The sequence below is a fragment of the Rhinichthys klamathensis genome, unplaced genomic scaffold (assembly GCF_029890125.1).
Source record: "Rhinichthys klamathensis goyatoka isolate OS25496 unplaced genomic scaffold, OSU_Roscu_1.1 h1tg000120l_1, whole genome shotgun sequence".
Taxonomy (NCBI): domain Eukaryota; kingdom Metazoa; phylum Chordata; class Actinopteri; order Cypriniformes; family Leuciscidae; genus Rhinichthys; species Rhinichthys klamathensis.
In genome coordinates, this window is record NW_026606657.1 from 822,762 (window position 1) to 947,500 (window position 124,739).

Sequence of the window (124,739 nt, forward strand, 5' to 3'; positions counted from 1 at the left end):
GCCTCACCCACTGGCCTCAGAGTGTGGGAAAGCTAATCCTGACTGGGACTCATGGCTTTGTAATGCTAATGAGCTCCTATAAATAGAGGAGCACGACCCTCATTCCCAACACAACCAACTTGCTCTCCTCAGAGAAGCATCTCTCCATCTGAAAGAATGGCTCCAACTTACACGAGTGACTACTCCAAACTTTCCAACAAGGAGAAACACAAAGTAAGTATTATTTACCACTTAAAAATCAATTGTTTTTCTTTTATTCTGCTATGAATTTTGATCAAATGAAGCAAAGAGCTAAGCAAATGTCTCTTTCCTCAACAGTTAAGAAAACCTGCAGTGGAAAAGATGCGCAGAGATCGCATCAACAGCTGCATCGAGCAGCTCAAATCCATGCTGGAGAAGGAGTTCCAGCAGCAGGACCCCAACACCAAACTGGAGAAAGCCGATATCCTGGAGATGACGGTGGTCTTCCTGAAACAGCAGCTGCAGAACAAGACTTCAGCTCCACAGAAAGCCCACTTTGACGGCTATTCCCAGTGTTGGAGGGAAACCATGAGCTTCCTATCGGTCAACTCCAAGCCGGACGCTGTACGTCAACATCTGAACCACTGCCAAGAAGCCCAGAGATCAGCTAAAGACCTCATCCACTCGTCTCCAGCTTCCCATCAGCCCACCAAGGTGAAGCAGGAACCATGTGCCCACAGACCGCTCTGGAGACCCTGGTAGAGACTCAAGATCAAAGACTTTCACATGAAAACTAGATGGTGGTTTTACCATCTCTTATGTTGTAGGAGATAAACATTTCCATATTTCTATGTTCTTTGCAAACATGTCATATCGCTTCATATTGAAGTTTCGATTGTTTTATTCTTAATAAGATTTTCTGTGCAAATTATTGCTATATTAGCATGACATTTACCTTGAGTATGTCTAAAGGCTTTCTTTCCCCAGTTCTAATGTTGTTTGGCTTGCAAACAGTGATCTTGCTCAGAATCTGAGCTCTTTGTACGGTCCTGATGGACGTTCATTTGATACAGCCTTTTGTGAAGGCTACAGAAAAACAATATTTGTTCTTGTGATGGCACTCGGGTGCATTGAAACATTGTAGACACTGTGTGTCTAACATTGCATTTAATAAAAGCAGTTAATTACTAAAAATCCTATGAATTCATTCTTTCATTCATGTGTATATATATTGTCCTAAATAAATGGCAATGAAGTTCCCACATAAACATTTACCATATTATGCTAAAAACAGTGTACTGGGCACTGGGCAAATTGTAATAGAAATATTTGAGTGCATTAGATATATTTATAGTATTGCACACAGCTAAATAATCATGTAGAATGATAATTAGTCTCACATCTGAATGTTTTTTATCACTTGAATATATGTAGGTACGTTTGCAAATACCTGAACATGTTTAAGATATAATATAGCAAAAATATGCAAATCATTGCTTATCATTATTCAGAGTTAACTAAAACCATAAAAACATATTTGTTACTTGAAATAAGGAATAATGTTAACTAAAATAAAATATAAACTTTTTTATATATAAATATAAACTTATTAACATTTTATTTTAGCTAACCCATTTCTCATTTTCATTTAAGTTTAACTTTATATACTAAAATAAGTCAAACTAAAAAAACGTTACAAAAAACATTATGACAAAAACAAAAAATGCTTAAACTTTAACTACAATTAAAATGAAAAAAGAAAATTCTAAATATAAAAAAAAAAGCATTTGCATAGCTGCATTGAGGTATGGTAAGATTAAATATTAAATAATTGAGTACAAATTGGTTTCATATTCGGTAACAACATTTTGAGTTGCTGACCTCCAACCTCAGAAACACATGTTGAGTTTAAAAGACTAAAACTTTTTTAATTATGCGAGACTGATGCATTTCTTTATTCAACATATATTGTATTAATGTAACATTTTTGTGTCATTAAAATATTCTAGGGTAGCCCACCGCAGGTTTCTTTTCTCCTAACATGATTTTATCACCTATAAACACTATATGCTGGAGTTCGGACTGATGACACACAGACGTGCTCCATTTACAATCCTTTGTCCTCATGGGTCTGAAGCGTCTGATGCTTTCCCACACTCATGGGCCAATCACAAGGCTGTCTGAAACACTTGATAACATCAGCAGCTTGGACCTGAAGAGGACAAGAGGAGGAGGAGGAGGGCGATCCTGAAAGGGGATCTATCAGACACTGTGTGTGTGTGTGTGTTCACTAGAGGTGTGCCGTCTCCTGATTACACTGCCTGACACCCTCAGAAACCAAAGGATTCCCGCTCCTGTAAACTCAGCGGAGGCACATGGCCATCCTGACGTCTACTGTATTTGCCCTAGAGTCCCATAAAATGTGTCTCACCTTCAGTGTATGCGGTGAGAAAAGTGTCAGCACTTTAAATACTTCTAGCCGCATCCTCAAATCTCAGCAAATAATTATATTCTGAACTTCGGTTTATTTAACTAAAGTATAAAATTGCATGTAATTGCATGCATACTAATAAAGTATAATATTGCATGTAAGTGTAAAAATTATCAAATGATGTACAAGTAAATCACATCAACAGTTCATAACAATAGTATTTGATACAATTTATTTGTATAACATTTTATAAAAAAAATAAAAAAAAGATTTACACCGAAAAGATTTTATTTAAATTAAATACTTTAGCTGGAATATTAAATTCATAGCTATAACCTGCATGGTTATATATTTTGTTGTATTTTTTAGTTATATATTTTTTTCATGTTTGTCTTCCTTTTAGTATGTTAATTGTTCCGAAGCCATATTTCCACCTTGTAGAAAATAAAGTTTCTGAAGTATAAAGAACTTTAAAACTTGCATGACCTGTAACAATACATCACTTCAAGTTTGCAACAAGTAGATTCAAACAACAAGTGAATGGCTGTTTCCCAGGGGGCTCAGATTTGAATTAGGGGCAATAGAAGGGAAGGGTCAGGATTCACACCACCATACCTAATGGATGATTTAGTACGGCACACTTCCTTAATGTCGGATCTGAAACGGGAGCCAGAGTCGCGGGTGTGGGAAATCCTGGGAGAAGCCGGCCCCACACATGATGGGACACACACACACACACACACACCAGCTGTCTGATGAAACCAGAGCTGACAGCACACAGTGCCTATTATCAAGGGTTTCAGAGTACAAACACCAACATTAAGCCCCTGCGTTCTTTCTCACACACTGAACTCTATAATCATGCTCTTGGTACACACTCAACTAATACAAGGCACAGATTACATTATCTATTTATTTTAAAAATGCTTAAAGGGCATAGGACATATTTTAAAGTTGACATCATTAAGGCATGGGTATTTGATATCCTCATTCTAATCATCAAATATAGATATTTCTAAAGTTATATTGGCTGCTACGTCACGTGATTTAACCAAGTGCAACATGAACATTTCAATCCCCCAATCAGATTTGAGAGTCAAGTTTACAGTTTATGTCAAGTTTAGGCTTACAAACAGGATTAGGTCCTTCTACGTCAGTGTTATTCATCTATTTCCCTCTGATTTTAGGGGTAACTTGTGGGTAGGGTTAAGTTTAGGGGTATAGGGATAGGACTAAATTTATCTTACTTGGCAAAATCCTGACGCATGGTTTTACACTCATTTAATAGTCAAAATAAGGGATTGTTATTGTAAGGGTCGTTTTTGGAAAATATACCCAGATAGAACTCTGAAAGAGTTTGTCATTCAGGTCAAAGTGTAAATGGACTCCCATTAGCTGAAAAGGAGACCACTTGACAACCAACGCGAGTGTTTGTTAAAAAAACATTGTTTACATTTCAAAAGTCTACTAATCAGACATGCAGCATAAAGATTTGTTTTGATTAATCAATTAGAGGAAAGCAGGATTGTTTATATTCAAATAGTGTTTATTTTATGTGACAGTATGTTTGCACAATTAACATATCTCACCATATATTAGAAATAAGTGAAAATCACATCCTTCATAAGAAGAAACAATAACATTTGCATTTACAAGCAGTGATAAAACATACCAAACATTGCAAATAATTACTTAGTCATCGACTCCACAGGAGTTAAACCTCGACTCTTCATCATGAAGATTATTAATACTTATATTACTGTCCATCCATGAGGAAAACTATAGAGGCATGTTACAATAAACCTCTGATCATAATACAATCATCTGTAGAAGATCAGACTTTCACATTGTGAAACCCATTTCCTTCCAAAAACATAGAAAAGGAATTATCTCCTACAACATAAGAGATGGTAAAACCACCATCTAGTTTTCATGTGAAAGTCTTTGATCTTGAGTCTCTACCAGGGTCTCCAGAGCGGTCTGTGGGCACATGGTTCCTGCTTCACCTTGGTGGGCTGATGGGAAGCTGGAGACGAGTGGATGAGGTCTTTAGCTGATCTTTGGGCTTCTTGGCAGTGGTTCAGATGTTGACGTACAGCGTCCGGCTTGGAGTTGACCGATAGGAAGCTCATGGTTTCCCTCCAACACTGGGAATAGCCGTCAAAGTGGGCTTTCTGTGGAGCTGAAGTCTTGTTCTGCAGCTGCTGTTTCAGGAAGACCACCGTCATCTCCAGGATATCGGCTTTCTCCAGTTTGGTGTTGGGGTCCTGCTGCTGGAACTCCTTCTCCAGCATGGATTTGAGCTGCTCGATGCAGCTGTTGATGCGATCTCTGCGCATCTTTTCCACTGCAGGTTTTCTTAACTGTTGAGGAAAGAGACATTTGCTTAGCTCTTTGCTTCATTTGATCAAAATTCATAGCAGAATAAAAGAAAAACAATTGATTTTTAAGTGGTAAATAATACTTACTTTGTGTTTCTCCTTGTTGGAAAGTTTGGAGTAGTCACTCGTGTAAGTTGGAGCCATTCTTTCAGATGGAGAGATGCTTCTCTGAGGAGAGCAAGTTGGTTGTGTTGGGAATGAGGGTCGTGCTCCTCTATTTATAGGAGCTCATTAGCATTACAAAGCCATGAGTCCCAGTCAGGATTAGCTTTCCCACACTCTGAGGCCAGTGGGTGAGGCGTCCTCAACAAATCAAATCAAACATTGGCTGTACAAATCCCACAGGACTTACAATTTACCTTATCTGGTTTCAATTAATCAATAGGTCAATCACTCTTTCAAAAATTAAATTGAGTTTCATGCTCTAAATATGCATGTGATTAAACTGCATCTTTAATTTTTTTTATCTAAACTTGATGCAAACATTATTTTAACTAACAAAATCCAGTGCTGGGAATATATAATTTTACTTTCAAATTGTAATATTTTATATATAATCGTAAAATGTTATTTTTACTGAAACTAAGATGTTGCTAAAAAAATTAAGTAATATTCTGATATTATCTCAAGAATTATTCTTACATCATCGAAGTCACTGTACATTATTCGTTAATAATAATAATAGTGTCTCTGTTAATAATATCTGTACTGATGTGGTATTTAATCAGAATATTTCACTGATTTCTATCACATTCTCTTTAAATCAAATTAAAGCAGGGCCTTTTTCACAAAACTTTTTCACCTCCGATAAAATGAAAGGGAAACATTTCATTTAAATCACGCACGTGCAGATTACATTTGTTAAAACACATCCAATCAGCATTTCTTTGGAGACGCTCTGTAACGTAGGCCTACATCAATGCAATAAACTGGGACCTGAGGCTGGGAAAGTCCGTTTTCATTGGAGCAACAACACCTCAGCACTGATCAAAGACTCTGTCTGAAGCGTGTCTGAATCACACCGAGTTGTTGGTCTGTGAACACTACTGTACTTCTGAGCAAGTGTCAGGCACACTTTTAGTGGCCCGTGACAGTGTTTTCCCACAGCGGGAGAGGAAGGAAACTCGCGTGCTATTAAACCACCGTCTACATTGGATTTTAAAGCTCGCGGCTCCTGCTCCTCTCTGATTGGCTGGCAGTGTGGGAAAGCACGCGAAGCGCGTGAAATAACCGTTACCTCAGGTATAAATAATGGTATAAATACAGAAAACCGCTACACTTCGTGGGTAGGCTATAGGCCTATGAATAGAAGATGATTTTACACAATTTGCTTTTTAAATCTTTGTATAATGACACCAGTCAGTCAAAAGAAAGGTCGTGTGAGCATATTATGTCACGAGAACCACAAAGTACTCACGTCAAATCTCTATCTCTACCTTTCGCTTGAAATTTACTGTAAAACTTACCGGTTTTCCTCTTACGCCTACGCAGTTTCGAAAGATCCTTGTTGAAAAGATGCGGAAAGACAGAATCAACAGCAGTATATCGTACATCTGAGAAAGTTATTTCACGAAAATACACTGATGCCCGAGCGGCAGTTCGTTAGACTCGACAAAGCCGATATTCTGGAGATGACCGTTGATTTTTTTAAAACAACGCGCCAATTCCAACTACGCTCGCGGATTCTCGTCACGTGTCACTCCACTCAGACCATAACCCCGATGACAGAGAAGCGATCAAAAGATTCTACTACGTGCTGCAAATGACCAATCAATCAGATGCAATTAATGGCCTGCAGAGTGGCTTGCTGCACAGATCACCAAAACGAGTCGACCATGGAAAAACAATACATTTAGAGTTGTATCATTATCAGATGTTGACTTAGCCTGGCACGCCAGACCTACATCAAGATGTTATATATTTTTTTATATATTTATTTTTTGTTAAATAATTTTCGCTGCCGCTAGGGTGCGTCTAGATTTCTAGGCTAATGTTGGAGCCATTATTCTCTATGTCTGTTGTAGTTCCACTGGGAAACACTGGGTGGAGTATGGGTTTAATTTGGTATACCAGAGAGCAAGAGACGTCAGGTGTAATGAATGAGGGAAGCAAACAATTTGGACATGCTAACTGGTGATTGCAATGTGTTTGAGCATCACCACTGAGACAATTAAAGTAGATAAATGCAGTACTGGGGCCTGTTTCAGAAAGGAGGTTAAGTGAAAACTCTGAGTATGTTAACCCTGAAATGAGGGAAACTCTGGGTTTTCTGTTTCAGAATGGGAGGTAAGTCAAACCTGAGAAAGCAGGGTAAGTCAAGCCCGTTTCTGAAAGAGAGGTAACTTATACTCAGAGTCAGTTACCATGGTAACTTACTCTGTGAACCTAACCTGGTCGGGAGCAGGTTTACTTCCGTAAACCCAGAGTTTATTTCGGTCTCCTCCCCTTTTTTAAAGAGGAAGCGGTGTTTAAACACCTCATTCATTCTTTTGGTACATTTATTCATTGCTGGGTTTTTTCTCCCCAATTTTTTTAATAAGATGAAGTCAATTTAACTTCTTAACTGGCAACTGAAAATACAGTAGATTAGAGTTACATCATGTAGTTCTTAACACATTCTACAGAATTAAACTGTGGCATTCACTGAAAATCTGGGGACAGGGGGAGAGATATGAATATCCGTTTATACTTAGAAATAAACTTAGATTCTATAGGCTACTCTACATAAATAATGTGAAGAAATTTGAATGTGTAGATTGTTTGATGTGTAGACAGATAATATTAACATGTCCTCTGAAGGCCTCTCTGTGGCAGCAGAAACTGTTTCTTCATCCCCATCATCCTGTGAAGATGAGCATTTGATTGAGCACATTTTATAATACTATTTGTCATAATTTCTGGTGTAAGTAGGCTACTTACAACTGTCTGGGGTTCTCTTGGGACATGAGGCTCCAAAAGACAGATATTACCATCAGAATCGGTTGGGAGCAACAAAAAACCCAACCCAAAGTAAAATATATGGAAATATCAAAAACAGCCTATATAAAAAATAACACATATGTAGACCTCTTATACATTTTTATGAAGGCACTTGAATCTTGGGGAGTGACTGGCTCTGATGAAGTCCCTCCAGGAATTCCCTCAGCCATTGGCCTTCCAGCATTCAGGCTCAGGGCCATCTCCATCTGCATCTCCATCTCCATCTCCTCTGCATCTCCATCTCCATCTCCTCTGCATCTCCATCTTCATCTCCTCTGCATCTCCATCTCCATCTCCTCTGCATCTCCATCTCCATCTCCTCTGCATCTCCTCTGCATCTCCTCTCCATCTCCTCTGCATCTCCATCTCCATCTCCTCTGCATCTCCTCTGCATCTCCTCTCCATCTCCTCTGCATCTCCATCTCCATCTCCTCTGCATCTCCTCTGCATCTCCATCTCCATCTCCTCTGCATCTCCTCTGCATCTCCATCTCCATCTCCTCTGCATCTCCATCTCCTCTGCATCTCCATCTCCATCTCCTCTGCATCTCCTCTGCATCTCCATCTCCATCTCCTCTGCATCTCCTCTGCATCTCCATCTCCATCTCCTCTGCATCTCCATCTCCTCTGCATCTCCATCTCCATCTCCTCTGCATCTCCTCTGCATCTCCATCTCCATCTCCTCTGCATCTCCTCTGCATCTCCTCTCCATCTCCTCTGCATCTCCATCTCCATCTCCTCTGCATCTCCATCTCCATCTCCTCTGCATCTCCTCTGCATCTCCTCTCCATCTCCTCTGCATCTCCATCTTCATCTCCTCTGCATCTCCTCTGCATCTCCATCTCCATCTCCTCTGCATCTCCATCTCCATCTCCTCTGCATCTCCTCTGCATCTCCATCTCCATCTCCTCTGCATCTCCATCTCCATCTCCTCTGCATCTCCTCTGCATCTCCATCTCCATCTCCTCTGCATCTCCTCTGCATCTCCTCTGCATCTCCTCTGCATCTCCATCTCCATCTCCTCTGCATCTCCATCTCCATCTCCTCTGCATCTCCTCTGCATCTCCATCTCCATCTCCTCTGCATCTCCTCTGCATCTCCATCTCCATCTCCTCTGCATCTCCTCTGCATCTCCATCTCCATCTCCTCTGCATCTCCATCTCCATCTCCTCTGCATCTCCATCTCCATCTCCTCTGCATCTCCTCTGCATCTCCATCTCCATCTCCTCTGCATCTCCATCTCCATCTCCTCTGCATCTCCTCTGCATCTCCATCTCCATCTCCTCTGCATCTCCTCTGCATCTCCTCTGCATCTCCATCTTCATCTCCTCTGCATCTCCATCTTCATCTCCTCTGCATCTCCATCTCCATCTCCTCTCCATCTCCTCTGCATCTCCTCTCCATCTCCTCTGCATCTCCATCTTCATCTTCTCTGCATCTCCATCTTCATCTTCTCTGCATCTCCATCTTCATCTCCATCTCCTCTGCATCTTCATCTCCTCTGCATCTTCATCTCCATCTCCTCTGCATCTCCTCTGCATCTCCTCTGCATCTCCATCTTCATCTCCTCTGCATCTCCATCTTCATCTCCTCTGCATCTCCATCTCCATCTCCTCTCCATCTCCTCTGCATCTCCTCTCCATCTCCTCTGCATCTCCATCTTCATCTCCTCTGCATCTCCATCTCCATCTCCTCTCCTCTGCATCTCCATCTCCTCTGCATCTCCATCTCCATCTCCTCTGCATCTCCATCTTCATCTTCTCTGCATCTCCATCTTCATCTCCATCTCCTCTGCATCTTCATCTCCTCTGCATCTTCATCTCCATCTTCTCTGCATCTCCATCTTCATCTCCTCTGCATCTCCATCTTCATCTCCATCTCCTCTGCATCTTCATCTCCTCTGCATCTTCATCTCCATCTTCTCTGCATCTCCATCTTCATCTCCTCTGCATCTCCATCTTCATCTCCATCTCCTCTGCATCTTCATCTCCATCTTCATCTCCATCTCCTCTGCATCTCCATCTTCATCTCCTCTGCATCTCCATCTTCATCTCCATCTCCTCTGTATCTTCATCTCCTCTGCATCTTCATCTCCATCTTCTCTGCATCTCCATCTTCATCTCCTCTGCATCTCCATCTCCATCTCCATCTCCTCTGCATCTTCATCTCCTCTGCATCTTCATCTCCTCTGCATCTTCATCTCCATCTTCTCTGCATCTCCATCTTCATCTCCTCTGCATCTCCATCTCCATCTCCATCTCCTCTGCATCTTCATCTCCTCTGCATCTCCATCTTCATCTCCTCTGCATCTCCATCTCCATCTCCTCTCCATCTCCTCTGCATCTCCTCTCCATCTCCTCTGCATCTCCATCTTCATCTTCTCTGCATCTCCATCTTCATCTTCTCTGCATCTCCATCTTCATCTCCATCTCCTCTGCATCTTCATCTCCTCTGCATCTTCATCTCCATCTCCTCTGCATCTCCATCTTCATCTCCTCTGCATCTCCATCTTCATCTCCATCTCCTCTGCATCTTCATCTCCTCTGCATCTTCATCTCCATCTCCTCTGCATCTCCTCTGCATCTCCTCTGCATCTCCATCTTCATCTCCTCTGCATCTCCATCTCCATCTCCTCTCCATCTCCTCTGCATCTCCTCTGCATCTCCTCTGCATCTCCATCTTCATCTCCTCTGCATCTCCATCTCCATCTCCTCTCCATCTCCTCTGCATCTCCTCTCCATCTCCTCTGCATCTCCATCTTCATCTCCTCTGCATCTCCATCTCCATCTCCTCTCCTCTGCATCTCCATCTCCTCTGCATCTCCATCTCCATCTCCTCTGCATCTCCATCTTCATCTTCTCTGCATCTCCATCTTCATCTCCATCTCCTCTGCATCTTCATCTCCTCTGCATCTTCATCTCCATCTTCTCTGCATCTCCATCTTCATCTCCTCTGCATCTCCATCTCCATCTCCATCTCCTCTGCATCTTCATCTCCTCTGCATCTTCATCTCCTCTGCATCTTCATCTCCATCTTCTCTGCATCTCCATCTTCATCTCCTCTGCATCTCCATCTTCATCTCCATCTCCTCTGCATCTTCATCTCCATCTTCATCTCCATCTCCTCTGCATCTCCATCTTCATCTCCATCTCCTCTGCATCTTCATCTCCATCTCCTCTGCATCTTCATCTCCATCTTTGTGAGCCTCTTCCTTCTTTCTGTTGGCTGAGTAGAAGTCAAATGAGAATGACCATTTAATTGTGTTAATTAGACCTATGTCAAAAATGCTTTTGCACTGCTAAACACTGGATGCTATTTAGTTATTTAATATGTCAAATGTTTGTAAAGTCAGGTATCCTACACCCATGATATGCTCAAGCCTTACCTGATTGAATTATGTTTTATATTTCATTTTCAGCTGCTGCCATGTTCTTTTAATGCCTGCAGGATTGCACCTACATGAAAATTAAAATTAGGTTGAATAACATACTGTTCTTCCAGTTTCACCTCTGATATTATAACAGTTGGGTAAGTTACTCTAAAATAGTTATTAATTACTAACTACAAATGACATCTTCAACAGTGTAATTAGGTTAATGTAATAATTACTATCTCTAGAAAGTATTGGTCTACTTATTACTAATTACTTTCTAAATCCCATATCAACCTCAACCACTTGAACAATACAAAAAGAGACAAAACTGCACTTTTAATGCTTTCAAATTAACAATATACAATTGCTTGAATTATTCTTGAATTGACCAAAGTGTGTAGAGAGTGAAGGTTACATTAAAAATACCTTTTAAAAATGTTATGTTAAATCCACTATTGTTTTAAACAGAATTGTTCTATAGTCTATGCAGTAGGCCTATTTAATGCAATGACATCATATTTTACTTTATATTACAGAAGAATTAAGAGTAATCCCTTTAACTAAATGACAGTATTTAGATTACTTGGTAATTACACCCAACACTGTATAACAGTAATTAAAATGTAAACTTACGCATTGATTCGAGCAACTATTTTCTCCCAAACTAACTCTCTCGATCGCCGCTGCTGCCGTGTCACTTAAAAAGTTTTTTTTGCGTACTGCTGGTGAGAAATATGCAGACCTCTTTTTGTCTGGCGCTGTTACCATGGTGACTCGTAATATCTGCGCTCCATTGATAATGGCTTTTTATAGTTGTGGTGCACGCGCTTAACTCAGAGTCAGTCAACTTAGAGTTGATTGAACTTACTCACTTCAGCTGTTCTGTAACCGAAAACTCAGAGTTTCCCATCTCAGGGTAAGTCAACTCAGAGTTCAAGTTTTAACTCGGAGTTGGTTGAACCTCCTTATTGAAACGGGCCCCTGGACTGGGAGAGCATTTGTTTGGAGCCACGCGTCAGATAACCCTAAAAACACATCTAAGTGAAAAGATGGTCATTTGTCACTACAGACTGCTTTGACAAAACATTTGATTATAGGCATATTTACTTATTTTTAAGATTTGCTGCTTTTTAATCCAACATTTGCATGCTATTTTGGATTTAATCTAGTTTGAGAATTGTCTACAATGTTCGAAAAGCATAACGTCATGAGAAAATCCTATCGTGTTTTTGTTGTTTAATTAACTTATTTTATCATGTTGTAATTGATATCACTTATTAAACATTCCCTGCATTTAAAATGTTGTGCTCATAAGTTTTAAACCCAATGAAAAGCAAAAAGTGATTGAAGAGCAATTTAATTTATTAGGCTATCTCAAATGAGAAAGCAGATGTTTTGCATATTGTAGGCCTACATGCAGTGTCAAATACACAAGTATATTGATAATACAAGTGAGTTATTGAAATCTTCATAAAGTTTTCATCACAATACAAGCCTTTATGAAAGGAATGGGTTCATTAAACAAACTTGTTCCAAAAAGGAACTGTTTACAACATAAATTGACAAGATTTGTCCAAACATGCTCAAAAAATTAGAAATAACTATACTCACATGACTCATTATGAGGTTTTAAAATAATGAAATCTAGCTTCAATGTGAAGCACAAATTGAGATGACTTAAAATAAGTAATAGAACCCATCAAAATAGGGGAATATCATTCTTTCTATAAACAGAAATGTTTTTAAACTGATTCATGTTAAAATCAAACAAAGTTGGAAGCATTCAAACAGCTGAATAAATAGCTTGCACATTATGCATCCAAGGGCATTACATCTAATGCAGAGTAAAGTGAAGCAAAGTCTTCACTGTATCATAACCTCGTACTTTATAATACAATTTTTTTTCCAAAAAGAAATTGTATAAACACTTTCTCAAAAAGAGAAGATTGAAGAGTCTATAGTGTAGATGTTCAGTATGAGCTGCTGGTCACTGTAAGATCTAGCACGGCCTCCAGGTGGCGCTCTTGTTGAGCTTCATCTCTTTGCTGAAGGTGTTCTGGTCTGAGCGGCTCAGCCGAGGCACGACACTTTCCCTCCTGTTCTGATCACATGATGTCTGGAAGAGCTTCAGTCTTCTCTGGCTCTGTGTCTTCATCTCATCTCTGGATCTCACGGACACACCTGGAGAAGCCTTGATTGACAGCATGTGAACTGGAATTGTGAGCGTCATCTCCAGGATTTCTGCTTTCTCCAGCCGGGAATCAGGAACTCTGGAGCCAGAAGACACTTGAGCTGCTGATGAGAGCATCTCTGCACATCTTCTCCACTATTGGCTTTCTCAGCTGCAGATCAAGACAGAAAAGCATCAGGAAAGTGTCTTGGAATAAGCAGTGATGGAGAAGAGTGGTGAAGCTGCGGATGTAATGTTGCTGTAAGGAGGATCATGTGATGTACCTTGTTGTTGAGAGGGAGATGCTCCTTTGAGATGATTGTAGGTGTCATGTCTGGATCTCTGTGCTGTAGATCTCTGTGCAGAGCGAGTCTGATTCACACCGGCTGCAGATCCTCTATTTATACTCACAAATCTCCATATGAATGTGTGAGGCTTGAGCTTGTTGGAGTTTCTCACAGTTTGGAGCCAATGGAAGAGCTCAACCAGACAATGAGGGATGTGGGCCGCCACATGCTCTATGGGCTCGAAGCCGTGAATCTGGGAAAGTCCTGACCCGGTGTTCAATGTCACTTAATGAACACACACCCTTCATAATCGATTTAATTTTCTCTAATGTTATAACAACAAAAGCAACAACAAAAACCCTTCAGTGTTATCAACCATAAACATGTGCAATGCACATAGATTTTTTTTAAATAATGAATTTGTATATATTTATAATATACTTACAATAGTTAGATTGTTCATAATCAAATTAGTGAATAAAATCCGCACATGCTGCTTCAGTTCAGAATCAGTTGAAATGCTGTAATGATATGCAGTATTTTAGGTCAATGTAACAAGATATCCTAGTGAAGCAGGTGTTCTACGAATTCTGTGGTTGTACCTGTTCTCAGGCTTGTGTTTCACACACACACACACACACACAGCTGGCTCATGGCATAATGTGGACCCCGATCACACGCCCCGACGCTCCTGGAGCTGGTGGGAGCCGCAGAGACACACGGCTTCCCACACTTCTGTATTCATCACATTAAACCCCTCACACAATAGAAGTGTGTCTGTTCCCACAGGGCTCGACTAACTAGGCTTCTGGGGGGAAGCTTAATGGACGCTATTACATTTTTGTTTTGATTATATACAGTATTTACTCACTCAATGTTTTGTGAGCATTTCAGTAATGCATTTTATACATTTTAATATTTTTTGGTGTAAAGTGTCTGGAGAAGCTACATTCAAATGCACTATTTTGAAATAGTTCAATAAATGTTTTTTTTTTCTTAAGTCCAAGTGAATATTGATTCATAGAATACTTTGACACAATATTTGATATGATAAACTCATTTAATCCATTGCATGTTTTTGATACAGCATACAGTAAATACATTCAAATTGTTTGTGTTTTAATGATGTATTTTTCCATGTGAAATGCATTTTCTTTTTCTTTTTAAAATCTACTTAAAAATAAAACGGTTTCTGTATTATTATATCAACATGGATTAAAAATCAAAATTCTTTTTTTTGTCAAAACATTTTACACCCAGCTATAAATTTAGTCTGTGACTGAACACGTACAGTAAATATTTTCCACAAATCTCCATTGCTAATCTGAGTGTGAGAACATCAGAATCCCGAGTCCTCATGCCCTCGATGATTCTCCCACGGCTGACCCTCCAGATGGCACTAGAGAAGAAAACCCCACCTGTCCACTAAAGAGCTCAATTAAAAGACCTCGGACCGATGCAAATTATGGCAAGCCTATTGTTCCATGTTTCCCTGCTCTCTGATTGGCTGGATGCAGATATGCTTTGGTATAAAAGTGGGCTAGATCGAGGGTCTTGTGTGCCATTTGGTTTTGCGACTGAAAAAGAGCTTCAGATATTTAATCTCTTGCACCAGCGAAACTGCAAAAGCAAGCTCAAACATGCCTGCCTACATGGACATCACCCCTCAAGACAACACTCACTATGCCAGGTAAGAAAGGAGCAGAAATACTTGCAACACTGTAATTTTACTTCTCATTTGATCTCATTAGTATATGCTCACAAACAATGACACTAAAAATGTTCTCTTTTGAATATCAGGTGCAAACTGTACAGCTTGGAGAGAAAATGTTTCAGCAAAGTGGAGAAACTGAAATCTTCTTTCGAAGACCACCTCCATCACGGTATTCCCGCATCCGACATTTTGGAGAAGACCGTGTCCTTCTTCAGCTCGAAAAAGGCTTTAATCTTCCCGAGCGGCTACTCCAGGTGTTCTCGAGAGATTCTGCGTCTTTCTCCCACTCCAGATCAAGATGTGACGCCGTTGTTCTGAAGTGAACGTCCATCACAGACTGCCCTGCAAATGAAAAGGGTCAACAAGCCAAGCACTTGATGTGATCTGATCTTCTGTGTTAGCACATCTACCTCGGAGGAAAATAGCACTTGTTTGCTTGTACTCTCTGGACTTTCCCTCCCTTAAAGTACTTTGAATAAGTATTTCCAGGCTTTATAAAGGCAAGAATATCACCTGAAGCTGTGCATTGATTGTGATGCACATTAGCTTGTGGGAACCACCAGGCGGAGGATGCGCTGTGTTGTGCATATAGATATAACTGTATTTTTCTCTTGAAGAGAAATGCACTGAATGTTTTTAGAAACGTTTGTCATGCTCTCTTTTGGAGGACATGCAAAAAAAAGAACTTTATTTCATTTTTAAAGATACAGTGTATCATTTGATTACATTTGTGATGACTGTTTTTAATCAGTTGTGTAATGCTCTCAAATGTTTCTATAAAATAAATGATTTTGATTGCATTCATGTCATCCTGTGATTTTTATGCTGAACCTGACAAATGTTTATTTGAAGTTGGGCAGGTAAAAAAAAACACATTCTAAAACATACTGTAAATCTGTAAAAAATGATCGTGATTTTAACGGTAAAAGAGTGTAAAAATGCTACAGTGAAAAACTGTTAATTGGTTAATAGAAAGTTTCCTTACTATATACGGTAAATAACTGTGATATATATATAATGGTACATTTAATGTAATTTTACTGTAAAATATACAAATTTACAGTTTTTGGTCATTGTATAATTTACAGTGAAAAAATGTAAATTGACATTCCCACAATTCCCTGCGTGACACTTCACATTTAATGTATTTTTTTTTTAAATAACTGTTTCTTCATAATTTTCTTAGTTTTATTCTAATCAGTTATGTACATTAGGGTTTTATGTTACATTTAATGTTGTTAAATTAATGCTTACTGCATTTTTTAAATTTCATTTTTTAAGTTACCATGATGGTGTTTAATGTTTGTGTGAATGACACTGTGCAGCTTCTATATATTAGTATTAACTTTCTTGTGGAAGAGCTGCTTATGATGAGCTTTGATTGATCATTTGACTCTCATTACTGATGTGATTATTGTTGGCTGTCAGTGTATTACAATGGAACAAAACAGATATTAATACTTCAAAAGGTCAGTAAATTAACATTATATCAGATAATGAAGTTTATTGCTGTAAAATTATATATGGTTAAAAGTCTGTAAAACCTAAAATATTGCTACTGTATTTTTAACAGGAAAGCTGCCAGTTTTTTCCCGTAAATTTAACGGATTTTGTTTTACAGTGCGGCCCTTTCTCTCTTTTTTTTGCTGAAAGCAAATGTACAAGTGTCTGCAAATCTTAGGGTATTAGTGTGTCTGTGTTACCTGTAATTATAAATGTCAAAGGTTTACCAAACCACTAATTTACCTATTGATCACATGTACACGGGTATAGGAGGCAGATAGCATGCCTGTGTCCTGCAGAGAAACATTAGCATTTAAAAGTATTGAAGGCGTTGTAGGAAAAGGGTGGAAAAGGTCACAGAATTCAAAAGATGCAAATACTTAGCCATATACAGTTTATTCATATAAATGCCTATATAATGAACTAAAAATGCACAATTCATTTGTTACAGTATTTATTCATCTTTGCTAATGTTAGTTAATAAAAATACAGTCATTCATTGTTTATTCATGTTAGGCTCACAGTGCGTTAACTAATGTTAACAATGTTTTTATTTTAATAATGTATTGGTGAATGTTGAAATTAACATTAACTAAGATTAATAAATACTGTACAAGAATTGTTCATTAGTTCATGTTAACTAAAGTAGTTACCTAATGTTAACTAATGAAACCTTATTGTAAAGTGTTGCCAATTATTTTCATTGTTAATCTGGCTTCTAGTTTAATACCTAGACATTATTATAAAATGTAATGTTTCATATTATTCTTCCATCCAACATCCACACTACTCAAAAGGACTCACATATAGCTGACATAAACTTTGATTCTTTTAGTTTTTAAGGTGAGTTTGTGGCAAGTCAAACCGTTGTATGGTTGAAAAGGACGGCTAACTGATGATTAGCAGTGAAACTCCCTGAGGACATGACGGACAGGTGTGTGTGAACGCCGATAAAGAGGACACACTTCTATTGTTCCGTAAGGATCGTTGAGAGCTGAGTGTGGGAAAACCCCAGTAGCTGCTGCTCTCAGTGCTTTTGTATAAACACAATGAGCTTCTGAATGAGTTCATGTACACATGCAGAAGCCTATTAGATTTAGAAAAAATAGCTTCTCAAATATAAGGTTGGACACATCTGGTCAAGCTAATGCAATGCAGACATATGCTTTGGTGAAATATATATATGAAAACGTGAAAGCCAATGATCTGAATTTTTTCAATATTGCATCACAACTTTTTTATTTAGTTCTCCGACATTTTACCAGTTTATTGAACTGATAGTCTTTTTTGCATCATCATCATCCAGTCGGGCCGTTTCCCTCCAGATGGTTGGTGACGTCAGGAAGAACAGAGTCTTCAGCGGCACTAATGCTTCATTCAGGACTCTGGATGCTTTTGTGCTCCATTGATGTGAAGACAGAGAGTCAGTGTGGGAACCTCACATGAGATCTACTCACACTGACCAGCACAAACACACACACATCTGCTTCATCATCAGGCCGTGACGTCACTGCAGCAATCATAATGCTGAAGATCATATACATTAAAATATGATTCATGAATTAGAAAATGTTAAGAGATGCTAGAAAACGTGCTGTTTTCTTTAAAGAACTTAATTTTGCACACAACTGCATCAGTAAGTCCAGTCGTAGTAATTTGCAACATCCATATTAATCCCAATAATGCTGTAGATTGCTCAATTAAAACAAGAAAACTGCTTAAATAATTAAAATAATACCACCTGCTCCCCTGAGACACAATAGAGGATCATTGAGCATGTGGCGGCCCACATCCCTCATTGTCTGGTTGAGCTCTTCCATTGGCTCCAAACTGTGAGAAACTCCAACAAGCTCAAGCCTCACACATTCATATGGAGATTTGTGAGTATAAATAGAGGATCTGCAGCCGGTGTGAATCAGACTCGCTCTGCACAGAGATCTACAGCACAGAGATCCAGACATGACGCCTACAATCATCTCAAAGGAGCATCTCCCTCTCAACAACAAGGTACATCACATGATCCTCCTTACAGCAACATTACATCCGCAGCTTCACCACTCTTCTCCATCACTGCTTATTCCAAGACACTTTCCTGATGCTTTTCTGTCTTGATCTGCAGCTGAGAAAGCCAATAGTGGAGAAGATGTGCAGAGATGCTCTCATCAGCAGCTCAAGTGTCTTCTGGCTCCAGAGTTCCTGATTCCCGGCTGGAGAAAGCAGAAATCCTGGAGATGATGGTGTTTTCCTGAGAAACCAGCGGCAGCATCTCCAGAAACACTTCCTCCATCAGCCTCAGCAAAGGCTTTGATTTATCCTGTAGCGCCCTCTGAAGGAACGCAAACGTGGAAGCCAAGTCTACATTAGACACCAAGGATGTGGACCACGTTTTGGTCTTTTCTGATGTCCTTTCTCTTATTCTGAGTCAGATTTTATCATTCACATCTGTGTTAGATGTCATTAACAATATTATTTCCATCACTGGAAATGTATTGTGTATTGTTGAATACATTAATATACACCTTCTATGAAGGCGAATTTCATGAGTTCACATTTACATCAATTAAACAGAGTAAAGATTATGCGTATTTGGCGTGCTGTCCAGGGGGAGGGCTCCGAGCTCGGAAATTTTTGCCCGAACCCAGAGTGCTCCCCCTTGTTGTAAGAGTATTTAGGAGAAGAAGTGAGGAGATGGGGTGGTGGAGGGATGCTGTTAGACTGTCAAAGAACTGAGTTAAGTTTGCTGAATATATACCTCTTACCTCATTGATTGGGAGTGTGCTCCACTCGTGTCTAATTAGGCTTGATTACCTGAATGTGCTCCACATGTGTTTAATTATCTGAACATGCTCCTCCCGAACTTTGTTAGGAAACATCATTACATTTTCACTATGATATGGTAAATCTTTGCTTAATGTGAAGTACAAATATCCCGTATTGGGAACTGGTTTTGAATATTTTATCAGTATGATAAACGCTCTGTTGTCCTCATATAGGACATTTGATCATATAGAATCACACATAAAGGTGGTTCAGTGTTTTTTCAGTGTGGTTCAATGCTATTAACTCACTTCTGTTGAGTGTGACACCTGTGGATGTCCTGATGTATTCTCCTTTACTGGAATATCGTAATTGTTGAGTATCTTGACATTTAAGCTTTAACAGTTTCTAATATGCTTTAGTATGACCCCTCATGTGGAGGAATGTTAATAATGATTTGTGGTAACATGACTTTTGTAAAGTTTATTAATATTTGATGTGAGTTCCAATATGCGTTTAATGTGTTTTGGAGATCTCTTCATGCAAATACTGTGATATGTTATCACCTATATTTATTTGCATTAATGATGACAACACAAAATAAAAATAAAAAAGTCAAATGTACTTTCTGCTGTGGCATTTTGTTTTGTCATTGAATTCATTTTTCATTTTAGGAGTGGAGTTATAATGAAGAAGAAAAAAATATAGCCTCAGGTTTTATTAGATTGATTTCTCTTATTATGGTGATATATCTTAATCAATAAGTCTTACACAAGCTAAATGATAAACGTCATCTAAAAGCACGTTTGGCACAAAAAATGATTGTATATGTACAGCATGAATTGCAAATCTTGAACCTTTAGTTTTAATTACATTTTCAGATTATGCTCTCTTGCACAGATTTTTTTTTTAAATATTCTCATCAAGATATAGCTTCTAAAATGTACATAAGGTCAGGATAGATGCTGTAATTATTTTTAATTTAAATTAGATCCCTCTGGGAAATTATGCAAATTAAGTCCTGAACATTTGAACATTTAATATTTCCATAGCAAACTACTTAAAGTGACAGATATATTTTGCTTATTGCTCACATTTTAATAATAATACATCGTTTTATGAAAGGAAACTGAAAACAATCTGATGTTTTAATTTCACATGTTTATTCTAGGTAAATATATATTAATTATCTTTAAAATATAAAAGGACAGAAATGTCAACTGGCTATTTACGGCACTTTGCACGTGTATCAGATTCCAACCTGTAATTGATTCATATTTCCTGTGTTAGGGAACCAACGAACAGCCAGTTTGATCAGGTTAAGACAGTGAACGTTTGGAGACGTGTGTCTGCTGTGGGTTTCCGTAGGACACACGTCTATTGTAGAGTAATTAAATTGAGTGAATGAAGAGAGCGTGAGAGAGGGAACTCACTCAAAGACCATCAGAGACAATAGAACTCAAATAAGAGACCAGGGGTCAGAGGTCAGCATGAATAGATTGGACTATAACTTTACATCATATAATCTATATATAGCCTATACTAATATTAGACATTTTAAAATGAAAAGGACTAAATCAAATGCTTTATTCTAAGAAATTAGTCATCAGATTCATGTAAAAATGTATGCTTATTATGACAAGTATTGAGCAGCAGAGGCGTGAGAAAGCTTGTAGGGAATCTGTCCTGCATTAAGACTCATTATCATGTGAATAGACACACTTCTATTGTTGTGTTTGTGTCTCAGTGTGAGAAACTCTGGAGAACAGTCACAGTTCTAGTGTCATCAGCATCCTAAACCCAAACACAACCTCAATATTTGACACACACAAGAGAGTCGACACACTTATGGATATTTACACACATGCATGAGGATTTACATGATGTCATTCATGATGTCATCAGCAGTGTGACCAGAATCAGCACTATCACTATTTATTTTCCGTTCCGCATCATGAACTTTTACAATGACTAAGCTTTTGCATCAGGAACTTTTGTCATCTAAACGCAAACATCTCTCACAAACGCAACTGAAATCTTATTTGATTTTCTTTAAAAAAAAAGCAAATTAAATGTTTTTTTTGCATATTCCATTTTAAATTTATATGATGGAAAATTGCATGTTTGCATGAGAATAATTGTGCTCAGAAGGTGTGTGATAACTCCCTGACTGGTTTCCTCCAGATGGTTGGTGACGTCAGGAAGAACAGAGTCTTCAGCGGCACTAATGCTTCATTCAGGACTCTGGATGCTTTTGTGCTCCATTGATGTGAAGACAGAGAGTCAGTGTGGGAACCTCACATGAGATCTACTCACACTGACCAGCACAAACACACACACATCTGGAGGCCTGGAGTCTGAGACAATGGAGACAATGCCGTCTGAATTCCACTGCACAACTCTAAAGCTTTAGATACAAACGCATTCATCTATACTAAAAACACATTTCTTTTAACTGCAGTTTGTATATAAATATTAAGAGCACTGTTTATTGTCAGTGTAAGTACAACACACATATGGGCAACTAAAACAAGATCACCATAAATAAATGAATAAACACATTATATATATATATAGCTCCTCCACACGTGTTGATGAGCGTGTGCTGCTTCAGTGACAGTGATGTGAACATCAGATCTCCACAGGTCAGCACTTTCCCAGATTCTCCCCTGAGACACAATAGAGGATCATTGAGCATGTGGCGGCCCACATCCCTCATTGTCTGGTTGAGCTCTTCCATTGGCTCCAAACTGTGAGAAACTCCAACAAGCTCAAGCCTCACACATTCATATGGAGATTTGTGAGTATAAATAGAGGATCTGCAGCCGGTGTGAATCAGACTCGCTCTGCACAGAGATCTACAGCACAGAGATCCAGACATGACGCCTACAATCATCTCAAAGGAGCATCTCCCTCTCAACAACAAGGTACATCACATGATCCTCCTTACAGCAACATTACATCCGCAGCTTCACCACTCTTCTCCATCACTGCTTATTCCAAGACACTTTCCTGATGCTTTTCTGTCTTGATCTGCAGCTGAGAAAGCCAATAGTGGAGAAGATGTGCAGAGATGCTCTCATCAGCAGCTCAAGTGTCTTCTGGCTCCAGAGTTCCTGATTCCCGGCTGGAGAAAGCAGAAATCCTGGAGATGACGCTCACAATTCCAGTTCACATGCTGTCAATCAAGGCTTCTCCAGGTGTGTCCGTGAGATCCAGAGATGAGATGAAGACACAGCCAGAGAAGACTGAAGCTCTTCCAGACATCATGTGATCAGAACAGGAGGGAAAGTGTCGTGCCTCGGCTGAGCCGCTCAGACCAGAACACCTTCAGCAAAGAGATGAAGCTCAACAAGAGCGCCACCTGGAGGCCGTGCTAGATCTTGAGCTCAACTCGGACCACATTGGTCATAAATATGCATACCTGTAAAGCTCTCGTGCTTGTTATTAATTTCTCTTACAACATATTGAATGTATCTTTATCTGGGCTTACAATAAGTTTTTTAATTTCTTTCAAAAGTGAAAGATTCTTCTCTAATCTGAAAAACATGTTTGTTTTTTCTAAGTGTGGCCAACATTTGGCCAGCGTCCAATATTTGGACGTAATATTAATGATTGTTTTCAATCCTATTGAGATTTATTTGAAACCCAACTGGGCTTGTATTTGTGTTTCTAAGGAAATAATAATCAGATTGTATCAGATCTGATATTGTAGAGATGATAAAGATTGTGACTCAAGAGGTTATACTTCATCTTTCTATCTGTACCATGTACTGTGCTTTTATAACTGCCTTTTATAAGGGCATTTACTTTTTTTTTAAAGTAAATGTGAAAACCTTTTCACTGTGTAGGTGAAATCAAGTTTCCTTCTGTGAAGGAATTATGAACTGAAAAGGCCATTGAATGTATTTCAATCAGTCTGTGGCGGAATAAAACAATCAAAAAAATCTCTGCTTTTGTCTATTCATTTTTAGGCTATCAAACTATTTTCACTTTGTATGAATGATTCAGTGATCACACACATTATTATTCCTGTGTGGGTTTATGTATCAGGCTGGATGCTCATGATGGCATTCTTGAGTTGTTTTTAATGAGATGAAACATGCTTTCACTGCATTTTTGTTTCCCTGTTGCCATGTTGGAAAGTGATGTGCTGTGGCTCATATAGAGGACATCAACTAATGAAAATGCCTTTGCAATTATTATTACTCTCAAACCCGCAGGAATGGTTTAAAAGCCCTTTGGATATTCAGGTTTGGGAGGGAATGTGACATAAATGGCATTGAGTGATTTGATTCTTATGTGTAAAAGTCCTATGTTTATACATATAATTTTTATATTTGTTTATTTTTCTGTCTTGACTGCATGGACAAAAAGATGACTTGCTGTCACAGAAAATTAAATGATTTTTAAACTGTCTGACATTTTAAATGTACATTTCTGTTGTTCTATTCATGCAAAGAGGACTTTAGGTGTGTTTAAAGCTGCAGACTAACTGGTCAATTTGGATTTTTATTTAACCTAATTTTTCATGACTTTACTGGGTTTTTAAACATTTGAGATGGTCGAAAACAAGTCTGTTATTTCTCCTTTCAGAGTCCCAAAATATTGAGATTTATTGAGGGTTTTTGGGATGCTAATGACGCTGAGCTGTGATTCTGGGTACCAGAGCTTTCCCACACTGAACAATAGACATGTGCCTATTCAGATGCTAATGACCGCTTGATCCTATAATAAAAATTCCCTCGGGAGACTGTTGAATGCTTGTCATCTAATGACAAGATAAACCCCCTTTGACTACAGGTTGACGTACGTATGTGACGTATATATGTGCACTGAATCACGGTTGTGGATCTTCAGGTGACATTAATGCAACTTAAACACTTAAAGGGAAGTTAAATGTTGTGTTTACAGGATTTACCACTGATATAATTAACAAAATCCCAGCTAACAAAAATGTGTTCTAAGATTGTTTTACTCACATTCTGAACAAGGTAAAACATTATTTCTGAATGTTCTCTGAATGTTAAAAACATCAAGGCTTTTTTTATTATTATTATTAAAAAAAATTTAGTTACCGGTGTGAAAATTAAGGGAATATTCCATTCCAGCAACTTTGTTACTTTTGAGTGTTCTCTGAACATTCTGAAACAAGTAGTAACATTTAAAAATGTTAGACGAACGTCAAGCTAAAACATTTTTGAAAAAAGGAAAAAAGGAATATATATATATATATATTTATAAACTAAAATATCTTTCATATTTGAATTAAACCTTTTTTTTTTTTTTAGGGGGGACTTTACATTTTGGGGCACAAATGGCACCAACTTTGCTTTTGCAAAAAGTTAATCAAATAATAAATTAGTAAACCAAACATGTATATCTTTCCTCGTATTTTTGTTTATAATCAGTATTAAATATTAAAAATTATATAACAAAGCTCTTTTCCCAGCTTTTTTCAGCCCGATCTCATGAAAGCGCGTATCTATACCACGAATTTAATTTCTCGTGCCATTTATACGCCAAAAATAGTTTTTACGTGTATATGATACGCAGTTTTCACGTGCATATGATACGCACTTTTCGCGTGCATATGATACGCACTTTTTGGCGTGTGCACTCCACACTCCTAATCATACCCAAATTACAGTTTTACAGTGAGTAGCATATGCACGCAAAAAAAAACATTTTTGGCGTATAAATAGCACGAGAAATTAAATTCGGAGTATGTACTTTCATGAGATCGTTTTGGTTTTTTAATGTCAGTATTCTTTCTGTGCGTGTGGGTAAAAGTTGGAGGAATAGTGCCGCATGATGGCATGATAAAAGTTTCATATGAGGTCACTCCCTTGACCTCTGACCCCTTGGTCTCTTATTGAGATCTATTGTCTCTCTGAGGGTTTGTTTTTAACAGCCTGTTCATTCTCTCAATTCAATTAAACAACAATAGATGTTTGTCTACTGCACATCACATTCATATGCACTTTAAGTAAAGCTTTTAAATAAGTGCTGCTTCTTTCAGTATTTATCAAGCATTAGTAGCCCCTAACAGTATTAGTAAGTGTTAGATACAGATACTGATATTTTGCTATCTAATGCAATGTCATTCAGGCATTTAGTTTGACTTCAGTGTTTAAACACTTCGAGACATCTTAGAAAATAAATGAAACCACATTTGAGGTTGAGCTCAGTTTATTTTTCTTTATGGAAAATATTTCTCATACACAGGACTTTCACTATTGAAAGCATTTGTTTCACACGAGCCTCTTCATTAAACTGAAGCGCTGGAGGAAAACACAAATGTCAGTAATAATGTGAACATAACACATTATATCAGATTTACAATAACGTAAATACAGTTAACATATACAGCAGTATACATGTATAGATGAAGATCTATATAAACAATATTCATTAACCCTCATGGAGGGATTGCACATTCTTTTCAGAATTACAAAAATGAAATTTCATTTATTAAAACTCCTCATTGAGGACAGCAACATACTGATAAAGGCATCATTTTTCAAAACAACACCAAAAATGATCATGAAATGCTTTTTGCCAGTTGCAAAAATGAATAGTGTTTCAACATGAAACCAAAATAAAGCTGATTTGACTTTATAGTCACATAATGCATCACCTCAAATGTGAAATATATACCCAAAGGATATGGAAAATGCAGTTTAATGCACTTTTATACTGATCATTAGTGGCATCATGGTATTTTGCAATACACATTATTTTTCAAACTAAAAATAGTTAAAGGAAATTTTCTCAAAAAGAGAAAAGATAAGTCTTTATAGAAGATCGAATCATAGAATCATCATTAATGTAAAGGTCTAATATAGACGTCAGTATATGTTCCCATCAGGATCTCTTGAGTCTTCATAGAAGATCGAATCATCAGAGCACTTTGCAGTACAAATATCTCTTCCAAACTGGAACTCATGAAAGTTTTTCTCCAAAAGAGAAGCTGAAACGGCACAGTCCACTGAGTCTAGTGTAGATGTTCAGTATGAGCTGCTGGTCGCTGTAAGATCTAGCACGGCCTCCAGGTGGCGCTCTTGTTGAGCTTCATCTCTTTGCTGAAGGTGTTCTGGTCTGAGCGGCTCAGCCGAGGCACGACACTTTCCCTCCTGTTCTGATCACATGATGTCTGGAAGAGCTTCAGTCTTCTCTGGCTCTGTGTCTTCATCTCATCTCTGGATCTCACGGACACACCTGGAGAAGCCTTGATTGACAGCATGTGAACTGGAATTGTGAGCGTCATCTCCAGGATTTCTGCTTTCTCCAGCCGGGAATCAGGAACTCTGGAGCCAGAAGACACTTGAGCTGCTGATGAGAGCATCTCTGCACATCTTCTCCACTATTGGCTTTCTCAGCTGCAGATCAAGACAGAAAAGCATCAGGAAAGTGTCTTGGAATAAGCAGTGATGGAGAAGAGTGGTGAAGCTGCGGATGTAATGTTGCTGTAAGGAGGATCATGTGATGTACCTTGTTGTTGAGAGGGAGATGCTCCTTTGAGATGATTGTAGGTGTCATGTCTGGATCTCTGTGCTGTAGATCTCTGTGCAGAGCGAGTCTGATTCACACCGGCTGCAGATCCTCTATTTATACTCACAAATCTCCATATGAATGTGTGAGCCTTGAGCTTGTTGGAGTTTCTCACAGTTTGGAGCCAATGGAAGAGCTCAACCAGACAATGAGGGATGTGGGCCGCCACATGCTCAATGATCCTCTATTGTGTCTCAGGGGAGAATCTGGGAAAGTGCTGACCTGTGGAGATCTGATGTTCACATCACTGTCACTGAAGAAGCACACGCTCATCATTAGAAACACGAGGCGTCAGTGACTCCGGCATCGTCTCATTCCACATCACATCATTCCTGGCGTCTCAATCACTGTGTAAAGCAGTGTTTAATTTACATTCCTAAGTTTAATATCAAACTGGAATATTAATCAAATATATTCTGTATATAAAACTGTATAAACAATTACTAGATCAAGTCAAATCATACTTTATTTATGGAGCGCGTTTAAAAAACAACAGAATATAAACAAAATTATTGTACAATTTAAGAATAAAGTTTAAACTTGATAAAAACAGAAAGAGAGGGAAAATAATGACAGAATAATAAGAAAAATACTGAATAATGAATACAATATTACATCAATAAAAACTAAACTAATGTTCAAATGCTTCCTAGTTTCCAGTTGTTACAGCTTTGTTAGACACATATGGATTTATGTGCATAAAGTTCAACATTTCAAGTCTTTCCACAGAAGTAAGTGCAGATATTTCATGTCCTAATTTATGATCTTCAGCATTATGATTGCTGCAGTGACGTCACGGCCTGATGATGAAGCAGATGTGTGTGTGTTTGTGCTGGTCAGTGTGAGTAGATCTCATGTGAGGTTCCCACACTGACTCTCTGTCTTCACATCAATGGAGCACAAAAGCATCCAGAGTCCTGAATGAAGCATTAGTGCCGCTGAAGACTCTGTTCTCCCTGACGTCACCAACCATCTGGAGGAAACCAGTCAGGGAGTTATCACACACCTTCTGAGCACAATTATTCTCTTGCAAACATGCAATTTTCCTTCATAGAAATCTAAAATGGAATATGCAAAAAAAAAAAACTTTTTATTTGCTGTTTTTTTCATTTTTAAATCAAATAAGATTTCAGTTGCGTTTGTGAGAGATGCGTTTAGATGACAAAAGTTCCTGATGCAAAAGCTTAGTCATTGTAAAAGTTCATGATGCGGAACGGAAAATAAATAGTGATAGTGCTGATTCTGGTCACACTGCTGATGACATCATGAATGACATCATGTAAATCCTCATGCATGTGTGTAAATATCCATAAGTGTGTCGACTCTCTTGTGTGTGTCAAATATTGAGGTTGTGTTTGGGTTTAGGATGCTGATGACACTAGAACTGTGACTGTTCTCCAGAGTTTCTCACACTGAGACACAAACACAACAATAGAAGTGTGTCTATTCACATGATAATGAGTCTTAATGCAGGACAGATTCCCTACAAGCTTTCTCACGCCTCTGCTGCTCAATACTTGTTGAAAAAAAAAACATTAATTTTTTAATGAATTAGAAGACTTTCTTTTTTAAATCAAGCATTAAAATCAATAACACTTTGTTCATCCACTTCATTAATACACACATGCCTCTCACTGGTGCGTTAACTTTAGCCCTACCTGTAAATTTAATGAGAACAATGGTAGAATTTTAAATCAGATGTATGAACATATATGCATTTCATTTGTGGGCAAAATAAACCCCAACACAGAATGAACATGGTGCTCAGATCTATAATGAATAGGAAATATTGATTCAAAACAATATTCCAAATATATTAGTGAAGATCTGAGGTCATTTTCACAGATCCGACAGTTATAATGAAAATATCATGATTATGGGTTATATAAAAAGAAGACATATCCAAACTAACCAAATCACATTAGTTTTCATATTAAACATCACACCAGATGTTAAATCACTCAATTTATGAGGTCCAAATATCGAAAAGTGAATGAAATAATATTTATGATAATAAATATTTCATAGAAATAGACATACACATGAAAATAAATAAAAGTTTATTTAGACACGCTGAGTATTAATACTCCAAACTCAAGTTTCGTTTGAATTTGATGATGTTATATTGTGTCCTTAATAAAGAAAAATGAAAGTGAACTTTATATAACCCTTGCTTAGTAGGGAGCAGTGAACACTGAGTATATATAGGGAGCATTTGAAATGGGACGCAGGTTTAGGAAATATCAGACTTCTGGATTGTGATAGACCAAATAGAATCAAGTATTCCAGTAATTATTGTAAGAATTCCAAACAAGACTTAAAATATGAAACAAACAAAAATGATTTATTATTATAAAAAGTAAATTCTTATAACATCTTAAGTTATTTTTGTGTCTGTATTTTCTGGATATATACTTAAAAAACAAAAAAAAACTAAATGCAGAGACAGAAATTAGATCAACTGATTTTATTGTCATGAATATTAGTTTTGTCATTGAGGAAATGACATCATTCAGACACTGAGTGATAATATATCACAACATGTGCTCGGAGAATCTCCAAGATACATTTATTCCCTCAATAGAGCAAAGTTTATACATCATAAAACAGTCTTTTCAAAAGACACATCAACATATTCAATACAGAACTGAAGCAGCGTTTATGATTAAACAAACATTTCTCAGTTTGAGAAGAATGATCATTAAGAGATCACAATAGTGAGTGTACAATCTCAAAAGCACAATATCAAACATGACAGAACATTAACAATCACAGAATCTTTCAAAGAATTAAAAAGATTTGTGAGGCTAAATAAACAGTAAAATTTGCTTTTAAAAAAGCAATTAAGATTAAAAAATTATTAATCAAAACAAACAGAGATTTAATAAAAAAAATCACAGGTCCATTCATAGAACATCTTCACTGAAGACAAATATGTATATTTAACAATACATTAAAAAAATTCCCCAAAACAGGAAAAACACAATGTCAAATATATAATGTATTAAATAAAAAGTCACATAATGCATCACCTCAAAGGTGAAAATTATACCCAAAGGATATGAAAAATGCAGTTTAATGCACTTTTATACTAATTATTAGTGGCATCGTGGTATTTTGCAATACATGTTATTTTTCAAACTAAAAATAGTTAAAAGACTTTTTCTCAAAAAGAGATAAAAAGAAGTCTTTATAGAAGATCGAATCATAGAATCATCATTAATGTAAGTCAATGTTGTCTAATATAGACGTCAGTATATGTTCCCATCAGGATCTCTTGAGTCTTCATAGAAGATCGAATCATCAGAGCACTTTGCAGTACAAATATCTCTTCCAAAGTCCAAACTGGAACTCATGAAACAGTTTTTCTCCAAAAGAGAAGCTGAAACGACACAGTCCACTGAGTCTAGTGTAGATGTTCAGTATGAGCTGCTGGTCGCTGTAAGATCTAGCACGGCCTCCAGGTGGCGCTCTTGTTGAGCTTCATCTCTTTGCTGAAGGTGTTCTGGTCTGAGCGGCTCAGCCGAGGCACGACACTTTCCCTCCTGTTCTGATCACATGATGTCTGGAAGAGCTTCAGTCTTCTCTGGCTCTGTGTCTTCATCTCATCTCTGGATCTCACGGACACACCTGGAGAAGCCTTGATTGACAGCATGTGAACTGGAATTGTGAGCGTCATCTCCAGGATTTCTGCTTTCTCCAGCCGGGAATCAGGAACTCTGGAGCCAGAAGACACTTGAGCTGCTGATGAGAGCATCTCTGCACATCTTCTCCACTATTGGCTTTCTCAGCTGCAGATCAAGACAGAAAAGTATCAGGAAAGTGTCTTGGAATAAGCAGTGATGGAGAAGAGTGGTGAAGCTGCGGATGTAATGTTGCTGTAAGGAGGATCATGTGATGTACCTTGTTGTTGAGAGGGAGATGCTCCTTTGAGATGATTGTAGGCGTCATGTCTGGATCTCTGTGCTGTAGATCTCTGTGCAGAGCGAGTCTGATTCACACCGGCTGCAGATCCTCTATTTATACTCACAAATCTCCATATGAATGTGTGAGGCTTGAGCTTGCTGGAGTTTCTCACAGTTTGGAGCCAATGGAAGAGCTCAACCAGACAATGAGGGATGTGGGCCGCCACATGCTCAACGCTCAATGAACACGCAGCTGCTTTCTAACAGATCTTTATTCTGGCTGCTGTCACTGCTGGAGTCTCAGAGACACACAGATTCACACACTTCTGTATTCATCACATTAAATCACTCGCACAATAGAAGTGTGTCTGTTCTCACAGGAGTAACTCGGTCCCCAAATACTGAATCATCTGTGCCGTGTGTCGCACTGGACCATTAAACTTTTTTATAGCTAGACTGTTGTGTTAAAAAAAAGATCAAATAAAAATATATAATAAAATACAAATAAATCCTTCAAAATTTGAAAAATGTTACTTATATATCAGTATATTTCTGTTTAAATTGGCCCTGATTAAAAAATGTTGAAAAACTTAAAAACCTTTTGCACAGAAGTGATTTTGAAGTGAACGTGAATGACGTGGGAAACGCATGCGGATCAAAACTACTTAGAGTTTAAATCCCTGGGGTTTTATTAGTATTTGTCCGTCTCATTATCATGTGAATAGACACACTTCTATTGTTGTGTTTGTGTCTCAGTGTGAGAAACTCTGGAGAACAGAGTCGTCATCAGCATCCTAAACCCAAACACAACCTCAATATTTGACACACACAAGAGAGTCGACACACTTATGGATATTTACACACATGCATGAGGATTTACATGATGTCATTCAACTTTTACAATGCATCAGGTATTTTCGTCATCTAAACGCAAACATCTCTCACAAACGCAACTACAATATTATTTGATTCTAAAAACAAAAAAAAACAACAAATAAAAAGTATTTTTTTGCATATTCCATTTTAAATTTATATGAAGGAAATTGCATGTTTGCATGAGAATAATTGTGGTCAGAAGGTGTGTGATAACTCCCTGACTGGTTTCCTCCAGATGGTTGGTGACGTCAGGAAGAACAGAGTCTTCAGCGGCACTAATGCTTCATTCAGGACTCTGGATGCTTTTGTGCTCCATTGATGTGAAGACAGAGAGTCAGTGTGGGAACCTCACATGAGATCTACTCACACTGACCAGCACAAACACACACACATCTGGAGGCCTGGAGTCTGAGACAATGGAGACAATGCCGTCTGAATTCCACTGCAAACTCTAAAGCTTTAGATACAAATGCATTCATCTATACTAAAAACACATTTCTTTTTACTGCAGTTTGTATATAAATATTAAGAGCACTGTTTATTGTCAGTGTAAGCTTTAGATACAAACGCATTCATCTATACACACAAAACACAATTAGTATATTAAAAAAAAAAGTGAATTCAAAGACTTTATGAATTGTAAATTCGGTTCGAAGAACATATCAAACTGCTCAAGTCATTTCCATAAACAAAAACAAATTTGAAACATTTAGATATTTAAATTGTTCACTAAAGGCCGATCTCATTGAATCAATGAACCGGTGTGTATTCCTTTATGGTACCTGTCCTCCAATCAGTTTTATAATAGACATGTTTAATGCCACATTTGAATAATAAGAAATGAAGAGAATTAGGCCTATTGGTCTGATCCGCTAAGCCATCCATAACACAAAACAAGCCCTACAAATTAATAAAAGAACACATATTATACAGACACATCATGTTTAATGGTATTTGATGATTTGTAGCTTCAAGAAAACATTTGCAATTGGGAGTTTTTATGCATGTTTGGGTTGATTTTCATTGAATTTACACTGTAGGAGACTAAGTCGTGTTTCGAAAAAAAAAAATCATTAATGTTACTGATTCTTACATCTATCATTAAACATCAAAACTTGTATTGCAAAGACATTAGAATACCCACTGTAAGTCTTAATGAATCTATCTATCTTTATTTGCATGATTCGTCTGTAAAATTTGACTCAATATCTAAAGCAAAACATCAAGTGAACATCTGACATCTTCTGAGACATTTCATCAGTTCAATCAGAGCAAAAGGGTATTTGGTGTGGTTCATAAACTCAATCTTAAATCAAGATCTCAGCCTTTGCTTAAATACCCTTACAATTTTCCATTCTTTATTTTCCAAGTTTTTCTTCTCATACACTCTCTCGATAAACACTCTCATTCAATAATCCAAAATCACATACTTCCCTATACTATAGTAGGCGAAAAACAGTATGTGACTAAATAATGTCCGAATTCACAGTACCCAAATAAGCAGGCAAAAGTACCCGGATGACCTTCTTCTTCCGGCGAGATTCTGAAGTGTGTATATGATTTACACTACTATCCCATGAGGCCACGGGAGAGGATTTATAAATGGCAGTGAAGCGACATCTAATGCTGATAGGTCACATGATGAGGGCAACATGGCGAATGTAATATGTCCAGATTATATTAAAGGGTTAGTTCACCCAAAAAATGAAAATGATGTCATTAATGACTCTCCCTCATGTCGCTCCAAGCCTGTAAGACCTCCGTTCATCTTCAGAACACAGTTTAAGATATTTTAGATTTAGTCCGAGAGCTTTCTGTCCCTCCATTGAAAATGTATGTACGGTATACTGTCCTTGTCCACACTGTAAAAAATGATCAGGATTTTAACGGTAAAAAAACTGTTAATTGGTTAACAGAAAGTTTCCTTACTATATACGGTAAATAACCGTGATAGATCTAACAGTACATTTAATGTAATTTTACTGTAAAATACCGTTAAATTTACAGTTTTTGAAAGTGAAAAAGAACAACTCATTGTATAATTTACAGTGAAAAACCGTAAATTGACATTCCCACAATTCTCTGCATACTTCACATTTGATGTATTTTTGTTGAAATAACTGTTTTTTCTTAGTTTTCTTAGTTCTTTTCTTATCAGTTATGTACATTAGAGTTTTATGTTACATTTAATGTTGTTAAATTAATGTTTATTGCATTTTTTAAATTTCATGTGTTACCATGATGCTGTTTAGTGTTTGTGCGAATGACACTGTGCAGCTTCTTTATATAAGTATTAACTTTCTTATGAAAGAGCTGCTTATGATGAGCTTTGATTTATCATGTGGCTTTCATCACTGCTGTGATGATTGATGTTTGTCAGTGTATTAGGTACAAAACAGATATTAATACATAAATAGGATGGTAAATTAACATTTTATCAGAGAATGAAATACGGTTTATTACTGTAAATTTTAAGTTCGTTTACAGTCTGAGGGAGACGCACGCTGGAAACAAAACAATCTTCACAAACATGTCTAAGGATTTCCACACAGAGGAAGACTTGCATTTTTTTGCTCAGCCATATTTATTTGAACCCGAATACACGGGCGCACCAGACACACGTCAGCAGCGTCTTACGTCAGCGGCGGCACTGAACGCGGATCCACAACAGAACCGCAAGACAATACAATGCTGAATAAAGTCCTAGTTTTTGTTATTTTTGGACCAAAATGTATTTTCGATGCTTCAACACATTCTAACTAACCCACTGATGTCACATGGACTACTTTGATGATGTCTTTATTTCCTTTCTGGACAAGGACAGTATACCGTACATACATTTACAATGGAGGGACAGAAAGCTCTCGGACTAAATCTAAAATATCTTAAACTGTGTTCCGGAGATGAACGGAGGTCTTACGGGCTTGGGACGACATGAGGGTGAGTTATTAATGACATCATTTTCATTTCTGGGTGAACTAACCCTTTAAACTATAGGCCTATAGAACGTACTTTTTTATCGGTCGTGAATTACTTATTCAAAATAAGAGAGTATGCCTATGCGATTTCAGACGCAGCCTGTCACTCCTTCAACACTAAAGACTCTCAGTCTCTGCTGTCCTCACGCCCAACCAACAACACTCAACCAGTTAGTAGGGTTGAACATTCCCAACAACACCATCAGAGGGAGACAGAGAGTGAGTGGAAACACACATTCAATCTATTGACAGCCATAAATTATTAAAGTCATACTTTCTGTTTCAAAAACAAATTACAGAAGAGGGCATTTCCAAATACACACACTTGCCTGTGGTCTTGGCCACTTGAGAGCGCATACACACGATAGGAAGTAAGTGCGCAAGACTGTCACATGTCTAAAAAATGCCAAAGCAAACACTGTCTTGAATACCATATCAGAGCAGTATTCGAGGCCACGATTAGAATATCCCATCATGCATTAGGTTCGGGAAACCACATGCCCCGAAATTGCGAGATATAGCAAGAAAAACTTTCCATTCCAGTTAAATTAATTAGATATTACATGTAATTTGGTAGTAAAAGAAATTGTTAAACTGTCTTTTTATTGGTGCAAAGATAGCCTATGCGTATCTTGTACAATATTTGCAACTGCTTTATATCACATAATTAGAAGCACCACAAATTTAAATAGTGTAAAAAAAAAGCTCTGTAAACACTTGCATTTTTGCAACACTAGAAGTGTGTCTCATCAGATAATCAAAAGTTCTACACACACTTGTAGTCTTCACGCCTACTTGAACACTTGGGCCAAATACAGGAAATGCGTCATGTAAGAAGACAAGTAGACAAGTGGTCAAGTGGTAGACCACAAGTGTGTGTTTGAAGAGGCCCAGAGAGTCGAATCTGATTATATTAACCTCTATTGTGAAGTCCATAGACACATACTGTATTGAAGTGTGTTATTGTGTTAAAGTGTGTAATTGGCCAATATGTTCTTTGACAGCTAGACGAAATAAAATAAGTTTGGGGTTTTCTAACGTTTATTTTAAGTAACAGAACTAAGTTAGCTATACTTGCAAATCTGTATGTAATTTATAGGCCTAGGCTGTGTGTCTTTTCTCTCCCAATACTTTTGCGTCAAACAATTATGTTCTGTTATGCATGCATTCTGCCGTACAATTGATCATGATTCAGAAAATTACATTTGTCCAGTTTTTGGAACGATGCCAAGCAAAATGAACATGTAGGCGTTGCCTATTTTGATTTAATTTCGTAGGAATCTGACACTTCATGGAGCAGAAACTCTTAATACAAAAAAAGAGAATGATTCAATCAAATAAGAGACTGAAACGTAAAGTGTAGTAAATCTCTCGTTTTATTTTGGACAGAATTGTCCATTTGTATGGCTTGATATCATCATCATTTGACTGTGTTAATCACAATAATCAGATCATTTTTGAATCACAGTACTTTTAACATTTACTCCAGTTAAAGGAGTTTTAGTTTAAAATCTCTTCATGCAGTTTAAATGAAAAGCAGCATAAAGTACATTCATTTACAAAGATAAACATTAAAATAAATGGCAGTGTGACTGCCAATAATAATGCATATAATGCATAAAATAAACATTTGCAAAAACAAAAATATAAAAATATTCTTTTGAGCAAGAAATATAAGAAAATAAAGATATAAAAGTTGCATTAAGGCATTATAGTTTGAGATTTTCAAATATCTTAAACTAAGATTTTTTAGGTTTCAAGTTCAGTCTTTCTTCTAAGAGTGGTTTGTGTGAAGAGTTTTCCAGGTGATGTTCATTCTTCCGAGCACAACGCTGCAACATCCTCTGAGTGATCCGGGAAAAGACGCAGGATGTCACGGGAATATTTGGAGTAGCCGTCATGGGAGAGTAAAACTCGTTTGAGGGTGATGAACGACACGGCCCTCTCCAGAAGATCTGAGGTGTGGAGGCCGTTCTGAAGATACTCTCCAAGAGCAGATTTCAGCTTCTCCAAACTGTTGCCACACTTTCTTTCCAAACATGTAAGAACGCATCTGAAAGCAACAACACAACCACTTTAGTTCATGTGCATTTAAAAGATTAAAGCTGAATAAATACCAGAAGATAATGCTTTATGTATCCGTGAGTTTCTGAAGTTCTCACCTTGCGTGTTGAACATGTTGAGTCTTGAAGCTGCTCTGGAAAGACACGTCCATGTAAGTCGCCATGTTGAAGTTCAAGCTCAGTTTGGACTGAAGTGACTTCGCTGTGAAATGTCGTCTCATGATCTTGCATTTATACTCGCACCTCACTCCTCTCAGCCAATCAGAAGCCTCAGATTTGTGAACAATACTGTGTTGATGAGTGGACCGGTGGGATGTTCTCCTCACTGCCATCTGCCAGTAAGGTCACTTATATTCATCTTTATGAATGTGGGGATGCAGGACATTTCAGGTTCCCACAAGATGTTCAACTCAAAATATGAAATTCAGAGACAACTGTATGATTATTGAATCACAAGAGTTTTTCAATTCCAACTATTGGAAATAAATGCACAGAGAACACACTCACACATAAATATATATATATAAATGAATAAAACCTATTCTATGGCAACCATAACACCAATTATATATACTGTTATAAAAATTGTGGTTGCCATTGAATAGGTTGTCTACATTATAAACCTGACACAACCACAGTATTACATTCTGATGGTCTCTGAACTCATGGAAGTCCAGTTACTCCTGTGAGAACAGACACACTTCTATTGTGCGAGTGATTTAATGTGATGAATACAGAAGTGTGTGAATCTGTGTGTCTCTGAGACTCCAGCAGTGACAGCAGCCAGAATAAAGATCTGTTAGAAAGCAGCTGCGTGTTCATTGAGCTTTGAGCATGTGGCGGCCCACATCCCTCATGATGTTATTACAGGGTTTACTGGAGGAATATTGTACAGTATACCTGCCCAGCTAACAAAAATGTTCTAACACTTTGCTAACGTTCTCATAGAGTTATGAAAACATTATTTCTTGAATGTTCTTTGAACGTTAAAATCATCCAGTTTTTTTTAATGTTTAAAAAACGCGTTTTTTTTTTCTTGATTATGCAAACATTAAAGGAACATTGCATTTTATCATTGCAAACATTATGGGAACGTTACTTGTGAATGTTCGCTGAACCAGATAACTTTGAGACAAAACGTTTAAAAACAAAACGTTTTTAAAGACCAGATAACTTTGAACAAAACATTAGAAGAACATTCGTCATAACTTTGAGAAAACCTTGCCAAAATGAATATTCTGAGATTAAATTGAGTGAATGAAGAGAGCGTGAGAGAGGGAACTCACTCAAAGACCATCAGAGACAATAGACCTCAACTAAGAGACCAGGGGTCAGAGGTCAGAATGAAGAGATTGGACTACAACTTCAAATTCATATACTGAAAGTATAAGTTTCAAAATAAAATAAACTGCTTTATTTTAAGAAATTAGTCTTCAGATTTATACAATAAGTATGCTTATTATTATAGTATTATTATAACACGCAGCAGAGGCGTGAGAAAGCTTGTAGGGAATCTGTCCTGCATTAAGACTCATTATCATGTGAATAGACACACTTCTATTGTTGTGTTTGTGTCTCAGTGTGAGAAACTCTGGAGAACAGAGTCGTCATCAGCATCCTAAACCCAAACACAACCTCAATATTTGACACACACAAGAGAGTCGACACACTTATGGATATTTACACACATGCATGAGGATTTACATGATGTCATTCATGATGTCATCAGCAGTGTGACCAGAATCAGCACTATCACTATTTATTTTCCGTTCCGCATCATGAACTTTTACAATGACTAAGCTTTTGCATCAGGAACTTTTGTCATCTAAACGCAAACATCTCTCACAAACGCAACGGAAATCTTATTTGATTCTTAAAAAAAAAAAAAAAAACAGCAAATAAAGTTGTTTTTTTTTGTTGCATATTCCATGAAGGAAAATTGCATGTTTGCATGAGAATAATTGTGGTCAGAAGGTGTGTGATAACTCCCTGACTGGTTTCCTCCAGATGGTTGGTGACGTCAGGGAGAACAGAGTCTTCAGCGGCACTAATGCTTCATTCAGGACTCTGGATGCTTTTGTGCTCCATTGATGTGAAGACAGAGAGTCAGTGTGGGAACCTCACATGAGATCTACTCACACTGACCAGCACAAACACACACACATCTGCTTCATCATCAGGCTGTGACGTCACTGCAGCAATCATAATGCTGAAGATCATACATTAGGACATGAAATATCTGCACTTACTTCTGTGGAAAGACAGAAATGTTGAACTTTATGCACATAAATCCATATGTGTCTAACAAAGCTGTAACAACTGGAAACTAGGAAGCATTTGAACATCAGTTTAGTTTTTATTGATGTTATATTGTATTCATTATTCAGTATTTTTCTTATTATTCTGTCATTATTTTCCCTCTCTTTCTGTTTTTATCAAGTTTAAACTTTATTCTTAAATTGTACAACAATTTAGTTTATATTCTGTTGTTTTTTAAACGCGCTCCATTAATAAAGTATTATTTGACTTGATCTAGTAATTGTTTATACAGTTTTATATACAGAATATATTTGATTAATATTCCAGTTTGATATTAAACTTAGGAACGTGAATTAAACACTGCTTTACACAGTGATTGAGACGCCATGTGCAGGAATGATGTGATGTGGAATGAGACGATGCCGGAGTCACTGACGCCTCGTGTTTCTAATGATGAGCGTGTGCTGCTTCAGTGACGGTGATGTGAACATCAGATCTCCACAGGTCAGCACTTTCCCAGATTCTCCCCTGAGACACAATAGAGGATCATTGAGCATGTGGCGGCCCACATCCCTCATTGTCTGGTTGAGCTCTTCCATTGGCTCCAAACTGTGAGAAACTCCAACAAGCTCAAGCCTCACACATTCATATGGAGATTTGTGAGTATAAATAGAGGATCTGCAGCCGGTGTGAATCAGACTCGCTCTGCACAGAGATCTACAGCACAGAGATCCAGACATGACGCCTACAATCATCTCAAAGGAGCATCTCCCTCTCAACAACAAGGTACATCACATGATCCTCCTTACAGCAACATTACATCCGCAGCTTCACCACTCTTCTCCATCACTGCTTATTCCAAGACACTTTCCTGATGCTTTTCTGTCTTGATCTGCAGCTGAGAAAGCCAATAGTGGAGAAGATGTGCAGAGATGCTCTCATCAGCAGCTCAAGTGTCTTCTGGCTCCAGAGTTCCTGATTCCCGGCTGGAGAAAGCAGAAATCCTGGAGATGACGCTCACAATTCCAGTTCACATGCTGTCAATCAAGGCTTCTCCAGGTGTGTCCGTGAGATCCAGAGATGAGATGAAGACACAGAGCCAGAGAAGACTGAAGCTCTTCCAGACATCATGTGATCAGAACAGGAGGGAAAGTGTCGTGCCTCGGCTGAGCCGCTCAGACCAGAACACCTTCAGCAAAGAGATGAAGCTCAACAAGAGCGCCACCTGGAGGCCGTGCTAGATCTTACAGCGACCAGCAGCTCATACTGAACATCTACACTAGACTCAGTGGACTGTGTCGTTTCAGCTTCTCTTTTGGAGAAAAACTGTTTCATGAGTTCCAGTTTGGAAGAGATATTTGTACTGCAAAGTGCTCTGATGATTCGATCTTCTATGAAGACTCAAGAGATCCTGATGGGAACATATACTGACGTCTATATTAGACAACTTTTACCTTTACATTAAATGCATATTGATAAGATGTGAAGGAAACACTTCCTTTATTATTTTAAAGGCCATTCATAATCTGATAGCATACTCAAGCTGATGAAGAGTCGATTTACACGGCACGTTATACGAAATGTTATAATTTCTTGAAATGAATGTGATGACAAGAATCTTGCTTCATTATTAATTGTGTGCTGTTTGTGGCTCAAATCGGGGTTATATTTGATTTCCTCTTAGATGATATTCATAGAGAGACTTTAGGATTTATATTTTATCTCTTTCTCTGATGGGAATATATACTGACGTCTATATTAGACAACATTGACTTACATTACATACATCTTCAAGAGATGTGAAGAAACCCATTTCTTTATTATTGTAAAGACGGTTTATAATCAGTTTGACTCAAGCTTTGTCCTAAAAGCTTATCAATTTACACAGAAAATAATATATGAAATGTTATAATTTCTTGATATTAATGTGATGCGTTATAAATTCTGTGCTGTTTATATGTAGCGGCTCAAATTGAGCTAATATTTGTCTTCCTCTGAGATTACCATTTTACAGAGACTTTATGATTCATATTTGATCTTTTCCTCTTTGGTCGATCATAGATCATATTCAAAATCATCCTGTTTTAAGGGTTTGTAAGCGTTTTTTGGTTCTCAACGTTCTCTAAATCTTCTCCTGTACTGTATACAGCGATCACTGTTCCTTCTGTGAAGGTTTATAGCAAACTGTGTCATATTGGCATTTGTCATTTTAAATGATCATGTGATCATTTGTCTTTCTGTGAAGGCAACTGAAGTTTTTAAACACTAAAGCAGTTCAGTGAATGTATTTCTGCTGCGAAATAAAACAATCAATTGAACACCTGACATCTTCTGTGATTATTAATGTCATTGTAGCCTCTGTTTAAAGGAGGATTCTTCTCCCTCTTTGTCTTGAATAAAAATAAGCCAAAAATAACAAACGTCCGCCTCACAAATAGTCCCGATGTTTTCTAAAGAAAAAAAAAACCCCACAAAATCCCATCCCAAAATACTCTCTCAATAGAAAAACTCATTCAACAATCACAGTCATTCCTTCAACACACACACACACACACACACACACACACACACAAGCATTTCATAGAATCAATTTCTCTATCATGAAAACGCTGCAAACTCGGGGTTTTAAAGGCTCTCAGAAACATGCATGAACCATCTTCAATTTATCTGTTCAATAAAACACATCACTCACCTGTTGAGTAATAAAAACTTTTCAAATCCCTCAGTTCTCCATCTCTGAAAAGCCAAGCCAGCAGAATCTCCTCTGTTCAGCGTTTGTTAAAATCGGGTGATTCTCCAGAGGATGGAGATTTAGCGGCTCCATGTCCACGTGTTGTTCTCGCTCGTTTTGACTGACCTCTCACGCTAGACACACACACACTCAACTAACCCCTGATCGCTCACACCAGACAAAGTGTGAAGCAACTTTGCAAAGCAACCAGAGCTGTCCCTGTTCAGGCTAAAATATGTTTCCGCTCCCAGTTAAAACAGAGAAATGCATTTGATCATTTTACTCATGCATTAAATGCATTAATATCCTAATTAAGTCAGTGATTCCTCGAGACAAGCACGCGCGAGTGACATATGTACGCTATTTCCCGCCAAAACCATCCCGACATGGCGGCATGTATAAAATATAAACACTTATAATATAGGCTTACCATAGTTAATAAGGGTAAGACAAAAACACGTTTTGGATGAAGGATTGATTATGTATTGACTCGTTAATTATGAAATATAATTTAGGGACTCTGTAGTTATGCCATTCACACACATGTACAGAGAGCCTAAAGGGACATGATGAAGAAAAAATATTAGATGCAGATGAAAAAATTATGTCAGTGCTTTTATATTACTCGCAAATATTTTGTGTTCCACTGAGAAATGTTGCATTCGCTTGCAAAGAACACAAGTTTGGCAAGGGAACACAAACTTTCGTGGGGGAAAGCAAAGGTTTTGCGAGTGAACGCAAAGTTTCTTGGGGAATGAAAAAGCATTCAAATATAGCCTATTTTTCCATCACCATGTCACTTAAGTACCAATGCATAAAACTTTCACATTATTTATTTTTATTTTCTTAAAAAAATAATTGAAAAAATCTGGACATTAATCATGTCTTAATGGTTTAGGGCACTTGAATCTACTGGCAGCCCTAATATTTTAAGTCGTAATTTCAGTAACATTAAAAAAAATCCAAGTACCTTTTAGAACTGGTTTGAGTAATCCTGGGATACATGAACTCCAGATCGAGGAATCACTGACTTAAAATGCATTAAGGATATTCAATGCATTTAATGCATGAGCAAAATTATCAAATGCATTTCTCTGTTCTAACTGAGAGCAGAAACATGTGGCAGATTTTATATGTAAGAGCCTGACCTGTTATGGAGCAGGACATCTTCATAATACACATTAAATAAGAGACTGAAATGTGAATTGTAAAAAAGATAACTTATTTTATTTTCTATTTTTTGGACGCAGTTGTCCATTAGTATGGCTTGAGATCATTGTTGAATCACAATACTTATATAGAACAACATTTGCTCCATTAAAGGAGCTTTGGGTTAAAAACTCTTTGTGCAGTTCAAACGAAAACAGCATTCATTTACAAACACAAAGATTAAGGTATATTGCAGTGTAACTGCCAGAAATAATGCATATAATGCATAAAACGGAGCATTTGTAAAAACAAAAATATAAAAATATTCTTTTGAGCAAGAAATATAAATACAAATGTAAAATCATTAAGACATACAGTTATATATATACAAAGTTATAGGCATTATAGTGAGAGAATTTTTAAGTCTTCTTGATGTTCAGTCTTTCTTCTAAGAGTGGTTTGTGTGAAGAGTTTTCCAGGTGATGTTCATTCTTCCGAGCACAACGCTGCAACATCCTCTGAGTGATCCGGGAAAAGACGCAGGATGTCACGGGAATATTTGGAGTAGCCGTCATGGGAGAGTAAAACTCGTTTGAGGGTGATGAACGACACGGCCCTCTCCAGAAGATCTGAGGTGTGGAGGCCGTTCTGAAGATACTCTCCAAGAGCAGATTTCAGCTTCTCCAAACTGTTGCCACACTTTCTTTCCAAACATGTAAGAACGCATCTGAAAGCAACAACACAACCACTTTAGTTCATGTGCATTTAAAAGATTAAAGCTGAATAAATACCAGAAGATAATGCTTTATGTTTCCGTGAGTTTCTGAAGTTCTCACCTTGCGTGTTGAACATGTTGAGTCTTGAAGCTGCTCTGGAAAGACACGTCCATGTAAGTCGCCATGTTGAAGTTCAAGCTCAGTTTGGACTGAAGTGTCTTCGCTGTGAAATGTCGTCTCATTTATACTCGCACCTCACTCCTCTCAGCCAATCAGAAGCCTCAGATTTGTGAACAATACTGTGTTGATGAGTGGATCGGTGGGATGTTCTCCTCACTGCCATCTGCCAGTAAGGTCACTGATATTCATCTTTATGAATGTGGGGGTGCAGGACATTTCAGTTTCCCACAAGATGTTCAACTCAAGACTTCTGCAGTTGCAGCTTGTAAATAATGCAGAGGACACAGTCAATATGCTCTGAAAATCTGTTTTAAAACAATAAAAAATTTAAAGAGTTGTTCATTTCAGCACAGGTTTAAGCTTTGTTGTCTGGTGTGTAGGCTATTATAGAATTTCAAACAAAATGCAAAGGAAAAAAAGTTAAACTACAACTTTTATTAAGGTTTAGGCTTAATTTCTATATAATGCATCATTAACACTGGATTTGAAAATACAAGAGAGTTAAAAATTGATACAGATGATTTTTGATCTTGTCAGTGCTAAACGAACACTTGTGGACTCTTGAAAGTCTAACATGCTTTAAGAAAGTCTATTCCCATGTAAAACTGCAGGATAAAGCTTGTGCATGTGTGTAAATATCCATAAGTGTGTCGACTCTCTTGTGTGTGTCAAATATTGAGGTTGTGTTTGGGTTTAGGATGCTGATGACACTAGAACTGTGACTCTGTTCTCCAGAAACCATTCCGACACGTCTAAAATATAAACACTTGTAATAGGCTTAACATAGTGAATCAGGGTAAGACAAAAACTTTTTTTTTTTGAGGAAGGATTGATTATATAGATTGATATAGATCACCGTCACCATTAAGGTGCTCCGTTCTAATGCATAAAAGTTGCACATTATATATTTACACTATAACTGTGACTCTGTTCTCCAGAGTTTCTCACACTGAGACACAAACACAACAATAGAAGTGTGTCTATTCACATGATAATGAGACGGACAAATACTAATAAAACCCCAGGGATTTAAACTCTAAGTAGTTTTGATCCGCAAGCGTTTCCCACGTCATTCACGGTCACTTCAAAATCACTTCTGTGCAAAAGGTTTTTACGTTTTTCAACATTTTTTAATCCGGGCCAATTTAAACAGAAATATACTGATATATAAGTAACAATTTTTCAAATTTTGAAGGATTTATTTTTATTTTATTATATATTTTTATTTGATCTTTTTTTTAACACAACAGTCTAGCTATAAAAAAGTTTAATGGTCCAGTGCGACACACGGCACAGATGATTCAGTATTTGGGGACCGAGTTACTCCTGTGAGAACAGACACACTTCTATTGTGCGAGTGATTTAATGTGATGAATACAGGAGTGTGTGAATCTGTGTGTCTCTGAGACTCCAGCAGTGACAGCAGCCAGAATAAAGATCTGTTAGAAAGCAGCTGCGTGTTCATTGAGCTTTGAGCATGTGGCGGCCCACATCCCTCATTGTCTGGTTGAGCTCTTCCATTGGCTCCAAACTGTGAGAAACTCCAACAAGCTCAAGCCTCACACATTCATATGGAGATTTGTGAGTATAAATAGAGGATCTGCAGCCGGTGTGAATCAGACTCGCTCTGCACAGAGATCTACAGCACAGAGATCCAGACATGACGCCTACAATCATCTCAAAGGAGCATCTCCCTCTCAACAACAAGGTACATCACATGATCCTCCTTACAGCAACATTACATCCGCAGCTTCACCACTCTTCTCCATCACTGCTTATTCCAAGACACTTTCCTGATGCTTTTCTGTCTTGATCTGCAGCTGAGAAAGCCAATAGTGGAGAAGATGTGCAGAGATGCTCTCATCAGCAGCTCAAGTGTCTTCTGGCTCCAGAGTTCCTGATTCCCGGCTGGAGAAAGCAGAAATCCTGGAGATGACGCTCACAATTCCAGTTCACATGCTGTCAATCAAGGCTTCTCCAGGTGTGTCCGTGAGATCCAGAGATGAGATGAAGACACAGAGCCAGAGAAGACTGAAGCTCTTCCAGACATCATGTGATCAGAACAGGAGGGAAAGTGTCGTGCCTCGGCTGAGCCGCTCAGACCAGAACACCTTCAGCAAAGAGATGAAGCTCAACAAGAGCGCCACCTGGAGGCCGTGCTAGATCTTACAGCGACCAGCAGCTCATACTGAACATCTACACTAGACTCAGTGGACTGTGCCGTTTCAGCTTCTCTTTTGGAGAAAAACTTTCATGAGTTCCAGTTTGGAAGAGATATTTGTACTGCAAAGTGCTCTGATGATTCGATCTTCTATGAAGACTCAAGAGATCCTGATGGGAACATATACTGACGTCTATATTAGACAACATTGACCTTTACATTAAATGCATCTTCATGTCATTTTTTAAGACTTTATTATTGTCCTTATCAGGGCTACAAAGATAATATACCTAAGATCACAAGCAAAAACATAGATTTGACCACAAAAATTAATTAGAAACAAATAAAAATTTTTCATTTTTGGGATTGCTTGTTCTCTTTTGTCTTCAGTGAAGACTTTATCAAGGTCATCATGGACTTATGATACAGAATCAACGATTCAATCTGAATTTGCTTTGGTAAAAGCAATGATAAAGATGAAACAATTTCTGTGAAGGAAATATAAACCCTTTTTATTAATCAAACTTTTCAAAGTTAAAGTTTTTCTCTTTTGATTAAAAGGCTACAATAATCATTTTCAGCTTGGAAAAATATTGATACTGTTAAGTACTTTTCTGACTTTGTCTTCCGTGAAGCCACAAGCTGTAATGTGATGCAAATGTACTCAAAAGTCTTTTATAAAGAAGTGCAGTCATTCATGAACCATGTTCTGTTGTAAGTTCCTGTGTGATTTGGAGAATTCTTCAAATGAAATGTTGTGATACGTTATCACTGAATGAATGCAGATATCTAAAAATAAAACAAAAAAACTTCACTATGTTTCCTTATGTTTCCATGTAAACTGAACCTAAACTGACAAAAACACCAATAATAATAGATTAATACTATAAGCATTCGTAAAATATGAATTTTGTTTTAGACAGTTTTATGAACCAAAACACTACCATAGCAAAGTCATGATTAGCAAATATTTTTTTGCATAATTCCCAAACTACATTTTAAAGAGATAGTTTCATGTACAAGGTTAAAACAGCAAGAACTGATCTGTAAGAACTCTATATAGTAGAAAGAAAGTGATGTAATTGTCATGTGATGACTCACACGTCAACATTGGCGAAAAACATGGTAAATGACTAAAGGGATAGACGTATAGGCTGTGTCTCAATTTAAAAGGATATACATACAGACATTAGTTCAGGGAAGTGCCTATGATGCCCAGAAAAGCTGTCTAGTAGATCTGTTCAAACATGGAATGGGGTCAGAGGAAAATTATAAGGATATAAATAGGGATATTCAACAACCGTTTTTGGCCTAATCTAAGTATAATAGAAATCGATACTGTCTGCAGGACACTGATCTGTATCTGCATAGATTCTGAAGTGCTTTTCAACTCGGAGCGTCCCTGAGCGTTCACTACAAAAATAACTTTTACTGCTTATTTACACACTGAAAAATCATATATAGTTACTTTTAAAAGAGCCTCTCATACAAAGCATCTGTGATCTGTGATATCTGTATCTGTCCAGTTTCTGCTTCAACAACTTTATGTTTGTAGCTGAGATCCTTAACCTTTGACCAACCAATACGCCACGTATTAAGGAGAGTCCGGTTTTAGGAACGTTTCTTGTTGCTGTTGATTCCTGCGTTCTGCTGTGCGATGATAAAGTCCAGGATGAGCTGGGCAGATTTCCTCGGCCGCTCCATCACTACAGAATGACCACAGTTGTCTAGCAAATGAACCTGGGATCCTGAAACGGCTTCGGCCAGAACTGAAGCCCCGGACACGTCCAACACCTGTAGGATACGGTATACAGTTTAGTCTTTAATGAGGTCGCAATTTCAATGGTCATTAATGGTGATGAAATGCATTTTTTCAATGGCTGATTCTTAGACTAACAACTACATATGTGATTTCAAACCTTGCAAAGAAAGCAATAGCCTAAAAGCACCATATTATTTTAACTTTGTCACAGTAAGTTTGGAATTGACATCATTTAAATAGACAACTGAGAAAATTCTAGCAGTATCACATCAGTTTCTGTGTGCTTAGTAATGCATCACACATTATAACACATTACAACCCATGACATTTCTTTTTCACAACATGTTTTGTGCCCACATTGCTCAAAATGTTATGGAGTTGAAGGTCAGAACAAATGTAGCAAATTTCATTGCACCACACCCTATTATTAAGATATACTTGTACCTTGTAACTGTTTTGGAGATTTTATGGTTTATAAAACATGTTAATGTGAGTAAAGCATGTGCTATATGATGGCTTTCCACAGTTACTATTCAAGAAACTGTAAAACTAAGGTGTGTTAGTAAAGTAAACATGGAGTGCAACAGTATCCATCCACATTTTCAGTGGCCTTGGTTGCGTAAGTATTTTTCCCATTCATTTTTTTCCCATAAGGATTAAAAAAAAAAAAAAAATGTCTTCATTACAGCATTATAAGCCCTAAACCAAACCAACCAGCTGAATCACCACATATTGAGGCCAAAAGTATTTTAAAATCAGACAAAAAAGGCAAAGGTACAAGACTGTACTTAACCGCTTTCACAAGGAAAAAAACTACAATCCCATGTACCACTGTATGTACACACACACACACACACACACACACACACACACACACACATAGTTTGAGACTGTAGGATGTTATATTGGCATGATTTGTTTGTTTTGATTCTCTGATTGGTGGAGATTTCTCTGAAGAATCATGGGTAATGTAGTTTTTCTCCAGGAATTTTGCTGTTAAACACGATTATTTAAAAGAAAAGTTGAAATTATGTGGACTGATGGTTTTAACAAAAGCTCATACCATAGATTAAAAACCTCATAGCTCACAGTAAGGGCTGTCTTTAAAGGTTTATAAGTTATGTAGAGAAAATGACTGTTGTGAACCTGACTGTTGTGCTCTATTCAGTTAAAGTATGTCCATACCTGGTCGTTTTTTCCCCAAATAACTTGCAGAGGAGTTGAGATGAGATGCATGTTCTCATGTAAAGAGTGTCTGGATTTTTCTCCAACAAGCTCCATAAAACCTGCAGAAAACACTAAGAGTTAATGACAAGATACAGAGAGTAAGTTAAAACAACACCAGCGATACTCACACTCTCGGTAGAAGTCATTGTTTGGGATGCGAACGTCAACCAGACCTTGAAGAATCTAGGAAACCAGAGGAAGAGAAAAACAGTCATTAGCAACTGATTCAGTGTTCAAACTCTCATACGCAGAATCAATGTACATAAACACACCTGTTTAGGAATCTTAAAGCGCACGAAGGAACACAGTCTGAGCATCTCCTCCATCTCCTCCGGTGTGGAGGGAATCAGTGGGATCCCGTCACTGTCCTGACTCTTCTCCAGTTCCCTCAAACGCTGAACAAACTTACTTTCAGTGGGATACTGAAGCCCTGTGAATCCAACAAATGTTTGAGTATAGGCCATCATATTTCAGGGAGAAGCATCATTAAAAAAAAAAAGTCAAACTGAAGTAATCTCTTCTTACAGTTTTTTATCAGTATTCTATTGTTTACACACAGTATAATGGCCTCATCCACATTTTGTTTGGCACAAAGTACATGTCATAAGATATTAACATGATACTTTGGGCCTAACATTGCAAAATAAGATTTCTTGAAAGTTCATAAGGAACCGTTTGCAATTAAAGGATAAAAACAAAAAACATTCCAGTTCCTGACATTTCCTAAGAATTGGCCCTTTGCTCCAAATGTTGAAATGTCCCTTGATGAACTATTACTGACTCTGACCATCAGGATGATAGCAATGTTGAAGAGGTACTGGGTTAGAAACAAAATCAACACACACACACACTAGGACATTCCTTAGGCGTAATGGTTTTTATAATGAGCTAATGACATTTCATAGCCCATAACCGTAAACCCATCACAGGAAACGTTCTGCATTTCTACATTTTCGCTTGTTAGTAACAAATCATATGTTTATTTAGGCATGTCCTCATAATGTAGGGGGGTGGTCAAACCAGTACACACACACACACACACACACACACACAGACCTGCTGGACAGATGAGGGTGACGCCGCAGAGATCAGTCGGGTGACGGGCAGCATAAACTCCTGCTACGTTTCCACCCATAGACGTGCCGATCAAATGGAAAGGCTTTTTCTTCAAGCCGGTGCTCTTCACAAACTACATAAATAGGAAAACATGAGAAAATACAACCAGCTGTTATTAATTATTCTTGGTTATACGAAACATTCCATTTAATCATTAGTATGCGAACATTATGGGAACGTTACATTTGAACGTTCTCTGAACATTCTAAAACAAGTTTGATAACTTTGAACGAACATTCTAATAACATTACTGGAAGAATGTTTGCTCATAATTGAGAGCTTGACAGAACGTTGTTGTTAGCTGGGATACATCTTAGTTGCATGAGGGCGAAGCAACAGAATTCAGAGACCTCATCAAATGTGCACCAGAGATAAAAGTGAGTTATTTTAAATCTGCATCCATCAAAACAAGGACGTCACCCTTCATCTAGCAACAAAACACTCTCTCGGCATCCAGAAAATGCCTCTTTCAGCGCAATCTGCTCATCCGTGCAAATCAGTAACTACCACAAGTTGCTTTAAATGATAGACAACCTCAAATGAGCCGAAATCAATCATGTACGGGCTGAATATTTCAGGCTGGGAAACACAGTCAAGTGCCCCAGGTTTGAAGAAGTGCATCTATTTCAGGCACAAGCCCGTGTTGTTGAAGGAAAGCTGATTAGCTCTGGGAGAAGAATAGAGGAAATGAAGACACAAGGGCTTTTCACTGATCTCAAGATACTTCAGAGAAATCTCAACATGTAAGCCTAATAAATCCACTGTGTCATCATGAGAGATGTATTAGTCTACATACTGTGTGATGTTTAGCCAAAAAGAAAAACTGGGTCAGTGGCTGGGGGTTCATCAAGTTAAAATACATCAACTAAAGTGACAAATTTTAGGAACAGGGACTTTTTCTTTATCGTCTTTGTATGAATTTAAAAGAAATAAGTTAAAATAAAAAAATATTATTATTATTATTATAACTGTTGATATACTTCTTAATACTTCTTGGATATATACATATATATATATATATATATATATAACCTATTTAATTAAAAAATATTATTATTATTGCTACATCCATACATTTTATATATATATACAGGTGAAACTCGAAAAATTATAATATCGAGCAAAAGTTAATTTATTTCAGTAATTCAACTTAACTGGGGAAACTAATATATTATATAGACTCATTACATGCAAAGTGAGATATTTCAAGCCTTTATTTGTTATAATTTTGATGATTATGGGTTACAGCTTATGAAAACCCCAAAGTCAAAATTAGAATATTGTGAAAAGGTTTTCATAAGCTGTACGCCATAATCATCAAAATTATAACAAATAAAGGCTTGAAACATCTCACTTTGCATGTAATGAGTCTATATAATATATTAGTTTAATCTTTTAAGTTGAATTACTGAAATAAATGAACTTTTGCACAATATTCTAATTTTTCGAGTTTCACCTGTATATATATACTTATGTATTTTTGTATATTTTTTAAATGTTTAATATATACATATTTTACCTAATTTTATACGTTTTTTTGTTGTTGTTTTTCACCTGATGTATCCGGTTGACTTGGCCCTCTATGGAATAATCCTCAGCACCGGTGCGTGTCGTACCTTCATGTCCCGGCATGTCCACACACACCAAGTGCACATTTCTAGGGAGAAACTACAAAAAGCAAAGAACATCAGTCAAACATTTCTCTTTTTACTTTATCATCTGATCCATATAAAACAAGGTAATGATTGTGTCAACCGAATATAATACTTTTTGACAGATTTCTAAATCATATCACATAACTGTTCTTTAGAACATGTGATTTGTTGGTTATTGTATGGAAGTGTTTATTAATTTTGAGCATTTTATATGAATTTTTGCCCTTTAAAACCCTGAAAAATTGCATGTTTGAGTTGTGAACTGTTAGCCGCTGCGGTTTCTTGCCTTGACCACGCCGAGCCACATGTCCTTGTGTGCAGAGAATCCGTGTAACATGAGGACAGACGGACGTGCGCCTGGATTCCCTCTGTGAGAGAAACTGAAGCGATATCCTTCATATTCTACATAATCCACCTGCATTCCCAGCCTTCTGCGCCAATACCTGTTGAACAAAGCACCAGAAAGACTTAATAAATCAAAATTACATGAAAATAAAAGGTCTGTAAAATAATGCTGATGGATGCATGTAAAATAGATGGTAATTTCGTGGTAATTTGATATACACAATGGTACTGAAGGTTTAAAGGGGTGGTTGATTATGATTTTACTTTTCTAACTTTAGTTAGTGTGTGATGTTGCTGTTTGAGCATAGACAACATCTGCAAAGTTACGACACTCAAAGTTCAAAGCAAAGGGAGATATTTGCTTTTAAAGAAATAGCTTTTTAAGGACTACAACAAACGGCTGGTAGGGACTACACCACATTCCTCCAGGGTTAGTGACATCACTAACCCTAGAATTTACATAAACCCCGCCCCCTGAACACAATCTATAGATTATCAAGACAGAATATGAGTCTCTTGAGTCTCAATCTTTATCTGATTCCGGTTTGAACATAAAAAGCTAAAAGTTTTTGAAATTTTCAGTGCATGTGTGTGTGTGAGGTAATAGGACACAAGCTGTTGAAGCTCCGCCCCCTGTGCTGAGAGCAGCAGCTCATTTGCATTTAAAGGGACAGACACAAAAACAGAGCGTTTTTGCTCACACCCAAAAAGTGACAATTTTAACATGTTATATAAAAATTTCTGTGGGGTGTTTTGAGCTAAAACTTCACATACACACTCTGGGGACATCAGAGATTTATTTTACATCTTTTGAAAAGGGCATTATACCACCCCTTTAAAATGCTTACATACCATCCATGTTATTTATACATTTTCTGAAGCAAATGCAAGTCAAGTTTGCCGGTGCAAAACTCACAACCATGATGAAAAATAGTTGGAAGGCTGTTGCTTATTTGTCCAAATCACAATTTCCCACCCAACGTATGGCTATCATCTACCGATTTAATCCGATCACATAACAAGACTTGCATGGGGAATCGTTCAAAATGCACTGCGCCTATATTTTAGCAATAGTAATAGTGATGCTTTCAGAGTCAGAGAACACTGTTCATAAGCAATCCAGAAGTGACACTGAAGGAAGCAGTCCAGAGGCAAACAGCAGTTTTGATGACTGTGTCATTTAGAGCAAAGTTTGCCTCCCAGATATTACGAGAACCAAAGTCTACTGGGCAGCTTGCGTAAGATTTAACTGACATCAGCAACAAATGCAGCGCTGCATGTTCACGGCTAATGCACACACACACACACACACACATTCAGCTTCCTGGATGCATAGAAACATCATGCATTATTCAAAGCTAAAGCTATTTGAATCACTGGCACCTTGTAGATATCTGTGACGAGTCAACAAACCCTTCACCCAGTTTAGTAAATAGATAAAAAGAAGAGGGCTGTTAAACGAATCAGATTTAAAGGACGTGCTAAATAATACAAGCCTGAAAATCAGTCGTGAATCCTGAAAGATTAGCCTTTAGATCGTGCCAGAAAACACCCACACTGCAAAAAAAAAAAATTTTCTTACCTAGTGTTTTTGTCTTCTTTTGTTTTTTTTCCAGACATTATCAACTTAAATCAGGATACATTTACTTGAGAAGCAAATTGACTTAAGATATTGATGATCAAAATTAAGAGAGTTTATCCTTAAAACAAGAAGACCAAGTCGGCCCATGGGGTAAGATAGGGTAAGAAGGACAGATATTATTATTGTTTTAAGCATAATTTTATTAAAAATTGATCCTTTTTTTAAAAAAAAACATGACTTAATATTTTGTATATAAAATAAATACTTGAAGTCATTTTTGCTTCTCAAGTAAGTGTATCTTGATTTAAGAATGTTTAGATATGTGTACTGGACAAGACAAAAACAAAATAAGACAAAAATATTAAGTAAGAAAATATTTTTTTGTGTTTGGTGCTGCTAATGACACATAAATAACACCTTGCAACGTTATGTTGTGGATTGGACCCTGTGGTTTGTGTAACTGTAACTGATTGTATTGATAAGGCTTTTAAAATAAACAGAGTGAACATTTTTTCTCGTTTAACGGCAGCACTGTAAGAAATAACAAGTGTTAAACTGCTGAAATTACTCCCCAGAAGAATATCTGAACTGAAAAACCAGGTCATTTGCACATGCTTTTCTTCGGATGCTCTGTATGAATGAGGACTTCTTAGAGAAATTAATTTTAAGCTCAGATCTCTCCAGCACTTACCAGTGATAAACTTTAATGAGAGCTGCAGGCCAGAGCAGGAACGAGGCAACGAAAGCCAGTATGGGGATCGCCAGCGTCCCTCCGGCAATGATGAACATGTTCAACACGTCCAAATCCATCCTGATAAATAACACAGCACTGACAACTCACAGAACACAGCTTTGGTCAGATATAGCTTCTAATAAGTATAACAGATTAGATTATCTAACCATAACTGCAAGATATTTTTAAGCAAGGACAGAAATGGGTTGATGCCCAGATGTGCACAGCTGAGACCAACAGAATCCATTAGCGATGCAAAGGAAATCATTTAGATTTAGATTTAGATTATTAAGAGAAGCATAATTATAATAACATCAGGGTTAAAGACATTTATCTTTATAGATAAATGTACAAAGCCATGGTCAAAATATATGGGCAAATAATGCGATTTTATATAATTATATACATTACATTCAATATATATATATTATTACACACACACACACACACACACACATTTATATATATATATATATATATATATATATATATATATATATATATATATATATATATATATTTATATATATGATAAGCCTTTATTTACTTTCATAGTCCTGAATTATATGTGTATCAATGGTATCAATGTGTATTTAAGTAATACGTATAAATATCGACCGTTAAAACTGAGAAGGGAAGTAAAACAAAACAATATGCATTATTTAGATCACGTGAATTCGAGTAGCAACGCTACGCTTTCATTTTTACTAAAAAGAAGCATGAATTAATAACACTCAGATCTTTGATGCACTTTACATTGACACATTATCGCAATTAAATATTGTAACACAACAGATCTGTCATGTGATCAAAGATCTGAGCTTGAATACACTTCCATGACAGTGAAACGCATTTGATCGCACTATTACATGCAAATGCTCTTTAAATATAGTAAGCATACCTTTAAATGTCCGTGTAATGCAAGAATGTCCAGTAAAGGCCGATCAAAGCCCAGTCATATCAGCCTTTGATCTGCGGAGCTCCAGACGCGCTCACTGAACAACAGGGAAGTTCGCTCGATTTAAAGGGGAATAGATGCGGGAAATAATGTTCCGTCGATAGGAATTATAAGCGAACATCTGTCAGGTGCACATCTGACATCAGAGAATACAGTGGGCGGTAAATTTCGCTGAATAATAACAGTTTCCTGAGACAAACGTCCGTCAGGTGGCGCTCGGCGGCTCACATAACCAAATCCCACATTGAGGCGCATTCAGATTTCAAGGATGACGTCTGGTCTACTGGATACACTTGTCCAAATAAAAGTATAATTAATTAAATAAATTAATATGCCTCTTATACAAAAGAAAATCGGCCAGCAGTCATATCTACGAAATGATGAATTAAAATCCCTTTTCCAGTAACCACAAACGGCTGTGATTGGTTCATCATGATCAGCGTTGAGAAATGTAACAGATATCAACTGACACCGCGCCGTCTGGTCAGTTACTGTCAAAAGCGGTCTCCTGAATAATTATAATACTGATTAAATTTAATTATCCTTGATTTGAATAATAGATGTTGAAAAGTTAAAAAATGTTAAGCCAATATAAATATATATTTTTAATCTATCCGCTCATCGCGTTTCACTGGAAAACGCTCTTATTTAAAGGGGAATACACACGGGGAAAATAAAATGTCGTTTAAAATTAGTTAACTTATGTCAGCTGCACAACCTGCGTCTCAGAACGGAAAGAACACGTATAACTCAGGGTTTTTCAAGAAACCTAAAGCATAATTATGAAACTATTTTTTGTTGTTTTTGCTGCGGTCACTTTAAGAAATGTACCTGGCGCATATGTACGCACAGCTGCCTGCGATGGCCGCTACTTCCAGCGATCGAGCCTGTACGATTGAGTTGCTGTCCTCGTTTTTTAAAAAATGTTTCTGTACTCACAAACAGTTTTCTGGCAAAAAAATAAAATAAGACAAATGGCCACACTCAGCTGAAGGTCCGGTGGTATTGTCCAGCCTCAGGCCTCTCTATAGAGCAGTGGAGGGAGAATGTACAGGGAGGACCTTGATTTTGTTTTAAATTGGTGTATATCGTATTTATGCATATAGTTATGTTTTCATATAGTTGTTTTCTATATTTGTATATAGTTCAGTTTATAATTATGTTTGCTGTACTGTGAACATTTTGTTTTTAGTTGCTGTGTTTGCAGTGCTGGTGGTGTAAACACAACTCATGTGGTGTAATAGTAACACATTCATCCTTTGGGTGAAAGATTCCAGGTGCAAGTCCTGGCAAGAGTGTGTGGTGTGTTTGTCAGATCAGTATTTTTAGTTTTAAATGGTACTTTTAAATAGTCAAAAAACAATTAAACCCTTTATTTAAATCCTCTGTGAGTGTTCATTCAGTTTGATGGATTTTTTTCATCTTCTCTCCTTCTCTCCCCCCTTCTCCTCTCTTTCCCCTTTCTTTTCCCTTTCTTTCCCCCTCATAGCAGTCCATTTTGCCCCATTTTTGGCCGAGTGGTTAAGGTGTTGGACTTGAAATCCAATGGGGTCTCCCCACCCAGGTTCGAACCCTGCTCGCAGCGATGGACTATGTCTTTAATCAAAACTGGATCTATAAAAAAAATCCAAAACGACTCTAAGTGAAGGTTGGTGCTGAATTCGGGAAGAAGGCAGGGATCTATCAATAGGCTGTTTATTTGGGTATGACATGACATTTCAAGCATGACTTCACCAGTGCATCTGGCATATTAATAATTTTTCAGTAACTGTTGTTCCTATAAATAGCCTACTTAGAGATACAATCACATCTATTTATAGCTAGATATTAAATAAAACAGCCAATTTTAAAACCAATTTCATAATACATAAAGTTTGACTTTAAATGCAGGCAATGAAACATTTCAAAGCAGACAATTTGGCTACTAAATTTTTAATTTACCGGCCATTCTGAACTTCAAAATCAATCACTGCTTAAATTTGATTGTATATCATAAAATAGATTATTTATATATTTATTATTGAATTATTAATATTATTAAACAAGGAATCATTGAATAGCCTTTAGATTTACAACCACCAAAATAAAATAAGACACTCTCCTGGTTGGAGGATTTATCAATAATTTATTAATCATAACCTGCCAAATTAGCTAGTGAGTTGATATGGGCTACCCTACCACCACAGTTAATGTTAATTTCAAACCCTTTTTATATGAAAATTATATTATTTAAATGATTGATTGCCTCAAGCACAAAACCATCTTTAAATAGAAGAGAAATAACACGTATTAAACCAGGAATCTGTTCCTGTTGCCAGAATGCAGAGTGGTGGCCATCAGATAAGCTCAGGAAGTGTTCGGTCGGTTGCAGTATAAATGAAGGAAGTTCCCAGAAGTCCGTGTTGTTTGAGCTGTGAGATGTTGAGCGCTCTGATCCTGCTGACCCTCGGAGGAGCCGTCGGTCTCCACGTCTGCTCCTTCAACATACAGTCGTTCGGGGAGAGTAAAGTCTCCAGACCTGATGTGCTGGACATCATAGTGCAGGTCAGCCTTGTATTTATTTGTGCATGCTATTTAATAATTAACACAAATGCTTTGATGCTATTCTAAATGTATTGCATAATGCTTTAAATTGCATTTTGTTCGAATGCATAATAAACATATGGAAAAACACTCACTAAAGGACTTGGCCGCAGTCCCACTCTACGAAAATGTCAATCCAGTGCAGATCAGATAACATTGTGTTACTAAACGTCGTCTAATGTTGTTATAAACTTTAGTGACATTGTTTCACAATGTGTCAAGGCAGGAGAACACAGAAGAACAAGACATTTTGTCATTCTCAATGTTTTTGGGAACACACGAATGTTCAGATATTCCAAGGTCACCAAAAGTTCAGATTCTGGCGACTGCAAGGGCACACGCTCTTAAAAATACAGCTTCTTTATAACACTTTACTTGAAGGGGTGTGCATAAGACTGACATGACACCCTCATAATCATGACACGTCATTAATATGATGGAGGTTTCATGCATGTTTATGACAACTGTCATTAAGTGTCATTCACTCAATCATGTCATTTTGAATGCAAATATGACATTGTTTGAGATGTCTTGGTATGACAACTTGACATAAACCAATACATCATAACCTGCAGTGTCTTTGTCATGACAACTTGACATTACTAAGACAACACAACCTGTCATAAACATGATATAGCAGATTAATTATCAAACTTGAGAAACCACTTAGCTTTATGGGTTAACATTACATTAAACTGTCAGGTGGTTGGTGTTGACATTGGCTGTCATGAGGCATTATAACTGTGTCATGAATATTTTTCTTGACCTCAACTACAGTGATACACATTGAATTTGTCATTAAAATGTTATAATGATCTCATGACAGCCAATGTCAAAACCAACCACATGACAGTTTAATGTAATGTTAACCCATGAAGCTAAGTGGTTTCTAAAGTTTGATAATTAATCTGCTATATCATGTTTATGACAGGTTGTGTTGTCTTAGTAATGTCAAGTTGTCATGACAAAGACACTGCAGGTTATGATGTATTGGTTTATGTCAAGGTGTCATTACCAAGACATCTCAAGCAATGTCATATTTGCATTCAAAATGTCATAATTGAGCGAATGACACTTAACGACAGTTGTCATAAACATGCATGAAACCTCATGTGTCATGTCATGATTATGAAGGTGTCATGTCAGTCTTATGCACACCCCTTCAAGTAAAGTGTTACCAAATGTTCTTTATAGTGGAAAAAGATTCTTTGGAATTTTCAAATGTTCTTCACACTCAGAAAACCGGTTCTTTTAGGAACGATTCCCTGAAAGGTTCTTTGAGGAACACAAAATCTCATCCCCTTTACTTTGAAGTGTGAATTTACTGTATATGTGCAAAGAGTGCTGAATTTAAACCAATCCGTGCAGATCATCAGTCGCTGTGACCTCATGCTCATCCTGGAGATCAAAGATGTGAAAGGAAAAGCGTTTGATCAACTCATGACTCACCTGAACAGGTACACACACTTCTGCTCACATCTAGACCTTATGTAGCCACGCCCCTTCTCCGCGCTGAGCTCATTGTCCTTTGACTTCCGGTCTGTATTTTCACAGCGATCTTGCGTAGTTATGAACGAACGGCTCGTTAAAAAAATTCCCAAGGTCCATTTGTTAAGAAGACATATGCTTTACAATGCTTATCATAAACAGTACAATGCTCATGATAACTTTCGTTAACTCTACAATAAGTAAATCAACTTCACCAGCTAAATACTCCTGGACAGCGATGCCATAGAAATAATACAGAGCGACCGCAAAAACGGAAGTTCAAAGACAATATTCTAAAGATGGCGGCGCGCTTGTTTCTCTGGTGCATAAGGTCTATAACATCAGATGAGATCATAAAGCCTGGATGAATACAGGAAAATGACAAACAAAACGATATTTTTGTGTGTGTTGTCCCTCACAGCAGGTCCAGGACACGAGCACATACATTTAGCTCTGTTATTAGCGAAAGACTCGGGAGGAAAACATACAAGGAGCAGTATGCCTTCATTTACAGGCATGTGGGATTTATGAAGAAATATTTCATAATTATTAATGTTGTTTTGCATGCAAAAACAGATATATTAATTCAGCTGAAGGAATGCATATGTGGTTTGATGTATTTCTATACATTTAGGTATTAAACAACATACAGTATATTATGTATACAATTAATAATTTTGCTCTGAAGCCATTTTTTTCAGTGCTGAACTGCAAAAGCGAAATAAGCGTTTATTAGCTGTACAAAAAATGTAATTAATAAAGTCAAAGTAATGAAACATGTTAGAGTAAGTACGCCAAGTGAAAACACAAACTCTGTTGCTTTATATCAAACCATCTGCCGAATGCATTTATAATAAAATCAGAGTGCAATAATAATGTAGTTGTGATCATATCAGGCAGAAGATGCTGACTGTGAAAGCCGTCTATCAGTATCCAGACACACAAAGCGGAGATGAAGATGCTTTTGCTCGAGAACCGTTTGTCGTGTGGTTCTCAGCTCCAAACACTGGTGAGACAGAAGAAGAACCTCTGACCTCCGTAAAGAAGAGGAAGAAATTATGACCAGCATGTTTATGTCTGTCTTACAACAGAAATCAAGGATTTTGTCATCATTCCTATTCATACGGTCCCAGAAGCCGCTGTGAAAGAAATCGACGAACTGTATGATGTTTATCAGAATATTTCACAGATGTGGCGATCTGACGTAAGAGTTTGCATGTTATGTTATGTTCCCTGACTAACAGATCAACTCTTTTGTAGTTATTGTAGTACTTTATTGTTCAGCCTTAGCTGTAAATTGGTCTTTGGTCTCGTCATACAATCACAAAACAATTAACAATACGCAAAATCTACATCTCCACACACTCACAATATCAAAGCTTCAAATATTCACATTTCCATTCCTCTTATTCAATTTGTTATTGCATTTGGTGAAAAACGTTTGTTTATATATTGCTTTTACTGTTCTATAACGACAACAGCGTATTCTCCTTTTGGGGGAATATGGTGTGTAATAGTGTCAGAGATCCACACACCTGGTTTCTGTGAGGTCCTGTTCCTCACTCAGTTTCATCTTGTGTCAGAACTTCATCATCATGGGAGATTTCAACGCCGCCTGCGGTTACGTTCCCAAGAGGCAGTGGATGAACATCCGTCTGCGCTCGGAGAGAGAGTTTGTGTGGCTGACGGATGACAGTCTGGACACGTCAGTGAAGACCTCCACCAACTGTGCTTATGACAGGTCTGCAGAGTTATTTACTTGATAAAACTGTATTTTACTCTAAATATGACATATATGACTGTTTATGCCAAGAATCGACCTGAAACAACATTCAGATTTCAGGGTCAGGTCGGGGTCAACCTTTCATTTTATGGGTTGTTCATGCGCACTAGAAAAAGTTTTTTTTGTTTTTTGCAGTGATGGATTATAGATTAGATCATTGATTGGAACATAGTTTTTTGGTTCCCCAAAGTTTTTTCTGTTCTTGTGTAATGTAAAGGTTATATGGGTGTTACATGTTTTTCATGGAACCACCGATGCCAATAAAGAACCTTTTTTTTTAAGAGCATATGTATTTAGACTTATGTATTATGTTTGTTTGACAAGAACTTTGAAGAACTTTGAACTTTGACAAGGACATTTGGGTAGTTTAATGGTTAAGGATCTGATCTTATCACATACATGTTAAGAATAAAAGCATCAGCTAAATGGCAAAATAAGAAAGAGTGTACCGGTATTATGATTTGATGTATTTGGTATACTGTCTAGAGTCTAATATATGAAAGTGTAAAAACTGGGTTTGGTTGGAGCAATAACCATGTGGACGCACTGCAAAAACAATTCTTACTTAGTATTTATTTTCTTGTTTTGCATTTTGTTTGTGTTACAAATATCTAAACATGTTTAAATCAAGATTACTTGAGAAGCAAAATGACTTGAGATATAGTGAGTTCATGCCTAAAACAAGAAACTAAATGTTCACGGGTCAAGAAAAATAAACTTATTTCAAAGTGAAAAGATTATTTTTCTTGCCCTGTGGACAGATTTATTTTCATGTTTTTAGAATATACAAAAAAAAAAATCGTAAGTAATTTTGAAGCAAGTTTGAGTCCCGGGTCGTGGTCCTTTCCCAACCCCTCTTCCCTCTCTCTCCTCTTCCATCGCTTCCTGACACCTCTCTTCATTTCTATCATAATAAAGGCATAAATGGTTGAAAATACAGCTTTAAAAGCCTGAGTTTGATGAATCTGTCCCACTCCTCCCCAGGGTTGTCCTCCGCGGAGAGAAGATGATTGCGGCTGTGAATCCTGAATCAGTGGAGGTCTTCAACTTTAAAGATGAGTTTGGCCTCACCGAGCAGGAGGTAAATATAATCTACAAAACCATGTAAATGGTAGATACATGTAATTATTAAATAACAATGTCACTGAAGTATTATGTTTTCTAGAAGAAAATCAAGCAAACTGACAAATTAGCAAGATTATCGAGATTAAGGGAGACTGGGGCAAGTTGTCACACGGCTACATCTTATACAAAGATATTAATGAAACAGCATTAAATGCAAATGCACTATATTGCCAAAAGTATTGGGACACCCCTCAAAATCATTGAATTCCCGTTCCACTCACTTCCACGGTGATTGGAGGTTGCCACCTGTGCAATAAGTCCATTAGTGAAATTTCCTCACTACTAAATATTCCACTGTCAACTGTTCACAAGCAATAGCTTGTTTTCATATGACGTCACGCCACTGCGTTGCCATGGCGCGAAATGCAAATGGAGGGCAGGAAGTGATTTGCTGTATTTAGAAAGCACTATAACAAACTCAAAATGCCTATGTTTTGCGTCGTTTATGGTTACTTAAATCGATCAAACCACGAGGAGTTTTTATCGTGTACCAAAAGTTGTTGTTCATAAAGGGGGAAAATGCAAGAAATTGACCGAAAAACTCCGGAAAAACGGCTTGCAAACCTACGTCTGCGGTCGGGAGGAGCCGAATGGGAAAATGCCCGTTTGTGCAGTGATCACTTCGTCAATGGTGAGTTAATACAACTTAAGTGGCTATGTTTGAGTAACGTGTAACATTTACGAACTTTGTAAAGTCAAAGTATGTCTGTAAGACGAGGTAGTTGCTGATATCTACCGCCTCGATGGCAGGAAAATCTTTCAATTCAGTTGAAAATCGCTCCTCTTCATAACGTAAGGATCACGTCCAACATATGTTTGATTTTTTGTTTATATCTTTCTCTTGTAATAGCGTGTAAAGTAGTACAGTACGGACTTTCCTCCATCTCGTCCATTGCGCTCTTCACTCCCCTGCCCTCCATCTGAATTTCGCGCGTCATCATAATCACGTGACTGAAACCCAGCTATTGGGAACAACAGCAACTCATCCATGAACTGGTCGGTAAGATCACAGAGCGGGGTCAGCGCATGCTAAACGCTCACAGTGCGCAGAAGTCACCAATTTTCTGCAGAGTCAATAGCTACAGACCTCCAAACTTCATGTGGCCTTCAGATTAGCTCAAGAACAGTGCGTAGAGAGCTTCGTGGAACGGGTTTCCATGGCCGAGTAGCTGGTGTAAAGCGTGGGATGCAGTGGTGTGAAGCACGCCTCCACTGGACTCTAGAGCAGTGAGACCTGTTCTCTGGAGTGATGAATCACACTTCTCTGTCTGGCAATCCAATGGATGAGTCTGGGTTTGGCGGTTGCCTGGAGAACGGGACTTGCCTGACTGCATTGTGCCAAGTGTAAAGTTTGGTGGAGGGGGGGTTATGGTGCGGGGTTGTTTTTCATGGGTTGGGCTTGGCCTCTTAGTTCCAGTGAAAGGAACTCTTAATGCTTCAGCATACCAAGACATTTTGGACAATTTCATGCTCCCAACTTTGTGGGAACAGTTTGGGGATGTTCCTTTTCCAACATAACTGCACACCAGTGCACAAAGCAAGGGCCATAAAGACATGGATTAGCGAGTTTGGTGTGGAGGAACTGGACTGGCCCGATAGAACAGCTTTGGGATGAATTAGAGTGAGACTGCGAGCCAGGCCTTCTCGTCCAACATCAGTGCCTGACCTCACAAATCCACTTCTAGAAGAATGGTCAAAAATTCCCATAACACACTCCTAAACCTTGTGGATAGCCTTCCCAGAAGAGCTGAAGCTGTTATAGCTGAAAGGGTGGACCAACTCCACATTAAACCCTACGGATTAAGAACTGGATGTCATTAAAGTTCATGTGCATGTAAAGGCAGACGTCCCAAAATTTTGCCAATATAGTTTACAGGTATGTTATAGACTCTAGCTTAAAATAGTATTAATAAACAGTTCTTATGACAACATGCCCCACGCTATAGAGCCGACCCTGAGAAATATTCACTAGAGTAAAATGTGTGACAACTTGCCCCAGTATCCCTTACAGGAAAGCAAAGAAAACACTAACAGCTGTCTGTCTCTCTACCTGTCTGTCTGTCTCTCTATCTGTCTGTGTGTCTGTCTCTCTATCTATCTGTCTGTGTGTGTGTCTGTCTGTCTCTCTACCTGTCTGTCTGTCTCTCTACCTGTCTGTCTGTCTCTCTATCTGTCTGTCTCTCTATCTGTCTGTCTGTGTGTCTGTCTCTCTATCTATCTGTGTGTCTGTCTCTCTATCTATCTGTCTGTGTGTGTGTCTGTCTGTCTCTCTACCTGTCTGTCTCTCTATCTATCTGTCTGTGTGTGTGTGTCTGTCTGTCTGTCTCTCTATCTGTCTGTCTATCTGTCTGTCTATCTGTGTCTGTCTCTCTATCTGTCTGTCTCTATCTATCTGTCTGTCTCTCTATCTATCTGTCTGTGTGTCTGTCTGTCTCTATTCAATTCAATTCAATTCAATTCAAATTGCTTTATTGGCATGACTGTATATATGACAATATTGCCAAAGCTTGGAATACATAGGAAAATTATAAAGACATCAACATACTTGAATATTATAACATAAATTAAATTTAAATGTACAAATTAAATTAATTGTACAAGTGAACAGTGTAACAGATTAGAATATCTGTGAACATTTTGATACCACAGTGTTTTAACATACATAAACACACACACACACATTACTGAAGTCACTGTGGTGGGCAGTAGGGAAACACCCTGAGGTCACACACACACATACACACACACACACACACACACACACACACACACACACACACACATTCACCTGCTGTCTCTCAGGCTGTGGCACACATACACGTATCTGGCAGCCAGTGTTGCGGTCTGTCCCTCTCCTAGTAGGATCTTTATCTGTTCTACTTCAGTCATGGCTGTAAAGCCCTGTATTAAGTTATTAATTTTATTGAAGTAGAGGTCTCTGACTGAGCTGTGTCTGTGACAGTGAAGGAGGAAGTGTGTCTCTGTCTCGATCTCTCCTGTCCTACACTGAACACACACCCTTTGCTCTCGGGGTAACCAGCTCTTTCTGTGTCTGCCGGTCTCGATGGCGAGACTGTGTTCACTCAGCCTGTACTTGCTCAGGATCCGTCTCTGCTTTGTGTCTCTCACACTCTGGAGATATTCTTCCATTTCATAATTTGATTTCAGATTTCGATAGAATTGTAATTTACTTTGTGTTTTGGTTTCCTGATCCCAATGTTCCAGATATGTATTTTTAGACTGTTTGATAATTTGGTTTATTCTGATGTGTGTGTGAGGAGCAGAGCTGGTCTGAGACTGGTTAGTGTTAGTAGGGTTAGTCGGGTTAGTGAGTCTCAGGACCAGCTGACTGAGGAGACTCTTTTCGGGGTTCAGTTCTTGGGTTTGTAATGCTTTAAAATGTAGCGATTCTGTGGGACTTGATTTTAGATGCATCCAGAATTTGAGGGATCTTTTTTGTATATCAATCATCGATGGGAATCGGCCTAATTCTGCCCTACATGCATTATTGGGTGTTTTTCTTTGTAGTTTTAGTATCATCTTGCAGAATTCTGTGTGTAGGGCTTCTGTTGGATGTCTGTCCCATCTAGTGTAGCTCTGATCACTGAGTGGACCCCAAACCTCACTTCCATACAGCGCAATGGGCTGGATTACACTATCAAAGATTTTACACCAGATTGGAATCGGTAATTCAGTGTTTTGGAATTTCTTCTTAATTGCATATAGAGCTCTTCGAGCTTTATCTTTAAGAGCATTCACTGCCATACTGAAACTCCCCGATGCAGTGATGACCAGGCCGAGGTAAGTGTACTGCATCGTGTGCTCTAGGCCGGTGCTGCCTAGACTGAACTGGTATCTGTGTTCCTGACATCTGGGCTTCTTCTGAAAGACCATAATGTTGGTCTTTGTGAGGTTGACTGCCAGGGCCCAGTTCTGGCAGTAGTTGTGCAGCAGGTCCAGGTGCTGCTGTAGTCCCTGTGCAGTGGGTGACAGCAGCACCAGGTCGTCTGCGTACAGCAAGAGCTTGATGCTCCTGTCCTGTAGAGTGAGTCCAGGGCCTGTAGACTGCTCCAGCTGCACCGCTAGCTCATTAATGTAGATGTTGAACAGCGTTGGACTCAGGCTACAGCCCTGCCGCACTCCTCTTTTCTGGGTGAAGAATTCTGTATGTTTGTTGCCAATTCGTATTGCACATTTGTTGTTCGAATACATTGATTTTATAATGTCATAGACTTTACCCCCTACACCACTTTGTAAAAGTTTATAATATAATCTGTTGTGCCAAATAGAATCAAATGCTTTTTTGAAATCGACAAAGCATGCAAATATTTTTCCATTTTTGGTCTGTTTTACGTGTTTATCGATTAGGGTGTGTAGGGTGTAAATGTGGTCGGTAGTTCTGTGATTTGGAACGAAGCCAATCTGACTCGAGCTCAGGACATTGTGTTCGTTAAGGAAGCTTACAATTCTATTGTTTAAAATACTGCTAAATAACTTCCCCAGATTACTGCTCACACAAATGCCTCTGAAATTATTAGGATCCAATTTATTTCCACTCTTATGGATTGGGGTAATGAGTCCTTGGCTCCAGATGTCAGGAAAACAGCCTGAACGGAGTACGGTGTTGAATAGTTTGAGCAGCGCCGCCTGCAGCTCCGGTGTGCTGTGTTTCAGCATCTCTCCTAGAATGCTGTCAGGACCACAAGATTTATTACCTTTTTGGCTTTTGAGTTTGTTTGCCAATTCTTCATGTGTAATTGGGAAGTCAAGTGGATTTTGATTATTTTTAATTGTCTCTTCATAGGTTTGTAGATTTTGTTTGGTCAGATTATAATTATCATTGAGTTGGTTTGATGGGATTTCTTTATATAAGTTTTCAAAATGATTTGTCCAAATTTCTCCGTCTTGTATTGGTAGGTCTTGTGGTTTTGCCGTGCTCAGATTATTCCACATATCCCAGAACTGATTATGATTTATTGAATTTTCTAATTCTTGTATACTTTTGGTCAGATGGTGTTGCTTCTTTGCTCTAATTTTGTCTTTATATATTTTTAGTTTTGAAAAGTATCTTTGTCTGTCTCTATCTATCTATCTATCTGTCTGTGTGTCTCTGTCTCTCTATCTATCTGTCTGTCTGTTTCTCTATCTATCTATCTATCTATCTATCTATCTATCTATCTATCTATCTGTCTGTCTGTCTGTCTCTCTATCTGTCTGTCTGTCTGTCTGTCTCTCTATCTGTCTGTCTCTATCTATCTGTCTGTCTCTCTATCTATCTGTCTGTGTGTCTGTCTGTCTGTCTCTATCTATCTATCTATCTATCTATCTATCTATCTATCTATCTATCTATCTATCTATCTATCTGTCTGTCTGTCTCTCTATCTATCTGTCTGTGTGTCTCTGTCTCTCTATCTATCTGTCTGTCTGTTTCTCTATCTATCTATCTATCTATCTATCTATCTGTCTGTCTGTCTCTCTATCTGTCTGTCTGTCTGTCTGTCTCTCTATCTGTCTGTCTCTATCTATCTGTCTGTCTCTCTATCTATCTGTCTGTGTGTCTGTCTGTCTGTCTCTATCTATCTATCTATCTATCTATCTATCTATCTATCTATCTATCTATCTGTCTGTCTGTCTCTCTATCTATCTGTCTGTGTGTCTCTGTCTCTCTATCTATCTGTCTGTCTGTTTCTCTATCTATCTATCTATCTATCTATCTATCTATCTATCTATCTATCTATCTATCTATCTATCTATCTATCTATCTATCTATCTATCTATCTATCTATCTATCTATCTGTCTGTCTGTCTGTCTGTCTGTCTCTCTATCTGTCTGTCTGTCTTATTCAAGATTCAAATAGCTTTATTGGCATGGTGAAAGAAATCTTTACATTGCCAAAGCATTCATAACACTATACAATACAAACAAATAAATAAATAAGTTTTTACATGAAAATAAACAGCAATAAAAATCTTCCATCTTCTAACTGTCTGTCTGTCTCTCTATCTGTCTGTCTGTCTGTCTGTCTCTCTATCTGTCTGTCTGTCTGTCTCTCTATCTATCTGTCTGTCTGTTTCAGGCTCTGGCAGTGAGTGATCATTTCCCGCTCTGCTTCACTGTGACTCGAGCACAGAGGAGAGGATGACAACATTCTCACTTTACTCTTTTCCCGCTCGTCTGCTTCATTAGTGCTACAGAAGAGAATGAAGAACAGCTTATTATAAAGTGAAGCGGTTCAAACATAATCAGAGACGCAGAAAGTGAGAGTTCAGCACTTCAGAAGAAGAACAGAAATGCTTCACTGAAAGATGAAGAAGAGCTTCCAGTGCTTGTTAATTATGAACCAGCGTCTGCAGTGTTGGTTTACCAGTTGCTATGAGACCGTAGAGTTAGTTTGCAAAGCTGTTACACATTTAACCCATCCACATTTCTCCACTGATTAACTGTAAAAGAGGTTTATTGACATTTGCATGTTCTATAACAGCCTTTTACAATAAATGTTTTATCAAATGATTTCAAATCGTAGGGAATTACACCATGTATTGATAATGCATATGCTTAGACAGAAAATATATGATTTCATTTACAGTATATACAGATTTACTTCAGAAAATGCTTGGATTGAAGGCGTTGAGGTGGATTGAGTGCGTTTCATCCGAGCTGATCCGTCACTGTGGGAATATTAAAAATGCCATTCCTGGCGTAGAAAGTGTTGCGTACAATCCCAGATCTCCCGCTGGCTGGAGTCTTACAGTCAGTCTCATAGTCTCCTGAGGAAACAACGGGTTTAGTGCTCGATGGAGGAAGAGTTTCACAATGACATGTAGCCATTATTGTTAATATTTTACTCTTTAATATTTCATATTCAGGAGGATTAACCATTTTACTAATATACTACTAACAATATTTGGTTTTATACACAACTTTTCAAGTTTTTTTTAAAAAAAGTACTGCTTTTATTCAGCAAGGATGCATTAAATACATTAATACTTTCTATTCATCAAAGAATCCTAAAAAAATATATACTGTATATAACTAATTTTTGATATTGATAATATCAGAAATTCCTGAGCATCAAATCCTCATATTAGAGTGATTTCTGAAGGATCATGTGACACTGAAGACTAGACTAAGGATGCTGAAAATTCAGCTTTGATCACAGGAATAAATTACATTTTTACAATATTTTCACATAGATTTTTTTTTTTTTTTTTACATTGTAATAATATTTCACATTATTTCTGTTTTACTGTATTTTTTTTATCAAATAAATGCAGCCTTGGTGAGCAGAAGAGACTTCTTTTGAAAAACATTACCATCCCTAAACTTTTGAAAAGTGTCACAATACAAACAGGAATTTATCCTAAATACAAAAAGATAATTACTAAAATATTAATCATCATTAGTGGGGTTTACAAAAAGCATCACGTTTACTACTGCTGAAAGGTTTGTTGAAATCCTCAACTCTACAATATTAAACTTTGGTTCACATTTTTTTCAATTTTTCCCACTTTTTACTCACCTAATCTCCATCCATAATCCCAAGACGAGAGAATAGGATAATCAAACTTTTCTTCAGGGCCTTTTTGGGCTCGCTTCCTCAGGTACAGGTGTCGTCCTTTGCCTTCGTTGGACAATCCCTGATAAAGATCAGCTTTAGTCTGCGGGGTCACGGGCCTCATCAGAGGGGCTTCGCTGAGGGATCGGCGCACTATCACAGGCTTCTTCTCCGGCTTCTGAACCACAGGGGGTAGTGTGAGTTTACTGGCAGCTGGAGGGTTAAAAACACCTGTGGACTTGGACCTGCGAGCCGTGAAGGTTGTCGGGTATTCTTCACTGTACTTCATCTTCCACGCCAGCCGTGTGTAAGCCTCCTTCAGGATCAGCTCACGGTAGAAGTTCTGGTCCTGGGTGGTCAGCAGGTTCCTCATGTCTCTGACTGATTAACGGGACAGTGAGGCCACAGAAACATAAGAGGTGCAGAGCTGACCAATCAGGGGAAAGATCACTCAGAGGACAGAGGAGAGGCATTATAAACACACACACACACACACACACTGAATGTGCTGGACAGGAGAACAAAAGAGACTCTGCTGAGCGCCAGAGCAAAGGGAATCAGTTTCAGCAGAGAAAGAGTCACATACAGAAGGCATGAAAAACAATAGGGTCTCAGAGTAGAAATGCTGAAACTAAGGGACCATTTACACGACAAGTTTTGTTTTCAACTAAAAAGGGGGAAAAAAATCTATGCGTTTTGGCTATTCATTTACATGACAACGCGTTTTGGGGGGCCTGAAAACGCAAACTTTTGAAAACAGGTTTCAAAGCAAGTTTTTGAAAACGAAACTGTTATCGTCTCCGTGTAAACTACTAAAACCGTGACGCGAGGTCATGCGCATGCGCATTTCGTGTTCAGTCAATAGACGCATCGAGACCATGATCGAGACGTATGTATGTTTCTCTATAAAATGACATTTTCAACTATTGGCCTGGCATGAACAATACAGCGTTTTTAGTCGTTTTCGGTGTGAACAAGGTTCGTTTTGACAACGTTGTCATACACGAAAATCACAAAGGAAAAACGTTTCCATTTTTAGTACATCTTTGTCATGTAAATTTACCCTAAGCTGGTTTATGATGGTCTCTTCCAACACAAACAGATGAAAAGTGCCCCAAAACCAGTAAACAGAGCAGCTAGACCAGTAAACTAGCGTAGGCTGGTTTCAGTCGTATTTTAGGCTAGCTTTCGCCGCCTGACCTAATCCTTTAATCAGGAGCTGTAATGCTTAAATCTGTCCTGAAGGTGGCAGCAGAACGTTTCTGGACATTACAGGCCTCGTCTACAAGACTACAAACTCTCAAACCCACTGCAAACAGACACAAAGCACTCCCCCCTGCCATGTAGACTAATTTAATTTAAAATAAAGGCCGTTACATAATTTCCAAGACAATAACAAGAAAATTCTTCAAAACGGAATAAATCGGCACAGAGCTGAAAGGACTTACTGATCACAATCAATGACTTCTTCCTGAGCTAATCCTGACTAAAAGCACAACAATGAATAATGCGCACGACCTTTGGAACTATAAATATGCTTGTTCATTTGGCAATACATTTGCTGTACTGTATACAGGGTCATTTCTATGGTAACAACAGATAGATCAAGGTGGCCCATTCACTTCCTGTTAGTGTGAGTCTAAACACGACACACAGTTAAAGGAACAGTTCACCGAAAAAAGACATTATCATTTACTACCTCTCACGTAAATAACTAGACATTGTAGATTCTGAATTCTTTATTCCAGTCAATTTTAATAAGCAAATGTACATCAAATCTACTTGCGTGTTTCACAATAAGGCACCAATGGCTAAATACAAAATACGCCCCTCGCCACTTACAAAATACTTCACCACTGGAGTATCAAAACTAGTAGAATTTAGACAAACATGAACGTCTGAAGAATGAAAAAGAGTTCTGCATAAATCTATTAGTTACATTTGCATATTAGTGTCTTCAAAAAGCAAGAAAATCTGATAAAGTGTGAAAATACTGGGTCTTTTGGTCTTGAGGGCTCTGCAAGTCTAAGATCTTGATATACAGAAATTGTTTTATGTTACATCTTTATTTATTTCCCTTTTGTCTCTAAACTGTTCAATATGTCGCAGTGAAACCATTGAGATGTATACAGATGTGCTTGATTTGAAGAGATGGATGATGCTTTGATTTATGAGTAAATAAACATCACAGCTCAGTTTATACAGTGAGAATCGAACACACATGGAAATGTTATAATATGCAAATTAAAAGTGACAGTATGTTAGAAACAGACGAACAATTAGAGTCAATATCAGTAGTAAAGAGACGTTAGGGTGTGAAACCCTGATCAGTTTGTTCATACACGGTCATTTCAACTTTATCACTCAACCTTAAACTTATTATGCTGAGCGAATTCGACAAACAGAAGAAATGTACAATTCATGCATCATAACAACATGCTGTCAACGTTACCGTCATAATGCATCACATTCCAGTCAAAAACCTGATCAAGTGCAAACAAAATTAAGAAGGTCTGAATGATTCGTTCACTAACGCCTTCTATTTATTTTTTTTACAGTGTCTTTCTCTCTCTCTCTCTCTCAGGAGTGTTTTGGGTTTAACCGCAGGGAATTATGGGACAGTGACTTGGAAGGGGGAGCCTGGGATGTGTTCGTCTCCCCATTTGACAGCCAGAATGTAGTTGCCCCGCTCCTTTAAGATGTAGCTGATATTGTACTGCATGTTTCCTGTGTGTTTCACCAAGATCTCCTCACAGGGCGTCAGAGGACCGTGAACACCGACCAGGAGCATGTTCTTCCCTGGTAAACAAAGATGAAAAAAATTAAAAATGCATGCAACTAAATGTAAAACTATTAGAGGGTCTAAAAACACACACATACTTAACTAATATTATTACTACTACAATAACATTAAAAAAAACTATATTGTAAATATATTAACTATTATAGTAGAGTGGTTTCAAAATAATATGATGATAAAATAAGGTATATATACAAAATTATTATTAACAGTAACTGCAATAAAAATAACAATAAAATAAATATAAATAAAATGCATTTAATAATAATAAAAATAATAATAAACAATACAATATAACAAAAGTATTATTAATAACAAAATTACATATATAATGTATTAAATTAATAATAAAAATAACAATAAGTTACACACATTTGTGTGATTTAATGTTATTTTTCTTATTAATTGATTACATACACACACACATATAATAAAATGTATATATATATATATATATATATATATATATATATATATAATACACACACACATAATATATATATATATATATACACACACTACCGTTCGAAAAGTTTGGGGTCAGTACGATTTTAAATACTTTTAAAAGAATTCTCTTCTGCTAACCATGGCTGCGCTTATTTGATTAAAAATACAACAAAAATCAGTTATAGTATTAATTATTATTCCAGTGTAAATCAGCTGTTTTCTGTGTGAATATATAGTAAAGTGTAATTTATTCCTGTGATCAAAGCTGAATTTTCAGCATCACCAGTGTCAGTGTCTTCAGTGTCAAATGATCCTTCACAAATCAGTATAATATGAGGATTTGATGCTCAAGAAACATTTATTATTATTATCAATGTTGAAACAGTTGTTGGTCTGTCAGTTGTACAGTTTTTTTGTTGTTTTTTTAGGATTCTTTGATGAATAGGAAGTTCAAAAGAACAGCATTTGTTTGAAATAGAATCTTTTGTAACATTATAAATGTCTTTACTGTCCTTGATAAATAAAAGTATTGATTTGTTTACTCCAAAAAATAAAAATAAAATTCTCAGTGACCCCAAACTTTTGAACGGTATGTATATATATATATATATATATATATATATATATATATATATATATATATATATATATATATATATATATATATATATATATATATATATATATATATATATATATATATATATATATACACACACACATCCATATATATATATATAATAAACACATACATATTTTCAAAGTAATAAACTGAGATCTCACCTGCTTTACTGCAGTCGACAGTGAAAGAGGCTTTCTGGCCCACGAAGGCCTTACTGAGACCTGGCCCTCGACTGAGCACTTTACTGGCGTCAGAGGCGGCTCTGGGAGACGAGCTGTAAGAGTTCACACTGCTCGACCTGCTCACCGACTCCACCATCAGAGTGGACATCTCGCTGGCGTTGGTCACGTTCACCAGCCGTGGACCTGAAGACCCCAACAAGAGTTCAACACCTCGACTAACAACTGAATCTCAATCCGTTCTCATCAAACACCACCATACTGAATCCTTCTGGCTCAGATCAGAGCAGACGTCCAGTTGCACACACACACACACACCTGTGACTTTGGCCTTAAACGGGCTTCCGGTGATGTGGTTGGGGCCGCCGTATTTGATAGTGATGATGTAGTTCCCAGGGGCCATCGGTGTGTAGTGCACTTTAAACCCTTCGGGACACTCCTGACACTCCATCTTCACCTTGGACGGGCCCTCGATCGTGACGGACAGAGATGCGGGTCCAGCTTTGGTGTTATTGATGATAAACTCGGCCTGGTTACCTGTGAGAGTCGATATGATGTGAGCATGACTGTGTATGATGAACCGTTTCATGACAACTACAATATTCTCATTTCCTGCTTCCTGTTAGCCATCAAAGTCGACACAATGACTGTTCAGAATAACACAACTATATTTCTCTTTTCTTTGTGCACAGTAGACTATGCATGGAAACAATGATAACCTGCATTTGCACCATTGCATAGTAAACTGGTAATGCATGCAAGTGTGTGTCTGTTAAGTGTGTGTGTGTGTCTGTTCTGCTAACATCCCTCCCGTGCTGTTAACACTGACATTATCAGACGAAGGATGCAAGCTATTCTGACAATTTTAGCTATTGTAAAACCAAATTTATTATTTTTTGTCTTTAGACTAATGAAGCACAATGCATTTTAATGCAGACTAACTCAATACCATTTTTAGCTACCCTAAGAGGCAGCATAATAATGCTTTACATTATAATGCTATACATTACAAACCTTTCGCATTGGTTTTGGAGCCGAGCTAAATGTCCCCGTGAGCGTTAGACTTTTTTTTAGTTGTTAGACGAGTAACTATGAAGACATGCATTTGTTCTGGATGTGATCCATGAGAAATAGGTTAGCTAATCCAAGATCCTTCTGTTTAAATCATTTTGCTACAACAATGAGGCGCGTTCAACACGAGCGAGAGAGCGTAACTTCCTCTCGACATGCCAAGTGAAAAGAAACATCAAGCAATCAATATTCATAGTGTTGAAAACACACTGACGGCAGAGAGGAAAACTTGCACAGGCTTTTATTCCCGCAGAATTGTTTTTAGCCCTGAGCCAACAAGTAATGTGTGTCCAATTAATGTCGAAAGCATTACCTGTGGTTCCTCTTTCCAGACCGGCTCCGTACGCAGTGACGAGTCCGGCATCCCCGATCTGTCCTGGTTCTCCCACACGGACCTGGAACGGACTGCCAGGGATGTGTGTCCCGTTGAACTTCACGTCGATGAGGTGGACGCCGTTCTCCCGCGGGATGAAACGGATGGCGTACTTGTCTAGAAAACAAAGAGTATATTAACCAGAGAACCAAAAGAAGAATTAATGACAATAATGGCAGTCAGGGTCTCGATTCACAACGTATATTATATACCTATTTCTATATTTCCTCAAGTATAAGTTAAGACAACTCGCTCTCCTAGCACAATGTCCAACGTTAACATGCAATTCATCATTTCTGGGTTTTTGTTATAACTAGAATACAAGATGCTTGTTACATGAAAAACTTCATTAACTATATTAACTACATGAGTTAACATGAACAATGGAAATAGTTCTAAAGCATTTATTAATGTTAATATCGACAATCTAATACATTATTAAAATGAAAAGTTGTATCGGTTCATACCTGAGCTGACATGAACTAATAATGAACCGTTAAATCAAAACTAACAAACAAATCGCTCATTGTAATTTAATGCATTAATAATTGGACTTTATTGTAGTGTTATCAAACACAGTTGTATATTAAAGTCAGAATGAAAACCCCTTCACAAACCATTTTACTTTCAGAAAACATTTCCGAGTGGAATGTCATGCATAATGGGTTGTAAATGCAGTTTCATGTTCAAATAATAATAAAGTCCTTTCACTTTTAGTTATACCAGAAAACGATTTAATGCGTGAAACGCATCATATCCAGATATGAGAGGCTGTTGAAGAGTGTATAAGCTCATGATCATGTCACCTTGCTCTAGTTCAGACACCACACACTCCTCCAGCGCTCCGGACGGACTGTGAACTTTGGCATCGATGTCGCCCTTCGCCCCGTTCAGACGCACTGCGAACGATGTGGGCTGGTTCACCTTCAGACCCGACTCCTACATTAGTGAACCAACATTTAGACCTGCATATGGAGCCAGTGCATTCTGGGAAAGACTGTTGATGCACATACACTGCCGTTCAAAAGTTTGGGGTCGGTACGTTTTTTTCATGCTTTTTCTGTTCATAAAGGCTGAATTTATTTGATAAAAATAGTTTAAAAAAGAGAAATATTACAATTAAAAGAACTGTTTTTAGTGTCACATGATCCTTCAGAAATCACTTGATTTGCTGCTCACAAAACATTTCTGATTATCAATGTTGAAAACTGTTTAATATTTACGATTCTATAATGAAAAGTAAAAAACAGCAATTATTTCAAATAAGAATCTTTTGTAATATAAATGTCTTTGCTGTCAACTTGATCAATTTAATGCATTCTTGCTGAATATAAGTATTAAATTCTTTCACATAAATCTAATTTTTTTTTACTGACCCCAAACTTATGGTACAGTATAAAAGGTATATTGTTATACATTTTAAATGTGCATAATCCTAAAAAATAAAAATAAAAAGCAACAACAACAACAAAAAAACAATAAAATGCTTAACATGACATGTTTAGATATTGCTAATCTGACCTGGCCTCACCTAAGATCAGCTAAAGCTGAGAGAGAGAGATTTGACAATTTGACAACAGAGAAAATGAGAACTAAAGGGTTTGCTAAACTACAGGGAATTATGGGATGCGGTTGGATGGAGGTTTCTAGCAGTCGGTGTCGTCTTCCTCTCTCGGCTTCAACTGATCTTACTGTGAGCTTTACAACGGTTGAGTCTGTTAAAAGCCTTTAAATGAAACACAAGAGAAACACCAGAACAGCCACAGAAAGATGAGTGATGTCCGACAGCTATTCAAAGAGGAGTTCGCTGGAGAAATCTGACAACATTAAGCCATCATATATGTGCACTTCTGATGCGAAGCCTAGTCTAAAAGTAGACGGCAACATCATGCTGCCTTCTAAGATACCTCGTTTGAGCCAAATTCAAAGCATCTTCTGTTTCTTTCACCCTCGCTGAGACTTGATATAGTGGACTGGATTATCAAAACGCTCAGAATCTATCAAGCATATAATAAGGACTGATTTAGATATAGGTGGTTAAGCAGGATGTATTTTTATTTAGATGAGTTTAAAAGTATGGGGTCTGAAAGATTTTTTTTCTTTTAGAATGAAATTAATACTTTTATTCAGCAAGAATGCATTAAATTGATCAAAAATGACAGTAAAGACGTTGTTACAAAAGATTTATATTTCAAATAAATGCTGTTTTTTAAAAAAACTTTTATTCAAAGAATCCTGATGTTTCCAAAAAAATATTAATATTTTCTACATTAATAATGTTAAGCATCAAATCATCATATTAGAATGATTTCTGAAGTATCATGTGACACTGAAGACTGGAGTAAGGATGCTTGATCACAGGAATAAATTAAATTTTAAATTATATTACAATAGAAACCAGTCATTTTTCACAAAATTATGGTTTTGATTAAATAAATGTAGTGTTGGTGAGCAGAAGAGACTTCTTAAAAAAATAAATAAAATAATTGTACAGACTCCAAACTCTGCACTTCATATGAAAAGCTCTATGTGTGTTGCTAGCTATGAAGAACATCTAATTTCACACAAATACGAGTTTCATTAGAACTGAGCTGCCTATGTAGTCAGCGATGTAGCTCACTAGTATGCATGTTAACTGCTGTATACATATTTAAGGGAAAGTATGTGTCGTTACATAGAAAACTTCCATATCAAGTGAAGTTTCACAGTTTTCCACTGTAAAAGTTTGAGAACTGAATAGCTGTGGACATGAATCTGTGTGTCGATGTTTCCTCATGTCTCACCTGAAGACTGGCAACAGTGAGTCGACGGGCATCGCCTTCGGGAGCGCACACGGGAACCAGGAACGGGCTGTCGGGAATGTGCTCGTCGTTGAACTTTATAGACACTTCGTAGTCGCCTGCAAAGAGTTTCGAGATAAGTTACTGCGGTATCTTACGGAGAATCTGCATTAAATCAAGCGATACAAGATTTTAAAAGGAGCACAGGACAGAAAGGCATTGGTCAAGTGTGTGTGTGTGTGTGTGTGTAAATATACCAGGTTCTTGAGCTACATAGGAGACGCCACATGATCCATCCTTCCTTTCCTCAAATGAGATTTCTGCACGACTGGGACCCTCGACAGCGATGGACAGCCCGCCAGCGCCCGCCTCTCGCGTCCACACGTTAAACTCAGCTACACCAGATCAGAACATTATTAGATCTATAAAAACACTTTTGGGTCACCAGCAGTGTTATTTACAGGTCACGAACACGGTCGTAATTCAACAGAAAATAAACAAATGCATTATATTTGCAGAATGAAAAATGAAACCTTAAAATGGTCCATTACAATTTTTTTCAAGATGACATTTTAATATATTCTCCACCCCTTTAATAATTTATTAAATTAAATATTAAAAATAAATGTGAAATTAAAAGTAGTATAATATTTTTATAAAAATGTTATCACTATAAATAAACATCTGGTGAGTAAGTAATTCAATATTTCTTTATGGAGTTTATGGTAAAAAAAACAACAACATTTTTCTCAAAATGACAAGATATTCTAAATTTTTTAATTAAAATATTAAAATAAAATGTAAAGTTAAATTATGCAGAAATTGTAGGCATTGTATAAAATTTTACACACACATTACAACACATTCTGTATTAAGCAAAGTTTTTTATATATATTTTTTGGACATGACATTTAAATATATTTTCCACGCTTTTAAAAAAAAAACTAGAATTAAAATGATTAAAATATTGGTAAAATTAAATTAAATAACAGGCAGTACAACAAATACTACCTTAATGTATTGTAACCACATTTATAATCTTTTTAAAATGTATACATTTTTTATTTCATTTAGACATCTCCTTTTGTGTTCAACTGAATAAAAATAGTAATTTGAGTAAATAACAGTTAAACTTTTTTTTTTTTTTTTACTTTTATGGAGTTAAAAGAACTGAGCCAGAGATTCTTTTCATGATTGCATTTTAAATATATTTTTTATCCTTTTCCACCTTTTTGACCTAAAATGAAAATTAAAGTATTAAAATAAATTTTAAATTAGATTCAAATTAAACTACAGACAATACTACAAGTACTACCATAATGTACAACATGCTTTTATAATGCATAGGCAACACTTTAGTTTAGGGTCCAATCCTCACTATTACAGTAAGTTGTTGCTTATTATCATGCTTATTACTAGAATATTGGCTGTTTATTAGTACTTATAAAGCACATATTAATGCTTTATTCTGCATGACCATATTCTACATCCCTTAATCCGACCCAATACCTAAACGTAACTACCTAACTAAGCAGTAATTAGGAGTTTGAGGCAAAAGTCATAGCTAATAGATAGTTAATAATGCGAATTGGACCCTAATCTAAAGTGTGACCACATTTTAGTAAACATTTTGTCTGTAGATACCTGGCACGCTCGCCTCGGCCTTCTCCAGACCCGGACCCCCCGCCCGCACCTTGTGGGCTCCACCTTCTCCCAGCGGACCCACGGTGAACTGGAAGGGGCTTCCCGGCACATGCTGCGCGCGGTACTTCACGCTGACCGTGTGAACGCCCATCTCATGAGGCACGAAGCGCACGCAGTACGTGTGGTTTCCCACACACACGATCTCAGCCGCTTCTGTGGCTCCCGACGGGCTGGTGACCTGCGCAGACACGTCCTGAATGTCGATTTCTGGGGAGAACAGAGCAGAAGGATTCTTGGGAGAGCTGAATGGAGAGAGAGAGAGCGCGTTTTCTCAAGAGAGATGATGATGATGCTTACAGCACTCAGGTTTATTAAAGGAATAAAAGGAAAAGGCTAACAAATGGAAAAGGAAATGGTAACAATTTACAATAAGGATCCATTTGTTAACATTAGTTAACTACACGAGTTAACATGAACTAACAATAAAAAAATAAAAATAAACACTATCGGTCAAACGTTTGGAACAATGATTTTTTTGTTTTGAGAGAATTTTTTTAGTAAAAAAAAATATATTTTAACATGTTTTCAAAAAATAAAATTTATTCCTGTGATCAAAGCTGAATTTTCAGCATCATTACTCCAGTCTTCAGTGTCACATGATCCTTCAGAAATCACTCTAATATGCTGATTTGATGCTTAATTAAAATAGAAAAAAGAAATTGAAAACAGTTATTTTAATTTAATAAAATTGCACTGTTTGGCTATTTTTGGTTAAATAAATGCAGCTTTGGTGAGCAGAAGAGACTTCTTTTAAAAACATTTAAAATAAAAAAATCTTAATTTGTTCCAAACTTTGACCAGTAACACAAAAACAAAAAAACAAGAAAAAAAGAGAAGCATTTATTAAACTTAGTTCAATGTAATGGGGGGAGAACAAAAACATTTTTTATCATTTTATAGATTAAGTTAAAAAATCTTGTTGAATTTTATAGAAAAGGTACATCATCTTCACCAAAGTGATTTGAACGGACTTGATGTCATAATTACAACTCGTAAATATGGACTTCCCAGGAACACTTGAATGCACTAATTTCAACATTTACTAATACATAATTAAGTTGAATCTGTTAATATTTATTGGACCTGAGCTAAAATGAACTAACAAACAGTTGTATTTTTATCAACTAAAATGCAAAATGTTAATGCATTAACTAATGTTAAAGGGATAGTTCACCCAAAAATGTAAACTCTCCCTCATGTTGTTCAACCCCGTAAGACTTTCGTTCATCTTCAGAACACAAATTAAGATATTTTTGATTAAATCTGAGAGCTGGATCACTCCTCCATAGGCTTCTTAAGGGATCGAAACTGGCCGGCCCAGAAAAGTTATGAAAGACATCGTTAAAATAGTCCGAGTGACTACAGCGGCTCAACCTTAAGTTTATCAAGCGACGAGAATACTTTCTGTGCGCAAAAAAACAAACAAAAATAACGACTTTATTCAATTATTCATTTCCTTCTCTGTGGGCCGTGAGATTTCACGTAGTGTAACAGCGCAGCGCTTCTGTGTTGTATGTCACACGCATCACACACATGATCAGCGTCGGCCAATAGTGAGCCTACGTGTGACGTACAACACAGAAGCGCTGCGCTGTTACACTACGTGAAATCTCACAGCCCACAGAGAAGGAAATGAATAATTGAATAAAGTCGTTATTTTTGTTTGTTTTTTGCGCACAGAAAGTATTCTCGTCGCTTGATAAACTTAAGATTGAGCCACTGTAGTCACTCGGACTATTTTAACGATGTCTTTCATAACTTTTGGGCCGGCCAGTTTCGATCCCTTAAGAAGCCTATGGAGGAGTGATCCAGCTCTCAGATTTAATCAAAAATATCTTAGTTTGTGTTCAGAAGATGAACGAAAGTCTTACGGGGTTGAACAACATGAGGGAGAGTAATTACTGACAGAGTTTACATTTTGGGGTGAACTAACCCTTTAACTTATGGGATCTTTTTGTAAATCAGTACTGTCATCTGTATGACTTTCTTTACACCATGCAGCACAAAAAGCCCAACAGCAGCATGAACATTTGGCTTATGTTCCACAATAGAAATAAAGGTTTGCAACATGACGATGTGTAAATAACATGAACATTTGATGGAGTTGTGATGAGCATAAAAAGCAGCGCTCGTTCATGCAAACACATCAAGAGCAGCGCGTTCTGCCAACCTCGTCGTCCACATGCCCCGCGCTTACAACGCACCCTCCAGCCCTCCAGAGGGCCTTCTCAGGGGTGCCGTGCCAATCCGGCTGACCCGCACTCGGCCCATGGTGAAGCGTGTTGACCTCAGAGGGCCCGCCTGACCTTTGACCCCGAGCCAAAGAGAGCAGTGGGAGCGATAGACGCCGCGTGAGAGCAACTCACGAGCCAAAGCCAGAAGAAACCAGGTCACTGAAAGCCGTAGACGCAGAAGAAAAAGACAAGGAAGAAAAAGAGGAAAGATAAAGGACAGAACAGGTCAGAAAAACAGTAAAGTGGGGAAAAGGTAGAATAGGAAAAGCATTGGGCCTTTTATAAAACACAAGTACGATCAAATTTGATCCTAAATACCACGGATTTTATCCTACATCAAAAGTGAGGAACAAATTGGGATTTATTAAAAGCAGAAACTGATGTGAAAATGTTCATATACCAGTGATTCAATTAATTTAACATCGATTATGAACATGTAGATTAATCACAATAGGCATTTATATATTGGTACTTTACAATAAGGTTCCATTTGTTTGCATTAGTTAACAAGAACTAACAATGAATAATACTTAATATCAAGTTAAAAATGTACTAATGTAGGGATGCTGATTCTCTGGATTGTTTTAAGAAACTTCTTAAGACACATCTTTTTAGTCAAGCTTTCAATTTATAATTGTATTACTTTGTTGTACTTTAACTATTTATTTATTTATTTTATCCTCATGTTTGATTGTTTTGTTCTGTACTGTAGCGCTTTGAGTCTGAGAAAGGCGCATTACAAATAAAATATATTATTATTATTATTATTATAACTACTAATACATTATTAAAATGAATATAAATTTAAACATGTACTAATACATTATTAAAATGAATATAAAGTTAAAAATGTACTAATACATTATTAAAATGAATATAAAGTTAAAAATGTACTAATACATTATTAAAATCAAAAGTTGTATCTGTTAATATTACTTAATTGACCTGAGCTGACATGAACTAATAATGTATTTTTATTATCTAACATTAACACTGAGCACTACATTTGTTACAGTATTTATTCATCTTTGTTAATGATTAACTAATGGGACCTTAATGTAACATGTTACCAGTATTTGATATATTTGCAAATGAGCAACAATTTGAACTGCTCTGTAACTAAAATAAACGGAGCAATTCCAATGCTTGAGCCCTAATGAACATTTATGAACATTTTTGTGCATGCAGACATTTTATAAATCCGTCATAGGACCAGTTTAGGATCATTATACGCACGTCTATATGAATGAGGACCCATGTCTGATTTTTGGCCATTTATACACGTTATTTCCGCTCTTTATGTCTGACCTCATACACACTCTTGAAATGTTCTTGTGAGAGGCCCAACAGTGAGTGAATGAGCTCCAGTGACGATCTGTGTGTCCTGGATTAGATCAGCGCTAACATGACATCATTAACCAGGACAAATCACATATGGAAGTCGTCTGCACGATCCAGGTCTGAATATTAATCACCCAACCAAAGGCCTATTCACACCAAAAGTGACGCGTTCTTTAATGTCAAATACAAACCACCGCTAAACATTAACGCCAATGTTGTCATTTTCTAAAATAGAAGTGGCAGTCTCTTATTGTTTGTTTTTTATTTGAGCAAAATACATTTACGTGTGAAAGGTATTAAAAAAATGCATAATGGTAAATTCACATCTATTAAACCTCAATCTAACCCTCATAAGGTATCTTATTAAATTGTTTAATTTATTAAAATAATTTGTGGAGAAGTTAAAAAATAAATAAATTGAAAACCAAAACCAAACAAAATCTCGTATCTATCATTTATCAGATTGGATTAAAAGAAATGTATTAAGAAAATGTATAAAAAATAAAATAAGATTGTTTTAACGTTAAAATAAATAATTACTTATTATTTAAAAAAATAAAGAATAAAATAAAATTCACATCTAGTGTGAAACATTTTTGCATTTTAAACTCATTTTTGAACTGCCTTTTGGTCTCTTCTAAAGAATATTGTCATGCACTAGTAAATGACTAACATCTTTGTTTAAAAAATAAAGTTTGTGCTTGTTCGCATTACTATTCAAACACTATGAAGAGAAAATTGTCCTGTCCCACAAAAAGATATTTCAGACTACACCGAGACCCTACTGGAAGTGCAGTATTAGCTAACTTTATCCCAACATCAAATCGCCTCAGCGTTTCCCTCAAGACTAGCTAGCATTAGCGCAGCACGTAGCACAGACACACGACACTGACTCGATCAGCAACATCTGCGCCAGTCTGAGGGGAAATCAGACCTCAAGCCACGTCCAAGTTCAATACGTTCAGCTTCACCTGCATATGATGCCGTGTTTCAGAGAGCCATGTGTTTTTACTCACGTATGGAGACTCGATGCTTTAATGCATGACGTGAGCCAGCAAACAACTGCACATCCATTTGTTTCGTGCTTTTTTTGGCTGGCGTTCCTGTCAGAGATTGAGCTACAGCGTATTAAACAAGCCTATAAACCAAGCCTTGACATAAAGTGGCTGAAATGATAAATAATTCACGGCTAATGCACATTAAAACTCCAATCTCGGATTCGAAGATGAATCATCATGTGGATAGATGTCCGCTTGACTTGATATGAAGTGTAAAGGTTATAGCTGTATATCTGGGAACTTTCATACCTGGGATCTTTAGGTTGAGATCACACACACTTCCAACACTAGAGACGGACGCTGCTTTCTGCCGGCGAGTGATGCTCTCGCGGATACGACCTTCTCCGGTCACCCGAACGCTGAACGGACTTCCTGCAAACACAGACATGCAACAAAAATAAGTCACAATGACGGGAGTAACATGCTAGAAGTCTCTTCAGCTCACCAAGACGGCTTTTATTTGATCAAAAATACAGTAAAAATGTGAAATATTATTACAGTTTAAAATGGCTGTTTTCTGTGTGAATATATTGTAAAATGTAATTTATTCCAGTGATCAAAGCTTGAATTTTTAACATCGTTACTCCAGTCTTAAATGTCACATGATCCTTCAGAAATCATTCTAATATGCTGATTTGCTCCTCAAGAAACATTTATGATTATTATCAATGTTCAAAAGTTTCTTTTTTTTCAGGATTTGATGAATAGAAATGGAAAAAAAGAACCGTTTATTTGAAATCGAAATCTTTTGTAACATAATACACAGTTGTAATAGGAAATGTACAGTATATACACTGTGCAATACGCTTACAACTCCATTTTGAATATCGTCTTTTGCCAAATAATGTGTAAACAAGATGTACGCCATATTTGGACCACAATATAAAACCTATAGAAGTTTTGAGCATGCGAGTCTCTCACCAGGGACGTGCTCTTCTGCAAACCTGATGGACACGATGTAGGTGCCCGGCTCACTCGGACAATATGAGACGCCACACGTGCCGTCCTCCATGTCTTCTGTCTGTATGTCCACCTTACTGGGACCCTCAATGGCCAACGCCAAACCTCCATAACCTGTGAACACACAGTTATGCCATTCAGGATCACCATAGACCAGTGTTTCCCAACCCTGTTCCTGGACACACACCAACACTACACATTCTGCATGTCTCCCTCATCTGACCCAAACACGTCTGGTCCTGGAGGCTCTGCTAACGTTGAATCAGGTGTGTTTGATTAGAGAGTTTGGGAATGTGTAGTGTTGGTGTGTCTCCAGGAACAGCGCTGGGAAACACTGGATTACATGCATTAACATTAATAAACAAATGCTAACTGGATGCATGAGAAATAAAAGCATTTTATTGTACAAGACAAGTTAAAAAGTGTGTGACATACTTTATATGAAGGACTAATTGTATAAATATTTAAGTTCTTTGGGTAAGTGGGAATAATTTGCCGCTGTGGTACCAATTAAGAGCCCAATTTCCACCTTTGAGCCACTTTACACAACCTGTTTGGATTATATTCTTAGCAATTAAGTGAATAGGAGAGCTTGAAAAAACATCATTAAGGGCCAGACGTTTTAGCAGACGAGGTTTATTTAGCGCTTATGTCGTTCGGTTAGGCGGGTTAGACTGAACAGAAGTCAAGCTCTACGTTTAATGTTAATATCTTTGTTATGAAGGAAAAATGCGAGAGGAACCTCACACATTCTGTAAAGTGATTTTTATAACCTCAAACCCTTCAAGACAAGAGTGAATCAGTGCTGAGGAATGAAGAGGATCTACGTCAGCTCACATTTAAAGCCTCTTATTTGTGGGAAATGTTTATATCACCTGCTTTTGGGAGAGACGTTGCTATGAAGTTGCTCAGTGAAAACAGCCCACTCTCAAATCTATGATATTTCGTTCTCTACATATGCCTCAAGCTGGGGTTAAGGACTTAAATGTAATGTAATGAATGAAAGCTATTTATATATAATAATAATAATAACAATAATACGTCAACAACTATTATTATTAATACATTATCAAATTAAATGCAGATAAAGATAATTATACAGATAAAGATAATAACATTATTTGTATTAAATAGATATCATATAATAATGTGAGTTTATATTATAAAATTATATAATAGTAAATAATTATGATAATATTGTTTTATATTACAATATTATAATTATATATTAGTTATTAAATGATACAAATTATAATATCAAACAAATTAAATACAGATAATTATACAGATAAAGATAATAACATTATTTGTATTAAATAGATATCATTATAATGTGAGTTTACATTATAAAATATAAAACATTATATCATAATTATTTACTAATACAATATTATAATTATAATTTGTATTTAATAACTAATATATAATACATACGCTGTTGTTATTAAATATAATAATACTATAATTCTATATTATATAATATTAATTATTTATTTAATTATAATTATAAGACATGATTTAGTATTATAATATTAGAAATAGATATTATATATTGTTAATAAATAAGACAAAGATAATAATAATAATAATAATAATAATATAATAGTTATTAAATAAAGATAAAAAATGAACAATAGCTATTAATATTATAATACATAAAAATTATTATTATTACATAAATATATTGTATTATTATAATAAACTATAATGTAAGTTTATATAACAATAGTAATAATAAAAATAATTAAAAATCTATTTTAGTTTTTAAATAAATAATAAAAGATGAAATAAATAAAATGAAATAAATAATAAAAGCTTTATATATACATATATATATATATATATAAAAAGATAAAAATCAATCAATCTCTCTCTCACCAGCTTCCCTTGTGTCCACCACAAAGTCGGACATCTCGAAGGTGTTTCCCTCCACCAGCCCCTGTCCGAAGACCTTGACTCGGCTGGCGTCTCCGATCTCAGACTGGACCACCATGATGGTGATGGGGCTGTTAGGGACATGCTGTCCGTTCTTCTTGATGCTCACCAGGTGCTCCCCAACTTCTCTCGGGATGAAGGAAATGCCTGAAGAAGAAATGACCAACCACATGTCATCCAAAACGAAATTCATAGCTTGCAAAAAGAATGAGTGAACCGATCCCAGACGTACCGATGTGGTTGTTGGGTTGTCTCTTGAGCAAACACGGCTCGTCGCGGCCGGAAGGGGCTTTGATGCTCGCGCTGAGAAGACTCAGATCCGTCTCGGTGATATCCAGAGAGAAATCTGCAGCGGAGCCCAGCTTCACCTGGGACTTCCTCTTATTGTCTTCTGCAAAGTCAAGTCACTTTATTTATTTTTATTTATTTACACAACACAGATTGTTACAAAGCAGCTTCACAGTAACAAACAGATAAAATAATGGCAAAACTTACAATAAGGTTCATTAGTTAACATGAATTAATAATGAACTATGCTTCTACAGCATTCTTCAACATTTATTAATACATCATTAAAATCAAGAGTTGTATGTTAACATTAGTTAATCCACTGTGAACTAACTTGAACAAACTATGAAAAACTATTTGCCAAGACTATTTTACAGTGTCCTTGTTACATATACTTACCATAGTAATAACAATAAATTATGCATAATTACATGCAACTAACCCTCAACCAAACCCTAACCCTATAGAAAAGTACATGTAGTTGCTTAATATTACCCAGTACTTAAATATATAATTACACTGTAACAATGACCCCTTAAAATAAAGTGTAACCATGTATTTTTATTAACTAACGTTAACAAAGATTAACATATGTATTGCTAATTATTTAATACATTAACTACAGTTAACCAATGAACCTTATGTAAACGTTACCAAAATAATCGACACAACCGAGACAAAATTCATCAAATATGAGACAAATTCAAATTATGCTTTTAAAAAGCAAAATCAGGTAAAAAAAAGTCACGTTCTAACGAGAGACGTCAAGCAAACTAGCAGACGAGACGTGTACCTGTGACCCTGGCGGTGAAGGGGCTTCCAGCGATGTGCTTGTCATTGTAGCGGACGAGTATGTTGTAGTCTCCAGGGAGTGTGGGCAGGTACGAGACACTGCAAGTGCCGTCTTTGTTGTCCACACAGCTGATCTCAGCCTTCGACGGACCTTCAATGGCCAAATCCAGTCCGCCTGGGGCAAAACACCAAATTATCATGTTTTCTAGGCAGAGTTTTCTGGCCAACATTAATGGGTAATACTTTTCAATAAGGTTCATTAGTTAACTACATTAGTTAGCATGAACTGCACGTACACAGCATTTATTAATCTTTGTTAATGTTAATTTCAACATGTACTAATACTTTATTAAAATCTTGTTGACGTTAGTTAATGCACTGTGAACTTACATGAACAAACAACGAACGGCTGTATTTTTATTAACTAACGTTAAAGGGATAGTTCACCCAAAAATGTAAACTGTCAGTAATTACTCGCCCTCATGTTGTTCAACCCCGTAAGACTTTCGTTCATCTTCAGGACACAAATTAAGATATTTTTAATTAAATCTGAGAGCTGGATCACTCCTCCATAGGCTTCTTAAGGGATCGAAACTGGCCGGCCCAAAAGTTATGAAAGACATCGTTAAAATAGTCCGAGTGACTACAGCGGCTCAACCTTAAGTTTATCAAGCGACGAGAATACTTTTTGTGCGCAAAAAACAAACAAAAATAACGACTTTATTCAACTATTCATTTCCTTCTCTGTGGGCCTCGAGTGAGTTCACGTAGTGTAACAGCGCAGCGCTTCTGGGTTGTACGTCACACGTAGGCTCACTATTGGCCGACGCTGGTCATGCGTGTGATGTGTGTGACGTACAACCCAGAAGCGCTGCGCTGTTACACTACGTGAACTCACTCGAGGCCCACAGAGAAGGAAATGAATAGTTGAATAAAGTCGTTATTTTTGTTTGTTTTTTTCGCACAAAAAGTATTCTCGTCGCTTGATAAACTTAAGGTTGAGCCACTGTAGTCACTCGGACTATTTTAACGATGTCTTTCATAACTTTTCTGGGCCGGCCAGTTTCGATCCCTTAAGAAGCCTATGGAGGAGTGATCCAGCTCTCAGATTTAATAAAAAATATCTTCATTTGTGTTCTGAAGATGAACGAAAGTCTTACGGGGTTGAACAACATGAGGGAGAGTAATTACTGACAGAGTTTTCATTTTGGGGTGAACTAACCCTTTAACAAAGATGAACAAATACAGTAACAAATGTATTGCTCATGGTTAGGTCATGTTAGTTAATATTGTGAAGTGTTAGCACACACCTTCAGAAGCATCTTCAGTGTAGATGGTGAACATGGCGGTTTTATTGGTGGTCCCGTAGACCAGGCCCGGTCCATATGCGGTCACATTAGGGCTGTTTGTGTTGTTGACGTAGAACTGCAGAGGGCTCTCTGAGAAAACATGCAACGCATTCAATACGATGGCAGAAAACACACATACAACAGAATGGAAACATAATGAGGCAGAGCAGCTGGTGAACACGAGCGTTTGGAGAATTATAAATTACGAATACATCTGAGAGGTGTTTTTGTTCTGAAATGCATCTTATACTTTTAAAACATTTTATATATGGTTTTATTTTCTTTTGATTTTGTGGTGAAAAATTACCTGGACCGTTTTCATGCAATTCACACAGAAATCTGGAGCATTTTTTTTAAATACGTATACATTAAATATATAAACTAATTTGCCTTTGTTTTGTTTGTCTTTGTGTTTGTGAATATTTGCAAACATACAACAAAATAAAACATACATAAGAAAACCCACAATTTTTTTTTTTTAAATCCAGAGCAATAAAATGAATTAAAACAAAACCTGGTTATAAATATAATGGGCAGTATTGTTGTATATACTATGCATATTTTAATACAATTAATATATATATATATATATATTATATATATAAATGCATTAACAATGAGCTTGTATAAACATTGTTTTAAATAGTATATACAACAATACTAGCAGTAGTGAAAAATCTATGTCATTTTAATACATAAAAAAAATTAATAAAAAAAACCTAGGAATAGTGAAAAATCAATTCAAACAATGTTAATACAAGCTCATTGTTAATGCTAACAGGATATCCTCATGGAGCTTTAGACACTCCTAACAATAATAATTCAACTCTATAACACATTCTTCCTGCCTTACATGGAGAAACAAATCCATCGGATGAGGCTCGACTATCACATTAATGTGATGTTTACTGCGGTTACTGATGGCACTGGACCAGCGACTGGAAAACATGAAACTCCAGCCATAAAACAAGCACCTACATGAGGATCTGTACCCAACACACACCAGCTCCAAACACAGATTCCTCACGCCTGACGTCAGCCTTGAGATCTTTCACCACGCTAAATAAATCAGCACAACTGAGTTTGTGTCCGCCCTCGGTCAACTTAAATCTCTTCAAAAGGTGAAGCCTTCTCAACCTTCACACACACGGATCTCTGGGACAACGAAAGGCCTTAAAACAAATCCTGACAGCACATCAGTCAGATGAGATGAATTACTCTCATGCATGCTTAGGTTCCAGTAGGCAGTATTAAAGAGTTTGTTCACAGAAAAATGTCTTTTTGAACCCATATTACTAACTTTCATCAGCACAAAACGAGATGTTTAGCAGAACGTTCAAGCTCTTTCATAAAACAAAAGGTCACCATATGCTTTTATTATATGGAAATTGCAGCAAGAACACTTCAAAAGAAACTAACAACATTAATGGTTCATAAATGACATGAAGGTGAGCGTGTGTGTGTGTGTGAAACTGATTTGATGGTGTGCTGTGGTCCTGGACTCTGACCTGGGATGTGTGAGCCGTTGTATTTAATGTGCATTTCATGAAGTCCAGCCTCTGTGGGCGAGAACTTCACTGTGACCGTCCCGTCTTTGTTGTCGATTATCTCAGGCTGAGCGGTTTTACCTGACGGCATGTGAACCTCACCTGGAGGACAAACATTAAGTGTTCGGTTTATGCTTTTTGAACAAATATCACTGCAGATTTAGAGGAAATCACTAGTATGAAACGCTTTATGAGTGACATGTTCATGATTACATTTCAAAAGTTGAAAAATGTATATATTTAGACATGCACAGAAACATACAAACATTTGAGAAAAAATTACAACCATTTTTAGGAGCATTAAGATTTCACATTTTTATGTTTGCATAATTTAAGAATAATGTGAATAAATAAATATTGTACTGCCTTTGAAATTATGATGATTCAAGTAAATAATTTCTTTTTTTCCCCTCCTCATTACAGTAATAAGAATTTAGGGGGAAATTTTGCTTAGTTTACAAGAGTTTCATAATGAAAAATATCTTAATCCAAAAATATGCTTGATTTTTTTTGTGGGGGGAGGGTGAAATATGACCCTGACATGAATCGTGTTTAAAGATCTGCATTGAGCAGCACAAAACCCCTTAAGTTAAGAATACCCTTAGTGAAAATGTGTTTGAATTTAACTCATGAGTAGCTAATAAGGGTTTTCTTTAAAGGGTGTCTTTTGAAATCTCTCACCTGTGATTGCCCCCTTCTTAAACGTAAAGGGAATCACCATATCGAAAGGTCTGTATCCCGTCCCGTTCACACTGTTCGCAGGGATATACGCGCCATCTGTAACCTGTGAGGCGGCGAGGAGAAATGAGAGTAAATGAGAGCGGACGGTGCAAACGCATCCGTTAGAACTGCCTGTCAAACATTTCCATGTTTAGTCAAGTCTGTGCGATCCATTCTGAAAGCAAGAGCGCTGTGGACGAGAAAAGACATTAACAGCCCAGTGATTCAGCCACAGCAGAAGACAAACGTGTGTTAGACACGAAACAGAGGAAGACGAGACTGTGATCGGCCCCCCAGCACAGCTGACAAAGCAAAGCGGCCTGGAAAAGAGAATGATAAAGGAGGAAAAATCCCCAAACCGTGGTAAACATCTCAGAAATAAAGAAAATGATTGTGTGCATTGAATGAAACATGTTGAGACATCATCTAATATGAGCCCTGCACAGAGAGATGACACAAGGAAGGAGCATTACTGATAAATGACTCCTGATTTCACCTGGAGGGAATGAGGTAACCACTATGAGAAGAATTACAACTGTGTGTTAAGTTTAAGTAGACATTAATAGATCTGTACCAAACACAAAAGCTCCCAATCAGACTATAGGAGCTAAAATATGCTCTCTAAGATGCTTCATTTCAAAGCGTCCTTAGTATAGAAGGCAATGCCAGAGTGACAACGATCGTTAAAAACAAGTTAAGTTAAATTAAACCCAATTTTTGTGTTACATACACTACTGGTGTTTGGGGTCGGTAAGAATTTGTTTTTGTTTTGAAAGAAGTCTATTCTGCTCACAAAGGCTGCATTTTTTAAAATCAAAAATACATAAAAATAGTGAAACTACAATTGAAAAAAAAAACGTTTTTCTGTTTTAATAAATTTAAAGTATAATGTATTCCTGTGATCAAAGCTGAATTTTTAAATTCATTACTCCTGTCACATGATTATTCAGAAATCAGTGTAATATGTGGATTTGCTGCTCAAGAAATATTTCTTCCCATTATCAATATTGAATACAGTCGTGCTGCTTAATATCGACCCCGAAACCTTTGAACGGTATAGTGTATGTTCAGAGTTGTACAGGTCTGCTTTGTGGTTTTCTTAAAGTTTACGCAGGCAGAAAGCAGCAGCACACGAACCGCATAATGGTCCTGAGGTTAATGTCAGAATAATGAGCAATTTAAAACTGGTGTTCAATCCAAACAAAACTATGTCGGTCTAAACACTCAGGCGTCGAGTTTCCCTCTGCTTCTGTCATCAATGAAACGCACTAGTGGGAAAACCAGAGTGTGTGTGTTCAAGACTAATCAACGAGAGGAGGAAATAGAGACCGATGAGCCATGAATAACCATTCCAACCATTTCCTGCAAAAAAAAAAACGATTCTTGGTTGGTCAAAAACGAGGAAGAACTGAACAGAAACCCTTGGCCAACACAAACAAGAAGCACAAAGAGGAGACAGGGTGGTGTGTGTGTGTTCAGGAAGCTGGAGGTCAGTGCAAAGGCTGGAAGAGAGCGAACGGTGACGGGAGTGTGTGACTGGGGTGAGACGCGTGTGTCTTTGTACCCAGGGCTGGAAGCCGACGCCTGGCGCTGTCTTTTGCTGTTGGACTGACTGCTGCTGCATCATGGGAACTTCATCTGTTGCCTGAGGAATGATATGTATGGACATGAAACTTCAGATGCATGAGGAACATAAAAGAACACACACAACAAGCACTCAAACACAGACGCCAAATTGTGCCAATCCCGTTGTACATTCGTTCTCGTTGCTGTTGTGGTAACAAAACTCCATGTGTTGTTATAACTGATAGATAGTGTAGATATAAACATGTTTACAGTTCAACCGAGATTCTTCACACAAGTTGTGAGTCAACGCTGAGAATTTAGGGCTACAAGATTTGCATTTTATACTTGCATTTTTTTTCAGAGAAAAATTGTGATTTAAATTTTTTTTTTTTTTTTAAATCCATGTTTGTGGCACAATTTGTCCAAAATATTTCATGATTTTATATCAATAGGACTATGAAATAATACAAAAATAAAAGTATTATTATTATCAACATTACTTATATTATCATCATTATTATTATGCATTAAAATATTTATTATAATGCAAAACTATTAAGCAATAAGAAATACTACTAAGATATTTTACTGTAAAATGAAAGAATAAAGAAAATATATAATAATTTTACAATACAACTTATTGAAATAATAATATTTTTTAATGTAAAACCACCCAGCTTTAATTTTGGCAACAAATTAAATGTATATTAAATTGAATTAAAAAAGCCATATTGCAATTTAATTTTGATTTTGATTTATCGTGCAGCCCTCTGAGAATGCATTATGTTTTGCATTGTGTTATGAATTACGCTCTGACGCAATCCGGAACACAAAGATGCATGAAATCAAGCTTGTGTTGCTAGAAGCGTTTGCACGTGTTCTCATATGTATGTTTCAGGCCTAAATCAAAACCTTACCCTTAACATCACAAGATATGAAAACATTAATGAAATAAGTGTGATCATTTGTCTTGATAATGCAAAGAAATGACATCTTAATTCAGGAAGCCCCCCCTCCGAACTCGGACGAATGAAGTCCAGATGACAAATCACTGAACCTTAAAAACGGGCCCGTATCTATTGCAGCTTCTTAAAAACCTAAAGCCTCTTCAATATGGTTCTCTTTAAGAGAGCAAGAGCTGATGTTATCACCGTTTGCTTCTCACCATGACTTTGAAGGGGCTCCTGGGGATGTTCTCCCCTCCAAACCGCACGTAAATAACATAGTTCCCGGGCTTCGGCGCAGTGTAGAAGATGTCAAAGGTCCCGTCCTCGTTCTCGATTACATCAGCTTCCACCTCAGTGCCGTCAGGAGTGACCACAATGCAGGAGACCTTCCCCTTCCCGGCTCCTTTAGCGTTCACCACAAACCCAACTTCCTCTCCAATGCCGATGGTTGGCCCAATGCCAGGTCCTGCAGAACATGGAAAATTTGTTTTGATTTAAAAGTTTACAATAGATATACAAGTGATTTTTTCTTATGGGGATTATGTTTTCTTATCTCACCAATCCAAGTTTTTTTTGTGTTTTAAAAAATAATCTGCACTGTTACTTTGTGTAACTGGATCCGACAGCTTGGTCAAGATTCATAAATATTAATATTAGGGCTGTCAAAGGATTACATTTTTTTAATCTAATTAATTACACGATGTGGAGATTAATTCATCGCACATCAAAATTGGCTGAGAAATTACCCCCCAAAATCATTGAAAGTCATCATTGTGTTATATAAGAAAAGCATGAAATATATATTACAAAAAGTAGCTTTAGAAAAAAAAAATTTATTTGACTTTTCAAAGAATTTATTACCCAAACTTAAGCTTTAACGCCCATGAGGGTGATTAAATGAGAGAATTCAAATTTTTGGGTGAACTATACCTTTAATGGATTTTAAATTAATATGATAAATTAAAAAAAATTTGATTTGATGATACTTTAAACTTAAACTCTTAGTATGTGGCGGTAAATATCTAAATTAGTAAGTGATTGAGTCATTCATTCAAGATTCATTTCGTTCAAATGGCTGATTCATTCAGGAATGAAGTAAATGGTTGTCTTTATATACATTTTATATATATATATATATATACACAAAAATATCCATTAGCTGTGTGTGTGTCCTAACAAAGTCTAAAAAACCCTACAAAATGAGTGTAGACGTACCCGTGACCGTACACTTGCTGGCGTCTCCTGTAGTGGTCGCTCTCACTCTATATGGAGAAGTGGGGATCTCGTCTCCGCCATACTTGATTACAATAGTGTAACGGCCCACCTTGTCTGGCACATAAGACACTTTGTAGGTTCCATCCTGGTTGTCCTGAATGTTGGCTTTCTTGGATTTACCATCCTGATCCTGAAACGCATGAAAAACCATATAAAAGTCCTGCAGGACCACCTCAAACCTCCTGGAACAGACACAGCAGATGTGGAGGTCCTCAGATGAACTGAGAAGCAGTTTAAAAACACTAAGAGACACAGAGAGGAGCTTCATCAACAAGAAAAGGGACGGATGAGGAAGAGGTTAAGTTTCCCCCTGGATTTCCTGCTGCAGTTTGGCTTTCAGAAGACATTTATCTCACTGCTGGCCTGCCGCATTGGTCCTGGTGCATGTATTTGGAGTCCAAATGGAGAAATCAAAGATAATCCAGGATAACTGGAGCAGTAACTTCTCAAAAGATAAAATAACATGCTGCATCCAAGAGAAAGATAAATTTTGCAATATGCAGCTATGTGGTATTTGTGGATCCTTATTCATCTTTTCCATTGAAAGTCAGAAACTGAATCCACATGTGATTTTACAGTCTGTTGGCAGATTGAAAACATTCTACTTCAAATCTACATAAATTTAAGAAAATATTATATAATAAAAAATAAAATTGTATCAAATATTTTTATCTTAAATTTATGTAGAATATACATATATGACATATTACATTATCTTAATATATACAGTATATATGTATATATAGGCTAGACATACATATTTTCATGAATATTTAAAATTATAATTTAAAAAGCTTAATTGTGTGTATATATATATATGTGTGTGTGTATATATGTATGTATGTGTGTATGTATATGTATATGTATATGTATATGTATATGTATATGTATATATATATATATATATATATATATACACACATATATATACTACCGTTCAAAAGTTTGGGGTCAGTGAGAATTTTATTTTTATTTTTTGGAGGAAAGAAATCAATACTTTTATTTATCAAGGAATAATTAATTTGATCGAAAGTGACAGTAAAGACATTTATAATGTTACAAAAGTATTTTGAACTTCCTATTCATCAAAGAATCCTAAAAAAAAAAAAAAAAAAAAAAACTGTACAACTGACAGACCAACAACTGTTTCAACATTGATAATAATAATAAATGTTTCTTGAGCATCAAATCCTCATATTATACTGATTTGTGAAGGATCATTTGACACTGAAGACACTGACACTGGTGATGCTGAAAATTCAGCTTTGATCACAGGAATAAATTACACTTTACTATATATTCACACAGAAAACAGCTGATTTACACTGGAATAATATTTAATACTATAACTGATTTTTGTTGTATTTTTAATCAAATAAGCGCAGCCATGGTTAGCAGAAGAGAATTCTTTTAAAAGTATTTAAAATCGTACCGACCCCAAACTTTTGAACGGTAGTGTATATATATATACACACACACATTTTTATTCTATATATTTTATAATATCTGTGTGTGCAATCTAATCTAATAGATGGATGTATGAAAGTATGATGTATGATTTTTGCAATATGCAACTATGTGATCCTTAAAGATCTTTTCCATTGAATGTCAGAAACTGAATCCACATGTAATTTTACAGTCTGTTGGCTGATTGAAAACATTCTACTACAAATCAACCTAAAAAACTCATTTATATCAATCAGTGATATTCAAACTTTAATCCGTTTCTTCAGAACCACAAGAGGACGACGAGCCTGAACTTGTCAGTACTCACGGTAATCTGCACGGACAGCTGGCCTTCACCGGCATCTTTGGCATCGATGGTGAACTCGACTGGAAAGCTGGCGGAGAGACCGGTGGTCAGGCCGGGGCCGCTGGCACGCACTTTACTGGCATCATGAGTGGGCTGAACGCGCAGTTTGAACGGGCTGAAAGAGATATTTGAAGGATTGATGATGACGACATCTCTGTGACTACAGTTTGATATCAGTAGAGAATCTAACAGAAGTACCTGCGTGGAACTTCCTCGTCTGCGTATTTGACCGCGACAGAGTACGAGCCCTCGACAGACGGAGTGTATGCCACCGTGTGTGTGCCGTCACCATTGTCTGTAATGTTTACTGGTTCAGCCAAACCTGCAAACAACAACAACTTGGTTACAGTCATACAAAACATTCACTATTCTACAGTCATTTTTAGTACCCAGGTGATCTACTTAAATACTGCATTCAATAATGCAATCTTTTTGACTTATTAACTATGATTTTAAAGACATCATGTCATTATTTGTCATTATTATATATACAGAATAACCATATTATATATCACTAACCTAAACATGCAACACTACATACTGCTAGAAACATTTATTGTTGCATAACATTTAAAATAAATATATAAAAATAAATAGAAAGTAAATTAATAAATAAGTTTAAATTAATTAATTTAAATGTTCATCTATATACTGTGTGGCATGCTAGTATTTATGAACAAAGACCCCCAAAAAGAAAAAAAGAAATATAAATAATAAACAAACAAATTTTTAAGTATATACTGTGCAGTATGCTAGTATTCAATTCAGAGCAAAATAAAACAAAATAAATATATGCATAAATCCGAATGTGTTTTTACCTTTAGGTCCAGTTACGGCTACAGACAGAGGAGCGACACCAGCTTTGCTGCAGTCCACAGTGAAGGACTGTGGGATTTTAGCTCGCACTCCAGAACCAACACCAAGTCCAGATATCTTCACCTTACTGGAGTCAACAACATCCTTTACGGGCACTTTGAACGGGCTTCCTATAATGTGCAAACGAAAAGATAACACTTTTAGATTCAGACATTGATTAGTGTGTTCATGCAAGCTAACGCAACTCAAATGGAGCGATTATAAGATAAGACGTGTGCCCAAGGTTCATAAGAAACAGGAAGCAGGGGAAGAGACACACAAAACCAAAATCAAGGCCTCCAGCCAATTCTAATGAGTAATAATAATTTAAACAAGATTTTAGATGCTAGCATGTTTTATTTATTGCTATATACTTGCGTACGCGTTCTGAAAGACTTCGTAGTCTAATTAATCTCAACTTTCCAACAACTCTGTCATCCTCTAAAATATTGCTATACTCTTGATTTAAACAATCTGCATATCCATGTGGGAGAATCACACTATGTGGTCTTGGCACGCTGAATGTTTTCAATGAAACGCGAGCACATAATGTCCACCAGTGAGAATGTGGTAGCCTGCTCTCCTTAGATACGGGAGATTTGGTTTCCCGGGTGTAAAACTAATGAAAACTAATTTGCAGGATAGTTCAAGTAGTTTTGCAGGGGGAAACCGGGACTCCAGTTAAAAACATGCTTTCTTCAGGTCTGGACTTTATGTACCTGGAATGTGTTGTCCTCCATATGTGATGTTGACATCGTACAGACCAGGAACGTACGGGGTGTATTCCACATTACAGCTGCCATCTTTGTTATCTTTGCAGGACATTTTAGACTCTGATGGGCCTTCTACGGTTATTCCCAAACCACCAATACCAGCTCCTCTGTTCGGATCAGAAGAAGATGAAATGGTTATTTTAGGTTCTAGGTAGTATACAGAACAATATCTCCACTAGCGTTCAAAAGAAGTCTCTTATGCTCACCTCAAAACAGTAAAAAATGATGAAATATTACAATTTGTAATGCACATGAAATGGCATTGCATTTAATTTTCAAGTTAAGCTATTAAAAGGAATAGTTCACAAAGATTTAAATTATGTCATTAAAATAAAATATTTTTTTATATTTCATTTTATGTAAACTACTGTATTAAAACTCATGTTCTAATTATATATGTTACAATTTTGAGATTTTCTCAATAAGGCTGCATCAAACACAGTAAAACAGCTTTCTTAAATAACTTTATGTGAATATATAGTAAAATGATTTATTCCTGTGATCAAAGCTGAATTTTCAGCATCATTACTCCAGTCTTCAGTGTCACATGATCCTTCAGAAATTACTCTAATATGCTAATTTCTGATAATTATCAACGTTATCTTTTGTAACATTATAAAATATCTTTAGTATCACTTTTGAATGCATCCTTGCTAAATAAAAGTATACATTTCGTAACATCAAAAAAAAAAAATCTTACTGACCCCACACTTTTGAACCATAGTGTAGGGAAATATTATAATAAAAATAGAAAAAAATGTAAGATTTTTTAAAGCTCGGACACCTGGTGATGATTGAGAACTTGTTGTGTTTGTCAGTCAGTGCTTCTTCTAGACCCGGGCCCTTGGCCTGCACACGTGAGGGGTCACATCCATCTCCCACCCCGACCTGGAACGGGCTCTTAGGAACCGGAGTCTCATCGTACAGAATCTCCACACTGTGGACTCCTGCATTGAGTAGACACAAGAAAATTCACACTCCGCTTCTAAGCAACAAGCTTATGAAGCTTTCAATCCTCGTACTGAGTTCAGAGGTAGCAACTGTGACATCCAAGTGATGGGGAAAAATTAGCTCAATGGTTCAAAATGTATTAATATCATATTTCTTGCCTTCTTTTATCATGCATGCCTTAAAGATATGTATTGTAATTGAAATCCACAGTTGCAAATAGATAGTGTAATAAAACAAACACTTAAATGTGTATTTTGGATGTTTCTTTCCACTAGTCTGAAAGGAGGAAACCGTTCCAAAACCCCCAAACATGCATGAAAGAACAATGGCTTTTCCTGTAGTGTCTAGTGTCTTAATCAATCATTGCCGTGCCGTCGTTGAGGAATCATGAGCCTGTCACCTCACAAATGTGACCAAATAAGCTGTTTATTCTGGAAAGCTTTATTGCGGTTCTTCAAAATACACAAACTGTACAAGATGAAACCTGTAGCATTCCTGTAGCTTATAATTGCGGTTTCAATTCTCAAGGAACAAATGAACTGATAAAACATATAGCTTGCATTGCATTCATCTTGTCGCTTTGGATAAAAGCATCAGCCAAGTGTATAAATATACATGTATACCAGTGTTTGTTAGGAAGAAACATTTAAGTAGAATTTTGTGCATTATACCGTTCTCAAATGGTGTGTATTCCACGTTGTAAGTGCCATCGCCGTTGTCACTGATGGTGCAGTCTGTAGAAGCGCCTGATGGGTTCTTCACACGAGCTTTAATGTGTTTACCGCCAGTTTTGGTCAAAGCTCGTGCATCCACCGTGAAGTTAGTCGTGGCTTCTCTGAAAACTCCTGCAGACCAGAGAAGAAAAACACACAAAGATGAGAGCATTGACTTTACTGAAGACATTTCTCTTTGTAAAAATGGCATCGCTTTTGAAGTAAAATGGGCATCTTTCAGAAAATCGTTCGTCAGGCAAAGGGTCGTCTTGCACTGAAGGTGCAAATCTACAAATACAAATAGAGTGTGATAAAATAAACACTTAAATGTGTATTTTGGATATATTCTTTCAACTAGTCTGAAAGACGACAAGTTATGGAAGCAAAGTAGTCCAAAACGAAAGCCAAAGGAAAGAAGGTTCATTGATTCATGGAAGCCAACATCACCAAGGAAAAATCGTTAAGAAAAACATTTTCACAAACGTTTCCATTGGCTACAAGGAATATGACGCATTTGTCCTTACAAGTGAACATGAAGTGGCTTTTGTAACCCATATTCAATGAGAAAACCTTTGATTTTAGACGTCAATACCTTCTCCAGCAACTCCTGGTCCAGACACCTTCACTTTGCTGGTATCAACAGCTGGATCCACGTTCACTTTGGCAGGGAAGTTGGGAACCGTCTTCCCACCGTACTTCAGCTGTAGCGTGTACATGCCCGCAGTCAGTGGGACGTAGGTGACCGTGTAAGTCCCGTCCTTATTGTCCAGAACTTCAGTCTTTGCTTTCGCTCCAGAATCAGACTCGGCCTCCAGCGTCAACTGTCCAGGTCCAGCTTTGGTGCAGTCGACATTCAGCACGCTGATCTCACCAACCTTGCCTCGCTTCAGCCCGGAGCCGGACGCCACCACTTTGGTGGGATCGAAGGGGTACTGGATGTCAGCGTGGAAAGGCGAGCCGGGAATGTGGACGTCCTCGAAGAGAATGTTAACTAGGTACTCTCCGGGTTCGGTGGGGAGGTACGACACGGAGCAGGTGCCGTCGCCATTGTCAGAGCACTCAATTTTAGCTTCGGTTGGACCCTCGACGGTGAGCCCGAGTCCACCCGTGCCGGCGCCCTTGGTGTCGATGCTAAATTCAGCAGGGTTTGCTACAAGACCACCCTTCAATCCTGGACCAAACGCCTTGACCTGTACAGAGAGAAGTACATTGTAACAATCATTTTTTTTTTGTCTTCTAGGCACGTCGAAAGAACAGTACAAATCCACATGGGAAAATCTCAAGAGTAAAACTTGGAGTTGTGAAAAAATATGAAACACCGGTAGCCTGGTTAAAACCAGACCATTCTCAGTTGTAACCGAGTTACGGTCTGGCAAAGCATCATAGACAAATCATTTCCAGAGGGGCGTCACCAACGGACGCCGCGGATAGACCTAAACCCAATCAGAGCGATGAAGGAGATGACGTATGCAGAGCGGCGGAGAAACATCTCCGAGTGTTGTTCTTTGCTCGGTTTTTAACAAAAAGGAAACGTTCAAATCGCTTAAAACAGACGCGATAGCTGATTGGAACGAGTGATGTTCGACGGCGGCATCCATCTTTGTAATGTAGGCTACAAAATCTGCTTCAAAATCCCAGCGCTGTCGTCATCGTGTAAAGCCCGCCCCAACGTTTCTGATTGGTGCCTCGATTTCGACGGATTGGAAATGGGCTTGAATGAGCTCTTTGCCAGACTAACTTTCAGAGCAAATCTAAATTTGCCGGAAGTTGTCTGGGTTTTCCCAGGCTAATACACCAGTGTTTTCCCAGATGAAATGTTTATCTATGCATCATCTTTTTACTCTTTTAATTCATTTTATAACTGTATCATATATCTCTTGTAATTCATTTTATAACCGTTTTAATTTTACTTGCTTTTATTTTGTGATTATTTGAATTCCTTTGTGTAAAGCACTTTGAATTGCCATAGTGTATGAAATGTGCTTTACAAATAAACTTGTCTTGCCTTCTAAAAGAAATTAAATCATGCTTTGGTTTCTACATACTTTGCTGGGATCAGGAGGCAGCATGGCTTCAACTTGGAAAGGACTTCCAGGCACTGGATTGCCATCATAGACGACCTCCACCACGTACACACCCTCCTCTTTGGGGATGTACTTCACCAGACTGGCTGCTTTCCCAGGCTCCACCACGCAGGGCACGGCTTTCCCAGACGGGCCGGTGATCTTGACTTCCAGTTTGCCCTGTCCACCCGCTCCACTAGTACCAATGGCAAACTCTTGATCCTCACCCACTTGCACTCCTGAAATAAAACAAACAGTTTTTTTATTTTATTTTTTATTAACAAAAATCTAATTAAATTGAATATAAAAAAATGAATAAATAATGAATAAATAAAAATAGAAAAATAAATAAAATTATAACAATAAATAAACTTTTGATTATCCATTCCATCCAGTTGTAACTTGGATTAAATCTAAAATAAATAAATGCCTAAATAAAAACAAATAAATCCATAAATATATTTTATATATTTGACATACAATTTTCCAGGCCATCGACTTGGATCTTATTAAAACGCAATTATTAATTAAAATAAACAATTTAAGTAAACAAGAAGTAAATAAGTCAATAAATAAGTAAATAAACATTCAATATTCCATTAACTCCACTTTTATCTAAAATCAATAAATAATCATATTACATATATAGTATACATGACATACGATTTTCCAGGCCATCGACTTTGATCTTGTCAAGGTCAAGCGGAGCCGCAACACCAACAGCGAAGGGGCTTTTAGAAATCGGGTCACCACCGAAGGTCACGGTTATCACCATCTCCCCCTAAATTGGTACAGCAAACCAGAATTATGATGCCAGGAGATAAATCTTGAAAGATGTCCAATTTGCTGCTTCCAATTTGATGTTCCCTACCTGCTGAACTGGTGTGTACTTGACAGTCTGGGAATAGTCATAGTTGTCAATGATCTCAAAGTCTTGGACGGGCTGTCCTTTATTAGGTCCGGAAAACTGAACGTTCAGAGGAGCTTTGCCAGCTCCTTTGGTGTAAACGGTGAAGTGTGTTGGTTTTCCGCTCTCCACACCTGAGACGCCGCATGGGAAAATCGAACGAGAGACATGAGTCATCCAATTAAACCCAGATTCTTGATAAGATCAAACGCTTTAACAAACCTGCTCGGGCGAGTCCTGGTCCCTCTGCTTTCACTTTGGAGGCGTCATGTGAAGGATCCACTTTAACACGGAACGGACTGACTGGAATTTCCTGAATTTTAAATGAACACACCAATTGTTTGTAAAAGGATTCAAAAATAGTTTTTTTTCTACTAGACTCTACGGTGGTCACTCACTTGATCAGTAAAAAGGACTTTGATTGTAAGCCGTCCCGCTCCAGGAGGAACATACTTGACAGTGATGGTGTCATTGGCATTGGGAATGATGTCAAAATCAACATCCTCTTCCTTCTCACTGATAACATTAGCATCACACTTGATTCCAACACTTACATCACCTGAAAGATAGATAGATATATTGTTTTATTTAATGCCATGTTAGCATCCAAGGCTATTTTCATGGCAAAAAATTAAATTACAAAAATACAAATTCACCTGAAAGAAAAACTGTGTATAATTCACACATGAAAAAGCAGTGATTTTGGTGTACGCAGTAAACATGCATTACCTTCTCCAGCTTCTGTGCAGTCCACAGTGAAGTGTGTCGGCTCGTGAGCTTTCAGGCCGGTTCTCTCGATTCCTGGGCCAAACACTTTCACTTTGTGTGGATGGCTTCCCTTTCCCACACTCACCTACAGGAATAAAGTCTCCTGAATGTTAATTTCAGCAAGTAATGTTACTAGGGAATGAGAAAAAAAAACATCGCACATTCCGAGAAAGAAAAATAAATAAAAAGCAAATCAAGTCGTTTGATGCATTTTCAGGGCATAAAGTTGCTTTGACAAACAATTACCGTAGTATTATTAAAGTTAGTATTTGAGACTTTTACCCATTAGTCATTTTTCCACTTCATTCAAGACAACCGAGAAAATACAAATGAAACTCAAACTCACATAAATCACACGACGACATTAAAACATGAAGAATTAGAATTTATTGAAAGTGACATTTTAAAAACATGAATTCAGTCATTAATCAAACACTTAAATGCGTTATGAAAGTCCCTTTTCCCCTCCGCACACATTAACATGTTAGTACTTCGTTTGAACGCTGCATTTTTCCAGAGTCTTTAACATTTAGTGTTTGCATGAGCAGTCAAGCAAAAGCAAGTTCTGTTCTTTAAACTACGCAGTGAGTTTGCTTTGTGAAATGGACTGGAAGGACCACAAAAGCCTGATTATAGAGTGACATGAACAAATGATCATGTTGAACTCTGTAACACTATACTTATAAAGGAGCACTCCTTTATATATCCATGCATGCACTTAACGTTGATCATTATTAGTTCAGTCATAATGTTCTTCGCTATTTATTATAAATAAATAAAAATCTATATTAAATCAAGTTTGATAGTTTCTTTCAGTTTCATTCTTGACTTCTGGAAAAAAGCAACTCTGCTTGCAAACACCACAATGCAACATTTTACAATCATCGAAGTAGTCAGTGTTGTTATAATCTAATACAATCTGTGCAAAATTATTATGTCTGAAAATAACTTTCAAATCACAAATATACTGATTTTTGTGCTTTTGTAGTAACAAGCAATAATGAACGATTCTCTTATTGAGAGATAAAACAGACGAAAAGAAAAGTTTTAAAAGAAAACTAAAAGGCATTTAATTTGATCTGATTTATGATTAAAAATTGTATTATGTAGCAAAAAAATATATGTTTGCCAGTATTAAAAAACAAAGCGCTTTTGCTCATCATGCTCATCTTAAGAAACATGCAATGTAATCACAAATTAGCACTAGTAAACATTTTTTGTAATCATTTATCCTTGTTTTATTTCCTAAAGCCAGATCACCAATGTGATGTACCACATTAAGCATAAAAACAAAACGAACAGCTGAAATTATTTGACAGAAAAGCAGTGACGCTCCATAGTTATGGTGGTTATGATGATGACAGGTTTATATTTGGCAGTCGGAGTGTTAAGAGCATCAGCTTTAGTTAGTATGATAAGCTCCTCAACGGTGTTAGTGCCGACAGCTGAAGTCTCCTTTGTGTGTGTGTTAGCGGTTATGACCTCTGACTCTGTTGGTCTTACCCTGAAGGGGCTGTTGGGAACACTGACGCCTCCCCAGGTCACAGCCAGCGTGTGCTTGACAGCGGAGGTGGGTGTGTATGAGCAGGAGTAGACGTTCTCTCCTTTACTCTTCACCTTCACATCGATGGGGACGCCATTTGCATCCTGGGAAAACGAACCACATTAAAATGCAACATGGGTGAAGGTTCAACTCGCATTCAGTGCACACTCTTTAGCTGACGCTCGATCAAACCTGTGCAGTGATTATCAGGGGTCCGTTTCCCGCATCTTTGGCCTCGACGGTGAACTCAACCGGCTTGTTTATGATAACGCCGGACTTCTCCAATCCCGGTCCATAAGCCCTGACCTAAAAACACAACAAGAACATTTGAGAAAGACAAAACATGTTCTCAGTTGGTCATACAAAACTTAATAAATGCACGTGTCAAAGTACTTCATTTTGTGTTTGCTGGTTTTTGTTTGCACTTTGTACTAGACAAAAGAAAATAGAAAAAAATACTATTTTGTATTTTTGGGAGATTTTTGCGTTTTCAATAAATATTAAAATTAACCTGTTAACTGTCACCCCCCTTTTTTTTTGCATAGACATAAAAATCCCTATCCAAACTTAAATGGTTGTAATTCAGGAATGCTTTGGAATATAGACCTATGGCTGGTCTTGTTTTAAAGAAGACATTTTCCAGATTATTGTAGAAGTCTAGAAATGATAAAAAATGAAACAGAAAAAAGGTTATACAAGTTTGAGTTTATGAAATTGTGTAATGTAAAAATATAATTATTAATATTTTATATAAAATATATATATTACAAAATATATTTTACTCTAAAACTGCAAGAAAATTAAAGACAAAAATCTGAACAAGTTGTATTCCAAATTTTAGGTTGATATCTAATGAGCTTTCAGTAAGATTTTATTTGGGCGCAGTACCTAACTTTTTCACTAGACTCCATTACTGCCCATATAAGGGCGCCTCCATTTTCATATGTTTTGAGTGATCTGAACCATGTATTTCCATAATTTTCATACAATTTATGAAGTAGACATCCTATTCAGAAGTAGTATGGGTGGTTTGGCAGTATTTGATTTGAATTCAACCTCTAATAAATGCATAAAAAGACTACGTTATAGCGTTATAGCTCGCAGCCAATCAGAAATCGAGAATCTATACATTTTTCTTTATATTTAAAACATTTTCAGACCTTTTTTTCTCATAAAATGGAATTGGTGTTATCTTTTGAACTCATGGCATGAAAACAAACTGAGGTTTCTACCAATCTTTCATGATTTTTCATGTTTATTGTTATTTCAAAATAAAGGCCTAAATACTCCTAATGAATATGAAATATTCTTGTTGCAAATTGATAAATTACTGCTCCTCTGTAATTTATTTTAGATAACAGCCACCAAATATGAAAACTAGAGATTTGAAGCTTTCAAATGATATATAGTTTGGCAATATTACTTTAGGTTTTTACTAAGATATTATTGTTTTAAACATGCAATGGCAAATGCAGGTTAAGAGGTTAACAATTAAAAAAAAAACATTTATATAGTAATTACATTGAGGATTGAGAATCCCTTTGAGAATAAAATAACTTCACAATTAATGCAATTTAAAAAAAAATATCATATTGTGGCAGTGTAGTACCAACTCTAATAAAATTAACAAAATTACAATAAAGAGAATCACTAATAATAATTACAAAAATTCAGGGAAAAAAATCAGGATATACTATAATAATAATGAGAAATTGTGGTGGAAATGTGCTTAATTGTCATGAAAATAACGTCTTTTTTATATATATGGCGTATATATGTGAAGTAAATGATTTTTTTCCACCGCATTTACCTGGTTGGGGTTGTTGGCTTTGTTATCAGGGACGATGTAGGCCATGAAGGGACTGTCTTCGATGTCTTCATCATCACACATGACATGGACGGCGTACTCGCCTGATTCAGTGGGCCAGTACTTCACATTACACGAGCCGTCATTCTGATCTTCACACTCAATCCGGGCCTGAGACGGACCCTCAATGGCGAAGCCTACAGAAATAAAGTATTCAGATCAGAGGCTGGCAAAACAGGCTGGGGACTCCTGAGCTAAATGTGTCTACAGTAAATGTCTATGCTGATCTGATGTGGTATAAAGCCTGTAACCTTACCGAGGACTCCGATGTCCGTCCCGATAGATTCGGCCACAAAGTCCGCAGACTTGCCCACACTGCCTCCCTCCAGACCCGGACCCCACGCACGGATCTTCTGGGGTCCAGCTTCATTGCCCACCTGAACCTCGAAAGGGCTGGACACAAGAAAACGTCACATTTATATATAATATATACACACACACATACACACACACAGTGAGTTCATGTTCAGACAAGACTTCAATACAAAAATCTAAAGAAAAATAAATATATTTTGCATAAGCATATTGTAGGACCCTTAAGCTGTCATGCATTTAATTTCTGAAGAACATGTGACATTATTTCTGTAAAAATAAGCAAATGTTGATGAAAATCTTTTGTGATGCAATTTTTTCTCTTTAAATTGTGGCAATGCAATCCATGCACTGCAGATTTAAACAATTAAAAAAATAATAATAATAAATACAAATAAATAAACATTTAGAAAGTAAATATAATGAAAGCCTGAGAATAATAATAATAATAATAATAATAATAATAAACTTTAGAAGATATTTAAATTTTTAGCAATGTGTAAATATATGCAAACAAAAAAAGAGACATTTAAATGTAAGTAAAAAACAATGAGAAAAACTTTGAGAATGATAATCAGGAAAAAACAATGCATTACAATGAGAATTTTTGGGGGAAATGTCATGAAAATTATGTCAAATTGCAGAAAATCTCAAAGGTCAAAAAAAAAAAAAAAAAAAAAAAAAAAGCTTTGTCGTCTTTATGCTAAATATACCTTTTTTAAATGTTATATTCCTAATTTGAGGTGAAATAAGGTCTGAAAGACAACTATAAAGATCAGCAAAATGTTAAATATTCAACAATATTATTATTGTTGTTAAAAAGGGCTGAACACAATTATTAATATTCAACAATATTATTGATTTGGCTGCACTGACACTATTGGAAGAGAACTGGACGATGCAGAACTGATTTAAAGGATGAAATTAACTAATTTAATAATTGATGATCTTTAAACAGGAACTGAATCTACACTGAATGATGACACGATTTTCATTTTCCGGTTATCATTATGAAGCTGCTTTGAAACAATCCGTACTGTATAAAGCACTATAGAAATAAAGGTGACTTAGTTTAAATCCCCAAATGCCCATTATGTGTCAAATGAGCATATATCTAAACACCTTATTTAAACAAATGTGTGTTAAACCTGACAGCTTTAGCGGCACATACAGTTTGAGAGAATGTTCCCTTACAGATCCGACCACACGTCATAAATCTGCGCTCGGACTCTACATTACCGGAAACCTCCCATCAAAAAGAGTTTGTGTTAATAGAAGCAACCTCAGCGGGGCGAATATTTAACTTTAATAGGGGTCATGTCTGTTTCCCCATTGTGTTTGAGTGTAAGACTGAGGTCCAGGTGAACAGGAGGGTGATTGAGTGAAAGAGACAGGCTCGCTTTAACACAGTCATTTAGTCTCCTGCAGCGCAGTGATCTGATTGGCTGACACTCCGGGATGCATGTGATCACCAGAAAGCGCCCATCTGCACGTTAATACCACAGGCCACACACAGTGCAGTCTTATAAAACCTCAAAAAAATGTGAAAAACATCTAAAAAAGGTGCATTTTTAGTGCTGCAGCCGCTTTATAACAAAACTAGCATGTTCTCACGCTGAGCGAAAACAAATCCAACTGAAAACGCAGCTGTCATTTCCGTTCCACAGTGTGTTAAATAAGATGTTTACTCTATATGGTCCACATTCATCAGCTGGCTCATGAATGTGATTAAACATCTACACGGATTAACGCACGCGACGGCCGTTTCCTGGTGGTCTCGTGTGACGCTGCGTTTCCAGACCTCTAACAAACACTCACACAGGAGAGCATGTCGTCATACTGCTTTCCACGGCCAAGGGTTACACACGAGCCAAGGGTTACACTCTAATGAGTCTTCCTGGCAGTGCACACCACCTACATATCATACTAGCGGTGGGCGGCATGACCAAAACCTCATACAAATTACAAAAATAAAATTATTAATGTTATGTTAACTGGAAATTCAACCCAGGTTGATATATTTTGCACCAGTGTTATTTGTATACTATAATAGTATTTAGTAATATTTTAAATGAGCTTTTATTTCCATGTTATCAGTTTCTTTTTAGTTGGTTTTAGATATTTGTATGTGCTTTTGACATTTTTATAATTTTTATTTATTTATTTCTATTTAGCTTTAATTCATTCTTTTTTTTTTTTTTTGAGTGATTTTAATAAATGGAAGCTTGTTTCTGCAGCTTGAAACTTGACTTCTCAAAATTGCACAATAGCGAGTTCTCACAATTCTGAGAATTTTTTTTCTCGAAATGGCGACTTGACTTCTCGGAGTTGCACAATTCATAGTTATATCTCACAATTCTGAGAAAATATTGTGAGAATAAAAAGAATCGAGATATAAAAAGTCACAATTCCCTCTTATTACATGGTGAAAACAAGCTTCCATAATTTTAGTATTTTAACCGAAATAAAACAAGTTAAAGGCAACATTTATCATTTTAATTTATTTTTAGATTTTCATCTAATATTATATCTTAAGCTTTTTTTCCAATAAAGGGGAAAAAAAATTAGGTAACAATTTAAGTTTTAGGTAACAATAATATAATGGTTTGTCCTTACATTATATACTTTTAATAACCCACTGAATTAAATACTATACAAATTAAGTCATGTAGTATATACTCCGTCATAGTCTTACATCATACTCAACATTAAACCCTTTCAGATGTACGAACAAGCCTTTTGCAATCATAAAAAAACCCGGATGACCCTTAAATGGAACAATTTGAATAAAATAAATCCAATCTTTATTCAAATCACAGAACATGCACCGACTATCTATAGCACGGTCTGTTCTGACTTAGACCAAACACACATGTTTACCCCAAACCTCATTTGTTTACATACGGCTTTGCCTTTATACCAAAACAACCCTGATCAGATTTATCCGGTTGGCAGCTCTAAATAACACTGATGCAACGAGACACTGAGAACATCTGGAGCTGATCCACTTCAACACGATTGGTAGCACCACAACTGCAGAGCATTCGATCAGATTTCTCTGACCTCAATGGTCTCGTACGTGAAGTCGCTCTGGCCTTATATGTGAAAGCAGCACGAGTTTTAGAGATCTGATTGGTTCAGGAGGTGCTCACCTCTTGGGGATGTGCTGTCCGGCCCAGGTAATGGTGACGGTGTATTTGCCAGGTGTGTGTGGATAGTATTCATATGCGTACACACCATCTGAGATGTCCTTCTGTTTCACAGGCTCCTCTAGACCTTCTGCAAGAGAACAAAAAACATGGACAATTTAATCACAAACTATTAGAGAAGAATAAGAGATGTTAACATCCCCTGCATTTTCCCCATAGATACTTTACTATAAATCATACACTGAAGATTATGATGATAAATCGGGATCGCCTTTGCTCAAAGCCCCTTCGAGTCCAGTGCAAATTCCAAAGAGATAAACTTGAGTCATGCACGTTATAGTCGGGGTCAGTGAAGCATCTGTGACCCGGTCGGGTCATTAATCACAGTCAGTGAAGCTGACGTTTGACCTGCTGATGTAAATTGATATGGGTAGCTGGTGCCATCTGGGCAAAAAAGTCTGGGAAACCCTCCCTGCTCACTCCAAATACACAATCAACATGAAAAAGTGCCATGCTACTAACATGATCATTTATTACCGAAGATTAATAGATCAGGAGACATGGGGAAGGATTTTAAAGAGAGGAAAACTAAGGGTTTTAAAAGTTTTGTGGTCAAGAGAGTAAACGTTTTTTGCTTTATTGTTACTTACTGGTAGCCTGGCTAACGTCAGACCACGTCTCAAGTCTGGGAACCACATGTTAATTTTCTCGTATTTGAGGCGTGGTTTATGAATGCCCAGAGCCGTTTATTGGGTGCTACGAATGTCTATCAAATGCGCATGTACGTAGCTCATAGCCAATCGTTTAAATTATACCAGATGACGTATGTAGAGCAACAGAAATTAGACGAGGAAGACAATGGGTCAGATTTATTTGCGTTCTAAACTACTTAGAACAATATCCAAGGCTGCATTGAAAGGTAACTTCACGTCTGCTGCCATGTTGGATCCATAGGTATAAACAAACTGCTTCGGTGTCGCATAGACGTCGTCATCGTCTTGCTGCTCCCTCCCCTCCTGTGATTGGTCCCCTCGCTGAGGCGAAAATTTGGTCAATGGCATCCAGGCTGCCTAGCAGCGTGAATAAAAATCACGCTGCGCAAAGGCAGCATGGGGAAACCCAGGCTAACTTACTGGGTCCTTTAACGGTGACCTTCAGATCTCCACTTCCAGCGTTACGAGTGTCCACCTTAAAATCCGCCACCTGTCGTGATCGCACACCTCTGGGCTGCAGACCTCGTCCAGTGGCACGACACGCACCGGGAACAGACGCTGAAACACAGGACACATGACAAGACACTGATTTATTGGACATTACAGCGAATTATTAACGTGGCAAAAAATTTCATTACAAATAAATAAATCTATATAACATATACTTTATGTATCTATGTACCCATGTATGTATGGTTTATAGTATAATTTAAAGTGTGTAATATATATATATATATACATACACACACTTTTTTACATTATATGTACTAATATATACATTTTATATAGTACATATAGATAGTATAATTTAAAGTGTATATATACACTTTACATTATATGTACTAATATATGTATATCTATTATGTACTATATAAAATGTATATATTTGATAGTATAATTTAAAGTGTGCATATATACTTTTTTACATTATATGTACTAATATATGTATGTATATATATATATATATATATATATGTACTATATAAAATGTATATATTAGTACATATAATGTAAAAAAGTATATATACACACTTTAAATGCATATATATATATATATATATATATATATATATATATATATATATATATATATATATATATATATATATATATATATATATATATATATATATATATATATATATATATATATATATATATATATATATATATATATATATATATATATATAAATATATAAATTTATATAATGCATGTACTTTATTTTATTCATTTTATATATGAAATAAAGTGGTAAACAGTCCAAACACTAGAACATACAGTATAAAAACAACAATATATATTCACTATAATATATTTTCTCATTAAAATCTTCACCCCAATTTCTGAATGTGGTTAAAGAAAATTAACATCTTGGCATGTCTGTACAGCCAATCAGGATCAAGAATCTAAAATATGACGTGGTATAAGCTTAAATCACCCAAAACCCTCTCTTCTGGCAGCCTGCAGAGCTGCTGTTTTCATCTCAAGCTCCGTGAGATCAAAAACCCTTCTGCGTAATACCAGACATACAATTAAACACTCCATTATTACCCTACCATTATACATTATGAAGTCCTGTAATGTTTCCAGAACACCAGAATAGTGTCCACAGAGAGCGAGCCAAAACCCACATTCAGTGTAATAGCATCTTTGCCGGAGAGTGAGGTGGATCCCCGTTCTGCTCTCTCATTAGCTTCAGATGTGCGTCAGGGTGGAGCTGGACAGCCGAGTGCCATTGAGACACAAAGCTTCATTCATCCTGAGCTTAAAACACTGGCCGTCGTGACGGAAACACAAATATAGACTCACTTTATGATGTTAAACTCTAAAAATACACCCTGTCAGGAGCACAAACCTAAAGAGTCGTCTGAACATTGATGTTTCATAAAGATGCTGCAGAGAATATGCATCTATTTTAATGCATGCTATTAATTTAATTCTATTTCCAGGTATATTTATTCATAGTAGAGTTTAGGATTAGGAAATATCAAGAGTTTTTTTTTTTTAAACATTTTGTGTGCACTTAATGGATTTATGAAGCTCTTTAATTTGCTTGTGAAACGTCCTGAAATAACATCTCGCGCAGTAAAAGTAAAAATATCTGTTCAAATGCATAAGCCATTTTCCTGTGGGTCTCGTTTGGGTTTACGGCACATGTGGCTGATTTCCTCGTTCAGTAGTTCACGTGTTCTGGTTCCTGAGCTCATGCTCATCAAACCCTGCCCACTACAATTGCTTTAAAAATCGACAGGATCCTATGGGAACACTAAAGCTACTGTCCGTACAAAACCACACAACCATGAGTTACAGCGGGAAGAAAATATAGAGCTGATGCATGAAATGAAAAAAGAAAAGTGACTGTTATAGGGGAACATGAACCGGGGGAAAAAAGACTCCAGATTTCCACTGTGCTTGAACAATTTGGCGATTATGTATAAGAATGTATCTAAAATAATATTACTTGTATAATAATAATTTGAGATGCACACAAGACACGACTCGTGTGGCATTAGTTTTAAAAAAGAAGAAATCATCCAATCCACATCACAGGATTCAACAATGTTGCAAACAAATTGCAAAAACAAGCCTGTAAAATCAGGAGCATGATAGCGTTTAACTAACTATACAGGAAAATCAATTAAAGTTAAAATAGAACTGCTGCACATTACCTGCTTTGGAAAAGGGGTTTCAGGGAAAAGGAATTTGGTGTTTTACAAGGTTTAAAGCATTTAGTGACGCACAGATTCACTAGTCCACGTCGCATGCAGAAAATAGACAAAGTGTAGCAAGGACTGCACAGAATGTCTTTTTGTAGCTTCAGAAATAACATCTAAACCAACAAAAAGTGCATGAAAAAGAAATGCATGAATAAAACCATATATTTGAGTGTCAACTTGTATCTCCAGTTCTGAGCACGGAAAACAAACACCATTCTAATGGTCTTAGGATAAAAGAAAATGGAAATGAAGGCTGACCTTAAATGGCACGACGCGTCAGTTTTTAAGAAGCTGGCGGCATCACACACACCACAAACGAGTGCTCTGGTGAACTGCGGCTATTTTACACGCATTTTATAGCGTGTTGCAGAATCCCATAACTACATGCAATTACTAGAGTCTTTCCTTCAGCAACAACACAACCGTATGAGGCAATCCACACGTCTGAGACCCTAAAACACAGCGCTAATTCACTTAACTTTACAATTATAACCACCACATTGCACTGTTTAATGAAACACACTAATAAACTCTTCCATTTCTTGTTCCAACAGTGTGACTAAACTAATTGCATGCTCAGAAAGAGGGCGCTGGGTAAAGTACCTGGGCCGATTGTGACGGTGAAGGGGCTTTTAGGGATGGCGATGCCTCCAAATGTAATGTTGATGATGTGAGGACCGGCCTGCACTGGTTTGTATGTGCACCGGAAGATGCTTTCACCCTTGTCCTCCATGATGGCCTCCACAGTGTTTTTATTACCCAGAGGGTCTTTAATGACGGCAGTCACGTCACCCACTCCGGCACCTGATTAACACAGAGACTTCAGGACTTGTTTTCTTTAAGAAAATGATCCCATAACCAAGTCAGAAATGTCAGACCTGCAGTGTAGATGTCAAAGTATGTGGGTTTGTTGGCCACGTTGCCCAGCGGCTCCAGTCCGGGTCCTTTAGCCGTGACTTTAGTGGGGTCTCCCTGGGCTTTGTCCACGTTCACCTCAAACGGGCTCTTTGGGATTTGCTGTCCAGCGAAAAGCACAGTGACCTGAGGATTGCACAAATAATGTGAGTCTATATTTCACAGAAAAGTGAATGGAAACAGATTTATTTACACATAATAGACGGACTGTTTTTACACATATACGCCTACATGGCTCTTGAAACATGCGAATGTGCTGAACGGGACGACAGCATGAAAAAAAAAACAGTTTGGACAAGAACAATAGATCAGTGATTCCCAAACACGGACTTAAAATGACAAAAGAAGCCTCTTCTGCTCACCAAATTTGATCAATTATTTGATCAAAAATACATTGTAATATTTCACATCGTTACTGTTTAAAAAAGCGGTTTTCTATTTTTAATGTAAATATATAGTAAACTATAATTTATTCTAAAATCTGAATTTTCAGCATCATTACTCCAGTCTTCAGTGTCACATGATCCTTCAGAAATTATTCTAATATGATGATTTGCTGCTTAAGAAAAATTTCTGATTATTATTAATGTTGGAATGAGTTGTGCTGCTTCATATCTTTGTTGAAAACATGACATCAGGATTATTTGATGAATTTAAAGCATTTATTTGAAATAAAAATATTTTGTTAATCAAATTTGATACATTATAAATGTCTTTACTGTCCCTTTTGATCAATTTAATGCTTCCTTTTTGAATAAAAGTACTAAATCTTTTTTTTCTTTTTTAATCGGACTAACCCTAAACCTTTGAATGGTAGTGAATCACGTTTTCCACAGAAATATTAAGCAGCAAATTGATCATAATTATAGACAATTGTAGCACTGCTTTAGATTGACGGTTTCACCCTGACCTTGTGCGGTCCCATGACCTGAGGGATGTACGTCACGCTGAAGGTCTTTTTGCCTTCGTTGAGCACAGGTTTGACTTCTTCTCGTCGGCCCTCGGGGTCTTCAACATAGACCATGACCTGCCCTTGACCTGCGCTGAAGGTGTCCACCGTGAACACAGCCGGACGCATCACCCGATTCCCGGTCGGCTCAATACCTGCAAACACACAGAGAGCATACAAAATAAAAAATCATTTAGGTCTACGCAGAGTTGAGACCCATTCACACAAAGGAAGATCACTATAACAATATAATAAAAATCATTCTAAATGTAAAAGAAAACCACATCTATGACGGTAACAGCACAGCGTAACATGCGAGAATGAACCTCATTGGTTCGTGCACTTCAAGCGAATATGCTTGAGCATGAAAAAGCTCTGCAAAGTTACAAAGTCTCTCCAGCGCGAGTGATTCTTCTCTATATCAGCGCCCTGAAACGCCTCCGGGAACGAACCTAAATATTCCTCAATTAAATAATTCCCGCCCAAGGAACACTCTAAACTTGCGGTTATGGTAAGGGTTGATTAAGCATGAAAACCTATTCTAGTAGAGCCCAAAAACAAAATCAAGACTTTGAAAAGCGACATAATCGATCCCCTTTAATCCTCTAATTTATGCACAAAAAGAAACAAATATTAGATATCATCAGATGTTGGGCAGAAACCACAGCGGTCAACACAAACCTGCATGTTCATCAGAAAAGTTACTTCGTAATGGTCTAAAAATACTCCTTTTAGTTTTTAGTTTGAGGCAAACCGCACAAAACCCCACAAACACACAGGCCCTCTGAGCTCATAAAATCCTTGATTTCCAAACAGTGATTCAATTTACCACTGAAATCAAAAAGTTCTCCACAGGGAACATGTGTGAGTTAAGAAACGAGTTTAGTTTGTGCTTTCAGAGAGGACATAATCACTTAATGGAAAAATAACATAAATCTGACATTTTCATTCTCTGCTGTAAATTATATGGTTGTTCAAAAACAGAGGTGAAGATTTCCCAAGACCACAGACGTCACAACCAAAAACCTTGTGGTTAATTTTAGTAAGTTTTAGAGGTCACCTCTGGTGTGAGAATCATAACTCTTAAACTCACTAGCCACCGTTTTTACAGCTTAAGCCACATTTACAACAGGTAAGAGGCACATTTCCACTCCATCCATCACAAAACCTGACAGAGCTGTGCTTTATTCACACGGTACTAATGTATACAACCAAACCCAATATTAACAGCAAGCAAGACACATCACAGATCGACGCAAGGGAAAATGTTGATCTTAAAAACGATCTCGTCACGCTACATAAAGTATCACAGTATAATCAAAGTATCTGAGAAAGTCTCTGATCGTAACGCTCCATTTAAAAAAGGTTCATGAGAATTACAATAACCTGAAACTCTGGAATGACGACCTGAATCGATGTGAATCTTAAACATATCTAGGCGTTTCGTAGATAACGCTAGGAGTTACTATGCACACAAACACGAGAGCGCTTTCATAGATAACGCTAGGTGTTACTAGGCAATACATAAACACGAGAGAACAGGAATATTCGTAGGCTAAAGCGTCTCACCTGGGCCGTATGCGCGCGCCTTCTTGGGGTTGAGTTTGGGTTTGAGAGGGGCTCCGGGCTTCAGTTTGCCTTTCGGGAACTGTGACAAATATGTCATAACTGACTGCTCATCCACACTGGGGTCAATGATCTCCTCTGGAGCAATAACCTGGAATGACAGACAGTGTTGAAGGCGAAGCGCTTGTGCAAAAAAGCGAGACTAGTAGGTTTCTCCTGAAGAGTGAAAACACAGTTTATAACAACGGTAGGCTTGAAGTTTGGTGGGGTGTGTTGTGTTATAAACTGTGTTTTCACTCTTCAGGAGAAACCTACTAAACCTACGCAAACTCTGCAATCAACATACACCAATGCTACATTTTTCTAAATGTCAATCATTTGTTAACAAACATGTTATCATTACTTTAATGAGCTCATTGTTTCTGCCTTAAATGATGACATCGTTTAAATTAAAACATTTTTAGCTAACTGTGATTTTGTATACAGGTGAAACTCGAAAAATTAGAATATCGTGCAAAAGTTATTTCAGTACTTCAACTTAAAAGGTGAAACTAACATATTATATAGACTCATTACATGCAAAGTGAGATATTTCAAGCCTTTATTTGTTATAATTTTGATTATGGCTTACAGCTTATGAAAACCCCAAATTCAAAATTAGAATATTGTGAAAAGGTTTTCATAAGCTATAAGCCATAATCGTCAAAATTATAACAAATAAAGGCTTGAAATATCTCACTTTGCATGTAATGAGTCTATATAATATATTAGTTTCACCTTTTAAAGTTGAATTACTGAAATAAATGAACTTTTGTACGATGTTCTAATTTTTCGAGTTTCACCTGTATAATGTACTGTACATTTCTGAAACGCATAACTTAAACAGTTACGTCTGATAACAGATCACTCTAAATTATAATGTGGACTCATCATTTCAAAGCAGCTTGCAGAGAGTGCATGTGTATTGTGAAAAGCGCTATACAAATAAATGTGAACTGAATTAAATTGAATTAATGAAAAATCTTCTGCTTCACGAGTATGAAAATCATGCACATGTAATTAAAGTGGATCAGCGAAACACACGTGTGTTTGCTGAGGAGTGATTGAGGTGTGGTGAGTATCATATTAACTTGGAAGCAAACACAGCGTGTATTACTAATGAATGTGTACATGCACGCCTAACCCAAGGCCCTTATTCTTATCTGAGGATGATATTGAGCTGTTGAAGAGAACATGGTATACTTTGTAATCACGCCCTTTACAGTACTGGCATAGCAACAGATTTGTGGCACCTTAATGCTGAGTAATTAGTCTCATCCTGGGGTTAAAGGTCACGGGCTCACCTGTGGAATTCCCAGCCAATCATCAGCGAGCTGCATGGCCTCCGTGGCGTTCTCCACTGGCTTATTTGAGTCCCAGATCTCCCAGTCAGGACACAGGCCTTAAAAAAACAAATTTAAAACTCCTGACCCAAGTATAAGCAATATTTAACAGTCAGTCTTGGCAAATACCACTAATGATGCAATATAAGTACTAAATGTGACAGGAATATTGCAAAGCTTGAAGCGTTTTTATAGAATTATCTAATGATTATAATAAAACATGCACTAAAAGGTCCTGAATTACGAATAAGAATACATTAAAGTCCCCCTGTGGTGAAAATCAAGCTTTTAAGTGTGGTTTATGTGTCTATGTGGTGTTTTTAATACGCTTTAAGACAAACCATGTGTAAGTTCATAAGTCGACAGCATTACTGAGTATTTTCTGCTTAAAACTGCAGTGAACCAAAGACAGTCTCAAAATCACGGTTTGAAATCGCTGGTGTTTCTGACGTCACAAACGACCTTGTAACCAATCAGATCAACGTGTGATCGTCAACCAGTGGATCTCTCAGCCGAGTGAGTGAGTGAGTGGAGGCGGGGCTCATTTGCATATTCATAGAACCACATATAATAAATAAGGCATGTAGAGTTATATTCAAGCTAATGTTTTTTCCTTGATGACCAAAGGTGAGTTAAGGGATACAATTATTGAATACAGGGGACTTTAATGTTTTAAACACAACAGAAATGTTTCGCACAAACAGTTCTGGACTTATTCACAGATGTGTTTTGCCAGTCAAATCACTATCTAGATAAACAGACCAAACGAGCCCAGCTGTCCAATAAACAACAATAGCTGCACGAATGAAAGGCTTTGCATACTAACACCTTTCCCCTCAGAGAAGATTACAAGCTCTGAATCCTCACCTGGAGCGCAGCTGTCCACCAGAGCTCCCAGCGCCCTCCCGTTCCTCCAGTCCTGACTGAAGTTAGTGATGGGAAGGTCCGCCACTTTGTTCTGGATCCAGCCGAGCAATCTCTGCTTGGGCGTCTGTTTCTTGGCTTCGCCGTCGTCTTCGTCCTCCCAGACGGGCATGGAGATGGAGTAGTGGAGGATCAGGGTCCATATTAGACCGAGGATCAACTTCAGGTTCCCGTCCACAATCGCTTTGCTGTCTGTTGGGAGGCAGAAAGGAGGTTTAAAAGAATAAGAATAAACAAGCAAGTAAATAAGTGCTGAAATCAAAATGATAAATAAAAAAAAGCAAATAAATAAACTACTAACTAATAAACAACTTAAATGCATAAGTGACTCAAAGAAACAAATAAATAAAACAATCAAATAAAACAAAAATAAGTCTAATAAATCAAATAAACAATCAAATAATAGTCAAGTAAATAAATAAAACAAAAACAAACATTCAAATAAATAATAAAAACAAATAAATAAATAAACGAAACTAGCAAACAATACAATTAAATAAAACAAAGCAAACACTTAAATAATCAAATAAACAAATAAATCAAAACAAACATTAAAATTAATTATTTAAATAATCAAAACAAACAAACGATAATAAAAATCATTAAATAAATAAAAATCAAAGCAATCAAATAAAATAAAATCAAATAATTTAATAAGCAATCAGACAAAAAAAAAAGCTGGCTTTGGCAAACATCACTAATGACACAATGTAGTGGAGCAGTAAATGTGACAGGAACACTGTACAGCCTGCAGTGTGTGTAATGGGCAATAGTAATAGTAATGCTTTTCCTAAGCAAACAGTGACTAGACTAATAAATATGGGGGGGGGGATGGGGGGGTGGGGGGTAACATGTTTGTAAATGACTCCACATTTTATCAATAGCAGAGAGAATGAGATTGTGGGTTGTGTGACCGGTGCCGGACAGAAAACACCTTATTAGATCAATATTACACCCGTCAGAGAGGAAGGTCAATTTGATTCACTGGAAACCAATCTGGGACATCTCTGGCTAATCATATCATATAACAGGTAATAAAACGTTGTTGAAAATGAATTTATTATACAATTAAAATATCTTGTGCACTTCTGAAGAAAATAAACGAGATTAAGATGTGTTTAGTTCCAGTATGGTCATCAGCAGTGAGCACTGAGGCAGAGAGAAGGCTTTAGCACACTTGATATTATTCCAATACGGACAAAGCAAATGTTTCCAGGAGGAATCACAGCTGTGAGTGATTGTTAACTCTCCACACATCATCACGGTCGCGACTCGTTAACAGTCCATTCAGAAAAGCAGACATTGCTGCTCAAAATGCTGTTCTTATGTTTGCTGTTCTCATACATGCTCTCCCGCTGAAGTCTGTGTCTGTGTCTGTGTCTGTGTCTGTGTCTGTGTCTGTGTCTGTGTCTGTGTCTGTGTCTGTGTCTGTGTCTGTGTCTGTGTCTGTGTCTGTGTCTGTGTCTGTGTCTGTGTCTGTGTCTGTGTCTGTGTCTGTGTCTGTGTCTGTGTCTGTGTCTGTGTCTGTGTCTGTGTCTGTGTCTGTGTCTGTGTCTGTGTCTGTGTCTGTGTCTGTGTCTGTGTGTCTGTGTGTCTGTGTGTCTGTGTGTGTGTGTGGACCGCTCCCTCTGCCTGCAGTATCAGTCGTCTTCTGCAAACATCAGGAATGGAGCTGAACTTTAGCACACAGGAGCAAAGCCAAAGATCAGGGGAAATCTGACAAGAAACTAAAACTAACCAAGACTGAAGTTACAGTTTGGCATTCAGGTTTGTGTTGTGTATGGTTTTATCTATTCGTTTAAAAATGTAAAAAAAGAAAATACTAAAACTTAGTGTACACATATTTCTACTCTTTCTCCCTTCTTATTTTTTTTTCAATATTAAAATATTGCTTAAATTAAATGCATATTTCATATATTATATTTTTTATTGTATATTTTGTATATAAATTTTACAAATGTTGATATTTATATTACGTTATTTCAATAAAAATATAAGTGTGTATTTGTAAATATATTACTTTTTTTATTTAATTAAAATATATGTAAAATTCATATAAAATAAACAATTAGAAATATAATATATGTTATTAAATTAAATAATGCATATTTTAATATAATTAGGCAAAATTTATATTTTAAAATATATTAAAACACAAACATATATGATCATATTAGATCAAGTATATTAATATTTTATAATTTCATATCTATAATTGCATATATAAATTAATATATATATATATATATATATATATATATATTATGTATACAAGCGTGTGTGCATAATATATATATTTATTATGCACACACGCTTGTATACATGCATATATACATATACACAATTTTTTTTTTTTTTTTACAGTTAAAAAGATATTGATTTTGTTAACTACTTTTTTAATAGTTTGTTGTACAAATGCATGAAACGCAGGACTGACCCAGTGACCGCTCTAAACTCTATGGATCAGTCGATGCCGCCACTGGTGCGCCGAGCCAGACGAGGAATGTTCTGGCAGGGTTTGAGGAGCCTGGAAACAAGCTCAGCGCCAGACAGGGGTTCAGTGCATCTCTGGACGGCCCAGCATCATTCATTAGCACTGAACAAAACCTTCCCGGCTTCCCGAGGCTCCTGCTTAATGGGATCTCCATAAGGACCTCGCACAGGGACGCCTCAACAATAGAACCACACGACTTCAGGGAACAGAAGAATGAAGGTTGCCATGACAGCAAACTCCTTCATGAATAATAGATGAACAGCAGAAAGTTTCGGAAAGTTACTGAACAAACACACACAGAGAGAGAGCGTAAACATGGTGTTTAGATGCGGTTCATGCTGGGCTTTAATTGAGATGTACAGCGATACAGTAATGAGGTGTTCCTCGCAACGCAACAAACAGAACGTCATCTGGGCAAGTCATTGGAGGTCAGTTGAGGAAAGACCAGGAAATCCCAAGGAAAATCCTGCCTTAAAGCACTCAATACTACAAGCATTTCCTACATGACAGGAAAATCTGAGATGGTCCCTTTAAAACTGCTTAAGATAATAACGGGCTGAGACAAGTGCTTGGAAATACACCAACACATCTGCGTATCTGTTAGTTGATCCTGCGATTCCATTAGTCTCACTATCAGAAACACTCATTCCAACCGGATGACATCCAACGAGGACACATCCAAACAGATGGCTAAAAACCGTGATTACAAAGTTGTCCAAAATTGTATCCAAACACTGACATAATCCAATTACGAGAATACACAACCGATCATTGCATGTTACACCCAGAAATGAGTCAGTATGATCTGAGAGCACACAAAAAAACACATTACACATGCACTAACAGTATTAGCACAAACTGAAGATACAGAGCATCACACACAAGAGAAGGAAGTGAATTTACCAAGAAAAACAAGCAAAGCTTGGAGTTAAAGAGGCCAGGTTAAATCAAGGTCAAATCACCGTTTTGTTGACTGAGATCCAAAATAACTGCGTTTAATCAAATATAGCTTATACTAGCCGAGACTCCTTTATGTGTACAGATGTGACGTAATGACGCAAAGACATGCTCGAATCTCCCGCGGAAATCCACCAGTACCACTGGAGTTAAAAACATTATTACAAGCTTACCGTTTTGCATCGAGCTAAGGCAAGCAGATAGTTTTGAACACTGGCTGGTTATGTATTTTATCAAATATGTATTTTGGATAATTTTTAACCCAAAAAAAGCTACGGACAGCAGCTTTAAATTTATTTAAAGAAATTCATTTATCCTTTTTCTTGACATATGTTTGAAAATCGTCCTCCGTAACCAAAAACTACCTTGAATCTAAT

The 124,739-nt window shown here is 37.1% G+C and overlaps 6 protein-coding genes, 1 non-coding gene and 2 pseudogenes across 8 annotated transcripts; 3 read left to right on the plus strand and 6 right to left on the minus strand.

The window, feature by feature from the left end:
* Positions 1–10: 10 nt before the first annotated feature.
* Positions 11–1,155, plus strand: her15.1 (hairy and enhancer of split-related 15, tandem duplicate 1). Its single transcript, XM_056255281.1, has 2 exons — positions 11–213; positions 319–1,155. Exons 1-2 carry the CDS (start codon positions 157–159, stop codon positions 721–723), a joined length of 462 nt encoding a protein of 153 aa, XP_056111256.1. The 5' UTR covers positions 11–156; the 3' UTR covers positions 724–1,155.
* Positions 1,156–4,284: 3,129 nt separating this feature from the next.
* On the minus strand, positions 4,285–5,048 carry her15.2 (hairy and enhancer of split-related 15, tandem duplicate 2). Its single transcript, XM_056255282.1, has 2 exons — positions 4,861–5,048; positions 4,285–4,755 (listed from the first exon to the last, which is right to left on the minus strand). The coding sequence occupies exons 1-2, from the start codon at positions 4,915–4,917 to the stop codon at positions 4,351–4,353; spliced, it is 462 nt and encodes a 153-aa protein (XP_056111257.1). The 5' UTR covers positions 4,918–5,048; the 3' UTR covers positions 4,285–4,350.
* Positions 5,049–13,098: 8,050 nt separating this feature from the next.
* On the minus strand, positions 13,099–13,786 carry LOC130088501 (transcription factor HES-5-like; annotated as a pseudogene).
* A 12,474-nt stretch (positions 13,787–26,260) lies between these two features.
* Positions 26,261–27,332, minus strand: LOC130088502 (transcription factor HES-5-like; annotated as a pseudogene).
* Positions 27,333–47,244: 19,912 nt separating this feature from the next.
* On the minus strand, positions 47,245–55,798 carry abhd6a (abhydrolase domain containing 6, acylglycerol lipase a). Its single transcript, XM_056255342.1, has 9 exons — positions 55,449–55,798; positions 54,506–54,625; positions 52,174–52,330; positions 51,787–51,900; positions 50,173–50,305; positions 49,389–49,546; positions 49,245–49,299; positions 49,075–49,175; positions 47,245–47,921 (listed from the first exon to the last, which is right to left on the minus strand). Exons 2-9 carry the CDS (start codon positions 54,622–54,624, stop codon positions 47,739–47,741), a joined length of 1,020 nt encoding a protein of 339 aa, XP_056111317.1. The 5' UTR covers position 54,625; positions 55,449–55,798; the 3' UTR covers positions 47,245–47,738.
* A 1,198-nt stretch (positions 55,799–56,996) lies between these two features.
* Positions 56,997–57,097, plus strand: trnas-uga (transfer RNA serine (anticodon UGA)). Its single transcript has one exon. It is a non-coding gene; the product is annotated as a tRNA-Ser (tRNA).
* A 784-nt stretch (positions 57,098–57,881) lies between these two features.
* Positions 57,882–68,834, plus strand: LOC130088540 (deoxyribonuclease gamma-like). The gene is made up of 8 exons (XM_056255348.1): positions 57,882–58,049; positions 59,457–59,545; positions 59,998–60,094; positions 60,477–60,585; positions 60,668–60,780; positions 61,160–61,317; positions 62,344–62,440; positions 68,562–68,834. Exons 1-8 carry the CDS (start codon positions 57,882–57,884, stop codon positions 68,625–68,627), a joined length of 897 nt encoding a protein of 298 aa, XP_056111323.1. The 3' UTR covers positions 68,628–68,834.
* Positions 68,835–68,921: 87 nt separating this feature from the next.
* LOC130088535 (protein ATP6V1FNB) lies at positions 68,922–70,490 on the minus strand. Its single transcript, XM_056255341.1, has 2 exons — positions 70,005–70,490; positions 68,922–69,252 (listed from the first exon to the last, which is right to left on the minus strand). Exons 1-2 carry the CDS (start codon positions 70,411–70,413, stop codon positions 69,134–69,136), a joined length of 528 nt encoding a protein of 175 aa, XP_056111316.1. The 5' UTR covers positions 70,414–70,490; the 3' UTR covers positions 68,922–69,133.
* Positions 70,491–71,761: 1,271 nt separating this feature from the next.
* Positions 71,762–121,102, minus strand: LOC130088537 (filamin-B). 2 transcript variants are annotated; one of them, XM_056255343.1, is made up of 45 exons: positions 120,855–121,102; positions 119,949–120,046; positions 118,609–118,756; positions 117,001–117,194; positions 116,054–116,216; positions 115,779–115,979; positions 112,876–113,013; positions 111,746–111,872; positions 108,538–108,674; positions 108,225–108,418; positions 106,607–106,720; positions 106,375–106,518; positions 104,833–104,956; positions 104,502–104,662; positions 104,326–104,416; positions 104,068–104,237; positions 103,860–103,977; positions 103,179–103,435; positions 101,726–102,323; positions 101,092–101,265; positions 100,254–100,416; positions 99,416–99,576; positions 98,660–98,827; positions 98,040–98,163; positions 97,803–97,956; positions 95,969–96,158; positions 94,972–95,219; positions 93,805–93,885; positions 92,202–92,304; positions 91,482–91,622; positions 89,935–90,063; positions 88,626–88,799; positions 87,777–87,935; positions 87,488–87,691; positions 85,571–85,723; positions 84,899–85,021; positions 79,957–80,223; positions 78,570–78,707; positions 78,316–78,431; positions 76,339–76,471; positions 75,473–75,649; positions 74,407–74,625; positions 74,071–74,274; positions 72,440–72,839; positions 71,762–72,403 (listed from the first exon to the last, which is right to left on the minus strand). In XM_056255343.1, the coding sequence occupies exons 1-44, from the start codon at positions 121,021–121,023 to the stop codon at positions 72,652–72,654; spliced, it is 7,437 nt and encodes a 2,478-aa protein (XP_056111318.1). In that variant the 5' UTR covers positions 121,024–121,102; the 3' UTR covers positions 71,762–72,403; positions 72,440–72,651. The 2 variants fall into 2 exon arrangements, with proteins under 2 accessions (XP_056111318.1, XP_056111319.1); XM_056255344.1 differs by lacking the exon at positions 93,805–93,885.
* Between the last annotated feature and the right edge of the window lie 3,637 nt (positions 121,103–124,739).

Bases quoted from the DNA above. Each gene is read 5' to 3' on its own strand.
- LOC130088535 (XM_056255341.1), bottom strand. From the start codon at position 70,413: ATGAGGAACCTGCTGACCACCCAGGACCAGAACTTCTACCGTGAGCTG. The intron at 69,253-70,004 runs GTGAGTAAAAAG...TTGTTTCCTCAG, and splicing joins GGATTATGGATGGAGATTAG to GAGACTATGAGACTGACTGT.
- LOC130088540 (XM_056255348.1), top strand. From the start codon at position 57,882: ATGAAGGAAGTTCCCAGAAGTCCGTGTTGTTTGAGCTGTGAGATGTTG. The intron at 58,050-59,456 runs GTCAGCCTTGTA...CAATCCGTGCAG, and splicing joins TGCTGGACATCATAGTGCAG to ATCATCAGTCGCTGTGACCT. The intron at 59,546-59,997 runs GTACACACACTT...TGTCCCTCACAG, and splicing joins CTCATGACTCACCTGAACAG to CAGGTCCAGGACACGAGCAC.
- her15.2 (XM_056255282.1), bottom strand. From the start codon at position 4,917: ATGGCTCCAACTTACACGAGTGACTACTCCAAACTTTCCAACAAGGAG. The intron at 4,756-4,860 runs GTAAGTATTATT...TTTCCTCAACAG, and splicing joins CCAACAAGGAGAAACACAAA to TTAAGAAAACCTGCAGTGGA.
- LOC130088537 (XM_056255343.1), bottom strand. From the start codon at position 121,023: ATGCCCGTCTGGGAGGACGAAGACGACGGCGAAGCCAAGAAACAGACG. The intron at 117,195-118,608 runs GTGAGACGCTTT...GTGTGTTTGCAG, and splicing joins GGCGCGCGCATACGGCCCAG to GTATTGAGCCGACCGGGAAT. The intron at 113,014-115,778 runs GTACTTTACCCA...CCTGTGTTTCAG, and splicing joins CACCGTCACAATCGGCCCAG to CGTCTGTTCCCGGTGCGTGT.
- abhd6a (XM_056255342.1), bottom strand. From the start codon at position 54,624: ATGGATTTGGACGTGTTGAACATGTTCATCATTGCCGGAGGGACGCTG. The intron at 50,306-51,786 runs GTGAAAAACAAC...CTATTTATGTAG, and splicing joins AAGTCAACCGGATACATCAG to TTTGTGAAGAGCACCGGCTT. The intron at 49,547-50,172 runs GTCTGTGTGTGT...TTGGATTCACAG, and splicing joins CACCCTCATCTGTCCAGCAG to GGCTTCAGTATCCCACTGAA.
- her15.1 (XM_056255281.1), top strand. From the start codon at position 157: ATGGCTCCAACTTACACGAGTGACTACTCCAAACTTTCCAACAAGGAG. The intron at 214-318 runs GTAAGTATTATT...TTTCCTCAACAG, and splicing joins CCAACAAGGAGAAACACAAA to TTAAGAAAACCTGCAGTGGA.